This window comes from Copadichromis virginalis, linkage group LG23, assembly GCF_057382275.1.
Source record: "Copadichromis virginalis isolate Kocher_CV1m ecotype Utaka linkage group LG23, C_Virginalis_male_GT1.1, whole genome shotgun sequence".
NCBI classification, from domain to species: domain Eukaryota; kingdom Metazoa; phylum Chordata; class Actinopteri; order Cichliformes; family Cichlidae; genus Copadichromis; species Copadichromis virginalis.
The window spans coordinates 17701236-17807874 of NC_140639.1; the positions used below are offsets into that span (position 1 = coordinate 17701236).

The 106639-nt window shown below is 41.3% G+C and overlaps 4 protein-coding genes and 1 long non-coding RNA gene across 8 annotated transcripts; 4 read left to right on the forward strand and 1 right to left on the reverse strand.

Moving 5' to 3' along the window:
* The first annotated feature begins 20083 nt into the window (after positions 1 to 20083).
* Positions 20084 to 63347, forward strand: LOC146680563 (tumor necrosis factor receptor superfamily member 14-like). The gene is made up of 11 exons (XM_085447189.1): positions 20084 to 20344; positions 23033 to 23139; positions 50154 to 50279; positions 58383 to 58485; positions 58595 to 58720; positions 58953 to 59108; positions 60332 to 60419; positions 60492 to 60671; positions 60760 to 60773; positions 60862 to 60900; positions 61010 to 63347. The coding sequence occupies exons 3-11, from the start codon at positions 50208 to 50210 to the stop codon at positions 61054 to 61056; spliced, it is 825 nt and encodes a 274-aa protein (XP_085303315.1). The 5' UTR covers positions 20084 to 20344; positions 23033 to 23139; positions 50154 to 50207; the 3' UTR covers positions 61057 to 63347.
* On the reverse strand, positions 46927 to 48462 carry LOC146680564 (uncharacterized). The gene is made up of 2 exons (XR_014917810.1): positions 48194 to 48462; positions 46927 to 47821 (listed from the first exon to the last, which is right to left on the reverse strand). It is a non-coding gene; the product is annotated as an uncharacterized LOC146680564 (long non-coding RNA).
* A 1244-nt stretch (positions 63348 to 64591) lies between the features above and the next one.
* On the forward strand, positions 64592 to 78226 carry LOC146680565 (tumor necrosis factor receptor superfamily member 5-like). Of its 3 annotated transcripts, none has more exons than XM_085447185.1 (9): positions 64592 to 64988; positions 69160 to 69302; positions 69377 to 69470; positions 69571 to 69696; positions 69949 to 70104; positions 71433 to 71520; positions 71593 to 71780; positions 72003 to 72031; positions 72120 to 78226. In XM_085447185.1, exons 1-8 carry the CDS (start codon positions 64709 to 64711, stop codon positions 72017 to 72019), a joined length of 1092 nt encoding a protein of 363 aa, XP_085303311.1. In that variant the 5' UTR covers positions 64592 to 64708; the 3' UTR covers positions 72020 to 72031; positions 72120 to 78226. The 3 variants fall into 3 exon arrangements, with proteins under 3 accessions (XP_085303311.1, XP_085303312.1, XP_085303313.1); XM_085447186.1 differs by having other exon boundaries at positions 72006 to 72031; XM_085447187.1 differs by having other exon boundaries at positions 71593 to 71663.
* On the forward strand, positions 73680 to 93844 carry LOC146680566 (protein NLRC3-like). 2 transcript variants are annotated; one of them, XM_085447167.1, is made up of 11 exons: positions 73680 to 73740; positions 78386 to 78421; positions 79136 to 79273; positions 79358 to 79477; positions 82716 to 82794; positions 84026 to 84254; positions 84397 to 86203; positions 87148 to 87321; positions 91531 to 91704; positions 92586 to 92632; positions 92807 to 93844. In XM_085447167.1, exons 3-11 carry the CDS (start codon positions 79185 to 79187, stop codon positions 93373 to 93375), a joined length of 3288 nt encoding a protein of 1095 aa, XP_085303293.1. In that variant the 5' UTR covers positions 73680 to 73740; positions 78386 to 78421; positions 79136 to 79184; the 3' UTR covers positions 93376 to 93844. The 2 variants fall into 2 exon arrangements, with proteins under 2 accessions (XP_085303293.1, XP_085303292.1); XM_085447166.1 differs by lacking the exon at positions 78386 to 78421 and having other exon boundaries at positions 73682 to 73740.
* A 2182-nt stretch (positions 93845 to 96026) lies between these two features.
* Positions 96027 to 98280, forward strand: LOC146680567 (neoverrucotoxin subunit beta-like). The gene is made up of 3 exons (XM_085447190.1): positions 96027 to 96140; positions 97022 to 97068; positions 97243 to 98280. Exons 1-3 carry the CDS (start codon positions 96097 to 96099, stop codon positions 97809 to 97811), a joined length of 660 nt encoding a protein of 219 aa, XP_085303316.1. The 5' UTR covers positions 96027 to 96096; the 3' UTR covers positions 97812 to 98280.
* The last annotated feature ends 8359 nt before the right edge of the window (positions 98281 to 106639 follow it).

A 106639-nucleotide genomic window follows, 5' to 3' on the forward strand; every position in this document is an offset into this window, starting at 1 on the left:
ATCTACCAACACTTTACAACAACAACAGACTAATAAAGCAGGATTAATTTATGGAGCACAGCATATTACATTATAACATAAAATGATCAAGATTATAATAGAAACTTAAAGATCATGACAAATACTTAAATATGGCATGATGTAACTGAGTAAAATATTGGCCTGGACTTGGCTCCAACATCCTGGCCCCTAATTGTTCTTGTGAGCCACAAAACAATTACTCTTACACATACATTTATATATTGTTCAGAACAACAAATCAAACCTTCCAGATAACGAACAGGCAAATATACAAAGTACTTGAACTGCTCATATGGCACATTAATGTCCTTATTCCAACAGAAACTTCATTTTGTCTTGTTACAGCAGGAACTCTTCTTAAGCTGGAACATGTCTTCGCGGATGCGAGTATGTGTGTATGTTGGGGAGATTAGGAAATGGAGTCAGAGGTTCAAGCACATGACTCACTGTAGGAGACCAGCCTTTCCCGCTGTCTCTTGAGTAATATGTAGAAGGGGCGCTACATATCACACTCTAGCAGCACACAAAGCTTCGCCACAGGTCGTAGGAGAATGTTTTTGCTGGTTTTCACCTTGGCTTGACGAACCCGACCTTTGGCATCCTCAAACGTCTGAATCACTCGACCCATTAGCCATGAATTTCTTGGAGAGGAATCATCCACGATGAGGACAATATCACCTTGACTGATATTTTTTGTGGAAGGGCCCACTTGTGTCTCTTTTGCAAGTCCAGCAGATACTCCTTAATCCACCGTCTCCAAAACAAATCCGCCAAGTACTGGACTTGACGCCATCTACGCCTCGAGTACAAGTCGCTCCTGCTGAATACTCCAGGAGGTAGCGGAGTTTTGGCTTTCATCAAAAGCAAATGGTTTGGCGTCAAGGCCTCCAGGTCGTTCGGATCGGTAGAGACTCTTGAGATAGGGCGGCTATTGATAATCGCCTCTACCTCACACAGCAGTGTGTGCAGACCCTCCTCATCAAGGATCTGCTGCTCCACAACGGAGCTGAGCACTTTGCGTATGGACTGTATCTGCCGCTCCCAAACTCCTCCAAAATGCGAGGCAGCTGGGGGGTTGAATATCCATGTGATGCCTTTAACCAACAAGGCTTCTTGAATCTTTGCATTATCCAAAGCACGCACTGCTTCCCGCAGCTCCCTCTCTGCACTTACAAAGTTTGTTCCATTGTCAGAACGCATCAACTGAACCTGTCCCCTCCTAGCAATGAACCTCCGCAATGCATAAATACAAGAGTCCGTGTCCAACGAATTTGCCAGCTCAATATGCACAGCCCTCACTGTCAAGCAGGTAAAAACTACACCATACCTTTTGATCATGGACCTACCCCTTTTGATTTCGAAGGACCAAAGTAGTCCACACCGACACTTGTGAACGGTGGCTCATTGGGCGTGAGCCTTTCAGTAGGAAGATCTGCCATGATCTGACTTGCCGCTTTCCCATGATGCCGTCTGCAGGCGACGCACCGGGACAAAATCTTCCGGACAGCAGCATGAGATCTTAGTATCCAGTACTTCTGCCGTACCTTTGATAGGACATGATTCCTGCCACAATGCCCAAGATCTTTGTGAGTAGATCTGAGAATGAGAGTGGCTATATGCTGATCCTTAGCCAAGATTGCAGGGTGTTTTAACTCCTCTTGCATGCTAGATCTGCTCAATCTGCCACCCACTCTCAGAATGCCATCCTGTACAACTGGCGACAACTGACAAAGAGGGCTATCCTTTGACACTGTCTTTCCTTGTTGCAGCTTGGCAACCTCTTTGCCAAACCGCTGCCCTTGACTGAAGCGCACTATCTCCACTTCCGCCTCAGCCATGTCACTCACAGAAAGTGGCAAGATGGGAAGGTTAGCCTTGAAGTGTGTCATTTGCTTCTCCTGCTCCAACCTTCCATCATAGAGATTTGCTTTTAAATCCTTCCTCTTTTGAGCAAGAAGCTTCAGCACACCTTTTAATCTCAGGACCCATGCAACGGCTCTTTTAACCCGACGCCAGCTTGAGTACTGATGAATGAGCTGAGAGGTGGCGTCTGCAGCTTCTTCAACCACAAGAGCATATACTGATGCTTCTTTGACTTCTGGGTCATTACAGATTGGCTGGCATACACTGTCTGGCATTTCTGGCCACTCCATTTCTGGTTTCAAAATGAAATCTGGACCCGTGATCCATGTCTTTGCCTTGAGAAAGGCACCAACACTGAGCCCTCTGGAAGCAAAGTCTGCAGGATTGGCCGAGGTGTTCACATATCTCCACTGAGAGACAGCTGATCTATCCTTGATGGCAGCAACTCGATTGGCAACAAACATACGAAACCTCGCTGTTTCATTCTTGAGGTACTTAATCACCGACGTGCTGTCCGTCCAAAAGACAGACTCCTCCAACTCTAACTCCAGTTCGGCTCTTACCATCCTGTCCATCTTTGCTGCCACCACTGCAGCAGTAAGCTCGAGTCGTGGTATGGTAACTGGCTTCAATGGTGTAACCCTGGCTTTACCAATAATGAAAGCGCTATGTGGCTGGTTCAGATTGTTCTTTGAAACCAGATATGTGGCTATGCCATACCCCCTTTTACTTGCGTCGGCAAAGTGATGAAGTCGAGCTGAAGAGATCTTGCCAAGGTTGACTGGTCTCACACATCTGTCTACCTCAAACCTAGCTAAGTGGTGCAAACTGCCGACCCATTGTTACCACTGCAGAGACAGAGCTTCTGGCTTTACCATCGAAAGCAGTCCTCTCCTTGTGAGTGGTTTGCTCTCAACCAGAACTCTGAATTTCAGCGTGTCAGACTCCACGCACCACTGGACCCCTAAAGCTCTTTCAATAGGGAGGCAGTCCCTTTCAAGATCGAGCTCCTTGACTTCTTTGGCCCTGTCATCCTCAGGTATAGACGCAAGCACTGCTCTGCTATTGGAAATCCACTTAGTGAGCTTGAAACCTCCTGCAGCGCACAAAGTCCTGAGGTCCCGAATCAGTGAGATTGCCTGCTCTTCAGTGCTGACAGACTTCAGGCAATCATCCACATAAAAGTTCCTCAGAACAGTGTTCGTCGCAATATGGTTCAACCTCGCCTGACTGTCCTCAGCACACCTTTGCAGCGCGTAGCATGCACAGCTTGGTGAAGAAGTTGCACCGAACAAGTGAACTACCATTCTGTATTCCTTGAGGCCTTTATCAAGATCTCCCTTCGGCCACCACAAGAATCTCAACAGATCAGCATCTTCAGCGGGAACCCTGACTTGATGAAACATGCCTTCAATATCAGACATGAAGGCAACTGGTTCCTGCCTGAACCTCATCAAAACACCTATGAGGGAATTGGTTAAGTCTGGCCCCTGCAACAGCTGAGAGTTCAGTAACATGCCTTGATACGTGGATGCACAGTCAAATACCACTCTCAACTTGTGCTTGGTTGGGTGGTACACCCCATGATGTGGGAGATACCATATTCTGCTACCACTTTTACAAGTTTCTGCCACGGGAACTTCTTCGGCATAGCCCCTTTCCAGTGTCTCTGTCATAAACTTTGTGTACTCTTGATGAAACTCACTGTCTCTTAACAGCCTCCGTTTCAGGCCTTCTGCTCTTTGTACCGGCACAACACGGTTGTTTGGAAATGCAGCCCCCTTGTTCTTTAAAGGAAGGCCAATGGTGTAGTGACCGTGAACCTGCTTCACTGACAGTGACACAGACTCCATAAATTGTCTGTCTCTGGCTGACATTTCTATTTTCTCAGATAACTCATGCTCAGGGAAGTCATACTTCATTTGCTGCTGCGAGAGCTCCTCTAGCTTTGTCACCGATATCCTGTTCACCATCACCGGAGACCACTCAACAGCTCCTTGAGCAATACCCTCTTCTCTTAGCAGAGGTCCATTAATCGTCCAGCCTAGTGCAGTTTTTACAGCATATGGGCCGTTGCCCTCACTGTTGATAACCTTCCAGGGCTCAAGCGCCTTTGGTACATTCATGCCTATTAACATACCAATTTTTCCATCAATCTGCTTGAGCTGAACCTCCTTCAAATAAGGCCATCTGTCCACATCGCTTTGTTGTGGAATGTTCTCCTTTGTTACTGGAATCTCTGCCTGTGTGAAAACCTGGGGAATCTTCAAAAAGTTGTCCTCATCCAAACCACTGACCTCGAGACCCTTAACGACATGAGTACTGATTGTCGCTTCCTATCCCATGGCGTGGAGCAGAATGTTGGACTTTTTTCCTGTGACCTGTAAATCCCTCATCAGCTCATCTGTACAAAAGGTTCCAGTGCTTCCTGGGTCTAAGAACGCGTATGATTCAACTGTTGTGTTGCTCCTTGAACATCTGACCTTCACAGGCACAATTGAGAGTGCACAGACTGCTTCGCCAGCCCCGGTACAACCACATGTTTCACTGCCTGCTGCTGGAGAAAAACTTGCTGCTGGTTCTCTGATACTTTTACTGTCACTATTAGGAGAAGAGTACTGCTCCTTATGCAGAATGGTGGGATGTTTCTGAGAACAAGTCTCACACGTGTGTCTTTGCTGGCAGCCTTTGCTCAGATGCCCCTGTGACAGGCAACCAAAACACAAGCTCTTTGATTTGAGGAAATCAAGCCTTTCTCTGTGAGGCTTTTGCTTGAGGAGTCTGCAGGTACTGAGGTTATGTCCTCCCTTATGACAGAAAAGACACTGTCTTCCACCTGTAGAGCCTAGAATTTTCCCTTTCTCTCTTTGTCTGCTCTGCACTGTTTGACACAGGTGCTGTATTAGTAGCAAAGATGCTTTCCCTCTCCTTGAATTTCAGAGCATTCTCTTTGCATACCTTTGCTTTGCCCTTGTCTCTAGACAAAGCGGTGTCCTGAATGTTACCAAACAATGGGTGAGAAGCGATCTTTGCCTGCTTCTCTACAAAACTGACCAGATCAGCGAATCTAGCTCTCATTGCTGTATGTTCTTGAATGTCACAGGCGAAACCCCTCCACCTTTCCCTTAATTTAAAAGGAAGCTTGGAGATGACTGTTCTCATATTAGTAGGGCTATCCATCTCCTCAATGTACTCCATGCTATCTACTGTGTTACAGCAAGTAGTGAGGAACATAGCAAACTCCATCAGTGCATCACCATCCTCTGGCTTGATTACAGGCCATTTTAGAGCTCTTTCAATGTAGGCTGAGGCAATAGTATATTCATCCCCAAAATGCTTGCGCAGAAGCCTCTTAGCTTCAGCGTAGCCCCTGTCAGGATACATGTGCGAACAGCTACAAACAAGAACCTTGGGTCTCCCTTGGGTGAACTGCTCCAGGAAGCGCAACCTATCTCTATTGCTGTCTGTCCTTTCCTCAATCCCATGCTCGAACGCTTTCATAAAAAACCCAAACTCCAGTGGATCCCCACTGAATACTGGAACATCCAAAGGAGGGAGAGTGGATGCTTTCTGTTGTTTTACTAGGAGCTCTGTAATCTCGTTTTGTTGCTTCATGACATCCAACAAGTCTTTAACATCAGCCATCCTGCCTTGACTAGTAATAGACTGGCTATTATCCTTCTTATTCAATGGATGAGGAAGCCTGCTACTCCTTTCTGAGCCCTGCATTACCTCTGACTCACATTCTCGACCGACAACTCCATGTTCTGGCTGAACCAAACCAAAACTGGCCCCAATACTTTGGCCCAGAGCTCTTTGGCAGGTAGCCATTTTGTTGACCAAGTCAGCAGAAGTGTTATGGGCTGGCTCCTTCACAGTCAGCACCTCAAGCTTTGCGTTAGCTGCAGCAATAGCTGTTTGCAACTCCCATTCCTCCCTTTTTGCCTTAAGAACAGCTTCTTGTCTGTCAATCTCCATCTTTTTCTTTAATGCCTCAGCACGCGCTACCAGAGCAGCCCTCTCTGCCTCAATCTTTAGCCTGGCAGAATATGTGGTTGAAGACACAACAGAAGAGGTTCGACTGCTTCGATGTGCTTTACTGCATCTGGACGATATTGCTGAAGCACTGTCTGCAGGCTCAACTTCAGCATCAACCATTCTTGCTTCATCTGCTTGCATTTCCACTCCTTTTAACCATCTCTCAACTTTCTCCACAAAACTTCTCAAATAGCTAGCCTTTGGCTCATACCACTGTGTCTGATCATGAAGAAGTTCCGACTCAGTCAAGTGATTTTTAACTGCATCGTTGTTTTCACAAAACTCAATATATATTTTTGAGAAGTCAGTGGCTAATTTAACAGACACTTCCTCAAAATTGCCGTCATCTTCCATAAGCTCCTCAATCTCTTTTATCTTTCTAGTAAGATAACCCAACTTGGTTTTCCTTGTCACTTTAAGATGCTGAAGCTTTTCCTCTTGTGCTTTAAAGGTTGGCTTGGAAACTCTTTTTTCCTGCTGCTCCATATTAATTGCGCTGCCATAAACCTTTCAATGCAATTAATCCTTTACACAGGCCATGTACCACTTAACCATACAGGAATTTTCACAAACCGTAAAGCAGGCACAGCCTCTTACTTTTCAGATGCGGGGTTTTCTTACTGCCGAAAGGATCCGGAAAACACGGGAAGACTGAAGCGCATCCTCTTTCACGTCCCGTTTTCCAGTTTTCCCTTGCCGCGCCGCGGGCCGATTAACTCTGTGCGCCGGTGACGCGTGCGTAATCCTCTCACTTTCGGAGCAGTTTTCTGACTAATATAGCGGCAACCTTCGGTCCTTCTTTGCCGTTTCTGCAGAACGTAAAGTTTCTGACTCGTGCTCTTGTTAAGTCGCTTGGATGCCTTCCGGTAGCAAAAAACCAGGCAAAGGAAAAAAGGGGCAAAACATTTATTTTCCATACAAATCGAAAGGTACAAAACAAATGCCTCTGGTGGGAGCTCTGTTTATATTCCCTTTGTGTTACAACAAAAAATAACATTAAAACGGCGACGGTCAGAAAACTGTTGCTCCACGTCCTGCTTGCTTACCTAACCTTTTACCCACACCCCTCCGCATGCGGGCCAAATACACACCCCTTTACGACATCTACCAACACTTTACAACAACAACAGACTAATAAAGCAGGATTAATTTATGGAGCACAGCATATTACATTATAACATAAAATGATCAAGATTATAATAGAAACTTAAAGATCATGACAAATACTTAAATATGGCGTGATGTAACTGAGTAAAATATTGGCCTGGACTTGGCTCCAACAGTTTCCGTTAGTATTTCTCATGCTTCGTCGTCTGTTTCTGCCACTGCCACTTGTAAATAAACGTCACACTCTTCATCAGTCGCTTGCTTGCATTTTGGGTCCTTATTCATCTACAACACGACTGCTGCCCCAGCCGTGACAGTCCGAGTACTCCAAAGGAAAATTGGAGCTCGCCACGGTGGGAGGGTCCATACCAAGTGCTTCTGACCACTCCAACTGCTGGCAAAATAGCAGAGAGACCCTCCTGAACAAGACTCAAGCAAAGTGTGCAGCTAACTTCGCTGGCATTGGATTCCTACACAGCCGAATCATCACCAACGACACAAACCCACATGCTGTTGGACTTAAAGCTCCACGTTTCTTATCAAGTGTTTAGAGATTGCTTAAATAACTATCAGCGCACCATCAAGGTAGAATGAGCAAATTATTTCTCCATGATCATTAACAAGAAGTCTGGTAATCCTAAAGCTCTATTCAATACAATCAACTCTGTCTTGCATCCCACCACATCAGTCATATCTGAGACTGCCCCACACACGTCTGAGGATTTTCAAAAATTCTTTACTGAAAAAATTAAGGATATCCAAGCACATATCCCGCTCCCATCCCAAGACCCCTCTGAACCACCTACATGTTCATTCCTTTTTTCAGAATTTAAACCGGTTTCATTATCCCATCTCACTGATATAATAATGCACATGAAACCAACTACGTGCCCCTTGGATATGTTACCTACACCATTTCTCAGAGATGTGCTGAAGACAGTCGGCCCCAACATGCTTGCTATTGTAAATGGCAGTATCTCATATGGAACTGTTCCTGACTTGTTTAAACAAGCTGTTGTCCAGCCGCTTCTAAAAAAAACCTGGTTTAGATCCGTCAGTTCTTGGTAATTTTAGACCAATCTCTAAGCTGCCATTTTTGTCTAAGGTTCTTGAGAAGATTGTCCTCCACCAATTATCCTCATTCTTAGACACGCATAATATTCTGGACAAATATCAGTCTGGTTTCAGGGCCTTCCACAGCACAGAGTCTGCTCTACTGAAGGTGTTCAATGATGTGCTTCTAGCTGCTGATTCTGGAAAAAGTACAGTTTTAATCCTTTTAGACCTGAGCGCAGCATTTGACACTGTCGACCACACAATCCTATTAAACCGTCTAAAGACATGTGTCGGCATTCAAGGCTCTGCTCTAAAATGGTTGGCCTCTTACCTAGAGAGCAGAACATATTCTGTGATGCTGGCTAACAAATACTCTTCCCCAGCTACACTAACTTGTGGAATACCTCAGGGCTCTATTCTGGGCCCGGTCTTATTCTCCTTATACATGCTCCCATTAGGCTCCATTTTTCAGAAACACCAGATCTCTTACCACTCTTATGCAGACGATACACAGTTCTACCTCTCTCTAAAACCAGGTGCTGATAGTACACTGCAGAAAGTCTCAGAGTGTCTTAGCGACATACATTGCTGGATGTCTCTGAACCTTCTCAAACTAAATCATGACAAAACCGACATTATAATCTTCGGTAAGCAGGACTCTATTAGTCTCATAAGAAACAATTTGGGCCCATTATCAGCTAATGTACATCCCCATGTAAAAAATCTTGGTTTCATTTTTGATTCCACTTTCAAGCTGGACAAGCAAATAAATTCAGTTGTTCGTGGCAGTTTTTTCCAGCTCAGGAGCATTTCTAAACTCAAAAATATCCTGTCATCTAAAGACCTGGAAACTGTTATCCATGCTTTCATATCGTCACGTCTTGACTATTGTAACTCTCTCTATTTAGGCATTTGTCACTCAAGCCTGTCACGCCTGCAACTTGTTCAAAATGCAGCCGCAAGGCTCCTAACAGGTACTAGAAAGAGAGAGAATGTTACCCCGGTACTCGCATCTCTATATTGGCTACCAGTTAAACATAGAATCGATTTTAAGGTTTTATTATTCATTTTTAAAGCTCTCCATGGTTTGGCTCCAGGTTACATAAGATAAGATAAGATAAGATAAGATAGAACTTTATTAATCCCTCGGGTGGGTTCCTCTGGGAAATTCGATCTACATTTCAGATCTTGTTAGCCTGCACTTACCCACTCGATCTCTGTGCTCCTCCAGTCAGATGGTTTTATCAGTTCCACGCTCCCAGCTCAAATCTAGAGGTGACAGGGCTTTCTCCATTGCCACCCCGAGACTCTGGAATAGTCTTCCCCCCTTCATAAAATTCTCTTCATCCTTGGAAGTCTTTAAATCGAATCTCAAGACCTACTTATTTTCCAAGGCTTTCGGATCTCTTTGATATCTTTTTTTATTCTGTCTATTTGGTCTCATATCTTATTGGATGGTGTTGTATGTGTATATACGCTATGTTCACATTTGTGTGCTTTTGTGTGAATAAGATAAGATAAGATAAAACTTTATTAATCCCTGGGGTGGGTTCCTCTGGGAAATTCGGTTTCCAAAAGCACAGCACCGACAGAAGTAACAGAGTTCTCTTCTCTGCTAGCCATTGGGGCGGGGGGGCTGGGAGGAGATGTTAGCTGTCCGATTGGCCTCCCTGCTGCTGCGGAGCCTGGGACGGTCTGCTTGCCTCCACCACGGGGGGAAGGGTAACATCTCTTGGATCTGGGTTCTGTTTCCCCCTCTGGGGGCGAGGGTACCTGGACCCGGGGTATAGAGTATGTTTGGGGAGTGTGATTGTGTGTACATGTCCATTTATGTCAATCCTTACGTTGGGTGAGTGCTGAGTGTTTGTATATGTGTGCATGAGGGTGGGAATGCATGTTTGTGTCTGTGTGTGCCTGTTTGTCTGTGTCTATCTGTGCCTGTTTGTCTGTGTCTTAGACTCCACCTCTCTGGGAACTCCCAGGCCCTCTAAGGCCTATCTCCCCTCACCACACTCCCTGCCGGTGACTGATGCCCTCAAGGGTCGGTGCATTGGTTGTTCTTGGTGTCCGGGACTGGGCACTCAGGTATGTACCGGCTCACTCCCGGTGGCTACCTGGCGGGGCCTGGCGCCTGTTGCTCGGTCAGACCTTGGGCCTCCGGCCTCTGGGCCTGTGGCTCGGTTCACTCTGGCACAGCTGGCTGCCGGCAGAGCCGGCGGGCACGCCGGTGCAGCCCCCTCTAGCTTCTCCTCGGTGGCTACTGGGTGACGCCTCGTCTGGGGATCCTCAGCCCTTCCCATGAGGGTGGCACGGATGCCCCTCCGGTGGTCCTCCTTGGGCTCTTGCACTCTGAGGCCTCTGGATGTCTGGGGCCTGGATCTCCTCCATGCCTGCTTCATGCCCTGGGGGACGGGGCTATGGCTCGTGTCGTGGTTCGAATTTTGAGGAAGAGACATACGACTGAAAGTCCATAGTGGGTCAACACAAATGATTTTATTAAAACACATATATGTGGTGAAAATGGGCTCTGCAAAACATCAGGCTCCATCTCCCGCCTGACAATAGGTGGGTGTAATATTTATACTTATGATGACCAGTAACTCCAGCGAGGACATATTCTAAAAAGGAACCGCTACTTCCTCTGTTCCTCCAGATGCTTCCTGTTATTCTACTTGTCTAGACTTAGACAACACTTGCAATCAGTTTACCCAGACAGGCTATGTGTCTGTGTCGTTAATCTAAGTGCATGACCTCCCTCTACGTCATCTGTTACCAGGCAAACTCCACAGCACAGGGCACACGGCCTTTATTTCCTTTCTTAAACACTCATAGAAAATGTATGTTAAATTGTATATATATAAGCAATCCTTCCAGCTTGAACTTTGCTCCATTGATCGGCCAGACATCGCGCTGCCCGTAGCTTCAAACCATTAATTAACTTGACCGAGCTTCAACCCTTTAATTATGCAATATATGTATAACACGATTACAGTTGCACCTGCAATGAAAGATTATTATGTGCTTATGCTAACACCTGAAATACAGACTTTAATATAACATCACCAGTTTCAATAAATGTGTCAATGAAATGACAATAATGATAAATCATAAATGATGCAACAGTAATAATAAGGATTATGAATAGTAACATAGATTATGAATGTAAAATAATATTTCATCTCCACACTCGCTACATCCTCTTGCAGACCATTACATGTGGAAACCATTTGAATACTAGCGCGCTGATCCACACAGGTATGCACACGGATGTTCACTGCTCGTAGACTTAAATTACACCTTTCTTGGCTGCTACTTCAAAGCACATTGTGCGCTGTCTGTCCTGCGTGCTGCACAACAACATTGAATATTTAGTATTTACTGCGGTTTACACTTAGCTAGATTAATGCGATGGTGTTGTGTTTAGTATGTTGCTTTGGGGTTTTTTTTGCTTGTTTTCTATTCTTCTTCTCTCAACAGGTGATCCAGGAGATTTTTTTTCTCCCCCCCTTCTCACTGTCCCTCTCCCCTTCTGTTTTTCTTTTCCTTCCTCTTTCTCTCTCCCTTTCCTATCCCTCACTCATGTCTGTCCCGTCTGTAACATCTGAAAATAAAATATAATAAATAATAAAAACAAAGGTTGATCAAATGGACCAATACGGCAATGCCACGATGATCCATTTGGCAAAGTAAATCCATTGGGTATCCTTGTTGGTCTTCAGACAACAATTCTGATGGCTAAAGAACCAAATGGGACAGGCAAAAAAAAAAAAAAAGAAGTTACAGAGTTACAGAATATTATATATATATATATATATACACACACACACACATATAAATACAGAGACAAATATAAATAAAATATACGAAGGGGATAAATAGAATAAATAGGAATAAAAATAAAAATACAAGTGAATTGCACATTTCAATTATTGAGGTCTATTGCACCATTGACTATTAACAAAAGTATTGCACAAAAGGTATTGCACAGTGAAGTAAAGAGGCACTACAGCTTAGTTGTTCCCCCCTCCTTTGTCCTCCTGTTTCCCCTCCCTCTCCCCTCCAGAGAGGAGTTAAACAGTTTGATGGCGTGTGGGACAAAGGAGTTTTTAAGTCTGTTAGTTTTTGTCTTGGGGAGAAGCAACCTGTCACTGAACAGACTCTTCTGGTTGTTAATGGCCGTGTGCAGAGGATGCCCAGCATTGTTCATAATGTCCAGCAGTTTTTTTAGTGTCCTTTTCTCTGCCACTGTCACCAGAGTGTCCAGCTTCATGCCGACCACAGAGCTAGCCCTCCTGATCAGTTTCTCCAGCCTGGATGAGTCCTTCTTTGCTGTGCTGCTCCCCCAGCACACCACAGCATAGAAAAGTACTCCAGCAACCACTGACTGGTAAAACATCCTCAGGAGCTTCCTGCAGATGTTAAAAGACCTCAGCCTCCTGAGGAAGTACAGTCGGCTTTGGGCTTTTTTATACAGGTGCTCTGTGTTGCATGACCAGTCCAGTTTATTGTCCACCCACAGCCCGAGGTACTTGTACTTGTTGACCACCTCCACCTCCTCCCCCTCTATCTGAACCGGCAGTGGACCTTCTCTGGACCTCCCGAAGTCCACAACCAGTTCCTTAGTCTTTGAGGTGTTGAGTTGCAGGTAGTTTGTGTGACTCCATGCGACAAAGTTCCTCACCAGACTTCTGTACTCCTCTTCCTGATCATCCCAGATACACCCCATGATGGCTGTGTCATCTGCAAACTTCTGAATATGGCATAATTCAGAGTTGTAGCAGAAGTCAGAGGTGTACAGGGTGAAGAGAAGAGGGGACAGCACAGTTCCCTGTGGTGCTCCTGTGCTGCTGGCCACAGTGTCAGACGAATGTGTACAGTTTTGTATATGTATGTGCATATTTGCATGTACATTATATGCTATATACTCTTACATGTCTTACAATTCTTTTTTTTTTAAATGTTTTCTTTCTATTTTAATTCTTTTATTATATTATCCCTTTGTTCAGCACTTTGGCCGACACTTGATGTCTTTTAAATGTGCTATATAAATAAAGATGACTTGACTTGACTTAGTAATGGAACATGTGATCAACTCTTCTGGATTGATTTCAATGTGACAAACTGGAATACATCCATCCACTTCCCAGTGTTTCTGGACCAACTCCCAGGGAAGAACCACTCCATGTGCTACAAACAAGAGAAAGGTAACAGACCCCTTGGAAACACCACAAACTGTGACCAAACTGCAGGCCACCGAGAGGGCGCCCCTGTGAATATGAGTGGACCTTCTAACGGCACGTACTGGGTGCAAGGAATGGCCTGGCTATGTGGACAACGGGCATATTTCATACTGCCCCCAGGCTGGACAGGAACATGTGCTCCTATATTCCTGTCAGACCACACTTTCAGGATGACCGCAGTAAACACCACTTCTACAGCACGCTGGAAAAGAAGATCAACGTTCCCTAAACTTCATCCACATGACCCGATATGGGGAAGCAAAGTACCCAAGGAATTCAAACTGTGGACTACCGGACGGAAAGTACTCCACACATTGTTCCCCTGGGTGGGAATCGGAAAAAACATGCTGAGGATCGAAACTCTGGACTACCGCTTTGGACTCCTCTTGAACGCTTCGTGCAAGATCAACGAACAGCAGAATAAGGAAATCAATGCATTACGGATCGCAGTGATGCAACATCGAGTAGCTTTGGACATGATACTAGCAGAGAAAGGGGGACTTTGCGTCCTCTTCAACAACGTCTGCTGCACTTACATACCAGACAAAGTACACTCATCAAACATGACTGGCGCCCTGAACGCCTTGAGACGGATCCAGCAGGCCAAAAATCAGGACTATGTACGTGATACAAGTGACTGGTTTTCTTGGCTTTACACTGGCTCCTGGCTACAAGTGCTAAAAAGACTACTACTGCCTTTTCACTGTGCAATACTTTTTGTTAATAACCAATGGTGCAATAGACTTCAATGCTTGAAATACTTGAAATACTTGCAATTCCCTTGTATTCTTATTTATTCTATTTATCCCTTTTGTACACTCTTATTTATATGTCTCTGTATTTATATATGTGTATATATAGTATTCTGCTCACATTCTGTAACTTCTGTCGGTGCTGTGCTATTTGGAAACCAAATTTTACAGTTAATAGGATTAATACAGTTCTATCTTATCTTACTCATCGGAGTTGGAGTATTTTTACTTTTATTTTGTGTTTTTGGAACATGTATCCTGCCATGTCTAAAACTCATGATTAACCGCATAATCGTTTCCACTGTAGCTGCATACGTAGCCGTGACAAATGATGATGATGATGACCCCGACCTGCTGGAATGTGAAGACTTTGTGTGATTAATGATGATGTGACAGAAAATGTACAAGATGTTACATACTGATATCTCACTTAAAAGTTATACTGACAACAGGAGGGAATGTTAAGGGAAAATTGTACTTAGTAGTCAGTATAAGCTTTTAATGATATAAGTTTACATGTGATAGAATACTGCATGATGACCTTTTCCCTGCTTAGAACTGATTGTCCTTTATAAAACGTGTTCTGATATTTCTATCTGAATCTTCCCACAGCGATAGTAAGAAGTTGAACAAGCAGTTCTGACCTCGCACACACACACACGCACAATCACATACGCACATGCTCACGTATCAGCATTCCACTTAACAAATGTTTTCATTTTCCTTCTGTATAAATAAAAGACAAGTGCAAGAACAGGGCGCTGATCACAGGGCCCCACTCTCTGATGTGAGCGCTCTGTGAAACGCCCTTGCAAGTTAAAACTGCAGCGTCTGTGTGTGTCTTCACTCTTAGACTCTCAGCTGAAGAAGAGTCATTTAGAATAAATCTCTTGACAACTGTTAGGGAGTTTTTATTGTTTTATTTGATTATGCTTCAAATGTTATGTTATACATATTTCACCAGACACAGTTTTCTGTAGAAACAGGAAGCTGACCCTGTGACTCTGTGTACATTTACCGCAAGAGACCAGTACAGAAATACACATCCGCAGAAGTTGACTTGCATTATATTATTCTTAGAAATTGACTTGTGACACACACACACACACAGCTTACACACAGACAGCATCAGGACCTGCGTAACAGGAAATGTGATTATATTTGCATATTGACGATGTAACCTATAAAAATAAACGAATGCTCCAGTTCGTGGTGACTCTCTGTCTGAGTTTCACCCGTGCTGCACGTTATTAGTAACAAGTGTCTCAGTGTTGTTTATTCACCTGACCGTTTGTTAACTGTAAACCACTGACAACAACAGTACACTCGTACTGATCAATACCAGTTCAACATCAGGTACCAATATCATCCATATTTGGATTGCTCCGCCCCCACTACTGCTCACCTGCGTGGCCCTAAACTGCAGAGTTTAGGAGAGTGAAGATCTGCTCACGTGGGTAACAACAGCAAGACCTGGAGGGGCGTGATTGGGAGGAACGGCCTCCCCGATCTGAACCCGAGTGGTGTTTTGTTATTGGACTTCTGTGCAAATCACAGTTTGGTCATAACAAACACCTTGTTCGAACATAAGAGTGTCCATAAGTGCATGTGGCACCAGGACACCCTAGGCCGCAGGTCGATGATCGATGATCGATTTTGTGATCGTATCACCAGACCTGCGACCATATGTTCTGGCCACTCAGGTAAAGAGAGGGACTGAGCTGTCAACTGATCACCACCTGGTGGTGAGTTGGATCAGGTGGCGGGGGAGGACTCTCGACAGACCTGGTGCACCTAAACGCGTAGTGAGGGTGTGCTGGAAACGTTTAGCAGAGGCCCCAGTCCGCGAGATCTTCAACACACACCTCCAGCAGAGCTTCAACAGCATTCCGAGGGAGACTGGGGACATTGAGTCAGCATGGACCATGTTCAGCGTCTCCATTGCCGAAGCTGCTGCATTGAGCTGTGGCCGCAAGGTGGTTGGTGCCTGCCTCTGTGGTAATCCCCGAAACAAATGGTGGACACCAGAGGTGAAGGGAGCCACCAGGCTGAAGAAGGAGTCCTATCGGGCTTGGTTAGCCTGTGGGACAGGTATCGACAGGCCAAGCGGAATGCAGCTCGGGCAGTGGCTGAAGCAAAAACTCGGGTGTGGGAGGAGTGCAGAGAGACCATGGAAAAAGACTTTCGGACTGCCTCGAAGAGATTCTGGCAAACCATCAGACGTCTCAGGAGGGGAAAGCGGTGCTCTACCTGCACTGTATGTACTGCTGACGGAGCGCTGCTGACTTCGACTGAGAAAATTGTCAGGCGGTGGAAGGAATACTTCGAGGACCTCTTTAATGGGGCGACCGTGGCTCAGGGGGTTGGGAATCGCATCTGTAACCAGAAGGTCGCCGGTTCGATCCCTGGGCTCTCTGTCCTGGTCGTTGTGTCCCTGGGCAAGACACTTTACCCTACTTGCCTACTGGTGTTGGCCAGAGGGGCCGATGGCGCGATATGGCAGCCTCGCTTCTGTCAGTCTGCCCCAGGGCAGCTGTAGCTACAACCGTAGCTTGCCTCCACCAGTGTATGAATGTGAGAGTGAATGAATAGTGGCATTGTAAAGCGCTTTGGGTGCCTTGAAAAGCGCTATATAAATCCAATCCATTATTATTATTATTATTTAATCCCACTGACACGTCTTCCGAGGAGGAAGCAGAGTCTGGGGATGAGGGGAATGACCCGCCAATTTCTGGAGGCGAGGTCACTAAGGCAGTTAAACAACTCCTTGGTGGCAGAGCCCCTGGTGTTAATGAGGTCCGCCCCGAGTTCCTGAAGGCTCTGGACATTGTAGGGCTGTCCTGGTTGACACACCTCTACAATGTTGCGTGGAGATCAGGGCAGTACCCCTGGACTGGCAGACCGGGGTGGTGGTCCCCATCTTTAAGAAGGGGGACCAGAGAGTGTGTTCCAACTACAGGGGGATCACACTCCTCAGCCTCCCTGGGAAAGTCTATGCCAGGGTGCTGGAAAGGAGAGTTAGTCCGCTAGTCGAACCTCAGATACAGGAGAAACAATGCGGTTTTTTGTCCTGGTCACAGAACACTGGACCAGCTCTTTATCCTCTCAAGGATACTTGAGGGTGCATGGGAGCTTGCCCAACCAGTCTACATGTGTTTTGTGGACTTGGAGAAGGCATTCGACCGTGTCCCTTGGGGTGTCCTGTGGGAGGTGCTCCGGGAGTATGGGGTGTCTGGCCCATTGCTACGGGCCATTCGATCCCTATACAACTGTTGCAAGAGCTTGGTTCGCATTGCCGGCAATAAGACGGATTCGTTCCCGGTGGGCTCCGCCAGGGCTGCCCTTTGTCACCGATTCTGTTCATAATTTTTATGGACAGGATTTCTAGGCGCAGCCAAGTGGTGGAGGGCTTTCACTTCGGTGGCCTCAGAATCTCATCTCTGCTTTTCGTGGATGATGGGGTGCTGTTGGCTTCATCGGGTGGAGGCCTCCAGCTTGCACTGGAACGGTTCGCAGCCGAGTGTGAAGCAGCGGGAATGAGGATCAGCACCTCCAAATCTGAGGCCATGGTTCTCAGCAGAGCGTTCTCACTCCCGAGGCGTAACATGTCGACGTTTTGTCACATCCCGCGGCGTTCCTGAGGAACGCGAAAGGAGACCTTCGGCGTTCTTATGGTACGCGGCGGGTTATGGCTGGAATCCAGTGCAATGACGCTCCCGCGGTAATAGACGTTCCAGCCCTGTATTCCAGCCCTAAACCTAACCTTATCCCTAGCCCTGACCATAACCTTATTCCTGACCTTAACCAGGACTTTAATGGTGTTAAATAGCGTGTTTCTAAGTGATTTGAAGAAAAAGAGCGAACATGTGTAGATTCAGTCCAGACAGTTCTCATATTTCCTCTTTTTTCTGAGGTCGTCATTTAGGAACGTGGTGGGTAGCCGAAAACGTAATATGGTGACGATTTGTCACCTAGCGTAAAATGTTACGCTTTGGGAGTGAGAATGTGTTGCTCTTAGCCGGAAAAGGGTGGAGTGCCCACTCTGGGTTGGGGATGAGTTCCTGCCCCAAGTGGAGGAATTCAAGTATCTCGGGGTATTGTTCGCGAGTGATGGGAGAAGGGAGCCGGAGATCGACAGACGGATTGGGGCTGCAGCTGCAGTAATGCAGACGCTGCACCGGTCCGTCGTGGTGAAGAGAGAGCTGAGTGTAAAAGCGAAGCTCTCAATTTACCGGTTGAGCTATGTCCCTACCCTCACCTATGGCCACGAGCTGTGGGTAGTGACCGAAAGAACGAGATCGCGGATACAAGCGGCAGAAATTAGCTTCCTCCGAAGGGTGGCTGGCCTCTCCCCTAGAGATAGGGTGAGAAGTTCGGCAATTCGGGAGGGGCTCAGAGTAGAGCCGCTGCTCCTCCATATCGAAAGGAGCCAGCTGAGGTGGTTCGGGCATCTGACAAAGATGCCTCCTGGGCACGTCCTGGGTGAGGTGTTCCGGGCATGTCCCACTGGGAGGAGGCCCCGGGGCAGACCCAGGACACGCTGGAGAGATTATATCTCTCGGCTGGCCTGAGAACTCCTTGGTGTTCCCCCGGATAAGCTGGAGGAGGTGGCTGGGGAGAGGGAGGTCTGGGCTTCTCTGCTTAGGCTGCTGCCCCTGCAACCTGGCCCCAGATAAAGTGATCTGGTTTCCACAGAAGCGCTGGACTCATCCCTGCATGACTTAATTTAAAGTACAGCTTTGTGTTAGGAGGATCAAAGTCTCAGAGCTCATCATCACTACATCATCATCATTATTATTGTTATTATTATTATTATAAATATGTATGTTTATAGTGTGTGAATGTGTGTGTGAATGGGTGGATGACTGGTTGTGTAAAGCGCTTTGGGGTCCTTAGGGACTAGTAAAGTGCTATACAAATACAGGCCATTTACCATTTATTCCGACACAGAGCTCAAAGAGATTTTAGAAACAGTCAGTTTTGAGTCTGAACATAACTCTCCTCGCGTGTTCCTGTGTTTTTATTCCTGACGTTGTTTCTGATTCTTTCACACGAGACAACAAGGCTCAATAATAAAGTTTGTTATTACTATTATTATTATTGTGAAGGTGGAGCATTCATAAAGCACTCTGTACTCTGTCAGTGATAATTTTTACATCATGGAGACCAGAGCATGAGGATGAAGATCTATACGTGATAACAGGAGGGTAATCAGAGGAAAACAAGACACAGCTGACCTGACTCATGTGACCAGATAAGAGGAAGCAAAAGTGAAAGCAAGACACCCGTGATGTATAAGTATAAAGATAAGTGGATAAACACACATAAAGGAAACATAAAAAGTGAACAAACAGAGGATAAAGACATGAAATAAAGACCAGCAGGAAGTCTTCAAAGAGGTGTCATAGAATCAAATGGGCTGGAGCTGTGGCAGCCTTTAGGATCTTTTACTCAGTTTAATTATCTTTCAAATCTCCTTTTCAGTCTGACGATCAAATATTGAGGAAGGAGTAATTTGGACTTTTGGACTTTGGATGTAAATTTTTGTAGATCATTCAGTGTTTTTATGACCAGAATCTGACCTTTAACAGTCAAATGGAAACAGAAAGTAAAAATGTGTCTGTTTGATCTTAAGTTAACAAATCATCTGAAATCCCCTGGTTATTAGTTATTCTCTGAAATAATTTCAAAATAAAAGACTTTATAGTAGGCCTGTTCACATGCATGATAGAAGTTATACAGGGATATAAACAAAATATAGTTTTATAGTAAGTGTTATGATATAGTCTGCCACTCATCACTTTACACAGTATTTAACATCTTCATTGGTAACTCGAAGGACATAAATATAAGATAAGTTACACTACTATGCCCTCTGTTTGTCAAATTTAAAAGAGAATTCATTGCAAAAACATGAGAAATAATTCAATCTAAGGCAGAGATCAGCAGACTGTTTACCACAGACAGAGCTCTTTAGCTCCTCCCTCCTCCTCCTTTATCGCCCTTTAGAAACTCTGTGTAGCTGGCAGTGTGAAGGTTTCACACTGTTAGTCCTAATTTACTTGTGATATAGTTGGGATTCCTGCATTAAAAGTAGAGTGTAGCTATGTGGGTTGTGCTGCTGTAGTCTGTAGAATAGAAAAAGATCTGGATACAAAGCGGTGTCAGTACAGTAACAGTGGAAAAACAGGCTTGGATTCTCCCAGATCTTCTCTTCCTGGATACCGCTGATTTACAGCTTCCCAAATACAGCTTCTAACCTACTCGGTGAGTACTAATGTGGACACAGTAGTGTTGTATACTACTGTGCTGTATACTACTGTGCTGTTTGAACTGCTGCTCTGATCATGTGATACCAGAGCCTGTATAAACCAGTGGACTGTGGAGGGTTAGAGTGATATCCAAACACTGAAACGGGTCAGACCTGTCTGTTTGTGTCAGTGCTAGTAAATCTGTTTAGACTTGAAGAGATTAAAATTAAGTGTCTGGAAGGTTTTGTGTGAGCTCATTGTGAAACCTAGCCCCACCCTATTATTTGATTTCCTGCGGTCAGATGGCCCTGGATGTGAGTGGGCCTTAAGGTGTCTGGGAAGGGATCTCAAAACTGGATTATAGATGGCAGACAGTTGGTGTCGTAAACCCCCGCCTCTGTTCAAAGATGGTCGTTCACAGTGGACATAGATGCCTTCTTTTAGTCCTCTTTCAAACCATCTGTCCTCTCTGTCCAAAATGTGAACATTGGCATACTCGAAAGAGTGACCAACTCCTTCCAACCTCTAGAACACAAACCTGGAGTAATCAGGACCATACATCACCGGGCAGAGAATGTTCCCTCTAAGCCTGAAGGGAAAAAGACAGGGTTATATGTAAAAGAAAGAAATGACCTGACTGCAAATATCTGTATTACTCTGCATTATTGAATCGACATTATAATCAATCCAGTCCTTGTTTGCCACATGAATTGTCTTCACAGAAGTATTATCTTGCATATGTTGAAATATCTCAGGGTGGCGTGGTGGTTAGCCCCCCACAATCCTGATAGTGATAAGCAGAAGAGAATAGATGGGTGTTGCAATTTCAGCTGTCCTATTGGCCAAATTTCTTTAAAAAATAAATGTTTCATGTGTAAATAAAAGACAGATATAAGACAACCTGCAAGAAATTGATTGAGGCTTTTACCTTGTGATGTTGTTAACATGTCAAAATGACTCGATATCATTCAGTCATTTTAAAAGCAGATGCTTATCTGTGCTTTCATTTTCTTTTTTTAAGTTTCTAGTTTGTTTCTTTTATATTTCTGTGTACCGTATTTTCCACACTATAAGGCACACTTAAAATCAAGTTAATGAGCAGCAGGAGACGAATAGATCGCAGGTACATGGGCCAAGGGTGGGAACCTGTAATGAGTTCCGGCCTGGCAGTACAGTACATACACACATTTATTTTATTAAATAGTTATCCCACTTTTTAAATGACTAAAATCTATGACTAATTGAATTTGTAGGAGTGCTGAATGATGCTTATTTAAATATCCTGAGGTCCAGGTTTGCTTACTGAATCAGTGTATTTAGTCTTGTTCTTGATTCAGAATCAAAATCAGAATACTTTATTTAACTGAATTAAATAATACAATTAATTACAAAGGTACAAAATAGATCTAAATAGATCTAATTATAAATATCCCACTATATTACACAAATATATCTGGTTAACACTGTGGTGTCCCTCTGATCTGTAGAGCATGTGCAAAAGGGTGTAACTATTGCAGTGGTTACTGTGCATTAGATGGAGGAGCTGTAAAGACATAACCACAGGCACGCTCCGCCTCTCCACTACCACCCTGAGGTTGTCCAGCTCACCCCCCACAACATTACTGGTCTTGTGATCAATTTATTGAGTCTGTTGGCATCTGTGACCCTCAACCTGCTGTCCCAACATGCAACAGCAAAGAGGACAGCACAGGCCACAACAGACTTATAAAAAACCTGAGCATTGTCTGAAAGATGTTAAAAGACCTCAGAGATGACTCTGGCCCTGTAAAGTGCAGTTGTTTTTTTTAACCCAATCCGGTTCATTAGCTATGTGTACTCCAAGGTATTTATAGTCCTCCACAACGTCCACATCAACTCTCTGGATTGAAACCAGGGGTCAAAGTTTTCCTGGTCTACCTAAAGTCCACAATCAATTCCTTGGTCTTTGTTATGTTGAGCTGCAGATGATTCTGCTCGCACCACGTGGCAAAGGAGTCAGCAAGTCAGGAGTCAGAAGGACTGAGAGATGAGTGGGCATGGGAAGTGTGGGGATGGGGAGCTTCAGTGATGATGTGTGAGGACTCAGCAGGGGGACACACTTACTGTTGATATTTGTAAAAGTGCAGGATTTCTGCTGAGCATGGAGTTCTTCCATAACACTGAATACAGACTGGAAAACCAGATTAATGTAACATTACAACCTCAGAGAAGAAGAAGCTTTAAATATTTTTAATCACTCTAATCCATAAATACTGATGGTTTAAAGTAATGGTTTTAAAGGTTGTTGTTACAGAAAGAGGAAACTTTTTCTTCTACTTCCTTCATTTAAATAAGGAAGTGTGATTTATTTAAAAACATTTTTGGATGGGGAGTTTGCCAAAGAGTAAAATCTAAATAGCATAAGATGAGTCCTTTTTCCAAAAAGTACAAACTGATGTTATAAATTAAGATAGTATTCCCCAAAAGGTTGATTCTGTTCATCTGGACAGTTTCATTGGGAGAAACGTTTTGTCACTCATCCAAGTGACGTCGTCAGTCTCAGGTGACTGCAGGTTTCCTTAACCTTATAAACAGTACATTTGCACAATGACTGAAACCAGCCCACTGATGAGATGTGGGCTGTGAAGTCAATTTATTATCATTAACATGCAACTTGTTATGACAATGTCATTAAGGTAATAATGTTTTTTGTTTTGTTCATTAGCTCGCTGATGGAAGCTGGAAAATTTAAATTCTGCACCTACAGAGAAGATAAACTTCAGGACGCCTAAATGAGAGGATGTGTGATGTGAGATAAAATTCCTCACAAAGGTAAAACTTTTGAGTGTTTTTTGATTCAGTTTAATACAATTTTATTTGTGCCAAATCACAACAGCAGTCACCTCATATTTTAAGGTAGACCCTACAATACTAAAAAAAACAGTGATCTTGTAAGTTTTATCAAGAAAACCACAATCAAATGTAATCAATATTACAATAGTTGAGAAGTAGAGATTAGTGGATCTAATAAGTTTTGTTTTCCACACAAAGACTGATCACACAGGTCAGACAGGTAAGACTTGCTGAGCAGCAGAGTTCTGCCCTCAGAGACGACTTTCTTATTGAAACTAGTGGTTTGGAACATTTAGTGTTTTATCAATAATGAGATTAAAGTTAAAGGCACATTTAGAGTTCTTATCTTGTAGATGATTCTTCCAACCACAGTCTACACATGATCTGACAAACATTCCTTCAGCCCTACGTTAGTATATCTCAAGTTCTGCACAAGTTGCAGTTGTCACACATTTGCAAATGTGCCCCAGCTTCTGCCGTAAAATGCTGTTGTACAGGTGTCAAGGCTGTTTGTGGCATGAGAAATTTGCAAACGTGTTGCAGAAGAAGCTGTAAGTAGTTCTAGCTGTCAATATATGACAAGCACTTTAAGCAAAAGCTTACGTAAGAAAAAAGTCAGAGTGAAACTGAAAGTATTTATCAGCCTGGAAAGTCCCTGATATTCCCACTGGTTGTTTGTGAAATATTTTCAAAATTAACCCTTTCATGAATGAATTATGACAACCTCAATCAGGATTTTTTTTCTTAAGTATCTTTATTCTTCTTTAGGCATAAAAAAAAGATTTTTGAACTTCATTTTTAAACATGTACTTTTCAAAGAGGTTTTTACATGTCCACTTAGGTGGAAACATACTGACCAGTGGGTGGCAGGGTATGGAGTGACACATCAGTGTCCAGTGTAGTGGTTTATGTGCAAGTATACCATCAACACTGACACAAATACAAGAAAACAGCCTTTGAATAGCTGTCCACTGTAGTGACCACTCTGCGTGAAAGGGTTAAAGACTTCTTGGTAGGACACTGCAGGTTATTGTAGAGCTGAAGCTCAGCACTCTTCCACCCTGTACAATACTGTTGTTAAAGCCGATGCTCAGCTTTCATTGAATGTAACTGTAATCTGTACTCTGGGAGATTTACAGTAGTGTCAAGGTGATGTAGCTGTGTGGGTGTGTGGTGCTGCTGTAACCTATAAAGAGAGCTGAAAGAGAAACCACCTTCACCTGAGTGACCCGCTTCACTCTTTATGATCCGAATCATGTTCATCACCTCTGAAAGACTCTTGAACCTCCATTAGTGTCTCCTGTCCTGCTACACACTGTCCTGCATCATGTAACCCTGCTGATCACAGCTGCAACAAACAGTACAACAAGATGTAGAGGCAAAGCTCTTCAGATAGTGCAGGTACTGGTCCGAACCCCCTGACCCTAACACACTGTCCAACAACAGATCCACTTTCACAGAGCTTTCTCCCAGAAACCCACCAAATTATCAGAGACAGTTTAACAGTGAGGCTCTGCCCTCTCTGTCACTTCCACGTCTTCCTAAAGTCAAAGAGTTCTTTTAATTAATGGCATGAAACTGGCTTTAACATGAGTTGTAAAATCTTGGGGTTGATATTGTTACAACATCACCTTCATCACCAACTATGCCACCATCGAACTGAAACAACATAAAATTCAATGAGATAGTGAGATGGGTGAAATAGAGATAAAAAAAAAAGATCTATACAACATTAAAAACATACCTGGCCCATGCTTAGAGGCAGAAATTAGCACTTTACAGATACTTTTAGGAACACTGGAACTTCATCTGACTTAAATTGGCCTCTCCTGCTTCAACTTACCAGGCTCAGGTTGTGTCCCAATTAAGAGACCGCGTTACGCGTACTACCTACGGTGCGTACTATGGTCGTGTCCAAATTCATGGGCTGCATCCTCCTGAGGACCCGGCCTTCGCGGTCTACGTGGGCCGGGTCCTCAGAAGGTCGGGTAGGCCGGAAGTAAATGGCTGGGGAAATTGGACGGTCTAGCCTTCTGATTAGCGTCACCGCTGTCTCGGTGGAGTTTAATAAACTCAGCCGTCTGCTCCTTGTAATCTAAAATATAACAGGACACTGGTGTAAATTCTCGAGCATCTCACACTTCTGTTTAATCAGTTTTCTATTTGACGTTTAGTCAGCTGTGTAAAAACCAAGGAGGAACCCACCCGGGGGATTAATAAAGTTTTATTTTATCTAATCTAATCTAATAACTTTAATCTCAGCCAAACCGATTGACCCACGAACAAACAAAACACTGAAAAAAGCCCAACAATAACATTTTTAGGTTGTCTAAGTGACTTATATATTACGTTTAACCCGAGTAGCGAAAGACCGCGGTGATCTGAAAATGATGTGCCGGGAGTTGTGCCGTTCTCGGCCGCATCAGTAACCCTCGAGCTCCCGGCTAGCTATCGAGCTGGTGGGTAGCAGACGTCTCCGAAAACGTCGAAGCACTTTTGCAAATATGCGATATCTTGATAAACTGAGTAGATATTTGATGTTTACACAGTTACTTTCTCGCCTGAAAATATGTTAAAAGATTAGTATGAGTAATTTTAAAACTTAGTAGCGGCCGCCATTGTTGGAAACTGGAGGTTGGCTGGGCTGCGCTATGAATTCTGGGATATGGTAGGCCACGAAGGACACACCCGACCCATCCTTCAAATTCGGGGAAAACGAGGACGCATTTGTCGGCTGCATTCGGAGGAGTCTACGAATTTGGACAGCCTTCGGCGCGTCGCTGTGACGTAATTGGTCTACAAATGCGGCCTCAGGAGGATGCAGCCCATGAATTTGGACACGACCTATAAGTACGAGAAGTGCGAAAGTGAGAGGCTTGTGAAATGGGACGGTCTAGCCTTCGTTGCACTGTTCAGGTTGCCTACCAACCATAGAGAGAAAGAAAAAGAGAGAGTGTGCAGGACAGACAGACAGGTGACAGTCTCAGGTGTATACACTGCTACAAAACAGCACAAGAGAAGGAGGATTTAGTGTTTGTGTTATTACGAGTGCTAAACAAGAGTTCCCAGATGGTACAGTGGACACATGTGTGACTCCTGTGATTAAAGCATCTTTCTTTCAGCTTAACGAGTGAACCGTCAGCTCATTCAAACACACGTTAAAGTCCGTTTGGCTCGACACCACCGAACAGAGGCAGCAATATAACATAGCTAACATTAACAGTGTCATGGTTGGCTGTGTGGCAGGCAGGCAAGCAGGAGTGGTGGATCCAAAATGCAGGACTCAGACACAGAAGTTCAACTTAAAGCGCAGCTTTATTGCTGGGAAAACCTCTTACTAAACTAAACTCACCAAAGGACAAACAAAAACGCTGGTGGACTAAAACACAAAACACTGAACTGGAACTGGAAACAAAACACTGGCAACACGGAGGCAAAACACACACAGCTTGTTGAGGGTACGACGCAACACTGACTCAGAGAAACACAGGGACTAAATACACTGGGAAGTAACGAGGAGAATGAGACACAGAAGGAGAGCACAGCTGGGGGAAATTAGAACTGACGAGACAAGCAAAGCAGGACACATTCACATAAGACACGGACCTACAAAGTAAAACAGGAAGGATCACACAGAGACGCGAACTTGACACAGTGGAGACAGCAACTAAGAAAAACAGAGACATAAACCATAAGGCAGAGGACTCTAAGAACCGAGAGACACAGAGGGGAACTTAAACATGCAGACACAGACTTACACAGAACAGAGGGGACATAGAGAAACATGAAGGGCAAGGGATCGAAACTAGAAACCATAGAAACTCACACCAAGTACAATAATACAAAAATCACAATGAACTAAAACGCTGGGTCAGGAGACCCAGGACCCTGACAAACAGTGCTTTGAATCCTGCTTGTGCTGTGATATTCAGGACTGCAAACCGAGCAGCATCACTGACTTTCAGCTTGTTGTGTTTGTGGATATATGACTGACTTTAATTATCCATAAAATCATCACATTCTCTGTAAGATTAAGGTCGACTATTGAACAGCGTATATTTTAAAATAAAGGCTTTAAAACCAAGTTAGTACAAACATCACTAATGTCACATAACTTTAAAACATTACTGTTGGCCACATGTAGGCAAAGTTATGTGACATTAGTTATGTACATTGTACACTGCACTGTTAATGTTAGCTATGTTATATTGCTGCCTCTGTTCGGTGGTACTTACACAGGTGCACTAGTGGAACCAACATGCAGTACAATAGTTCCTACATGAGAATTTCCACAATAAATGACCTAAGAACAAATAAAATGTGCAAAGTGCAAAACAAAATAAATCAGCTAAAAGTATTGCAGTAAAACTGTGTTTTAGCAGAGGCAGAAGAGCTAGATGATGACACACGGGTGGGAAGGGTTGAATTTGAAGGGTTTATATGAATTCTGAGACTGTAATATGAAAGCAGCTTTCTCACCTGTTTACTGTTAAACTGAAGGTAACACTGTTATGTGCACACACCTGAACTAAAGTGTGCAAATGTGAAAAGGGATGACTACATCTGCAAAGGTTTCATCCTAGAATCCAGAGGCGGAGCCAGACATTTGATACACCCGGGGCTTAGCCCTAAAGGGTAGTATGCATGTGGGACTGGGGGGAGGGGGTGAATGAGAGATTTATTAGGCTGTGCTTTCAGTTTTTTCAAAAAAAGAATAGTTTCATATAGGAAAAAATATATATCACATATCCAGGACATCTTAAACTCTTTTTTTAGTTAAGCAGCAGAACAAAATCAGGGTTGTATCAAGACACAGGGACTAAACCCCAATTCAACCAGACCCAGAACTGATCGGGAATTAAAACAGGACTACTTTAGGACTTAACCAAGACAGAACCAGGATCAAAACACTCAAAATCATCATAGACTTGCACTACACTTATTTTTTAATTCTACCAAAGTACACTATTTAGATTCAGAAAAGTTTATAGAATTATTTAGCCTTGTTGTGCAAACAAGCCTGCATAACTTAATAAATATAGAATTTGAAAAATAGCAAACATAAAAAGAAACACTAGGTATGAGATACATGTTCTGATGAGTTTTGGCAAACAACCATTTGACTAACATGTGTGTCTCACCTGCTCTTGTTCCCTCTCTGTTCCTCTCTCTGTTCCTCTCTCTCCCTCTCTGTTCCTCTCTCTCCCTCTTTGTGCTGACAATCAAGCCAAACACTAACATCATCAAATATACAGTTGAAACCAGATATTTACACACTCTTCAGATCAAAACACAAACACTTATTTTAATTGTAACAAATCAGACTAAATGTTATTTTTTTAGATTGATAAATATAAAAAACGTATTTGTTAACTTTAAGAGTAAAGAGAGAAACTATCTGTATTTCTTAATTGCAAATGGCACCAAATTGTATTCAAAATTGAGCCACACTTATGGAGCTCCACAATTCTTTTCCTGGTGTTTTGGTTGATATCTCTTGGTTTTCCCATGTCAAAGAAACAGGCTCTGTGTTTGCCTTATATGCATCCACAGGTGTGCCACCAATTTACTCACATGGACTCTACTAACCTATCAGAAGCTTCTTCAGCTCAGAATGGAATCGTCTGCAGTTTTCTTATTAATTAACAATAAACTTAGTGTATATGTACTCCTAAATTTGATGAAAGTGATAAAAAATAGACAACTCTGTCTCTCTTTATTCTGACATTTAAATAATTCAAAAGATATTTCAATGTTTATTTATCCAAAACAAAACAAGTTTACTCTAAATTGATGTTGGACAGTAAAAAAATGTTCTTGTGTTTTGTGTATGTAAATATCTGGTTTAAACTGTGAATATACTGCTGTGTATTGAAATTCCCCTTGTTTTGCATAGAAATATACTGAACATCATACAAAGCATAATATATAAAATAACATCTTCCAGAGTTTTTTCTTTGAAAGAAGCTCCTTATGTCCATTCTTGTATATCAGTGCATTACTGAAACCGATTTATTTAGCCGTGGAGGGAAAAAACTGAAAATATGAAATAAACACACATGTAAGCAAAGACTCTCTAAAGAAACAGCATTGTTGTTGATCGGCTTTTCATTTCTCCATTTGTTGATTCACTTGAAGAGCAAATAACGTAATATGGGTCAAGTGATCAGTTTGATATCAATCTTTCGTGATACACCGTCATGTTTACATTATTTGTCCAGTACGAATGATTTGCTTTGGTACCTGGTCAAACTTCAGTTCTCCTCTGTCTGCCTGGCGGCGTTTCTCCAACAGGCAGCAGCTCCCCCCGCCCCCTCACACAGTCGCTTAGTGCCTGAGCTCGGATCATACCAATATTAGGGGGGATTTACGCACAGTCGTAAATTCCACAGTGTGCACTATGTGCTTCGAATATTGTGTGTAGTTTTTGTTTCATACAGTTGTCAGTCAGGCATCTAACTAACAAATTACACTCCAAAAGACCCCGGGCTTCTGAAAAAACAACCCGGGCTTAAGCCCAGTAAGCCACCCCCCCCGCTCTGCCACTGCTAGAATCACCCCTGACTTTTTAGATTAGAGTTTGATTCTACTCTTTGCACTTTAATATAAATATTTTTCAGATATAGTTCATATGATCGGTAACACTTTATAATACGAGCCGTGACTAAGGTGCAAGTACTCTGTAATTATGTGTAATTTCAACCTTTATATCTGAAAGTAACTCTATAGAGTCTGTTTCCAAAGAGTGACAAAAGTAATGTAGGACCTTTTACAAGAAAACAGCTAATTATATCTGTTTTTAGTTCACAGTAGTTATTGAGGGAGTCAGTTAATTAGGTTAACTAATAGAATTAGTTAAAAAGGGGTCTGTTGGGATTTAAATATATATTCTTAATGCTTATTTGCTGAATATATTGTTTTATGTATTTTAATAAGAGAGGGCCAACTTTGAGTGTAAACTACGTCAGAGGGTGACAGGTCGCCCTGGCAACAGACTTTAGAAAGGGGAAGTTTAGAGCAGAGCTGCAAAGGAAGTGAGACACAAAGAAAGAGGAACTGGTACCATGTTAGGAGTTCTTTTGATCGAAACTTAGGGTGTGACGTAGCTGAACTAGACATATACACATTCACCTTGTGATGTTTTCAGAGCTGTGGGTGCATGATAGCGCCTAAGAGCTCTCCGTTCCTGGGAATGTAAAATAAAGATCAGTTTTTGAGCTTTGACCACCCTGAGCCCAGTCTTTCTTTGCCGCAAAAGAATGCAAAGAACTGAATTTAATACCTGTCTTACAGTAGCCTGTACTTCCTGCCATGTGTTATGAAGTCACTTCATCTGAATAAACTCATAGAACAGTGCTGCAAAGCTTTCTGCTTCTCCAGCAACGTCCACGTGTACAGACTACAACCACAGATTAAGTCTGTAATTCACTTTTTTTCCTTTAGAGTTAAAATCAAGGTGAGTTATTTTGTCCTTTGACAGCTGGTGTTAGATCCACCCGCATGACCATGAACTAAGCAGTCTTAGATAATCATCATCATCTTTATCATCAGCAGACCCAAAGCTATTCAGAAAATGCTGAAGTTTTCTGTTTTCTGTTTGGCTTTTACAAACAAGCCATCACTTCTACACTCACTGGCCACTTCATTAGGTACACCTAATGTACCTAATAGTATAATAGTACCGGGCTGGACCCTTTTAAAAAAATTCTTTGTAGATTCAAGAAGGAAATGCTCCTCAGAGTTCTATTGGTGTTCACATGACAATATCTTCCCCATTCTTATGCTCGGTTTGATTCTCAGTGCTGTTTGTTCTGTCTACATGCATGAACAAACTGAGTTACTGCTGCATGATTGGCTAATTAGTTTTATGTCTGTAAAGTTTCTCTTTCCTGAAAACCTCCCACGTGTTCAGACAGAAACTGATATTTAAATTCCTTTCCGTCAACACTTCGAGTAAAATGTAAAACATTTTAGAGCCTTTGTTTCCTTAATGCCTGAGTTTTAAGTATCTATGGTTACGAGACGGTGAGGTGGCACGATGACTTCATAAACATAGTTTTTTAGTGTACTGCACATGCTGTACCTCAGCGGTTATGCTGGTCAGTCACAGGGTTGTCTTGTTCGCACTGTCACACTTTGTGGTTTGTAAATGTGAACTTTTAGTTTGTTGTAATAATTAGTATTATTAGAACATTACATATTTTTACAATATTTTTCATGATTTTATTTTTGTGCATCAAATGCAGCAAGAGAATATTAACACATTTAAATGTGTGAGGGACGCTGGTGTGTGATCAGTTAAATATATAAAACGGATCCAGCCTGTGTGCCACATTTGTAAATATTATTTGTGATATGCTATTTTTTTAAACTTAGCAATACCTTAAAAACAGTGCCCACAGTGAGCAGATCATGTGATCAGTCTGGTCTGTGGGTTGTTCCTGTCTGTGCTGTGATTGGTCAGCGATGAAGAAGACAAAGTTCCAACATTCAAAGAGCTACAGTGAAGTTGAGCTTGAAAAAATCTGAGGCTGTCCTCTACAGCCTGTCTGAGCTTTTCATGAGGAAGTCTTCATCTTTGATTGATTTTCTGCCTCTCTTGCTCCACCTAAATGATGATGTCACTCTCTTCACTGTTCCGGTTTTGGATTTTGGACAAAGGCCCAGGAGAACATCTGTGGTGTGTGAAACCTTCTCTATAATGAGACTTAAAGGTCTAACAGGAAGTCTGTACCAGCCTCAGATCATAAGACATGTACGTTTGTCCAGGAAATCTCAGACTAATCAGAGAAATGAAAGATTTTCTCCTCTGTCTCTAACGTGCTCTGTGACTGAGCTCTGGTGTAAAAACACGTTTGAACCCAACTCGGTGGTCTTTGCAAGTTACTGTAGAGAATGCCCTTTTATTATGGAACTACATTACCCAGCAGCCCTTGTACAGTCGTTTGCTTATTCTTCTATTTAATCTCAAAAAGCTCCTAAAACAGTCAGTGATCACTGTTGACCTCCCTCGGCTTTTATTACCGCTAATCATTTATTTAAGCTCAGTTTTTAAAACCTTAGGATGTAACTACAGCCCAGCCCATGCAGCAGTATATGAATGACTAACCTAGTATTGTGGATGGATTATCTCAGTTGTTCTCCTGGCTGAAGTTTGGTCCTTTTACAGCATCCTGCCATGCGATTACATTTGTTCCTGACCACCGAGAACACTCACGTTAACTTTTATCGAGTGGAAAAAAAGTTTGCTTGTTTATATTATGCTAACATAGCTGTGTCGCTAGCGGTCACGTAGCACATCATTATATACCAGCTAGCCAAACTTCAGTAACCCTACAAACATCACTGCTGTTTAGTTTTCTGTCTTCATTTATGTTGGAAGTGATAACAGAGCTGTACGTTTTAATTTGTTTCCAAAACCCCGCAGTCAGGACATGCTATATTGTATTTAGATAGAAGCTAGCGAGCTAACTTCCTGCTAACTTCTAACTCCGTTAAATGTCATAAATTCCGTTTTCATGGATGCCTGGATGTTAAACTCAATTGTTACACCTGGTAGAGCAGAACGCTGATCATTTTATTAAAGGTGAAAGACTTTAGACAGTTTTTCAACTCTCAGTAATGCCATAGTGATCGTTTGATATATGGACCTGCAGCGGAGTTTAGGCCCAGACACGGCTAGTGACGTCAGACTTAACGACCGGATTAGCTTAGCATGACAACAACAACAAAAAGGCGCTCTCTCACCCAGGAAACACACAGTCTCGGAGAGAGCGTCACCCTGTAACCATGAGAACGGTAACTGCCGCCTGGAACAACAGAACGTAGATGTCAAACAAAACCCAAACAGTTCTGACCCGCCACAATATGAAACAGGGAAGTACCACCGTGTAATCCATTTATTTCAACAAAGTAACTGTATTCTAAATACCACCTTTTTAAACGGTAACTGTAACGGAATACAGTTACTCATGTATTCCGTTACTCCCCAACACTGGCCACACTTATATATATGTGTGTGTGTGTGTGTGTGTGTGTGTGTGTGTGTGTGTGTGTGTGTGTGTGTGTGTGAAGAGCTCTCTATCAGCCAGTTAGCCGATGACACAACCATTTTCTTAAAAAACTTGTTTGAAATCCCCAAAATTCTACAAATCATTGAAAATTTCTCAAAAGCTTCAGGGCTAAAACTGAACATAAACAAATGTGAGAGCTTGCCTTTTATATGGATACACCGTAATAACATGGGAATGGTTGGTGATATTAAAGTGCTGTTTGTGGCACATTAGTATATGTGAGGGGGCAAACTCCCCAAGATGGGTGGTGACTAGTGATGTGCGATACCACTGATTTCCTTTCCGATCCGATACCAAGTAATATTCAGGGTGGTATCGACGATACTGATCCGATACGATACTTTGTACAAAAACGTATTTTATTTATTGTATCTCAAATTATAGCATCATAATGATTACAGGACACCAGATTACTTGTTCTTATCACTTAATAATCAGAATCAGAATCAGAATACTTTATTGATCCCTGGGGGAAATTATTTTTTGTTACAGTGCTCCATTTTAAACCAACATTAAGACAAGACAGACAATACGCTAACTAAGAATAGTACAATATATACATATATATACATACATACATACATAAGTCACTTATAAATAAATATTTGGAAAAGAAACATGTGTAGTTGTAGCAGCAAACAGTGTGTTAAGTGGATGCGTTGTACAGGGAGATGGCCACAGGCAGGAATGATTTCCTGTGTCGTTCAGTGGTGCTTTTCGGTAATCTCAGTCTCTCACTGAACGAGCTCCTGTGACTGACCAACATGTCATGGAGTGGGTGGGAGGTGTTATCCAACATTGTCTTTATCTTGGACAGCATCCGCCTCTCCGACACCACCTTGAGGGAGTCCAGCTCCATCCCCACAACATTGCTGGCCTTACGGATCAGTTTATTAAGTCTGTTGGCATCTGCGACCCTCAGCCTGCATAATGCAGAGTTCATCATATAGAAATAAAAAAAACTGAAGTTGTGCGCTATTTGAACACCTTGCCTGCCTGCAGCACTAAAGGACTCAGTGAGAGACGTCTGTCTCGGCCTAGCAGCACCTGTCCCTCTCCTCCTCTTCAGTTCGTCTCAACATACGCTCATCATATTCTGTGATATGATTTACTCTGAGGTGTTTGACAAGGTTAGTGATGTTGCCACAACCATACAGGCAAACCCTCCCGATTTTTCCGGGAGAATCCTGAATTTCAGTGCCCCTCCCGAAAATCTCCCGGAGCCACCATTCTCCCGAATTTCTCCCGATTTTCCACCTGGACAACAAAATTGAAAAACCATGTTGCAGAATTCATAGCGCGGCCCAGCCAATTCCAGTTTCCAACAATGGCGGCGGCGACTTAGTTTTAATATTACTCTTATTTCTCTTTCTGGGTCGCAAAAAAACTTTTAACATATTTTCAGGTGAGAATGTAGCTGTGTAAACTTCAAATATCTGAGCCGACCGACACATCGTTTTCAAACCCCCGCGGTCTTTCGCTACTCGGGTTAAACATGATATATAAGTCACTTTGTGTCATGGTCCTGAGTCTGAGGACTCAGTGTTTTGTGTTTCCTTATGCTTTTGTTCATTCTGAGTATGTATTCTGGTGTGATTTTGCCATTTGTTAGGTTTCTGCTCTTTGCCTGCCTGCTCCCACTTCTCTGTGTTCCCTCTGTCTGTCCATGGTGTTATTGTGTCTACTTATGAGTCCGCCTGTCAAGTTCAGTGTCCTGTCTGGTTCTGTGTCTGTTAGTTTCCTGTTTTATTGTGAAGGTCTCTGTCTGATGTGAGTGTGTTCAGTTTACGTTTCCCCTGTCCCGTCAGCTCTGATTCCTCCCAGCCGTGTTGCCCTCCTGTCTCTCATCCCCTGATTACTGGTGTGTGTATTTAAGCCCTGTGTGTTCTCCTACCTGTTGCTGGTTCGTCTGCGTTACCCTGTGTCAGTCTGTGTCCCGCGGTGTCCCGCGGTGTCCTGTTCCTCGTCCCCTTTGTTGTATGCTCCCAGGTCTGTTATTTTTAGTTCTCCCAGTTTAGGTGTCTTTAGTTATTTGTCATGCCCCACTGCTTGTTTGCCACTACACCTTTGTTAATAAACCTCACTAGCATTTCATCCACTGCCTGCATCTTGGGTCCTTCTTCCAACTCCACACGGCTCGCCTCGGCAGTCGTGACACTTTGATAACTTAAAAATGTTATTGTTTGGCTTTTTCAGTGTTTTCTTTGTTCGTGAGCAAATCGGTTTGGCTGAGATTAAAGTTATTAGATTAGATTAGATTAAATTTAATTTAATTTTATTAATCACTCGGAAGGGTTCCTCTGGGGTTTTCACACAGCTGAATAAACGTCAAACAGAAAACTAATTAAACAAAATGTGAGACGGTTGAGAGTTCACGCCAGCGCCCGGTTATATTTTAGATAGCAAGGAGCAGACGGCAGAGTTCTACTCCACCGAGGGAGCACGTGACGTACTACCCGGCTTTCTTTAGACCGCGAAGGCCGGGTCCTCAGGTGGAAGCAGCCTCTGAATTTGGACACCCCCGCTGTTTCCGGGCCGGCCAATAATAACGGTGACATTTAACGTATTTTATCCTTTAAATAAACACTGTAAAATGCATTTATCACCCCCCAACAGCCCTTTTGAATGTCTCGCTAATTCTGAGGTCTCAAGGTTGGCAAGTATGGCCACAACACCTCACTTTTTTGCCACATGTATCGCAAACCACGTCTCAGCTGTTTGTGGAGGTCAAATACGTCCGCACAATTACTCTCAGCCATTGTTGTGAGTGCGCACGCCAAGGGGCTACGAGACATTTATACAGCCGTATTTCGCACATGACAATGAAAGGCGGAAGAGGAAGTAGTTCCTTTGAATGTAGATAATCCGAATGTTATAGTTTCTTTCCACTGTGTTCCTGTTAACGATAAACTACAAATTTACCCTAAATTACTAAAATATTGATATTTTAATGTGACAATCGATTCTAGAACATAAATCATTGGTATCAGATGAATCGATATTTCAGGATCGATCCACACATCACTAGTGGTGACCATGGTGGCCATTTAGAAGTCGGCGATCTTGGATACAACTTTTGTTTTTTCAATAGGAAGAGGGCCATGTGACACATCAAACTTATTGGTAATGTCACAAGAAAAACAATGGTGTGCTTGGTTTCAATGTAACTATATTCTTTCATGAGTTATTTACAAGTTTCTGACCACATAACACGTGTTCAGTGTGCTGCCCATTGTGTTGGATTGTCAATGCAACCCTCTTCTCCCACTCTTCACACACTGATATCAGCACCGCAGGAGAATTGCCAGCACAGGCATCCAGTATCCGTAGTTTCAGGTGCTGCACATCTCGCATCTTCACACCATAGACAATTGCCTTCAGATGTCCCCAAAGATAAAAGTCTAAGGGGGTCAGATCAGGAGACCTTGTTTTTCACTTTTCACAAAGAACTCTGCACCTTCTTCTCATCTGTAAAGTTTATGGCCAAAAACCAGCTGTAGATCTGCATCACATGGTTAATGAACTGAAGCTTTTAGAAAACCTTTTGTGTTATTAATAATTTTTTAACAAGCCTTTGTTGCCTGGCTGTGACGTAATCGGACTTCAAATGCGGCTTCCGAAGGATGCAGCCTAGGTTTTGGGACAGACCTTATATTCTCGCTCACCTTTGCAATTTTGTACTCTTGTGTTACTCGCAGTAACAACTAGACCTTATTGTCAGTCCATTTAATAATCTCGGCGCTTTTCCTCCACATTTTGCTGCGGCATTTCAAAGAGCTGGAAAGAGGTCTTTTTTTTATATACAGAAAGCAGATGATATGATTTGGAGGGAAGGTTAATTAAAATTAGGGAAATGGGTATAAATGATTGAATGTTCAGATGGATTAAGAATTTTTTGGAAGGAAGTCAAATAATGGTAAGGATTGGGAGGAGTTTGCCGGTAGAAAATGGAACGCCACAAGGGAGCCTATTTAGCCCTTATTGTTTTCATTGTTGATAAATGATGATGTGTTTCAGAACATAGTGAGTGGAATGGAGTTTTCGTATTTTGCAGAAGATGGGGGAATGTGGGCAAGAGGAAAAGGGTTAGACTTTTTGGTAAAGAAAGTACTGGGGGCAATCACAGGAAAAGAACAATGGTCATACAAATGGAGGTTTAAATTCTCAGTTGATGAGACTAAAATAATGTTTAAAAAAATATACATTAAAAATGGATACTGTCACTGCCTATCCCTAGCCTGGTTGAGGAGTTTAAATGTGCAAAAGTGAGGCTTGAGATGTCATTCACGGACTCCCGGGACCCCATAGTGAGAGGCACTGCTCCCACCCTAGCAACGGGGAAGAAGTGGACCCCAGCCACATCTGTGCTACAGGAAAAATCCGCTGTTCGGCATCGTAACGTGTTGGTCTTTTTAGACCTTGCCAACGCCTTTGGGTCAGTTCCGCACAAGATCTTGTGGATGGCCTTCAACTATTTCAGCGTACCAAACCACATCACAGGACTGGTCACGACTTACTTTCAGGATTTACAGTTTTGTGTGACAGCTGAGAACACCACCACAGCCTGGCAGCACCTGGAAATTGGAGTTATGGCAGGCTGCACGATTTCCCCTCAGGCATTTATCATGGCAATGGAGTCGGTCATGCGGGCATCCCGGTGGGTAGTGGAAGATGAGAGACACAAGAGTGGCCTTCGTCTTCCTCCCATTAGGGCCTACATGGATGACATGACCAACATTACAACAACAAAACCATGTACTAGGCGATTGCTACAGAAGCTCCAGGAAAACATAGAATGGGCAAGAATGGAGTTTAAGCCAAGTAAATCTCGCAGCACCTCCATCATAAAAGGAAAACTGACAGCCGAGCAATTCTATATCAGTGGAGAACCAATTTCAACAGTCTTGGAGAAGCCCATAAAGAGCCTGGGACGGTGGTATAATGCAGATCTCAATGATATGTGGCAACTAGAACAGCTAAGGCAGAACTTGGCTGATGACCTCAAGCGGATTAACAACACTGCACTCCCAGGGAAACTGAAGCTCTGGTGCTTCCAGTTTGGGTTATTACCCAGACTACTGTGGCTGTTGACAATGTACAAGGTCTCACTCAATCATGCCAATCGACTAGAGAGGCTAGTGAGCTCCCAGGTTAAGAAGTGGCTCGGACTTCCCAAATGCCTCAGCAGCGTTGGAATCTACTATACATCTTTCTTTGGTTTTGTCACCTTGTACAAGACTTCTGGCAGAGATTATGTGTCTTTATCTCAGAAAATATATTTACAGGATTTGCACTGTTATGGAAATATGTATTATTTGGTCTCCACAAAAACCAAAGACAGTTAAACATTGATAACAGATATGATTAACTTGTTAATCTTAATGGCTAAATTTCATATTCACAAATCCAAATGTTTAGGAAGAAATTCCTGTTTTTATGTATACGCCTATGAGCTTTTGCAATATCTTAATTCAATAAACAACACTACTAACCCCAAAAATGTAAAAACTATGGTTGTATTTGATAAAATGAAGATCCTTCAATGACTTTACACTTTGGCTTAATCAGTTAAACTTCTCCCCCTAGCATATGTATAATGTAGGTAGGTTATGATGTTTGTTTGTTTGTTTATGGTTTACAATTTCTGTAAGTACAATACATTTAAGTTAGAACTGTTTAATTTGACTTTGTATTCTACTGATGTTTAAATAAAGGTTTTGGGGGGGGGGGGGGGGGGGGCTGGGGGAAAGGGCAGGTTGGATCGTCTTACGTTTCACGCATGCGCAGTACGGGGACGTAAGGGTTGTCGTTGTGGAAGAAAACGATTGAACCATTGAGGACAGGGCTGTGGCTCCCCACACTCTCTAGCAGATCATTACATGGAGAAACCTTTGGAATGCAAGCATGCTGATCCACACAGGTATGCACACAGGTGTACACATGGGTATTCACAGATGCGGACTACAGCTTTCTTGGCTGCTGCCTCAAAGCACACTGTGCGCTGTCTATCTTGCGTGCTGCACAATATCGTTTATTATTTAGTAACTATTGATATCTATGACTAGCTAGTTTATTGTGATGGTGCTTTTTTTTTTTTTTTTTTTATGTTGCTCTTTGTTGTTTGCTGTCTCCCCTGTTTTTTTTGTTTTTCTTTCTCTCCATACAGGTGACCCAGGAGTTTTTTTTTTTGTTTTTTTTTTGTTTTGTTTTTTTTTCTCTCTTCCCCCCCTTCTCACCGTCTCTTCTCCCCTTTGGTTTTCTTTCTTCCTCTCCCCCTCTTTCTTTCATTCTTTCCCCCTGTCCTATTAAAAAAAAAAAAAAAAAAAAAGGATGACAAAGGATGAACTGAAGCTCCGCCATCACGTGATGTCACATGCTGCTGTTTCTGATGTCACTTCAAAAAAAAAACAAAAAAAAAAAAACGATTGAACCTGATAGTGTAGACAGGGAGCGTTTTTAGATGAAAATGCTGTTTTCAAATTTATCTGGATTAGTGTAGACGTAGTAGAGCGTTAAATGCAGAGCCGCGAGTTTAAATAAAAATAATGTCTCTGATTCCTGAGGAGGACGCGCTCTGTGTGTGTCACGTGATCTTGATCCTAACGTCCTAAGTCCGAGGATCCAGGTAAGAGTTGGCGGAGACGGTAAGTGTCCAGGTTGAGTGGAAACTCTATGTGAAGATGATGTTCAGAGTGTGAGGAAGGCTGTGAAGGTCTCCTCTCAGATCCACAGCAGCGAATTAGCTCACTCAGCAGCACAATGAGATTCATTCACAGCTGCGTCACTTTTTCCTTCACAGATAAACATGTTTTTGTCATGTTAGTGTTCAAAGAGTCAGAGCAGCAGTCTCAGTATATGTCACAGTGCTTTACATGTACCATGATAAATATATATTACAGCTTGTTTCTGTTATTCTGTGGAATCGGCAACGAAGGACAAAGTGAGACATTAAAGAGCGGCTGGTTTCACTTTTTGTGGAGCCGCTCCCTGATCCCTGATCCTGAGTGTAACGTGAACGGCTGTTGTTTACACTACAGTGTCAGCTACTGAGCTTTGTTACATTGTCCTGGAGACAGACGGTAGAATTAGCCCTGTATTTGGTCTTGTTATATAAAAGTAGAACAGAAGGAATAAACAACAGGCAGGATGGATGTATGAGAAACAGGAGAAAGGCACACAGTAGAGGATAGATTACAAAGTAGAAATATATTACAGTATATTGCGTGTGAACAACATCGAGTGTAGCTGTGTGGGTGGTGCTGCTGTAATCATACTGTGTGCACTTATTACTACAGTAGTGTCAGTGAGTCCTTATACAAGCTGCTGTGTGTGGTCTGTGCTCTGTGGTTATACACTCAACATGAATCAGTGCATTCAAATTATTATAGGCATACTCTGGGATCAATTCTGGGATTCATGTTACAGTTTAACTCGTACCCTCAACTGTTTGACTTTGAACTTTGGACTGATCTTGCTTTGACAACAGAGCCTGTATAAACCTGTAGACAGTATGAACTGTACAACTAGTCAGACCTGTCTGTAAGTGTCAAGTCTAAACAGAGATTAATAAGTCAGACTTGCTCAGACTTGAAGAGATTAAAGTAAAGTGTGAGCTAAGAGCTGGTGTTATGTCTCCTCCCACCTTAGATTGGACTGTTACACCTGATATCTGGGGGTCCTTGTGCACACGGTGTTGTGCTAAAATGTGATTTCTGTGTGTGTGTTGTTAAATAGGCTGTAGTCAACAGGATTTATGACGGGGTTATACATTAAAGAAAGAAATGATCTGACTCCAAGTATCTGTATGACTCTGTGTTAGTGCACCTGCATTATAGTCAGTCCACTCCTTGCTGTCCACCTAAATGATCTTCATAGAACTATTATCTTATATTTGTTGGATTGTCTGCTTCCCTCTTGGTCTGATCTCTCTTAAAGAAGATATGTTTAATGTCAATGAGACTAGCTGGTTAAATAAAGCATATATGAAAGTCACTTTGCTAAAACATGACTGAAGCTTCTACCCTGTAACAGGAATGTTGTTTAGGACTAAAGATGTTTGACACATGTTTCACAGATTATGGGTCAACACGTCATTTGCAACAGTTAAAATGTGTCAATCTGTTACCCGATGATCAGTTTTTGATACAACACCTGCAGTCAGAGCGTGGCATCCTAGTTTGGACATTTTATGTCTCTTATCTGTGCTTTTATTCTCATTTTTAAGTTTCTGGTTTGTTTCTTTTATATTTCTGTATAACATAGATTTGCACAGTTTAGTGGGTTCTTGGACTTTAGTCCAGTTTTGTATTTTACATAATCAACACACTCCAGACATGAAGAGACAGATCGAAACTGTTTGTCTCCACTTTCAGACAAGTTTTTGGTCCATGTGCTCATGTTTATATAGAAGTGCTGTTTAATAATAAAGACAACTAATATCAGAAACAAACAGCAATTACTTTACCAACACATACATACATTTCTTCTACTAAATAGTTATCCCACCTTTTAAATGAGTTGCCGAAAAGCATATGTACTAAATCTTATCCAAGCCTGGTCCTGGGTCTGTATATCCTCTGCTTGAAGTTTTGACTTTCTAGTTGTATCCTGAGATTCCAGGCTGCTTAGTGTTTGCAGTGCTTCTTTTTCTCTCTATGTATTGAGTCTTGTAAGTTTTATTCCTCCCTCGGTGATATTTCATCCTCTGTCAAGTCTCCTGTATTAAGATTGTTCTTGTCTCCGTTTTTCCTGTTTAATCCATTTAAGGAGGCCAACATTTAACAACCTCCTGAAGGGGAAATTTATCTTTAGTTACAGAAACGGCTTTCTGAGAAAATACCTCTGACAGCTGGATAAACGGTCTACCCTTGAGACTGCTGATTCCAGTTCATTCACAATAGACAATAAGCTGCTTGTCCAGAAATTCCAGTCTGGCTCATCAATGACTCTATAGGAAAAGTAGCCAAATTAGCAGGTTCTATCCGGTCGTTAAGTCTGACGTCACTAGCCGTGTCTGGACCTAAACTCCGCTGCAGGTCCATATATCAAACGATCACTATGGCATTACTGAGAGTTGAAAAACTGTCTAAAGTCTTTCACCTTTAATAAAATGATCAGCGTTCTGCTCTACCAGGTGTAACAATTGAGTTTAACATCCAGGCATCCATGAAAACGGAATTTATGACATTTAACGGAGTTAGAAGTTAGCAGGAAGTTAGCTCGCTAGCTTCTATCTAAATACAATATAGCATGTCCTGACTGCGGGGTTTTGGAAACAAATTCAAACGTACAGCTCTGTTATCACTTCCAACATAAATGAAGACAGAAAACTAAACAGCAGTGACGTTTGTAGGGTTACTGAAGTTGGGCTAGCTGGTATATAATGATGTGCTACGTGACTGCTAGCGACACAGCTATGTTAGCATAATATAAACAAGCAAACTTTTTTTCCACTCGATAAAAGTTAACGTGAGTGTTCTCGGTGGTCAGGAACAAATGTAATCGCATGGCAGGATGCTGTAAAAGGACCAAACTTCAGCCAGGAGAACAACTGAGATAATCCATCCACAATACAAGGTTAGTCATTCATATACTGCTGCATGGGCTGGGCTGTAGTTACATCCTAAGGTTTTAAAAACTGAGCTTAAATAAATGATTAGCGGTAATAAAAGCCATATTAAACGCAGATTACTTTAGGCCCGGAAGTAGGATTCGTCACGTCATCACTTAACGACCGGATAGGCAGAGGTTGTTACTACTTTGGTTCCCTTTTCCACGTTAACTGACGTGGAACAACAGGAAGAACAGTGAGACCAGAAGTTTCAGCTGATTTTCAAAAACACTTTAAACTGTTTTCTTTAGCAATCATGTGCTGTAGCATCAGATGCAGTTGAAAACATTCTTGACATTAATCTTTACAGCTGCTGTCTGACCTTTGCTGACTTTTGCTTCTTAAACAGTCAGTCTTTTCTACATGTGGGTTATTTTGGACTTTTACAGACTAAAAGATTGTGTTGTTCACCTCTACCATTAATTAAAGGCCTGTTGTTAGTATCCACCAAAGCTGCTGGTGTTTTTTTTGTGACTTCTTTATCATTTCCAAACTCAGTTTTGGAAGGGAAAGCCATGAAGTAAATACTTGTGCTGGTTTCAGGGTTTCTGAACCTCTTGATCATAATTTCTGCTGCGTTCAGTCTCTCGTGCTGGTAGATGTTTCGCCTCAGTTACCATAAATTGGGTGAAGCATATACTTAGCTTCCTTGTTGTCAAACTTGTCTTCATGCTTATCTTTGATTTCTCCTGCAGACCACTTGCAGCCTTTCTCCATATTTCTTGAAGCTCACGGTGGAGCTTGTTAACAAGTGCCTTTGTAGTTGTGGCATTATCCAAGTCTTCCATAACACCAAACATTGCATTTAAACATCCTGTGAGGAACAATGCAAAAAATTGTAACACGCCACCATCTTCTGGCTTAATTATTGGATAGTTCAACATATTATGAAGCTTCTGCAATCCTATAGTCATCAACAAAACTTTACTTTAGCATCATCGCTGTAATAGTTTAAGGACAGCATTTTCACATGGTTCTAAATCCCCTTTATCAGCACCACTGATATCTGCTGACGTCTACATGAGCGTTCTGTACACAGCTCTACTAAAACTTTCGTTTCTGCTTCTGACCCAGCCAGAGCAGCAGTGATTGTATTTTCTTTCAAGCCTTTATAGCAGCTTCTGTTGTTTTGTGTTCTTCTAGAATCTTAATAAATGCTGATAGATGTTTGGTTTTATCACTGACTTGTTCAAGCCTCTCATTCATTTTATCTTCATGTATCGCTTCTCTTTTCACAAGTGCACCTACATACAATATACAGGCTGACATCCTAAGGAGGAGTTTGTTTTCATTCATCATTACTATCATCACCAGACACAGAGTAGTGTCATTCCAGTTTGCTTACAGAGGAATAGAGCTTGTCTTCAGTGACCTCACTGAACCTGATTTTTAATACCTGGAGAGAAGAAAAGCTTCTTATGCTCATTTACAGTTTGTTGATTATTCTTCAGCCTCAAATTTGTAATGAGAAAGTTTCTAGAACAGTTCAACATGAGTAAGTATCATTTGGTTTGGATTCTGGACTAACAGGGTACAAAGAACCAGGATAAAAGGGATCCTGTCTAACCAGCTCTGCTCCCCGAGTCGCTCCCACATGGATACGTTATCTCATCTCTACAATTAATCCTGTCTATACATATGTGTGAGAGCAGGTCTGAAAATGTCAGAGACATGCTTCTATGGTCTGCAGATGACTGTGTTAGTGTCATTCTGCTCCAGGATCATGAGAGCAGCCATGGACTGTAACTGTGCTGAAGATTTGGAAATCCAAAATAATTTGAGTTACAGGTGTGGTTGTGATTTTGTATTTGTGCTCTATCCATTTTTATATTCTCTATTGTTTTTCTTTCTCTTTTCTGTCTGTCAGCTTTGACGTTGTTATATTATACACATACTGTGAGTAACAATAGAAATGAATACATTATATTAAAAAACAAACAAACAGGATGAGCCTGTAGAGACTTTCTAGAGCTCGTCTTAGAAAAGCAAATCTGTTTGGCACAACGGTGCATTCTGACCATAATTCAGATTGCAGAGGCTGCCTGACAGGACCGGCTAAAACATATCTAATACAAAAGAAATGAGTATTGAGTTTAGAACATGTACTCATCAGGTCATATCCATTTAAGTCAGAATGTGCTCAGAGTTTAAATATGTGGCAACAGTTTTTGATTCAAAGTCAAAGTTGTGTGCTTCAAAGGGAACCAGTGCCTTTCATGTTTGAGACATCTTTCTCGTTTCCACGTTGATAACATCATGATGGTTTCATATTATTGAGCTTATGTTCAATATTTTCTATGATTTTCCTTGGTGTCTTGGACATTTGTCAGGAAATGAAGCGATCAAACAGCTGATTGGTGAATCAGTGCTGAACCATCACCACTTTACAGCAGACACATACAGCAGTTTACTGCTTCAATGTTTCTTGATGACTCAACATACTTTTGCAGTTTGTTCCTCCTTCCCTCTTCCTTCTGGACAAAAGTTTCTGTTTCCATAATGAAGAACAACAAAATTTTAAAAAGCTTTGCATCATTTAAAAGCGCTATACAAATACAGGCCATTTACCATTTACCATTTAGATCAATGAATCATAGCTTTGTTGCTTTGTGGGCTACGTGATGCTCAAAACCTGACTGTAACAGGTGAGACAGAAACAGTCAGCTTCATCATGTGTTAGTAATTCTGATCTAAAATCATTGGTTTTCTATGTATTTCCAGATGTTGTCAGGCTGTTCTTCCTGTTAGAAACTCCATCATCCCAAATTTCAGGGACATGCTTTTGGACCATGGAAACTTTCACCTAGGAGCCAGGTAAGCATCCAAACCTGTGTGGAAAAAGTTGTTAAATCATAAATAAACTATGATTAGCCACATTTGTTGGAAAGTTGAGTTCAATTTCTCTAGCCACACTCAGGCCTAATCTCAGACCTCCTGAATGAAGAAATCACTTAAAATAAATCTTTATGACAGAGTGAAGTAATCTCAAAAGTCTCATAACCCAGTCTGAAAGGGTTACAGAGATATGAGTTTATGCTGCTAACAATGGGTCTGAGCGGGACCCCTTCCTTGTAGATCTTTGGAAGTCTGTAAATACAGGGTACAGCATCCCCTGGGTATCAGTGGCGTGTCTAGAAAATTTTTGTTGGGGGGGCCAGGTAGGGGCACAGATTTGGAGAAGGGTGGCAGATTTAATTGGCAGATAATGTTTAAAAAAAAAAAATTCTACCAACCCTTAACCATAATTCAATAATCCTATAAACCTAATAACCAAATGCACTTTTAACTCTTATTAGAATGAGATTTTAACCACTACGGTGCAAAGTTTTTAGATACTGCGTTGATAAAGTACAAGAGATACAATCAGTGCTTTGTCAGTGCTTACTCAGCATTCAAGGACATCAATATTTGCATAGTATTTTAACTGACACATAGTGCACATATGTTTTGGGCAAAAACATTTTTGAAAATTAAAATACGAACATTTGTAACAAACAATTGACAAATTAGCCAATGCCAATGCAAAACTTTATCTGCCTGTTAAAAAAAGAAGATAATCTTCTCACAAACTGGTGTTTGATTTTGAAACAGGAAAAAAGTGGGGAAACAACTGAAAAGACTAACATTTGAATAAAACCTGAAAGCAAGTAAATACTTTCTATGCTGCCTTATGGTAAACTTTGGTAATATTGATGTATGAAGAACAACACTGGCTGATGATAAAATACAGTCAGCTGGCATGGTGACACTGCCAGTATTAACCTGCAGGGCTGGACTGGGACAAAAAAATTGGGCATTTTTACTACAGACCGACCCACCAGGTATTAAAGCCATAAAGCCTTTGAATGAAAACAAATGCTGTTGTGACAGTGATGTACAGTCTTGTTGGTATATGTATGATTTCTATACATTTTACGTCAGATAAAAACTTTGGTTGTAAGATTTAGATAATTATTTAATAAAAACTAGGTATTTTAAATGAGAATAAGAAAGAAAAGTATTTCTTTGTGCCCACCTTTCCCTGTTAATGCCCTACCTGGCCCCCTGGCAAAACTTTGCTAGACCCGCCCCTGCACAGTTACCAGCTGTCAGCTACATAAAAAAGGATCCTGGTGTTATTTATCTCTCAGAAACAGTTGATAACTTCAACTCATTCATGTCACCTAAAAGGTAAACCTGTTTCTCCATCACCTGTTCAGCTCTGATGGTTCAGTAAGGACATCTCCTGGTTTCATCTTCATGTTTCCCTCTCACCACATATCTAAACAGACATCATGACCAGCAGCTTTACAGCTGTGGCTCCAGCAAACATCAGCTGATACTAGAAATTAATATTAAATACATTCTAACAACAGCTGATCAAGCTTAAACGTGCTGCTGTTGTTTAGCGCAATATCCGCTGGTTTCCTCTTTCTGGCGCAAAGTGGGCGATAAACAAACAAGAGAGAAAAGCCGATCAGCTGATCATTGATCAGTTTCATGATTGAAGTAGCAACAGGAGAGGGAGGGGGAGAGAATGAGAGAAGAGGCAGCTGTGCAGCATAAAGACAGAATAAATCCAGCTTTGTGTCTTTTTTCCATTCTAGCTAAAGTCCGGGACAAACTGCGTCTCTTCTCAGCTCAATACGAAACGCGTAATATTTTCTCTGAATGAGGGACCATTCCATTTTTTTAAGGAGCCGTTGGCAACTCTACTAACCTTATGAATAAAATAAAGTTCACTATCAGTAACATCATAGCACCCACCCAGCTGTATAAAAACTCCGTCAAACTGGCTAGAACGCAGTATGAGTTATTGCAACTGACAGTAAAAAGTCAGCAACATGAAAATAAACTCCACCTAAACTTGGTTTATATCTGACCCAGATAGACTGCAGGTCATAACTTCTTACCTGAAGTTCAGTTCACCTGACACTCGGACTGGCGGCTGCTTCGGGTCTCTCCTCCTGCCTCCCCTTCCCTCATCCACCTGTTGCCTCTGTGGAAGCCCCGTCATAGCCACCACCAAACAACGGAGTTATTTCTACACATCGACCTGCATCTGGCCAATCCACCACCTCTCATTGTTCATGCCATTACAAAAAAAATAAAAAATAAGTCACTGGGGATATGCCCGGTATGCCCGATGGCCAGTCCAGCTATGTTAACCTGCAACCAAATCTGCAGCTCCATACAGCAATGTTACGACTTAGATTATATCTTATAACTCATAACTCTTATGTTAGCTGCCCTCAGTAGCATACTGTCTGAAATATTCCACAGCTGCAATAATTCTTTAAGTGTTATTTTTTTCCTTGGTATTCTAATTTCACTGAAGTTTACTAAACTCAACAAACTTGATATTACTTACCGGGACATTTATTCTGTCCTCATTTTCTTTCACCGAAAAATTGTTTCCTGCAGTGCCGTCTTTCGCGCTTGGCTCTCCTACCTTTGCTAACGTGATGCGCATAGCAGAAGCGATGCTGCATTCACTTACACTCGGATATCTGAGCGTCACCGTGAAAACATAATCGGACATTTGATATTTGATTGAATTTTATTGTTTTGCCTTTGGGGTGGCACCTGGGGTGGCCAGTCTGGTTTGGGGGGTGGCCTGTGCCCCCCCAGGCCACCCCGCTGGACACGCCATTGCTGGGTATAGACTGTTATATGTAGGGCACTCAATGATTTTGTCCTTTTCAAGTTGTTGAAGGCAAGCAATAATGTTCACATTTCGAACAGAAAAGACAGATGGTTTGAAAGAGGAGCGGAGAAGCCATCTATTCCACTGTGAACAACCGTCTTTGAAGAGAGGTGGTGAAAGATTTGTGACGTTTAGCGTGTTTGGGGTGTGTGTTGTCTTGTGTAGTTAGTGTGTAGTGTTGTGGATAGTTTTGTGTTGTGTGTCAGAACAATGAGGCGACTGCTGTCTCCAGGTAGAAACAGGAGTGATACACCTGCTGCTGTCAGACCTGCAGGTATCAGGCTGTGATGTTCTCCTTTATAGTGGACAGAAATTATTGTTTTGGAGTGGCACAAATAATTTGTGTGTCATCTTATTGAATGCAGAACAGCTGATTGTTCTGTAAATAGTTTGAAATGGTTATTTAAAGAGGGGTAAAAGGTTAATGGCTGCAAATAACTTTGTTGTTTGCAAAACTTGTCTATAGGATTTTAAATTTGAACATTTATATTTGAATTAATTTTATGAAATATGATTCATTAAACATGTTTGTGGTTGTTACAGTAAAAATATATAACTTCTACTCTGAGTTTGTTTTTTTTTCTGATTTTGGATCAATTGTGTTAATACAGTATATCAAAATGAAAACATAACTGAAAATTCAGACATTTGAGGTTGTGCTGAAAAGAATGATACCAAACAAGACAAGTAAATAGCTTTTAAAGGTCAAATGTAGGAAAAATCAAAGGTACTTAAAAATGGCCAATTATACCCTGGACCCCCAATGGTTAAACTTTTTTTAAGTAACGCAATAGTTACTTTTCAAGTAATTAAATGTAAAGAAATTACTTTTAGAATCTTGTAACTCAGTTACTAACTCAGTTACTTTTTTGAAGAAGTAACTAGTAACTATAACTAATTACTTTTTCAAAAAAGTAACTTTCCCAAAGCTGATGTCCACACATCCGTTTATGTGCTGAGGCTCAAGAGCACTAAGGCAGCAGCACAAGGATACAAAACGGAGCAGCAATTCACCTCTGAATGACATAAAAAAAATAAAATGAAGGTTTTGGCGTGACCTAATTAAAATCGGGACTTCAGATTCAGAATCACTCAGATTGAGATGCTTTGGCCTCAAATGTAGGTGAAATACTCCAAAGACACTTTTGGACTTTGGAACAGAGCAAGCTATTAAACTTGAAATGTAAATCCTCATGAATGAAACGTTAGCTTGATGCGTCCGACTTCTCCCATTAAATGAATCCACTCGTGCAAACAAACAGTTCCACGAGATAATTTGATAAACTCCACCATGACTCTTTATTTTGTCACCAAGATTTTCAAAGCGTCTTGGAAGTTTTACATTTTCACATTGATCTCTTTAACGTCAGATCAGAGGGATGTGGGAAAAGTCAATCCATGGTGAACCAGCATCCCTGTGCACACTGACTTTCATTTCATTTTCCTTGGCTTCTCTTTCCAGAGTACAGAACATCAAGGACATGATGCTCCAAATTAAGAATATTATTATTATTTTACTTTCATTAATTTGTACTTAGCATATGTTTTGTCTGTTGTGTCGATATTAAGGGTCTGCATGTAAGGATGGATGGCAAAAAAAAGAAAAAAAAATTTGTGTTTCCAGGTGTTGTCCAGCTGTTCTTCCTGCTAGCACTCCATCGTCTCAAATCTCAGGGACATGTTTCTGCTTTTGGACCAAGGAAACTTTGAGATCAGATGTCTTCAAGAAGGAAACGCAGCAACATTTCTGGTAAAATATTTACAGAAATTTACAATTCACCTGGCTGAGCAGCTCTCCTGAAGGCTTGAGCGCCCTCTGCTCGTTCCTATTCATGTTTTTACTTCATGTCTTCTTCTCCTGATACTCTGTTAAAAAGTTAAAGTTAAAAAGTATACAGTAACAGAATGTCACCACATGCAGAAACCTAAAGGTAGTTTCAGCTCTAATATGCAAATTTTTTAGAACATTTTTTAGCAGACCATTGATCAATGGTCATAAGTACCATTCACAGAGTTTTGGGGAATGGCTTCAATCACAGCATCATAAGATGGAGAAAGATCTACCCTTAGGCCCGCTCCTCAATTCAGAGATGGTTGTTCCCTTTTCATGTAAATGGCCTCCTTGACTCTACGCTCAAACCAGTGTTCTGTCTACTCAGATAGACACTCCACAACTTCAATCACATTGGCTGGTTTTGTATTACAATACAGTACCTCCTAATGTGCATGATTGTCACAGTAATGCCGCCGAGTGCCCCGTGATGTAATTAGTATGTTACACAAATGCTACAACAAAGGTGGATGTTGAGGCAAGAATATACAGTGGCTTGCAAAAGCATTCGGCCCCTTGAACTTTACCACATTTTGCCACATTACAGCCACAAACATGAATAAATTTTATTGGAATTCCACGTGAAAGACCAATACGTGTGTGTAATCATTCAGCCCCCTTTGGTCTGAGTGCAGTCAGTTGCCCATAGACATTGCCTGATGAGTGCTAATGACTGAATAGAGTGCACCTGTGTGTAATCTAATGTCAGTACAAATACAGCTGCTCTGTGATGGCCTCAGAGGTTGTCTAAGAGAATATTGGGAGCAATAACACCATGAAGTCCAAAGAACACACCAGACAGGTCAGGGATAAAGTTACTGAGAAATTTAAAGCAGGCTTAGGCTACAAAAAGATTTCCCAACCCTTGAACATCCCACGGAGCACTGTTCAAGCGATCATTCAGGAATGAAAGGAGTATGGCACAACTGTAAACCTACCAAGACAAGGCCGTCCACCTAAACTCACAGGCCGAACAAGGAGAGCGCTGATCAGAAATGCAGCCAAGAGGCCCATGGTGACTCTGGACAAGCTGCAGAGATCTACAGCTCAGGTGGGGGAATCTGTCTATAGGACAACTATTAGTTGTGCACTGCACAAAGTTGGCCTTTATGGAAGAGTGGCAAGAAGAAAGCCATTGTTAACAGAAAACCATAAGAGGTCCCGTTTGCAGTTTGCCACAAGCCATGTGGGGGACACAGCAAACATGTGGAAGAAGGTGCTCTGGTGAGATGAGACCAAAATGGAACTTTCTGGCCAAAATGCAAAACGCTATGTGTGGCAGAAAACTAACACTGCACATCACTCTGAACACACCATCCCCCACCATCAAATATGGTGGTGGCAGCAAGTGTTCCCCCTATGCTGCGCGTGTGCGCAATTGCGCACTGTTGGCACAGTCTTTGCGCAGAAAAAATCTGTGTTGCGCACAAAAAAAAATCTAACCTGAATTGAAATTAAAGTAGATACATTAACAATTCTGTTTTGCATTGTCAGTAAATGACTGGCTGCTCCAGAATGGGATTAGAACGATGCTACCTTATCCCATAGTCCAGCCAATCACGCGATTCACATTCGTATATACGCAGCTAATCAATGTCGTTGACAGGCTATGACATCATCCTTATGTGCCGACACGACACCGGTGTTTTAGCAAAGCGGCGTGGCTGATGTGGAGTGAAGCCACATTAATGACAACGAGTACAACCACTGGAGATGTAAGCAGGACAAAGTGTGGACTTTATACCAGTTTTTAAATTGTATTGATAAGCCACGTAAAACCAGAGCTATGGTAAAAATATATGCAATGTTTGGTTTTCTTCCTGAATACTATTGTTGTTTATATTTACTGCAGGAAGAAACTGTAAAAACGGAGTTTTATTAAGAAAACGCTTGAAAGCACTCTCCGCCTGTGAGCAAAGATGAAGCCAAAACACCCCCCACCCTTTCCCATTGGTTGAAAAATGTACCATGTCGAGTCGACCAATCAAAACATGTCATTTAGTTGTTTAGGGAGGGGGAAGTTTTAGGAGTGACGGCGGTGTTGTGATATGTGAGAGATTTGAGACGTTTAGCGCAAATCTTGTGTAGTTAGTGTGTAGTGTAGTCAATAGTTTTGTTGTGTGTGTCAGGACAATGAGGCGACTGCTGAATGTTACAGGTGTTACAGGAGTGATACATCTCCTGTTGTCAGGCCTGCAGAGATCAGGCTGTTGTTCTCCTTTATCTCATAGTGGACAGAAATTATTTGTTGGAGTGGCACAAATAATTTGTGTGGCATCAGATTTGATGCAGAACAGCTGATTGTTCTGTAAATAGTTTGAAATGTTTGTTTAAAAAAAAACACCTTGGCAGCATTTTTAGGTAAACAGCTGCAAAAAACTTTGTTGTTTGCAAAACTCTGTAACTTTTTTGAAGAACTATATAATTAATTGCCCAGCATTGGTTGTATACTGTATTTTGCAGACAGTTACAGGACTCAATCGCAGACCACAGACTCATACTACAAGTCAGAGCTTTATTGAAAAAAAAAAGTGTTTTCAAAATTGGAGTTCAAGTTATTTTTACTTCTATTAAATCCAGTTCTTTTGGATTCTTTAGGGCCAAGAAAGACACGGCTCAAAAGTGGTCCTTTTACTTTTAAAAAATGATCTTTATTTTACATATGGAGACCTGAGCACAAAACACACAACCCCAGGTCTGAAGCACAAACGGAAGCCTAGGTATTTATATACTTGCTCTCTACGTCACACCACACTTTAAGTTTCGATCAAACAGCCTAGTTGGTTTCACTTTCTAGCTGCAAAAGCACGCTCTGCAAAAGCATGTAATTTCCTGTCAGCCTGCAAGTCTGGGCCTCTCATAAAACACACTAATCAGCATTCAGATTATATATTCATCACCTAACAGACCCCCTCTTTAACTAATTCTATTAGTTAATCTAATTAACTGACTCCCTCAATAACTACTGTTTACTAACAACAGATATAATTAGCTTTTCCCAGTAAAAGGACCTACTTACATTTATCACTCTTTGGAAACAGCCTCTATAGAGTTAAGTTTTCCCACCCCCTCTACGGATAACATAAATCCGGTCTTAGCACTATTTCTTGGGCAATTTACCTAACATAGAAATCCTGGAAACTATCACTAAAGTTGCTCTCATTACTCTGCATTACCTTTATGCTCACATTTAACCTTAACAAGCTTTTAATCTCCTAAACAACGCATATAATTCAACTGTGGAGCTCTGTGCTTCTTATGGGTGCCCCTCTCTGGTGGTTTCGTTCGGTCCGGTGCTCCCTGGAGTCTCGCTACCCCTGTGGTCGCTGTGGTCGCTGTGGTCCCGAAATCTCCTGCAAAGGAAACAAAACACCTTTCCCTATTACGCCTCCCTAACTTATTTTGTTCATCAATTGTTCTCTTAATTATTCAATCTTGGTTCAACCTGTCATGTTTGGGACTCTCTAATCAAAAGCATTAACCTAATTATGTGCATAAGCGTGTTAGCATTTATCCATTGGCACTCAAGGTCATCCCTACAAAATATCAGTTCAGTCAGTCACGCTGAACGACGTTTTTGACCTTCAGTTGACCGAGTGACAACTCCTATGAGCACAGTTGCAATGTGTGTATAAAAAAATAATAATTTATATATATATATACTATTCAATGTTACTCATTTCAGTAAACAACATTTTAACACCTTTAACACACTTAAAGTGCTGCTTTCACGTCCCTCTAGGTGCCTCCTGTTGCTTGCTCTTTCTCTCTTATCTGACTATTAACATCCTGTACACAAAACTGTTGCTTCTGCAAGTGCGAAAGTTTCCAAGCAGAATGTGCCTTAACTCTGACCTACAAGTCACAATACATGTTATCTGTTTCTGCAAGCATCTTCATTGACCTTTTACACCAATAGTGTTAACATACTACACAGGTCATGAACAAGATTTTTTTACATTTTCATTGTATGTGGGCTAAAAGCAGTTAATTAAAAGTAATCTAACATAAATGTAGAGGCTGTGATTTGATTATTTTAATAAATAATGTAACTTGGATGGATTTGATGCTGGCGTGACCACAGTGCACACATCTGCTGTTGCCCACAGTGGTCCAAGGGACCGCTCAGGGAGTTTGTGTGTTTGCTCAGACACATGAAAAATTAGAGGGAACATTGGTGGCAGCAGCATGCTCTGGGGGTGCTTCTCTTTAGCAGGGACAGGGAAGCTGGTCAGAGTTGATGGAAAGATGGAGCCAAATACAGGGCAATCTTGGAAGAAAACCTCTTGGAGTCTGCAAAAGACTTGAGACTGGGGTGGAGGTTCACCTTCCAGCAGGACAACGACCCTAAACATAAAGCCAGGGCAACAATGGAATGGTTTAAAACAAAACATGTCCATGTGTTAGAATGGCCCAGTCAAAGTCCAGATCTAAATTTAATCGAGAATCTGTGGCAAGATCTGACAACTGCTGTTCACAAACGCTGTCCATCTAATCTGACTGAGCTGGAGCTGTTTTGCAAAGAAGAATGGGCAAGGATTTCAGTCTCTAGATGTGCAAAGCTGGTAGAGACATCCCCTAAAAGACTGGCAGCTGTAATTGGAGCAAAAGGTGGTTCTACAAAGTATTGACTCAGGGGGCTGAATAATTATGCACACCCCACTTTTCAGTTATTTATTTGTAAAAAATGTTTGGACTCATGTATGATTTTCGTTCCACTTCTCACGTGTACACCACTTTGTGTTGGTGTTTCACATGGAATTCCAATAAAAATGATTCATGTTTGTGGCTGTAATGTGACAAAATGTGGAAAAGTTCAAGGGGGCCGAATACTTTTGCAAGCCACTGTACCTGCTCCTTGGTCTGTGGCTTTTCGTCAGACTAGAGGAACAGGGTGTCGTTTTTGTAGCCATTTCTCTCGTTCCCGGATTTCAGAAATTGGCAATTTTATTTTTCTTGAGACGCACTTATGACTCGTTAAGTGACGCCACTGACCAGCCAATCAGTGGCATGCAGTTTCAGGACGTCTTTTCAGCTACTTTTTACTAATAGAAAAGGGGCTCAAGTGACAGCCTAGGTCAGGGGTCGGCAACCTGCAGCTCCGGAGCCGCATGCGGCTCTTTAGTCGTTATCGTGCGGCTCCTCGAGGTTTGGTAAAATAAATTAGAAGTATTTAGCTGAAGTGTATTTTATTTATGTTCTTTTTGTTTTAAACTTGTACTTCTAAATTGGAAGATTATTGTGACATTGAAATATAAAAATCTAAATATATTTTTTAATTTTTTTTCATCGCTCAAAATAAGCGTCACACTCGCAGAAGCCGGTGTACCCGCCGAAACGCCGTGCATTTATCGAGACTTTCAACCCCAGGTAGGCCAAATATGGCTCTTCGGATCCACATTATGTCAGCAGCTATTCTCCACTGTGAACTATGTTAAAAACAAACACCGCTCATGCCTCACAGATGACTGCTTACAGTCCTGCATAAAGTTTAAAGTGACTCCGTACAGCCCCGATTTGCAGACGCTGTGCGCAGAGGTTCAGGAGCAGAAGTCCCATTGTAAACATACCACAGCAGACCCACGATGTTTCCATGAACATGCTTTTCAGCATCTCTTTATTGACCACTTTTCACACACAGTTGCACAGTAGGAAAAAAACAAAACGCTTGGACACTGCTAGCACGGGGTACCCACAGAAACGCAAAGCAGGAGATGAAGCATAGCTAAATATGTTTCCAAACCAACTTCATTCTAAGCCAAAGATTAGAAAATATGGTGAAGCATATCTTCTCTTTGGTTTCACCTGCACAAGTGCCAAGGTAGGTCTCCCCTGCAGAATTGGTTTTCCCTTCCTGGGGAGCACGCGCTGGGCTGTTCAAATCACGGACAAACAGTATCCCACATTCTTGATTTTTAGTTCACAAACACTTGTTATAATAACTAATCCTGACATTTTGGAGATGTTAGCTCTTTATACAGTAAAGTTACAGTGGGATACAAATAATATCAGGCTGATCCTGCCACGATTTGTTCCCTTGGTTCAAATCACGGACAAACAGTATCCTACAGCTGTTTATGTTTTTAAGCCCATTTTGCACAGAGAAGCATTTTTTGAAAAATGCATTGATAACAATGTTGAATATTATTACATAGAAAAAAACCCCAAAGAACTACACGTAAAAAAAAAAATCTCACCGTGACGCCTCTGCCTTTGTAAATGGAGGGACAGTAACTGTGTATGCATATGTAAGTGTGTAAAACCTGCAGATAGTCAGATTAACAGTATTTCGTCTCTATCTGCCATTCTGCAATTCATCTCATGTAAACAATAACGTGGCGCACAGCATGACGTGAAAAAGGCACATACCTTTGACATTGGGTGATGAACTCTGTATTCCTTGTCCACACCTAAATGCAAAAAAGGAGTTTTAAAAAATCTCAGTTTTCGGTGATTCCAAACGCCGTTTACGTGTGGACAACACAGCTGCGTGTTCAAAAATAGCCGTGTAGGTGCGGACGTAGCGTAAAAGAGTTAGTAGTTTATTTTATTACTACCTGTCATTTATTGCAGATTACTTGTATTTGCTTAATTGTTTACTAAATGTTTGAGGTGTGAAATAAACCACAACGGAGCAAAATATGGGTGTGTGTGGTTGGAGGATGTGTTAGTGCGTGTGCGTGCGTGCGCGCGCGGGGGTGGGGGGCGCGACCATTTTCTTGTAAAACAAAGGGGGGCCACTGGCCTAGGCTATAAGAATAATGCCAACACCCTGAAACTGAGCTGCAGCACAGTGCTCAAAACCATACAGCAGTTTAACAAGACAGGTGCCACTCAGAACAAACATTGCAATGGTCAACCAAAGAAGTTGAGTGCATGTGATCAGCGTTATATCTAGAGGTTGTCTTTTGAAAATAGATGTATAAATGCTGCCAGCATTGCTGCAGTGGCTGAAGGCGTGGAGGTTGAGCCTGTCAGTGCTCAGACCATATGCAGCACACTGCTTCACATGGCTGTCTTCCTAGAAGGAAGCCTTTTCTAAAGATAATGCACAAGAAAGCCTGCAAACATGTTTGCTGAAGACAAGTAGACTAAGGACATGGGTTACCTGTGGTCTGATGAGAACAAGACTAGCTTTTTGTGGTTCAGATGGTGTCAGGGGTTTGTGGAGGCAACCAGGTGAAGAGTACAACGATAAGTGTATTGCCTACAGTCAAGCATGGTGTTGGGATGTCAATGTTTGGGGCTGCATGAGTGCTGCTGGTACTGGGGGGCTTCAGTTAATTGAGGGAACCCTGAATGCCAACATGTACTGTGCCATCCTGAAACAGCATGATCCCCCACCTCAAAAAAGACCAGCGCCTTGCTAAATAAACTGAGGATAAAGGTACTTGACTGGCCAAGCATGTCTCCAGACTTAACCCCTATTGAACGTCTGTGGGGCATCCTCAAATGAAAGGTGTAGGAGTGCAAGGCCTCTAACATCCACCAGCTCGATAATGTCATCATGGAGGAGTGGAAGAGGATTCCAGTGGTACCCTGTTAACTCCATGCCCAAAAGACTTAAGGCAGCTTTGGAAAATAATGTTGGTCACGCAAAATATTGACACTTTGGGGACAGTTTGGACATTTTCACCTAGGGGTGTACTCACATTTGTTGCCAGCGCTTTAAACGTTAATGGCTGTATGTAGAGTTATTTTAAAGGGACAGCAAATTTACACTGTTATCCAAGCTGTACACCAACTGCTTCACATTGTGTCAAAGTGTCATATCTTCATTGTTGTCCCATGTAAAGATACATACACGCAAAAGTCTTTGTGTGTATGTAGGTACAGCTACGATACAGCTAGGATCCTCAAGGTCCCAGGCCTCGAGTAGACAATCCAAGCTTGAAGGATAGCCCGTCCGCAGAAGCGACAGGGGAATGTTTTATTTTTTTCTTCAATGTAGATTTTTTTTCAAAGGGGGGGCTAAAATCACAATTAAAGTTTAATGGCATGGCCCCCTTTCTCTATCTTCAGGTAATTCTGATAATTTTGATGAACATCTTCAATGGTCTCAGCCTTACATGTCATTCTGCAGAGTATCAGATAGGAAGTGAATGCTGTCCGAAGTGCCTTTCAGGTAAGAACCAACTGAATGATGAATGCATGTGTTTTCTAAGCACACAACTTAGACACAATAAAAAAAGAAAAAGCAAGCTTGAAATGAATTTGTTACTTTTTTTCATCAGGGAGTAGAGTGAAAACTCACTGTAATGAGTATAGAAGTACATCATGTCTCCCCTGCATGGATGGAACCTTCACCGATCAACCTAATGGGCTGGAGCGATGTATTCCCTGTACAAACTGTGACTCAGGTGAATTAATTTCACTGGGCTTTACTATGTTTTATGTTATAGTATTTCAAATTAAAACATTATGGGAGGTTTTTCTCCATGATTTCATAAATTCAAGATGATCATGTTTGATATTTCCTAAAGACGTCATAATGACCAAATGTATTTTCAGCAAAAAATCATAAACTCTGAGCTTCAGCGTCTCTTCACAGACACATGAAACCTGTTCAGTATGTTTTATTTATGTTGGCAGGTTCTGGTCTGATGGTAAAGAAGCGGTGTACAGCAACATCAGATACAGACTGTGCACCACTGGAGGGATTCTACTGTGTTTCTTCTGTGGGACTCAGCTGTGACATAGCACAGAAACACAAACGCTGTAAACCAGGACAGTACATCAGTCAGCACGGTAGGTTTGTGTTTTTAAATGAGAATACCAGAGTTCAGGGAAACTGATCTAATTTATTATTTGCTGAACATTTTTATACAATATTCTTATTATCATTGTAACATGGGATTTGTACAGCAAAATTAAGTCTAAAGTCAACAGTGCAAACAGTCACCATATAAAAACATCACCACTGGGATATGTGCTATTGGTCAATAGTGACTGACACTGGTACAGACTGGTTTCTCAGAGGATATAGAGACTGGTTGAAAATCCCAGCTGGTCTGTGCAGTCCTTCAGCACAGGTCCAGGAACACCATTGGGTCCTGCAGCTTTTCTCCCATTTATGTATAACTTAACTGTTGTTACGGTCCAGATGACCCTCGATCCTTCTCCTGTAGTCCACCTTAGATGAGACCTTTCTTCAGGTTGACTCGGACCATGCTGAGGAGACCTGTATCACCAGACCTCTAGATGGTGTCCTTTCATTCAGGAGGTGCAGGATCTCCCTGCACCTCAAAGGCTTCTGATTTCTTTATTTAACATAAGACCGCGTCAGTGAAAGTTCCCATGTCTGACAGTATCCCAGTTAGTTCTGCTGAAGCAGTCATCCAGCTGTTGAGAGGCTCCATCAGACCAGCTTTTAATGGTTCTGCTGGAGATGAGAGCTGTTCTCCTCAGACGGTGTAAACAGGGATGTGTGGTCAGACAGGCCCAGGCGGTCTAGCCGTATAACCTAGCTTGATGTTCAAGTAGCTCTAGTCCATTGTGTTTGCTGCTGTGGTTGTTAATGACAGTCTTCCTCCCCTGCTCTTACCAGAGTCACTGATTCATGTCACTGTGTGGCAATGGGGAGATATAGAGTTTAAGTTCAACTTTTCAAGTTTTACTTCTGTATGGTTCCCTATAATTTGTAGATTCTTAAAAAATAAAATTAAAAAAATCTTTGCAGATTAGATGAAGATATTTTATATGAATTTATGACATGAAGATGTCAAACTGTACCATATTTTTAAATTTAGTGCACTGTTGGACGAGGACCCGGGGTACAACAGAGAGATGTTTGGACTCAGTGTGAGAGATATCACAGAGAGTGAAGTTCAGATAAACATGAAAATACCAGCAAGTCCAGATGTTCTTGATTGAGTCTTTGTGTTGCTGTTAGTTTGCACAGCAAAGCTTCTTGATGTGTTTGAGGACAGAATTCCACACTGATCCACACATGTAGTTGTTGTTTTCATCAGGAACCGCCTCCACAGACACTGAGTGCTCTGACTGCAGCAGTGGAACATTTTCAAATGGAACATTTCACTCCTGTCAGCCACACACACAGTAAGTGAAGCTTCAGAGGCACATGTGCAACATCTGTACATGTCCCCTAACAGTGTCTCTCTGTCCTTCCAGATGTCACCTACTCAATCTTCAACAGAAAACAGCAGGAACATCTGCAGCTGATGCTCAGTGTGGAGAACGCAGTTTTAATGTGGGAGCAGCTGTTGGTGGAGCTGTGGGTGTTTTAATTGTAATTATTGGAGGAGGGGGATTATTATATTGGTACTTAAAAAAGAGGGCTCCGTCTAACAGGTGAGGATGACAGAACAATGGAAATGTTTAATTTACTGCATCATCATGTTTTCTGACACTGATATAATTTTCACTGCTTTGGTTACAGACCACCAATCAAAGGTATGTTTGTTTCTCTTTCTCCATGTTCACTGCATCACATTGATTTATATAATAAGGTTTTTTTTGTTTTTAAATTTCATTAAAAAAGGCACAGATGGGGAGCATTTAGCGATGGCATCATCAGAAGGTAGGACAGTGAGCTGTTCACTGACTGAGCTGCACTGATGTCTCTACAGATGTACCAGAGTGTGTTTATTAAACAGAAGCCTTTTCATGTGTCTCCCACAAATGTGCAGGTGATAAAAGAGCAAATGCAGACCATAATGAAGGAATCCCTCTGTGAGCCAACTACTTCTTTCTGTGCTGCTTCATGTGTTGTGGAGAAAAAAGTGATCAGGCTACCTCATAAAACACTGTAGCAGACTTGCATCACATCCTCCCTCCACCACCAGTCCACCAATACTATGATGATCTTTTATGGGGCCATCTTAAAAGATATGAAACAGATAAATAATTACAAGAACTCGTGTACTGGTCTGAGATGAGTCTGAATGTGTACAACACAGTTGTACAAACTGTAGAGATTACCTGGAAAGCTCCAACAAACTTTGTCCAGCAAGCCTGCAGAAGTCTTAGGAGAAAACCTCATGGGACCCTTTATCTACAGTGTCGGTGGAAACCTGTATTTAACAGTCTTAGCAGACTGCTGTACAGACTGGAGAGGACTGTTCTCTCTTTATAAAGTGTCAGCAGAAACCAAAGCTCACATCCTAACCAGAGAAATACTCTCCTGCTGGTGTCTGTGAAGGTTCTCAGTCATCCAGGTCATCGTAGTCAAAGGAGCTTGCAAAGAAAAGCGTCTGGACTTCTTTAAGTTACTTGAAGACGTTTCAAGTAATGGATGTGAGTGGGCGTTAAGGCATTCCCAGACGCCTTAATGCCCACTCACATCCTGGGCCATCTGATCTCAGGAATTCGCATGATAAGGTGGGGCCAGGTTTCACAATGAACTCACCCGAAACTCTGGCTGATTGGGACCCACACCCAGTTTCACACCTTGGCTCAGGGGATTAGAGGATCATCAGGGGGTCCTTTTGTCCCTCTGTGGGGGGATACTCCCACTAGGTTTATATCTGGGACTCTCCACCATTTGACCTTAGAACTGAAGAAGCTTCTCGGATGAGAGGTGAAACGTCTTCAAGTAACTTAAAGAAGTCCAGACGCTTTTCTTTGCAAGCTCCTTTGACTCTCCTGCTGGGTTATACCAGCTTACATCCTCTTAGACCGGGACCAACTGTTCAAATCCTCAGAGTCTAAAGAATCCTGCAGACTGTGGAATCTTCAGCAGAATCTTCCATGTCATCCTGAAACCAAACTGACTGAAAGGTAAATAAATATGTGATTTCCACGTGTGTGATGTGAGCAGGAGGTGAAGCTGCTGTTGTACAAGATATGAAGTTTAGATGTTGTTCCACTCTGTGTTTCTATATTGTTGATATTTAGTGTTTTACTCTCTAAAGTCAGACAGCAAATAAAATGACAGTTACAGTTCAGTACGCAGTGATTTCACACACAGGATGAGTGTTTGTGTTGTGAGTCAGTAAAAGTCTAAAAACAGTGTTCAGCTGCTCTGATGGAAGATGGCTTTAAAATGGACTTTCATTATATACAGGACACACATGGACAAGATGGAGTCCATCAGTATTGTGTGCTTGTTTTTATGCGGCTCACATCAAATTCTAACTAAATGTTTCCTTCTTATTGTGTGTTGTTCCTCTGGGGCTAGATCTTCATGAAGCAGTCAGGTTCTTTGTTAGTCTATTCTGTGCAGCAGCAGAGAGAGAGAGCAGCAGACAGGAGAGACGATACTGGAGCTGTTATCATCAGTGTGCACATATCAAACATTCCCTGTTCATGAGATATACATGGGAGATTATTATAGGAAATATCAGTGACTTCCTGCTGGATCTGTACTCTGATGTGAAGGACTGTGAAACTAAAACAGGCTTGAGTGTCCTTTCATCATTACAGTCAGTTTTACAGTCAGCTCCTGCAGTCTGGTTCATAAAGCTCTCAGAGAGAAAGACCTCCATCCTCCCGGAAGTGCTGAAACTCCAACCAGAGAAGAAACAAGTGGAGCTGAAACTTTGCATGATACATGGAAGAAAAACACAAAACTGGATCTGCTGATAGCTTCATCATTCCCTGCAGTTCAGATCCTGCACTTCTTACAGTGACACCTTTACCTAAAAACACTTAATAATAACAAAAAGTTTTTTATGCTTCTTATTAAAACCTGACTTGATTACAAAGACTTGATCAGGTCTGAACCTTTCCCCTTAACCAGCAGCAGTGCTGTGATTTCTGAGAAATATAAAAACTGTTGCAATTTTAAAACTTTACTACTTTACTTCTGTCAGTCTGTCCCAGGGCAGCTGTGGCTACAACTGTAGCTTGCCTCCACCAGTGTGTGAATGTGTGTGTGTGAATGGGTGGATGACTGGGTGTGTAAAGCGCTTTGGGGTCCCTAGGCGGGACTAGTAAAAGCACTATACAAATACAGGCCATTTACCATTTACTTAACAACTTTGTGACTTGTAAATGTTTAGGTTTAATAAATAATTGTGTATCTCCTCCTGTATTACTGATCACTATATACGTATACAGTATACATATATACTGCTTGCCTCCTCCCAGATTGAGACGTGACTTCCTGGAAAAAATTGCTGAACTTTTCTCCAAAATGACAACATTTGACTGCATTTAGGTGATTTTAACATTCACACTGACAGTAGCAGCTCTGACAGCGGACAATTCACCACTTTATTAAAATGTTTAAATTTTAACCAGCATGTGACAGAACCCAGCCAAACAACAGGTCACAGCCTCGATCTGATTGTTTCCAGAGGCCTCAGTGTCCCACTTACAAATGTTTTACATGTCTCGCATCATTATTTCATATTTTCAGAAATGTTCTTCTTCTGTCAAAACAAATACAAACAGATTTATCAGTAAGAGTCATGTCAGTGCCAGCACAGCTAACACATTCACCTGTGAGTGTTCAGGTTTCATTAGCATTATTGTCTTTATATGATGAAATGATGGGCAACCGCTCCAATACAAGTTCTCTAATTATATTGTTCCTATTATTTCCTATTTATTGTTGATATGGCAACATATTAATGTATGTAGAACAACAAAAGCAGCCTGGATGTGATTTATGAATAACTGATTTCTTTTTTTCTTTCTGACGAATGCGCCGTTTTTGCTTTTGTTGCATGAACAAACTGGTTATGTGTTAGGTTAGTGTGAGCTTTGACTTCACTTCCATCCTGCGTGTGCTTTGGATGTATCTGAGCTGACAAAGGTCCAATCTTGCATGTCAGGACAGAAAGGATTCATTTACATACTTGGGTTTATTGAACAGTCACAGTTTGTGAAAGTGTTTCTCTCCTCAGTGTGGAGCAGACACAGTGGACAGGAATGCATCCAGCTGTGTTTCCTGCATCCTCCAGTCTGGATTGTCCTGCAGTCACAGTGAAGGTGTTCAATCCACAGTCTGCAGCACAGAACTGAATGAAGCACAAGCTTGAAGAAATTCAATGAAGAGTTTATGTTTATAATGCTGTGAGTGTGAATGCTTGTCTGTCTGTGTGAGTTAACCCTGTAACAGACTGCCAACCTGTCCACGTGTTACTCCACAGAGTAACTCTGGTGGACAGAGCAGAGTGGATGGGTTAGTCTGTTTTTCATCTTGTCGTGATCAAAACGATGTACCATTAAACATGAATGTGTTTACTGTCTATACTCTGTACAGTAGAGCAGAGGCCTGTCAAAGACTCCTGGTGATGTCTGGAATATGAAGAAGGGGAGGGACGTCAAGCTTTTCTTATAACTATATTTTAAAACTGTTCAGTTTCCTTGCTGATCAGGACCTCCTCCATGTCCACTCATACTATTCCAGTGTTATTAAGTGATAGTTCAGCTGGTTACTGATGCTTGTTTTGCACTATCTGGATAGATTTTATTTACAATGGCTACACCCACCAAAGGGCATTTTATGTCAATTAACAGAAACCTCGTATATAAAAGTGCTCTGGAACAAGGTGGGAGCTCGGCACAGCGTTCACATCCCCAAAAAAGAGTGTTCAGCAATGAACAGTCCCTATTCACCGTTTCAGTTTAACTCCCGGGCCGCCCCACGAATCAACATTCAGCAATCGTTTCCGGTACAACGGGAAGTCTGTGGGGTGAAGGCACGGGGAGCGCATCTCGGTGAGTAAAACTACCCCCTCTGTCCTACCGGAATAGTGCACCTTCAGACAGCACGACATCGCTCATGCTGGACTTCCTGCTGGGCTCACACTGTGCGATTTTTGGCCCATTTTGAGCCGATTTTTGAGTCGTGCGACCGTTTTGGCGATCGGCCCGATTTTGGCCTTCGTCGTGCATCGTGTAGTATATGTGGGGTAACGAGAAGCGATTAACACCTCACGACCAGCTCCCGATCATCAATCGCTTGGTCGTGAGGATTTCAAACCTTTTTGATTTCAAACAGGATTTCAAAACTGTTTGAAATCCTCGCGACCGTCGTGAGGGTGTCACCGCAGTTTCTCACACTGCGCACGCGCAAACAAATGTCAGCGAAAAAGACTGCGCAGCACGTCAGTGCAGCGTGTGATCTGGACACAAGCGATGGAGGTACTTGTAGAACTTCGGAAAGCTCATCTGAGCTTTTTCGATGTGGCCTCACAAAATTATCACAACCGTGAAAATAGTTGGATAGACATTGCTGCTCAATCACAGCTGCCTGATCAATGTTTTTCATTAGCAATTTAGCAAAGTTGATGGTGGCGGTGTGTGTCTGTGTGTGTGAAAGACAGAGCAAGCAACAGAATTTCTGCTATAACCTTCATTTTATGGACGCACAGTGTGAGCACTCAGGTCGCATCAGAGCATCGAGCCGTATAGTGTGAGGCCCTGCATCGTGACCTACGAACTTGTAACCTCTGCGAGTCAATCGTGCAGTTTGAGCAGAAGCTGAACGTAGACATGCGGAAGTAGCTACGTGTCCTTGTTTTTTGTTAAGATAAGATAAGATAACCTTTATTAGTCCCACACGTGGGAAATTTGTTTTGTCACAGCAGGAAGTGGACAGTGCAAAAGTTATTTAGCAAAAATTAGAATACAATAAGAATAAATACAGTACACAACTGTACAGAATAGAATAAAATGAAATACTATATATAGTAGAATAAAATATACAATAGGATAAAAATAGAATACAAATTCTATATACGACTGAGTAAAAATACAACGATGCCAGAAAAGAGTATTGCACTTAGTGTTATTGCACATATATGGATATGTGTGTTTGATCAGTTGGAGTCTTTGTTGTACAGTCTGACAGCAGTGGGGAGGAAATAGGGCTGTTCGATATAACGATATATATCGGATGACGATATAAAAAGTCTATCGTTTCATTTTACGCTATCGTTTGTTTGGTGGTGTCGCAAAATAAATTGTTTACGGCAATATTTTTTCATCGTTTTGATGGTCACTGTAGTGACTATATTAATTTCTTAAAGTTCTCTCTTTCTCTTATATTTTATATAACCACACTATGGACGGACAAGCGCCTGTTTTTATGCGTTGTGGTTAGCAACAACAACGGTAACAGCATCGCGTGTCCGCTTGTTTATGTTCCACATAAACCTTTCACAATAAAGCTCAAGATCCTGTTGAGAGTTTTCAAAATAAACTGAATCACGTGAAAGAGCAGATTATTTACGGATGAGAATAAAAAAAGAGCTGCCAGGTGCTAAAAAATAATCCTTAGACTCAAATGTTAGAACAGGCTTTTCCCCGCAGCACGCCGTGTAATAAATACAAAGAATACGGCGGCTGTTACAACTTATGTCTAAAAATGTATAGTTTCATGCATTGGTTAAAACACTCGACTCCAGCTACGTGACGCGCAGCTGGAAACACTTCCCGCAAGACGAGCTGCCCAAGATTCACAGAATTTACAGAAAATGTTACATTTTTGTGATTTATATCGTTATAAATTCTTATATCGGGATATGAGATTTTGGTCATATACCTGCGAAATCTTTCCGTCCCACACCATGGGTGCTGCAGCCTGCCACTGAAGGAGCTGCTCAGTGCTTTCAGAGTCTCCTGCATGGGGTGGGAGATGTTGTCCATCAGGGATGATAGCTTAACCACCATTCTCCTGTCACTCACCACCTCCACTGGGTCCAGAGGGCATCCTAGAACATCCCTTCTGATCAGCCTGTTCAGTCTCTTCCTGTTCCCAGCAGAGATGCTGCCACCCCAGCAGACCTCACCGTAAAAGATAGCTGAGGCCACCACAGAGTCATAGAAGGTCTTCAGGAGTGGGCCCTCCACTCCAAACAACCTGAGTCTCCACAGTAGTTACAGCCTGCTCTGCCCTTTCCTGTAGAGGGCGTCTGAATTATGAGTCCAGTCCAGTTTGTTTTTCAGATGAACACCAAGGTATCTGTAGCTGTCCACAGCCTTGATGTCCATCACTTGGATGTTCAGTGGTAGCAGTTGAGGATGTTTGTGCCTGCGGAAGCCTACCACCAGCTCCTTGGTTTTACTGGTGTTGATCTGGAGGTAGTTCTGCTGGCACCAATCTACAAAGTTTTGGGTCAGTCCTCTGTACTCCTTGTCGTCCCCATCAGTGATGAGGCTGACTATTGCAGAGTCATCAGAGAACTTATTTAAACCACAAAATGGGAGCGTTCAAGTGTTTGTCCTACCTCCTTTTCCTAGCGTCCTTTCCTTGACCTGGATTGAAACGTGATCGGGATTAAGGATGGAGAGGTGATTGGAGGAGATGCTGGAGAAAACGCTGTCCTATTATTCATAGCGACCTTTGCGTACTCTAATGCTCCATTCATAGTTGACATTCTCTCAATGTGAAGTCATCTGATAAGACTGCAGTACAGTCTGGACTTATGTACTGAATAACTTATTTTGTGATGAGCTGATAGATAGCTGTACACAACTATACTAACATACATATGCAATTATCACGGACAGTAACATGCATGTGTGGAACAAACATTATATCCATGTTAGAGTGCTGACTGTGGTTTTATGAATGTCCTCGCTGTAAAAGAGCTTTCAACCTCTGGTTCATGCAAATACATGTCAGTATTTGACATATCACCTTTCATGTCCAAAGTTACCTTGGATATGAAATGCAAACTATGCAAAGTTCAAATGTTTGCAATAAATTCAAACCATAAAGAAGCCTCTGACTGGACTTGTGTGACATAAAGTGTCACCGCCATCAGCTCAACAGTTTACCTGAAGGTTTACCTACATATTGTTTGTTCTGTCAGGTGTGATTGTGTAACATGTTAATTTGTGTTTCACATGTTTAACATGGGCAGCTGCCTGCTCAACACAAGCCAACGCTGTGGAAATGGTTTGTATGAAATAAGCAAATGTGCTTCATCTTTCATGAGCTCAGCTCATGTGGATCGTCACACCAACTTATGTGACTTGAACCTGTTAGATGTGATTTAAAAGAGGAAACAAACTTTCACATATAATCAATATCTTGATGTCAGATGTTTGAAATTCACAGCACTACAGTCTCACCTACGAACAACATAAATGAGTATTTTCTTGTCACAGTAACATTTAAAAATGTTAATTTTACTTTTGGATGCTCTCTCCTTTATTGGTGATTGGTGGAAAACTACCAGATGGTCCATCACCACCAACAACTAGTACGGAGAATGGACTGAGATGTTGGTCAGACAAAACCAAACTAAAATCCTAATAAGTTAATCATTAAAAAACAAAAACTGTGCTGTCTGTTAGCTTTTAAATGCATTAAAACAATAATTGTGGCTAATAATGGATTGGATTTATATAGCGCTTTTCAAGGCACCCAAAGCGCTTTACAATGACACTATTCATTCACTCTCACATTCACACACTGGTGGAAGCAGCTACAGTTGTAGCCACAGCTGCCCTGGGGCAGACTGACAGAAGCGAGGCTGCCATATCACGCCATCGGCCCCTCTGGACAACACCAGTAAGCGGTAGGGTAAAGTGTCTTGCCTAAGGACACAACGACCAGGACAGAGAGGCCGGGGATCAAACCGGCGACCTTACGGTTACAGATGGGCTTCTCAACCCCCTGAGCCACGGTCGCCTGCTGATTAGTTGAGCATTAGACTCCATGGTCACAGCTCATACTGTGACCATGGAGGCACAGATGTGGCTGCTAAAATCTTTCCTCTGCCTGTCCTGATGCCCTTTCACTCTCAACTGTGTGAAGTCTTGTGTAAACAGTATCAGCTTCATTATGATCTGACTACGTTGGTTCATCATCGTCTAGAACGCTTTAGGGCCTGTTTCTGGGTAATCCCTAACCTGTTGTTTTTTTTTGTGTTTCCAGATGTTGTCCAGCTGTTCTTCTGGTTAGAACTCCATCATCTGAAATCTCAGGGACGTTTCTTCATATTTTGGATCAAGGAAACTTTCAGCCTGTCAGATCAGATGTCTTCAAGAAGGAAACCTGCGAATGCTGCAGCATTTCTGGTATGCACTCTTAAGCTCTTTGTTAGTCTAGTAAGCAGTGGATGATCAGATTAAACCTTTTTGTTTCCCTTCAGATAATTCTGATGAAAGTCTTTAGTGGTCTCAGTCTCTCGTGCCATCAAGGAGAGTATCAGATAGGAAATGAATGCTGTCCAAATTGTCTTGCAGGTAAGAACCAACTAAATGATGTGTGCATGTGCTTTCTAAGCACACACGTTGGATGCACGGTGAAAAAAAAAGTTTGATTTCTTGCTTTTGTTTTCATCAGGAAATCGAGTGAAAAGTCACTGCACTGTAGAATCAAGTACTTCCTGTCTGCCCTGCATGACTGGAACCTACACTGATCAACCTAATGGACTGGAACGATGTCATCACTGTACAAACTGTGACTCGGGTACATTTATGTTCATATCTTCATTCCCTGACACTGAATCAGATCTCAACAGAGTTATTTTGTTGTTAATTGTTGTTAATCTTAAATCAAATCAAGACATTAAGGGATGTCTTTGTTCATTAATTCAAATATTCAACATGATGATGTCACATCTTTCCTGATTGTCATAACGATCAAAGGTGTTTTTCAGTCAAGAAAACATGAATCACAAACACATGAAACATGTTGAGTACGTTCTTTTTATGTTGGCAGGTTCTGGTCTCAGAATAAAGACACCGTGTACAGTAACATCAGATGCACTCTGTGAACCTCTGGAGGGATTCTACTGTGTCCACCCTACAGGACACAGCTGTGAGAGAGCACAGGAACACAAACACTGTAAACCAGGACAGTACATCAGTCAGAATGGTAGATTTGTGTACCTTTAAGTTTCCTGATCATGTTTATTTTATATAAATAAAACAAATGTTGGGTGGGGGGTGCAGGAAGGTCATCTGGCATAAAAATCTGTGCTAAAACAAAATTCTGACTCATCGAGAATGAGTGTATCAAAGACTGCCTCTGGCGGAAGGTATCTTAGGAAGCAGTGAGAGAAAAGGAAGGAAATGTGACACTAGGGACTATGACGGTAAAGAATGAAAGCTGCTATTATGATGGAGAGAAGGAACGTAGATAATAATGTGTGTACAGGAGAGCAGGTGGAACAGACGAAAGGCCGGGGTCATTGGATGTGGAATCAAACTATACCATGGTGTAGATAGGAAGGGAGTAGGGGTAATATTAAAGTAATAGCATGTCAGCAGTGTTGTGGAGGTGGAGCGAGGCTCAGACAGGATCATGAGTCTAAAGGTGAAACTCAAAGGTGGGATGTTGTCCGCTTTCTGAATGTTCCCTTGAATGTTGTTGCTGCGTATGGCCCACATGTGGTACAGTTAGTGGGAAGAGAGAGAGAGGTATTCTGGAGTAAGTTTAGTGATGTTGTAGAGGCTGGGGATTGGAGCAGAAACTTGTATACATGCAGGTGAAGGAACAGTGGCGATGAGGACAGATAGTGGTGGATTTGGGGAAATGATCAAAATGGCTGGGGTGAACAAATACTTTAGGAAGAGGGTGGAACATGAAGTGAAATAAGAGTGGAGGCAGGTTCACACAGGTGGACTACATCTTGTGCAGAAGGTTGAATGTCAAAGCAAGACAAGACTGCAAGGTTCTCATCAGAGAATGTAAGTAAGCAGCATCAGATGGTAAACTGTAGCATGAATTTGCATGTGAAGAAGAGGAAGGAGAGCAAGTTGACAAAGGAAGAATATTCCCCAAAAGTTGATTCTGTTGATCTGGATGTAGAGTTTACGAACATTTAAAACTCTACGGCCACTGTTAAAACATTTCATACACAGTAAAGTCATAGTTATGAGCCATAAGTATTGATAAAATAGACATGATTACAGAAACCTGATTACAACAGGATGATTATGTTAGTTTAAGTGAGTCAACTCCCCGAGTTACTCACTGTCACAATCCTCAAAGCACAGGCTGAGGAAGAGGAGTTGTAGCAATCCTTCACTGTAGCTTATCAGCCAACCAAAAACCCAGACCGAGTTAAACTCTTAGTGTGTGAAGAAGATAGTGATTTAATATGGTAATTATTGTTTATTAGTAGCCACATTATTTATTAGATGTACAACTATAAGCCCCACACTTATCCGCACATGTCGTTGTTGTCATGTTGTCATCAGGAACAGCCTCCACAGACACTGAGTGCTCTGACTGCAGCAGTGGAACATTTTCAAATGGAACATTTCACTCCTGTCAGCAACACACACAGTAAGTGAAGCTTCAGAGACACATGTGCAACATCTGTACACTGTCTCTAACAGTGTCCCTCTGTCCTTCCAGATGTCACTCACTCAACCTTCAGCAGATAACAGCAGGAACATCTGCAGCTGACTCTCAGTGTGGAGAAAAAAGTAATCATATGACACTGGTTGTCATTATCACTGTGATGCTCTCAGTAGTTGTCATTATTGCTGCAGTGTTATTACTACGACATTACAAAATGAAGGGGTTTTGGAGTGTAAATACAGGTGAGGATTATGAAACAAAGAAATTGTTCTTTTTTTACTAGATCATAATCATTTTTGACAGTGATTTTATTTTTTTTATAGATTTTGTTTAATTACAGTCTCAAACAGTTAAGACTGTGTGTTTGTGTCTTTCTCAGTGTTCATTGTATCAGATGTAAACAATGTGTTATCTAAAAAATTTTCTTTTTTTTTCTTTTTCTTTTTCTTTAATGGACCAAAAAGAAGATGTTGTAAAATGATGACATCCGAAGGTAAGACAGTGAGTTGCTGAGTGAGTGAGCTGCACTGATTTCTCTACAGATGTATCAGAGCTTTAATCACATGTGCTTCTCTCCTCAGTGTGGACCATCATGAAGGACAATAGACAGGAAACGATCGGCTCTCTGCAGAATAAACCTGTCCTAGAAGGAGGACGGTGACAGGTTGTGTTTGCAGTGGACAGAAATAAAGAAGCTGAGCGTCCTGCATCGCTCTGGTCTGGATTATGATGATTCATAATTCAGTTCAGGTGCTTCACAAACAAAAGCAATTCCTTTGAAAATCATCAAATACAAGGACTGCACTGAAAACAAGTGAGAATTCAGCCAACTTCAGTAATTCTCAAAACATGGCTGCTGGTTAGTTTTCCACCTGTGTTTACGTCCAAAGATCTACACATCTGTATGTTTCAGCTTTGTCCTTCTGTCACAACATTGTTCATCTTCATCTTAACTTCCTGCTAGCTTCTATCATGGTTAAAGCTCATGAGTCATCGGGACATCCAACAATGATGGTGTTACTGGAGCTGAGTGAAGTTTGATGGCTTTATTATCCACGCTGTGACACATGGCAGCTGTCACAGCAGAACACATGAAGTCAGCAGGTGTGTTTAAATTCAGGCTCTGCTTCATCTGAAGGTCGATTACATCACACCAAGGCGACGAAGCCCATCCAGAATCCGAGGCTCCTACAAACGTGTCCTCCTCCTCCCTAGATTTGAAGGACAAGTCGGTCCACCCGATCCCAGGATTCATTGCAGCGTGGTAGTGGAACATATATTTTGGTCCAGAGATGGAGCAGCACTCTCTCTCTGAGTCTCTGATGCTGTTTTATGTTTAAGTCTGGCTTCAGTTCAATCTAATTTAGCTGCTATGACATCAGAGAGTGTAGGGAAGGAACAGCCACACCCACAGGTGACATCATGCAGTTTGTGTTTTCACCTTCAGAGGACGACAAATCAACACAGACAGAGAGCTGCATTCAGACTTTCCAGCCATCAGTAATAACTTCAAAAATAATCATCAGTGTTTCAGCAGTTATGATATCAGAGATAATCTAGATATGTGTGACAATACTGAACATGACACATGACACACGACACAAATCATGTGATCCACTCTGACTGCACCTTCATTCATGACTTCAACATGTTGAAATGAGCTTTGAAGAAACATTTAGTGAAATAAAGCTTTCATCACAGGATTAATGGGAGCACCAGTTGAACTTTGTACTAACAACATTTTGAATAACAGTTTGAATAAAGCTCAGGTGTTGAAGATACTCACTGATTGAATGGTTGTTTTCAGCTCTGCTCCCAGTCTTTACTGGTGAAGATAGAAGGTGTGACTGGATCTATAGACAGAGAGACAGAAAAGCATGCTGAATATTTGAAGCTTTGCAGTAGAAATGTTTATATTTTAAATACAACAGAGCTGATGTGGGATCAGTGTGTTCACACCTGCAGATACAAGGTTTCATGTCTTCACACGTCAACATTTGAACATTACTCTGACTTAGACTCAGTCTGAGCAGCCAGAGAACATATTTTCACATATCAATACACACAGAGATGAGCCCCTCCCACCTGTCCTTCTCCAGGTGGAGTCCCACCTCCTTACAGGAAGCAGCTCACCTGTGTGTCTGTGTTTAGTGTCCAGGTGTGGAGTGGAGCTTGTTGTTCGTGTGTGTGTTTGAAGAAACTGTAAGTTTGCTTTGTTTCCTCTTTTAACAGTTTGGTTTTATGAACTTTACTGTTTGTTTCTGCTCTCTAGTGTTTGGAGCAGATGTTCAGCTCTTATTTCAGGACAAACTTTGGATCACTCTTGTGTTTGAAGACTAATCCACATCATTTTAGATTATTGATTGACTGGAATCCACACTGGTTATCCGTCAGTAACTTTGCAACAGTTACTGACAGTATATATCGATCTGTATGAAACTTTAGACCCATCAGACTCTAATCAGTAATCTGATAGAACATTGTTCTTCCCTTTAACTAGAAAAAGTCAGATAAAATCAGTTTGTTCTTAAGAAGTCAACATTCAGGTCTTACTAAAGCAATGTTGAGAAAACAAGAAACAAAGAAGCTCCAGCTCAGTTCAGGATCACTGCAAGGAATCTCAGAATAAAAAAATATATTCTCACAAAAACCACAAACATTAACAGCATGTTTTAAACCCTGGAGGCTGTGACTTACATCATGGATAATGTGTGTAAAAGATTATGAACTTGTCGACTTTTCCACGTCTTTGTGTTGTTGTCATGTTCACTTGTTCTTAATAAGTGGATTTGGAGTTTTCTTCTTTAGCATTTGAAGGTTTTAATCATTAATAGTTGGTCAGAGTGTGGTCACTTGTGTTTCTCTCTATTTTGAGGTCCCAAGTCTCTGAATTTTTTTTTAACGCTTTGAAATTTTGCTACTTTTGAACTGTTTCCAGTCTCAATGAAGGCTCGCATTAAGTGAATCACGTCTTTAGAGTAACGTCTCAAACACATTCATGCCTCTCCCTCCATAAATGAAGAACATGTAAGATGTAAAGTGCAGAACCTAACTGTAATACTTTTGAAAAAGTCTTATGAAACCAGAGGCTCCCTGAATCTTTGCACCCTCGGTCTGTGCTCTGTGGGAAACTTAATTATTCTGTAAAAAGACTGTTTTAGAGCAGCCATACTCATGTAAAGGTTAACATCTCCACACAAGATACAACATGAATCAGTACTAGTTATCTGATGTCAGAGTCCTTATATACCAGGCACTCAGTATGTTCAAATTCAGTTGAGGATGTTCAGATGTTCAGATCTAAACCACTTTAACAAAGACTGCACAGTTGTGTCCAGAAGCTCAGGTCTGAGTCTGTCTCAGACCTTGTTGTCAGCAGAGCTGAGGAACTACAGAGCATCAACAGTCTGATCCAGACTGTTGATGCTTTCCTTTAACAATGACTCAGGATAATTCATGAAAACAGAAAATTGGATTTAAAAGTAGAAGGAACAGACTAGAAAGCTGTTTCAAACAATCAAACAGTTTCTCTACTGATAGCTGATGATTGACAAGTCACAGAAACTTGTCAAGCTGGTAGAACAGAACAGGAAGTGAGACATTTCTTATTTACTTTAAGTAAAAAAAATCTGATAAATAATGTGGATTACTGAGTAAATAAACTTCTGATGTATGTTAGTGTTTTTACAGCTCTGTTAAATAACCTGTTGTTACTGCTGATGCATCCCAAAGATCAGATGTGCTGCAAACTGAAACTATGCTGCATGCAGTTACCTGTTTTTCCAGTTTAAATTTTTATGAAGATTATTTCCTTGTCTGAAAACACCGCCTATCATACAAAGCATTTTTGTTTCTCACGAATATGATGGAAGACAGAGGAAGAAACTAACGCTTCTTCTCACCTGACTGTGTTCCTGTTACAAACATTATAGGGATATTATACAAATTGCTGTAGTTTATAATATAGCTTTTAAACATTTATTTATGCCTGTGTCCCTGAATTAATTTGATAATCATGTGAAGAACTTGTTGTCTACACATGAATTATGGTCTATTAATAAAGTCGAGACTATTAATTCTGATGTTATTATAGGCGATCTGTCAGCTTTCTGTTCAGCTTCCTTCTCTCACCCCAACACAGCAGATGGCGGCGCTCCCTGAGCCAGGCTCTGCTGGAGGTTTCTTCCTGTAAGAAGGGAGTTTTCCCTTCCGCCTTTTACCAAAGCGCTTGCTCATATGATTGATTGAGGGGGGGAGGGGGGGTGTATTACTGTAGCCGTCTTTACCTTACTACAGAAACAACTTTTGGTTTGTTGTTTTTGCTATAGAAATAAAATTGAACTGAACTGGTGCTGTCAATATAGAAACAGTTTGTTCTCATAGTTCCTACTGAAAGTAATATAAGTGTGAAACGTTGCTTTAAAAAAGGATTTAAAGCTAAACAAATGACTTTTAGCTCAGTGTTGCTAAACAGTGTATTTTAACCCTAACCATGATGATGAAATAGAAATCACAGAAACTCTGTCTGCTCTCTTCTGGTGTGTTCAGAGAGCAGGGAGGGTTCTCTGTTTGAGTTAGGATTAAGACTGTGTTGGTCAATCGCTCGAATCTTCTGTGCCGTTTAATAAAAAAACAAACAAACCCCAAAACAACTACAGGATATAATAAAAATCATTTCTCACATACTTGACTCCTCTGCTCAGCAGTATCAGAGCTCTTTTCTTGTTTTCTACTTTCTTGGCTTCCCGTCATGAAGCAACTGCCATCTTGTTTTTTCTTCCATATCTAGTGTCTGTTCTCCATTTTAGAGAATGTAAAGCTGCTGAACCTGTTTTCATGTTAGTGTCTGTAGCATCCTTTGAAACAGCATTTCTACAGTGTAGCACTGAATCGGTTCACTAAACAGGTTCAGAGGAATAACTGGAATATTTCCCAAACAGAGAGAGCCTGAAGAGATTTTTATACCCAGTGTACACTGTTTCTACTTTGAAATATACAATTTTTTGTGCTTTTTAATTACACAAGATAAAATCTTTTGTTTTTTGGATTCCAATAAATTTTACTAAATCTTCTATTTGCAAAATAAAACCAATAAAGGCTCAACTACAGCTTAAAGCCAGTGACAATAAATAGGTTTCAAAGAGTTATTAAGTTGCTGTCAGATTAGGGAGCTCTAATGTGAAAGGACAAGTTAAATATTAGGAACCACCATCGAAGAGACTCACCTCTGCTTTTGAGCTCAGATCTATAAATGTCTAAAATTAGTTGGTTCATAGACTTCAGGGTCATGTTAAGACTGGCAGGCTGTAAACGTTCGGTTAGGTACAGTGGCACCAAACCATCTCTGCACAGACAGCATGCTAACACAAAGCTAGCCAGGAACACAGAGTGATGTCAAATCTGAGTCTCTGGAGCACAGCAGCCAGAGCCTGAACTACAACTGATGAGCAGTCAAGCTGCAGCCTCCTTTTCTACCTGTTCATGTTTCTAAAGTAGAAACACTGTGGTGATCGCTTTGATCATAGAGCTCAGACCAAGAAAAAGTGATCTGTGTTGGTGTGTGGGGCTGTAGTCTGTAGGTTTATATTGTTTAATTGTGAGACAGTTTCAGGTCATTTATGGAGACGTGAAAATAGTGTAACAAGTACAGGAGCAAAATACTCCACCGAGTGGTTAGGTAACATTTTGCGTTACTTTAAAGAAAAATAGCCAGTAATATGTAAGACATTACTTTCTTTTTGAGTAACCACCCTAACATATCATGTGAACTTTATTCTGACTAAGAGTCAGTCTGAGCAGTCAGACAGCATATTTTAGGAGTGAACACATGAAGGTGTGGCCTGCCTACACACACACACACACACACACACACACACACACACACTGAGAGACAAGAACCCGCAGTTAAATGGTTCAGGGTAGACACACTGGTCCACGGTGTCTCTTACATGCTTTGCCTTAATATGGGATTGGAAAGTGAATCCTTCTCTAAAGCTTGATGCTCGTGTCAACACTGTGGTAAACAAGTTGAAAGAACGATCAAGCCTCTTATAAACGCATCCTTGAAATAATAACACATTCTTTTGTTACTTCTTGTCTCGATTAGTTTTCTTTTTATCAGAATCAGCGAGGCCTCTGTTGCTCGTCTACATTTGATGCAAAACACTGGTGCTTGATTTTTATCTGGTGCAAGTGAAGAGCACCTGAGTTCAGTGTCAGCTTACCGTTAACGACTTTGCTTGTTTGTGAATATATTTTAAAATCATTTTTGTTGGCCTTTAAGTCTCTTAATGGTTGTCCCTATTTTATCTGTGTGAGCTGCAGCACCTTTATGTCCCACCTTGTACTCCCAGGTCAGCATACCAGATGTTTTTACTTGTTTCAAAGACACAATGTAAACTGAGAGAGATTTCACAGCTGTGGCGCAAAAATTGTGGAATGATTTGCCGTTGATGTCCAGCTCCTTCAATCCCTGTTTTGTAAATCTTATTTTTTTAAATCACGCTTTTACTCCGAACCTATAACTCAGTGTGAGATGTTGTCTGTGATCTTAAGTTACTTTTTATTTTGCCTTTTATTGTTCAAATTCTTTAACTCCTGTATCTGTATCTTTACATTCTGGTTTTTATGTTATTGTACAGCATTGTTGCTGTTTTTAAATGCTCTATAAATAAAGTGGTATTCCAAACTTACAAACACAAAGTGTGTGGAACAAGAACAACACACACACACGTACACAAGTTAAGAAAGGATCCTGTTTCTCTTGCTTCATTCTTTAAATCATTATAGATTATTGACTGGAATCAAAAAGTTTGATGAACAGCTCATGTTTGATTTCTTCACACAGCTGGACCAACGAGGCCGAGTGTGTCTGCCATTTCCTGTAAGTGTGTGATCAGAGTCTGGGAATCATACTAAACACACTGAATGAGCTCGACTGGAGAGACTCTGAGCCTTTATATTTACAGGGACAGCAGGAGATAGAGAGTGGACTTTTTGAATGATTATTCCTTACAAATGTATCTTAGATAAAGATCAAACGTGTCGGCTTCTGATTAAAAATACTACGCCACAAACTGTTGGCTCTGTTCCAACAGGAACCAGCGTTAGAAAACACATAAGGTTAGTATAGTTCACTGAAACTAAACTCAAAAGTAAAATTAGATCTGAGAAAACATTTTTAACTAACTAAAATTATAATAAAAAGTAAACTTAAAAAGATTACAACTAAATAAACTAACTGAAATTAAATTATTGGGGTAATATCCTTCGTTTTAGGTTTTATAGTTTGTTAAAAATCAATACTTACCTTATGAGGCTTTAAGAGACATAGTTACTTAGACTTTGGATGTCTCCATGACTGAGAGTCACAGCTTTCAAAAGGTTCTGTTTTTATTATAAAATCTGTACTGATTTTCTTTAGTCTAGCCTCTGACATACACAATTAATCTGCCTTCTCCATCTTCCTTTGGTTTGCTGTCTACATTAATCCTGAACTCACAGTGACAAAATATCACGTGTTATTTTTCTCATTACCAGTAAATCAAAGGAGAATTTCAGTTGATGTGCACATGAATGGTTTGTGTTTCCTCTGTAGGTGAAGGTAGAAAGTGTGCGTGAGCTGATGTGGATGTGAATTCAGCAGCATGGATCAGTGTGAGGACAGAGAGGAGGGAGTCCCTCCCTCTAAAACCACTCTGTGTGGGGAACATGAGAGCCAGACCAAAGCTCAGAGGTGAGATGACCATCTCTAACTGTCCATGACTCTTCTCCATGTCACAGCTCAGCACTCACATCACTGCTCCATCATTATTCACAGGAAGAAACGAGGAACTAAACAGAAACATGAACCTGGACCCAGCTGTGTGTCCTTACAGAGTGACCGGTCAAAGGATTTTTATATTAAGTTTAAAGCAGACCACTGTTCTTCTGCAGAGAGGTAATGTGAGGCTGAGTGTATATTTTGTCCAATCACTGATAAATAGTGAGATGCACTTCCTTTTTTTTTTTTTTTCATTTTAAATAAATAAATAAAGCAGCAAACTATTTCTCCAGCCTAAATGATGGTCTTCTAAGTTTGTGACACACCATTTCCTCTACAGCTTATGAGTTATCTGCTGTAGGCTATGTGTTTGAGAATTATACCACGGAGTCAAGTACTTCTGATTTGAGGCTCTATTTTTCACAGGAGCTACAGTATCCAGTGTCATACATAGTAAGGAGGCAAAATCATTAACAAGATAATCGACCTCTGTTGGCGTAGCGTTCAAGTAGCTGCTCTGCTCTATGTTGGTACAGGGCACTGAAGAAGATAACAGTGGGTTGATTATATTCTTAAACTCAGTTACAGCACTTTCAGAAAGACACATTCTGTGATGAAGTCTACTCCCTGCTGCTGTGTAATCAGTTATTGTAAGTGGAAATGTTATCAGGAAATGATCAGACAAGAGAGGGTTGTTAAAGATTTATTTAAGTTAACCTATTCATCCTGATGCAACCAGGTCTCTGTAAGGCCGAATGAAACGAATATCTTCATATCTTCTATATTCAATCATATACTAACAGCGACTCAAAAGATTATTAAACATCAGAGACCTAATAATACACATTTAACTGTTTTACTCAGTTCCGGATACTCTTGTTTTGTTGTTGTTGTTGTTTTTACTATATATATGCTTAAATAGTATTTGGATGACTTGGACTCCTCCCAGAGCATCAGCAAACCATCTTTGAGCATGGGGTTTGGGGGAGATGACAGGAGGAGAGAAGCAGCATAGAAACATACAAGACTGTACTCTGGTTCCTGCTCTCAGTTTTATGTCATCACGTTTCATAATAATCTGTAAAGCCCTCGTCGTTTTCTGGACATCACTCAGACAGACATTAGTTTCAAGAGAACATGTCACCACTGGTCTGACTGGGAAGGGACCCAAACTTGTTACACACCAATTAAATATTACTTTTGAAGACCTCAGATTGACAGTTTAATTGCAGTTTTGCCAAATCTGTGTTTATCCTTAGACATCAGTTTAACATTTAGTGTTTCCTGCTCTGAGCCCAAGAATACATTTGGCTGTGGTCGCTGCAGCTTCATATTCCTAAGAATGGTTAATAGAATAGTTGGTGGTATACTGCAGGCTTCTGTTTAGGGCTATGCTTCCACCTCAGAGTCACCTATGTGGTCTAATTCCCCTGCTGTTTGAGATATTTTGCTGATGGACAGCTAAAAGTCACATTTATACCGTAATAACAGAGAGACTTGTGAGGTGTGTATTAGGACTGACAGATACATTTATGGTGCAGTTGTCAGATCTCTTTGCATTTTAACTTTATCTTTGATGTATCTACTTTCAAGATACTGTCTATAAATGCACCAAAACTAGATGTGTCAGAGATCATCTGCATACTAAATGTTTGAGATCCTGAAATATGACCACACCAGACATTTAACAAACAAATTGTCATGATTCGGCTGTGTGGCAGGCAGGAGAAGGACCCAAACGCAAACTCACGGAGACGAAACGTAAACTCAAAAACACAGCTTTAATGCTGGCATAAAGTGAAACACAAAAAACAGTACTAAACTTAAACTGGGGAGACTAAAGCACGAGGGACCAATCACACAGCTATGAGGGAGACTACGACACTGACAAAGAGAAACACAGGGCTTAAATACACAGAGGGATAACGAGGGAATGAGACACAGAAGGAGAGCACAGCTGGGAGTAATCAGGCTGGACGAGACAGAGACTCAAAACTAGAAACACTCACATGAGGCATGGACCTACAAAGTAAAACAGGAAAGATCACACAGAGACGCGAACTTGACACAGTGGAGACAGCAACTAAGAAACACAGAGACATAAACCATAAGGCAGAGGACTCTAAGAACCGAAAGACACAGAGGGGAAATCAAACATGCAGACACAGACTTACACAGAACAGAGGGGACACAGAGAAACATGAAGGGCAAGGGATCGAAACTAGAAACCATAAAATAACTCACAAGTACAATATTACAAACATCACAAGGAACTAAAAACGCTGGGTCAGGGGACCCAGGACCATGACATAAATCATTACTGCAGTGCTTAACTATAAATTTCAACATTCGTGTTTTATATGACACATCTTAAAAACATGCCTAATTTAGATTGCCATGCACTTACAATGTTATTAGTTAAACTTAAAAAGATAACACTAACATTGGTCAAGATATCCAGGAGCAGGTCTAGAAAAATTTTGTTAGGGTGGCAAGGAAATCAAATAAGGTTGCAAACACATGTACAGATATTACATTCTGTAATATGCATTATATATTGTTAAAATGCATCAAATGAAATAAGTATACATGTTTCATATAATCATAGTCTATAACTTTTTATTTTCTTTAGCCCACATAATTAAACATTTCAGTTACATAAAACATGTTAAATCTTTATTTTATCTTTATTTTATGCACTCTATGGTCTATATAATAAATAAGTATGAAGCCCAATAAGTATAACATCCAGAAAGCTACACATCATTCATTAACAAATACACATCTAACTTAGGTTTCACACTCTTTCCTTGATTTGAAAGAATGAAATTGTTACATGTTTACATTTATACAAAATGTCAGAAATCTGCACTCTTCATACACAAATGTTCAGCCAAAAATTGAAAACTAATTTTTCATGATTGATTATAACTTGTTATTTTTGACTACTTTTGATTTTAGGAGAAGGAGGCACTCACACAAGCTCCCACTACCCACTAGCTTGTAGTTTTTGTTGTTTTTTGTTTTGTGTTGTTTATTTAATTCATTTTCAGATGTTCATAAAGAAAAGCTGGTTACATCAATTCATCCCTTATGTTCCAATACAGCCACCAGGCTGCGCTAGCTTTGGGGAGGAAGGAGTCACTGAGTTTAATAAAAGCAGAGGAGGGGGGCTCTGTGCGCTTTTTGTGCTTACACAACAATTAGTGTAGCAACAGCAAGACTATTATCCAACTTTGGTCATGATTTGAAAGCACTTTAAGTGCTCAGTTAGTGCTCATCCCTAGACTAGGAGTCAGACAGGGTATCATCAGAGCTCCGGGTGTTTTATTTTTCTTGAAAAATCCAGAGGACTAGCAACATTTTAGGTTTTAATGTTTTGTTGTATTATTTTGACTCTTTGATTCCTCCACAGAGTGGACCAAGAGAACTCAGAGGTTCCCAGTGGTCAGTCTGCCCATCAGCATCAAACACACCTGGACTCCATATTTATGGTGTGTACATGTACAACAACTACTTTTACATCTGTTCTGTTCGGATGTCTCCATGCTGGGCACCTGGGTTCTGATTTAGAACATAAAGGTTTTTTTTTTTAACAGAACGTTAATGGTCAGAATGGTATGTTGTAAGGCTAGCTTTAAAGACAGGGAGAGAATTAATGTTGTGAATGTGCTGTGGTAGTGTGTCCTAAAGATGAGTGGCCACTGAGCTAAAAGCTCCAAAGCCCATCATGGTTTGGTGAGTAGATGGTAAAATAACAGTAGCAAAGGAGGAGGATCTAAGTGTAGAGGAAGGTGTGAGAATATGCAGAACACAAGAGATGTAGAAGGGGGATTTTTTTGAGGGACTTGAAAGTAAAAAGCAGAATCTTAAAATGAATGAGATATTTTACAGAAACCCAGATGTTGAAGGACAGCAAGAATTTGTTCTATGGAAAGCATTGTGGCAATGACACAAGCACTTGCATTTTGCACAAGCTGAAGTCTTTGGAGAAGTTTCTGTGGTAAAGGAACAACACTGACAACTCTGCCAGCTTATGATCTGAGAGTTTTCAACTGCACATACTAATTATGATCTGAGAGATACAATGTAAACCATTCATGGGAGTTGCAAACAGATCACTGTATCACAGACAGAGCCCAGATCAAGGAGTACAAGTATGGCTAACACCCAGAGTAAGCCACCATTAGAAAATATTTTGTGATTTTGTCCAGGGCTGTCTCTGCACTGTGAAGTGGCCTAAAAATCCAGACTGAAATCATTCAAATAGATCAATAGATAGGAGTAAATCTGTACAGCAACAGAGTTTTCTAGAATTTTTGAAAGAAAATAAATTACCATTTGGATGGAACTGGAATTATTACTATTTTAAGAGGTAGAGGGGAAAATATGCATGTTAGGGAAAGGTGAATACTCTCAATTATTAAAGAGAAAGGGGAATGAACAGTGTTTAACCGTGTAGGAAATAGGTCAAGGTGCCAGGTAGAATCAAGATCCTCAGCTGCAGCCACCTCAAAGCAGCATTGTGAAGCTTCCTGGCACATATAAACCTTTATCCAACAGGGCTTGAAATTTCTTGGGGGATTGTGTTTATTGCACATAATTAAACTGGTTCTATTAACGCTAATTTTTCTTATAACCTTTCTTTCTTGCTTCTTTTTCTTCACCCCGCAACTGGTTGAGGTTTTGGGGCTACTGGGTCATTCATAAAGTATTATTTTCCAGATGCTTGAGGACAAAATCATCTCTTTTGTGAAGAACGAGCTGAAGAGGATTCATAGAGATCTCAGGCTAGAAGGCCTAGAAAGCTGCTCACCTGACCGATGTGAGGATGAGTTATTAGAGGGTGAGGATGAAGAGCAGAGTAACAGCAGCAGAGAAGCATTTGTGAAGATAACAGTCGACTTCCTGAAGAGAATGAAGCAGAAGGAGTTGGCTGAGTGCCTGCAGAGCAGTGAGAATATTTCTCTAAATATTTATGCTGCTGGATAAATAAAAGCCTTTGCTAATGACTGAAGAAATAAACAAAAATAAATTCAAAATGTGTACACTTAGAAATACTTTATTGATGTATTTTCACTGGTTGGTTCTTTTAGGAACCACAACGAGAAACTTCCAATGGTGTCAGCCCATACTTAAATCTAAGCTGAAGAAGAAGTTCCAATGTGTGTTTGAGGTGATTGCTAAAGCAGGAAACCCAACCCTTCTGAATCAGATCTACACAGAGCTCTGCATCACAGAGGGAGGGACTGCAGAGGTCAATGATGAACATGAAGTCAGAAAGATTGAAACAGCATTCAGGAAACAAGACAGACCAGAAACAACAATCAGACAAGAAGACATCTTTAAAGCCTCACCAGGAAGAGATGAACCAATCAGAACAGTGCTGACAAATGGAGTGGCTGGCATTGGGAAAACAGTCTTAACACAGAAGTTCACCCTCGACTGGGCTGAAGACAAAGCCAACCAGGACATCCAGTTCATATTTCCATTCACTTTCAGAGAGCTGAATGTGCTGAAAGAGGAAAAGTTCAGCTTGGTGGAACTTGTTCATCACTTCTTTACTGAAACTAAAGAAGCAGGAATCTGCAGCTTTGAAGACTTCCAGGTTGTGTTTATCTTTGATGGTCTGGATGAGTGTCGAGTTCCTCTGGACTTCCACAAAACTACAATCCTAACTGACCCTAGAAAGTCCACCTCAGTGGATGTGCTGTTGATAAACCTCATCAGAGGGAATCTTCTTCCCTCTGCTCACCTCTGGATAACCACACGACCTGCAGCAGCCAATCAGATTCCCCCTGACTGTGTTGACATGGTGACAGAGGTCAGAGGATTTACTGACCCACAGAAGGAGGAGTACTTAAGGAAGAGATTCAGAGATAGGGAGCAGGCCAGCAGGATCATCTCCCATATCAGGACATCACGAAGTCTCCACATCATGTGCCACATCCCAGTCTTCTGCTGGATCACTGCTACAGTTCTGGAGGATGTGCTGAGAACCACAGAGGGAGGACAGCTGCCTAAGACCCCGACTGAGATGTACATCAACTTCCTGGTGGTTCAGGCCAAAGTGAAGAAGGTCAAGTATGATGAAGGAGCTGAGACAGATCCACACTGGACTCCAGAGAGCAGGAAGATGATTGATTCTCTGGGAAAACTGGCTTTCGATCAGCTGCAGAAAGGAAACTTGATCTTCTATGAATCAGACCTGACAGAGTGTGGCATCGATATCAGAGCAGCCTCAGTATACTCAGGAGTGTTCACACAGATCTTTAAAGAGGAGAGTGGACTGTACCAGGACAAGGTGTTCTGCTTCATCCATCTGAGTGTTCAGGAGTTTCTGGCTGCTCTTCATGTCCACATGACCTTCATCAACTCTGGAATTAATCTAACTGAAGAACAAGAAATGACACCCCAGAAGTCAGAAATCAGACAATCTGGAGAGAAACATTTCTACCAGAGTGCTGTGGACAAGGCCTTACAGAGTCCAAATGGACACCTGGACTTGCTCCTCCGCTTCCTCCTGGGTCTTTCATTGCAGACCAATCAGACTCTCCTACGAGGCCTCCTGACACAGAGAGGACATAGCTCACAGACCAATAAGGAAACAGTCCAGTACATCAAGAGGAAGCTCAGTGAGAATCTGTCTGCAGAGAAAAGCATCAATCTGTTCCACTGTCTGAATGAACTGAATGATTGTTCTCTAGTGGAGGAGATCCAACAGTCCCTGAGTTCAGGAAGTCTCTCGACAGATAAACTGTCTCCTGCTCAGTGGTCAGCTCTGGTCTTCATCTTACTGTCCTCAGGAAAAGAAATGGATGTGTTTGACCTAAAGAAGTACTCTGCTTCAGATGAGGCTCTTCTGAGGCTGCTGCCAGTGGTCAAAGCGTCCAACAAAGCTCTGTAAGTAAACATAACACCCAGTACCACCCAGACCCATAAAATGGACCCACAGCTTTTCTTCAACTCCTCAAAAATATGAATGAATAGAAATGCAAAGAAAATAAAAATCATGATTTTTATTTCATTCTTTTTGCCTATAAAAAGTACATGGGACCATCAAATGTTCTGCTCCTGTAACATTCTCTCATCAGTTTTCAGTCTGATCCTGTCAACTAAATTCTTTCCTTCATTACACAGACAGTTGTAACATTGTTCTTTGTATGTTATGATTAGCCTTGCTGGTATACTACAGCATAATATGTATCATATGCCCTAGCTTTTGGTTTTCTGTTAAAGGTTCTAAGAATTGTTTTTACTGATTCGGGAAAAAAGTCTTTCTCCACACACTTAATATTGATTGAATTTTTCCCAGTTTTTAAGAAGTTTTTTAATTAGTAATTTTGGTGGAACTTTGCCACTCAGAACTATCTGCACTAACAGCATAATTCAGCCTTCAACATCAAGTACCTCCATGCTCGATTTTTTCAACATAACAACATTGGCCTGATCCTTTCAGGTGTACACAACTCAGGTTGTTTACTCATAATCTTGTCTCCATGTCCAATGCATATAATTAAGTCAGCAAACTGTAACTACTGGAAGGCAGCTTGTATCAAACAGAAGATAAATAAGGAGATGCAACAACGTTCAGTTTGTAGTAAAATTTACATTATTTTGAAACCGTATCTAGCAACAAAAGTCCCAGATATTATCATTTGTAAATTATGTTCTCATGTGTAAGTGAGTATTGTTCTATCACTACAAGTACTAGCTCCTTACCTGTTTACAGAGCAAGCTCAAAGTTTTTTTTACAGACTTTAATTTTAAGTTGTATTCTTATTTATGAAGTGCACATGCAAATGTTTTTTGTAGCAGCATGACTATAAGCCATTTCATTTGTTCAGATTGTCAGAATGTAACCTCTGCGAGAGAAGCTATGAAGCTCTGTGCTCAGTTCTCAGCTCCCAGTCCTCTAGTCTAGAAGAACTTGACCTGAGTAACAATGACCTGCAAGATTCGGGAGTAAAACTTCTGTCTGCTGGATTGAGGAGTCCAACTTGTACACTGAAAAGTCTCAGGTCAGGAATGTTTTTTGATGTAGTTTTTTTTATCAGTATTGAAAAATTGTGTCATATTTGTGTTATTTTATTAGACAAAGACAAATATTATGGAATTCTAAATTGACTTTTTATTTTACATTTCTCTCTATATTACCGTTTTATTTTTTCATTTTTCATTTAATTCAAAAAACAAACAAACTGATAAGTATGAACCTGTGTGTATAACATATTTTTTAATGCAATAGTTGATTCAGAGATTTGGGATATTTTGCATTCACATCATATCAATTTCCTTTGCTTATTACCAACTGTTTGATGCAGGAGTGCATCAAATTTACGTCAAACCTTTAACTTGATGGAAATGACAATTCTAAAAGAGAAGTCAAACATGGGATATCACCAGAGAGTAAAGAAATCGGGACATGAAACAAAAGAAATATACAAGGAAGGTATACTATGATGCTACAGCAAAGGCCAAAGGGAAATATATAGAGTGGTTTCTAGAAATTATAATTTTATTTTGTCTAATCAGTCAGAAATGTTTATTTAACCAACTCTTTCATCAACAAAACTTTCCAGCTTGATTTCGGTCTGTTTTGTAGGTTAATACACAGTATGTTTATAAACTGGAAGTTGGTTACTCATGTTATTCCTAAAACCCTGGTCAAATTGTCTATTTTGGGCTCACCATTCCTTTTGCCTTCTTTTAAACATAAATATCTAAACGTAAATATCTAATATGTAAATAGAAACCTAATTGTGGTTTAAGAAAAAAATGAATTAATAAAACGACAATTGGAATTTTATCACAATACCACATTTAATTACATGTGAACTAGATATGTTTGACACAGAAGTTACAAACATGGCATTTCAAGGTTTACAACACCTTAAAGCAGAGAAAGCATCAAACATCTCATTTCATACTGTGACATACACCTGTTTTTTCAGATCGTCTGCAAATTAAATTCAAAATGTGACACTAGCACTAAGATGTGTCACCAGCCCTTACCTGTCAATGTCAAATATTCTGTCAGTTATTAGTCCTGTGCTTCTTTTAACTCTCATTGTACTAAAATGTGTAATAAATGTAGCTTGTTAGTAGCTGTTAAATTTTCTGTCCTTAGTGATATGCCCATCAAGGGCCCCCAAAAACAACAAAACAAAAATCAAACAAAACAAAACAAAAAAAACATTGGTTATTGACAATTCTGTTTATAGAAATGTGACTCTAGACATTCCAGGTAACTGAGCCTTGTGCTATATTAACATGATAATAAAATAATATCAGTGAACGGAAATACAAATCTTAGAATAAAAAAAAAATAGACTAATTACACTCAGCTTGAATCTGAATAAAAACAAAGAAAATTAAAAATGCATATCCATTTCCTGTTGCCTACATTTTAGACAGTTACTAAATAGGAAATTGATGTTTGGTTGTAATACAGGCTGTGATCAGCTGACCTGCTGCTCTTTGTGGATGTACACAACTAAATTCAACCAGATGCCAGCAGTTGTTTATTGAGTTGTCCTGGTTGATTTCCATCCTCTACACTGACAGTACACTGTTTATGCTGTCTTTATATTAGACTGTATAAAGTTGGTATGAAGGCGAGATTCAGTCAATGAATCTCAGCATCATCAGCTAAAATTCATATAAGTCTCTGCTACACTTGATATAAGCTAACTCTTACCATGAAACCACAGCCACTGTGCACCAGTCACACACTGTTCTTCACTTTAAATACATCACAGTACAGCAAACTAACCTGTTTATCCTGCACTAACCTGCAGAGGATTTCATTCAGCCTTTAAATAGCACAATTACCTCAGTTTGTTTTACAAACTGTCAGTGCGCCCCAGGGTGGCTGTGGCTACAATGTAGCTTGCCATCACCAGTGTGTGAATGGGTGGATGACTGGTTGTGTAAAGCGCTTTGGGGTACATAGGGACTAGTAAAGCGCTATACAAATACAGGCCATTTTATTTATTTTTTTTACACCATGTTTCACAATATGAAAATACATAAAGTCACACATACAAACTCAATATCTGACTTAAAAACATGAAGACTTATATTTGAGCTTTAAATGAGCAGTTCTTACCTTTAAATCTAAGGCTGAAACGCTGCTTTTGAAATAACATTACAGTTAAAAATAAGTCAATGCCTTCATGCATGCTCTTCTTCAGTAGGGCTAGCTAATCACTGAAGTACAACAAACTCAACTCACAGACACCTGCAGTCATTCCAGTGCTGTGCCAAAAATAAACAAGCAAACAAAACAAAAGAACCCTGTCCTATACACGCCATCTTCTTTTTCGTCTCCTATCTCTTGCATCATCTGCATAAAATCACATAAAATGCACTTCTGTGCACCTTCTTCCATTCTTACACGTCACCCTATGTTTCTCCTTTTGCTTTTCTTGAAGTACATATTCAAATATTCAAAGTCATTTCCATTCCTTTGGAAAATTACACATAACCTATGTCCTTCTGCATTTCTCAAAATTATCATTACCCAACACCTCCTCATCAACGCAGGTCACGTCACCTGTATGTTCACTAAAGTCTGCTCCAATAACCATTCTCTCCCTCTGGGAGGATTGGATTCCAATTTATCCAGCTTACTCCAGAATTTTGGTTTCTCTTCTTACTGAAATCCTAGCTTTGGGGCCTATGCATTAAGGTTCAGCATAACTGAAAACAGAAATGCTGTAGGTGACGTCTGACGCCAGAGACTTGGCAGAAAAAAACTGAATTAAACAAACAAACGTAGTGTGCATAGTGTAGTGTACGCTGTTAAGTGCCAGGAGGATCGCCATGATTTATACAAGAGGAAAACCAAACAACCTCTGGCAAAGCGGATGGCACAACACAGAAGAGCTAACTTGTCAGGTCAGGACTCTGCAGTCTATTTACACCTATAGGCCAGAAAGGACTGAAGGTCCAGATGAACAGAATTAACCTTTTGGGATATACTTACCTGGATGATTGAGCATGCATCAAAACAATTTTTGAGGCTTAAATTATACCAAACCATTAATGGACAACTAACAACATTTGAAAAATAATTTCTAATACCCTGGAGGACAGCAAGGATAATTTGGAAGGTCTCCAATAATACATTTACTGGTGCTTCTACGCTATAGTCATGAAGAAGGCCCAGAAGTCATCTTCCCCAGCCAAGAACGAGACGTTTTCCAAGAGAAGGCACCTAGCAGGAACAACATGACAGACCAGTAAAGACATCCTGGAATCAATTCCTAAGTAATTTTCCAGCAATAACGCAAGGTTGACCCTGGTTGAAATTCTACACAGGGAATTGGAATACATGAGGGAATCTTTGGAATACAGCACACAAGTGGAAACACTCACTGCTGAAAACGCCTTGCTATGAGACTCAGTCAAGTCTCTAACTGAGAATGTCACCGAGGTGAGTAAAAAAACCAAAAAAATAAAATAAAAGAGACCATCATCGATCTCCAGGCCTGTAGCATGAGAGACAACCTGGTGTTTTCAGGCATTTCAGGCCTTCATTAAGACCCATCTAAGCTTCCAGAGGACATTGTGAAGAAAATCTCTGAAAGAATCCATGGGTGCAAAGAGTGCATGCTATTGTGGCAAAATTTGAACATTTTAAGAGAAGGAACTAAAAGTAATGGACTTGAGCATAACTGGCCAGTTTCTTAGAAAGATCCACTACATATATTTCTCCTGCTCTTCCCTACAACATCTATCTTGCCTCAGTCATGTCAATTCATTAAGCCAGTCGTGTCATAGCAGATAAAACACCACCAGTCTTTGTTAAAGTTATTGATTACAGGGTTCTAGTTTTCTCTTTCATCCCTCCAGCTTGCCCCCTTTTCATGTTTTCCGGTTAAGTCACACACAACTTTCTTGGAAGATGAAGTGCTGTTTGTTACTTTTTTCACTCCTTCTTACCCCTACCCTCACCACACTTTCTTGCACCACGTTCACGTTTTTTTTTCCTCTTTACTTGAATAGGAATTTAATTTCCTATTCAATTCCTCGTCATCACACACAGCATTCAACATTAATACACACACAACTATGGGCAAAGTAGGGATAAAGCCAATGACCAGCACATTTCTGCATCAGAGAATAAATGAGTGAGAGCAACAGCAACAACAAAAAACAATAACAAATAAAACAATACTTCTCTGCAGTCTTTACAGATGGCTTGTTGTTTTGTGTGTCTGCAGTCTTTCAGGCTGTCTGATCACAGAGGAAGGCTGTACTTCTCTGACCTCAGCTCTGAGCTGCAACCCTTCCCATCTGAGAGAGCTGGACTTGAGCTACAATCATCCAGGAGACTCAGGAATAAACCTACTTATGGCTGGACTGAAGGATCCACGCTGGAGACTGGACACCCTCAGGTATGGCGAGAATGTCTGATAGAGAAGGAAGAGCTGGAAACATATTCTGTGCTCTGCACGCACTTCCTGTTTGTTTCAGGCAGATGTGACATAAACAATCACATACATGAACATTGTTCATTTGCTTGTAACAGCAACTCTGGTAGCACATTATAACTTGACCTGCAGGTGTAAGTACCCTATAATTAAGTGCAATTTGCAAGTAATAAGTCATGTCTTTTGCAGAAATAATAATAAAAATAAAAATTGCACTTAGTCGTATATACAGCTCTAACAAGCTTATATGAATCCCTGACAACATCAGGCAGGTGTGTGGGCTAATAAAGTGTCAGCCATGTTAAATGTTTGCGTTTTGCATTCTGGATGAACAGCTTTAGATAGGATAAAAACACATAAAGAAACAAGGCTGTGAATCGTTTAAGTCTGTATGTGTGACAAAGAGGCAGACAGGAGTAGCTAACATTCAGAAATTGCAGCTTAAATACTGATCTCAGCAGGATTAGTGTATCATACTGTTTATGGGCCATGGTAAAATCAATATTTCATTCTCATTCAGTTGTTTGACAACAATAACTGAAAAAGGTGTACTTGAGAACACATTTACTGTGGATTCAGCTGTGAATGTCGAGTGTCTCAGAAAAATCCAGAGCAGTGTAAAGTAACATAGATAGCATTAGCTGTTTACCTGCTGAAAGAGCATTTCAAATTAGCATTTGCTACTAACCAGAGCAGTTTGATCCATGTATGGATTGAAGTGTATTTTTAAAAATGTTGGACTGTTCCTTTATCAGTGTCTAAAAGTATGCGTATGAGAGTGATGTAATGTCCATGTGTGCATGCTGAAAGAGACTGTGCTGGTCTGACCCCCCTCCTCCTTTCAGGGTGGAGCCTGCTGGAGTCCAATGGTTGACACCAGGTCTGAGGAAGTGTAAGTGTGTTTTTAATGTGATTAATGAAACAAAGCAGTACACATTCAACCATCTTCAAACTGGCACATCACTCCTATACATCTCTGATGGCAAGAGTCATCATGAAAATGTCAATCAATGAACAGATGATGGCTCAATAACTGCAGCTGGATTGTGTTTGTTCTCTCCATCAGATTCCTGTCAACTCACAATCGACACAAACACAGTACACACAAACCTCAAACTGTCTGACAACAACAGGAAAGTAACAGGTGTGAAAGAGGTTCAGTCATATCCTGATCATCCAGACAGATTTGAAGTTTGGTCTCAGCTGTTGTGTAGAGATGGTCTGACCGGTCGCTGTTACTGGGAGGTCGAGTGCAAAGGACACGTTTATATATCAGTAAGTTACAGAAGAATCAGAAGGAAAGGAGACAGTTATGACTGCTTGTTTGGAAACAATGATCATTCCTGGAGTCTCATCTGCTCTGATGATGGGCCTTATTCCACCACTCACAATAAGATATCAGCCCCCATCTCCTCCTCCTCACCCTCTGTCTCTAACAGAGTAGCAGTGTATGTGGACTGTCCTGCTGGCACTCTGTCCTTCTACAGAGTCTCCTCTGAAACTCTGATCCACCTCCACACCTTCAACACCACATTCACTGAAACTCTTTATCCTGGGTTTAGACTTTACTCTTACCCTCCTGGTGCCTCAGTGTGTCTGTGCTCAGTTGAGTGTAAAGAGTCTCATTTTGTTTAAGAAAAACTCTGACTGTTGAACAGATAGTTCAATCTGTACATGTCTGTCTCTTTCACTCAGAAACACGTTTTCAGATTCATGGATTCAATCCATTCATGTTTTAAACTGTTCTAAATGATTCCTTGTAAATGTTTTCCTGTCTTTTTTCCACTTAAAGCGTCACAGTGAATATCAGTATGCTGTATTTCTCTGAAGCTCGGATAACAACCAGCTCTTTTGTATTTTCAACAAGTCTGAGCTTATTATAATGAATCCAAATGATTTTGCTTTCTTAATTTCGTTTTCTCTCCACATGATCTTACAGTTTCACACATTTGTTTGAAGCTACACATTTAAAAATGCTCCAGCCATGTAAATTTTAAAAAATTGGCTTAATAGTTTTTAAGGGAGTTATAACCATAAAATAATTGTGTTTGAGGTATCATAATGCATGTGATTCATCTAATAAATAGCAAGACTGTATATACCATTTGAAACTAGTCTTGTCTTTTTCACAGACACCTTTGAACATGAATATTGTGCAGTATGTTGGTAAAAGCATCGTTATAATATTCTTAGAAACATTTAAATATGTCTTTATAACATTCAATATGTCGTCTACCACTTCAGTTTGTATAAAACATTAGAACTGTCACAAAACTTAATGTTAAAGAACCTGGTGGAATTCTTGTAGTGTATTTTAGTCATAGTTTTGTGTCCATGATTCCTTTTACACTATTTGAATTCAAAGTTTTTACTGAAAGACAATGTCAAATCAGGTGAATTTTGAATGACAAGAGTTTAGTTCATTATTTTTGAAGTTAACCCTTTCAAATTTGATTTACCAGGAACAAATATTGAGAGTTAAGCAGTTAAATGCTAATATGAATGTTGGAGTGAGTTTGTTAAAAGTTGTTATTGTTGTGCTTAAAATTGTGAACCTTTTTTTAAACTGCATGATTAAAGATATTCTTCTGTTTTTATTCTCCTCCCCTGGTGGGGGAGGCTATAGCTATAGTGTTCAACTACAGGCACATTCCATGACTCATTTGACTTATTTGGTAAGGAATGTTCACTTCCTGCCCTTTAGGAGCTGACCTTTGCTTGTATATGGTGAACCATTAAACCCACATAGCAAAGTTGGTATGGCCCGGATCTGGCCCACAAAATGTGCTTAGACATGGCCCACATACCGCAAAGAATGACGGCCCTTTGGTGGCCCAGATCTGGTTTGCCAAAGTGGCCCACACATGGGCCAGCACAGGGCCAGTTGCAGACATACTGGTGGTCCTGTGCTGGCCCATGTGTGGATTACCTCTGGCAAGGCTGATGGGGCCGTCATTCTTTGCGGTATGTGGGCCATGTGTAAGTTGTGTGCAGCCACGAGCCAGTTGTAGACACACTGCTGGCGAAGAACAGTTTCAGCTCTGGTCCCAGATGTCAGCCTAATGTGTGCCTTAATCAAGCCATGTAATAACAACATGTGCTAGAACATAATAGTGCAAAAGTAATATGATAAAACACTTCAGACAGTGGATGGACTGATTCTTATACAGCACTTTTCTACTCTCCCGTATTATTCTATACAACATGCCACATACATCCAATCACACACTTTCTCTAAACTGAGTGCTTCCTAACTACATTCATACACATTCACACTCTTGACATGCATCCCTGGAGGAGCCAGGTTGAAATTCTACACAGGGAATTGGAATACATGAGGGAATCTTTGGAATACAGCACACAAGTGGAAACACTCACTGCTGAAAACGCCTTGCTATGAGACTCAGTCAAGTCTCTAACTGAGAATGTCACCGAGGTGAGTAAAAAAACCAAAAAAATAAAATAAAAGAGACCATCATCGATCTCCAGGCCTGTAGCATGAGAGACAACCTGGTGTTTTCAGGCATTTCAGGCCTTCATTAAGACCCATCTAAGCTTCCAGAGGACATTGTGAAGAAAATCTCTGAAAGAATCCATGGGTGCAAAGAGTGCATGCTATTGTGGCAAAATTTGAACATTTTAAGAGAAGGAACTAAAAGTAATGGACTTGAGCATAACTGGCCAGTTTCTTAGAAAGATCCACTACATATATTTCTCCTGCTCTTCCCTACAACATCTATCTTGCCTCAGTCATGTCAATTCATTAAGCCAGTCGTGTCATAGCAGATAAAACACCACCAGTCTTTGTTAAAGTTATTGATTACAGGGTTCTAGTTTTCTCTTTCATCCCTCCAGCTTGCCCCCTTTTCATGTTTTCCGGTTAAGTCACACACAACTTTCTTGGAAGATGAAGTGCTGTTTGTTACTTTTTTCACTCCTTCTTACCCCTACCCTCACCACACTTTCTTGCACCACGTTCACGTTTTTTTTTCCTCTTTACTTGAATAGGAATTTAATTTCCTATTCAATTCCTCGTCATCACACACAGCATTCAACATTAATACACACACAACTATGGGCAAAGTAGGGATAAAGCCAATGACCAGCACATTTCTGCATCAGAGAATAAATGAGTGAGAGCAACAGCAACAACAAAAAACAATAACAAATAAAACAATACTTCTCTGCAGTCTTTACAGATGGCTTGTTGTTTTGTGTGTCTGCAGTCTTTCAGGCTGTCTGATCACAGAGGAAGGCTGTACTTCTCTGACCTCAGCTCTGAGCTGCAACCCTTCCCATCTGAGAGAGCTGGACTTGAGCTACAATCATCCAGGAGACTCAGGAATAAACCTACTTATGGCTGGACTGAAGGATCCACGCTGGAGACTGGACACCCTCAGGTATGGCGAGAATGTCTGATAGAGAAGGAAGAGCTGGAAACATATTCTGTGCTCTGCACGCACTTCCTGTTTGTTTCAGGCAGATGTGACATAAACAATCACATACATGAACATTGTTCATTTGCTTGTAACAGCAACTCTGGTAGCACATTATAACTTGACCTGCAGGTGTAAGTACCCTATAATTAAGTGCAATTTGCAAGTAATAAGTCATGTCTTTTGCAGAAATAATAATAAAAATAAAAATTGCACTTAGTCGTATATACAGCTCTAACAAGCTTATATGAATCCCTGACAACATCAGGCAGGTGTGTGGGCTAATAAAGTGTCAGCCATGTTAAATGTTTGCGTTTTGCATTCTGGATGAACAGCTTTAGATAGGATAAAAACACATAAAGAAACAAGGCTGTGAATCGTTTAAGTCTGTATGTGTGACAAAGAGGCAGACAGGAGTAGCTAACATTCAGAAATTGCAGCTTAAATACTGATCTCAGCAGGATTAGTGTATCATACTGTTTATGGGCCATGGTAAAATCAATATTTCATTCTCATTCAGTTGTTTGACAACAATAACTGAAAAAGGTGTACTTGAGAACACATTTACTGTGGATTCAGCTGTGAATGTCGAGTGTCTCAGAAAAATCCAGAGCAGTGTAAAGTAACATAGATAGCATTAGCTGTTTACCTGCTGAAAGAGCATTTCAAATTAGCATTTGCTACTAACCAGAGCAGTTTGATCCATGTATGGATTGAAGTGTATTTTTAAAAATGTTGGACTGTTCCTTTATCAGTGTCTAAAAGTATGCGTATGAGAGTGATGTAATGTCCATGTGTGCATGCTGAAAGAGACTGTGCTGGTCTGACCCCCCTCCTCCTTTCAGGGTGGAGCCTGCTGGAGTCCAATGGTTGACACCAGGTCTGAGGAAGTGTAAGTGTGTTTTTAATGTGATTAATGAAACAAAGCAGTACACATTCAACCATCTTCAAACTGGCACATCACTCCTATACATCTCTGATGGCAAGAGTCATCATGAAAATGTCAATCAATGAACAGATGATGGCTCAATAACTGCAGCTGGATTGTGTTTGTTCTCTCCATCAGATTCCTGTCAACTCACAATCGACACAAACACAGTACACACAAACCTCAAACTGTCTGACAACAACAGGAAAGTAACAGGTGTGAAAGAGGTTCAGTCATATCCTGATCATCCAGACAGATTTGAAGTTTGGTCTCAGCTGTTGTGTAGAGATGGTCTGACCGGTCGCTGTTACTGGGAGGTCGAGTGCAAAGGACACGTTTATATATCAGTAAGTTACAGAAGAATCAGAAGGAAAGGAGACAGTTATGACTGCTTGTTTGGAAACAATGATCATTCCTGGAGTCTCATCTGCTCTGATGATGGGCCTTATTCCACCACTCACAATAAGATATCAGCCCCCATCTCCTCCTCCTCACCCTCTGTCTCTAACAGAGTAGCAGTGTATGTGGACTGTCCTGCTGGCACTCTGTCCTTCTACAGAGTCTCCTCTGAAACTCTGATCCACCTCCACACCTTCAACACCACATTCACTGAAACTCTTTATCCTGGGTTTAGACTTTACTCTTACCCTCCTGGTGCCTCAGTGTGTCTGTGCTCAGTTGAGTGTAAAGAGTCTCATTTTGTTTGAGAAAAACTCTGACTGTTGAACAGATAGTTCAATCTGTACATGTCTGTCTCTTTCACTCAGAAACACGTTTTCAGATTCATGGATTCAATCCATTCATGTTTTAAACTGTTCTAAATGATTCCTTGTAAATGTTTTCCTGTCTTTTTTCCACTTAAAGCGTCACAGTGAATATCAGTATGCTGTATTTCTCTGAAGCTCGGATAACAACCAGCTCTTTTGTATTTTCAACAAGTCTGAGCTTATTATAATGAATCCAAATGATTTTGCTTTCTTAATTTCGTTTTCTCTCCACATGATCTTACAGTTTCACACATTTGTTTGAAGCTACACATTTAAAAATGCTCCAGCCATGTAAATTTTAAAAAATTGGCTTAATAGTTTTTAAGGGAGTTATAACCATAAAATAATTGTGTTTGAGGTATCATAATGCATGTGATTCATCTAATAAATAGCAAGACTGTATATACCATTTGAAACTAGTCTTGTCTTTTTCACAGACACCTTTGAACATGAATATTGTGCAGTATGTTGGTAAAAGCATCGTTATAATATTCTTAGAAACATTTAAATATGTCTTTATAACATTCAATATGTCGTCTACCACTTCAGTTTGTATAAAACATTAGAACTGTCACAAAACTTAATGTTAAAGAACCTGGTGGAATTCTTGTAGTGTATTTTAGTCATAGTTTTGTGTCCATGATTCCTTTTACACTATTTGAATTCAAAGTTTTTACTGAAAGACAATGTCAAATCAGGTGAATTTTGAATGACAAGAGTTTAGTTCATTATTTTTGAAGTTAACCCTTTCAAATTTGATTTACCAGGAACAAATATTGAGAGTTAAGCAGTTAAATGCTAATATGAATGTTGGAGTGAGTTTGTTAAAAGTTGTTATTGTTGTGCTTAAAATTGTGAACCTTTTTTTAAACTGCATGATTAAAGATATTCTTCTGTTTTTATTCTCCTCCCCTGGTGGGGGAGGCTATAGCTATAGTGTTCAACTACAGGCACATTCCATGACTCATTTGACTTATTTGGTAAGGAATGTTCACTTCCTGCCCTTTAGGAGCTGACCTTTGCTTGTATATGGTGAACCATTAAACCCACATAGCAAAGTTGGTATGGCCCGGATCTGGCCCACAAAATGTGCTTAGACATGGCCCACATACCGCAAAGAATGACGGCCCTTTGGTGGCCCAGATCTGGTTTGCCAAAGTGGCCCACACATGGGCCAGCACAGGGCCAGTTGCAGACATACTGGTGGTCCTGTGCTGGCCCATGTGTGGATTACCTCTGGCAAGGCTGATGGGGCCGTCATTCTTTGCGGTATGTGGGCCATGTGTAAGTTGTGTGCAGCCACGAGCCAGTTGTAGACACACTGCTGGCGAAGAACAGTTTCAGCTCTGGTCCCAGATGTCAGCCTAATGTGTGCCTTAATCAAGCCATGTAATAACAACATGTGCTAGAACATAATAGTGCAAAAGTAATATGATAAAACACTTCAGACAGTGGATGGACTGATTCTTATACAGCACTTTTCTACTCTCCCGTATTATTCTATACAACATGCCACATACATCCAATCACACACTTTCTCTAAACTGAGTGCTTCCTAACTACATTCATACACATTCACACTCTTGACATGCATCCCTGGAGGAGCCAGGGATCTAACCACTAATCTTCCAATCAGTAGGTGACCTGCTCTACCTCCTGAGCTACAGCCACCCGGTGGTAAACATGAGTAAACCCTCACTAGGTTTTAGATAAAGTGTACACTCACAAACCTGTCGAACCTGCATTTTAAACGTTGGCTACCATAGCAGTATAGTATTGCAACATGGCATTTGGGTCTTCTAACTAAAATCGGAAAATAGGAACATAAACAGTGGCGTCATTGCCAGACCTGGCCCACATCTGGTTGACATACACCCTGCCATGACACCAGTCAGTCAGAAGTGCCAGCTTGATGCCGGATCTGGGCCAGACCGGTTTTCTATGAGCCTGGGCCACATAAACCAAACTACAATTGGGGCAGATGTGGCATGCCATCACATAAACAGTGCCATCTACGCCAGGCCTGGCCCATATCTGGATGACATACCACCTACCATGCCAGAAGTCAGCCAGCAGTGCCAGCTTGACACCAGATCTGGGCCAGACCTGTCTGCTATGCGGGAAGAGGTTAAGCCTTTATACGGGCCAGGGGAGATGACCGTATGATAACTAGGGATGTGGTTAAACGGTTGTAAGCACATATTGTGTAGCAGGAAGTCACGTATACAGAGACACATACACACATGCACACACACACACACACACACACTTTCACTCACATGCTCGCACGTGCATGCACACACACAATGCCTTAGTTTTTACAACACGTCGCAGAGGTTTTACAGTGGGGGGTTGTGTTAGCTTTGTGAGTGCAACCTCACCTTGGAAGTCAAAACGTACGAGTGCCTCTTCTGTCCTGTTTCCAGTCTCTTGTGGTCTGATTCCAACAGGGTCAAATATTTAGATCCAACAATGGATAGTACCTTGGATAGCTGATCAATAGTGTCACACATCAGTTTGATATCATTGCCGCTACTGGTGGCTGTCAGCATTCATTAAATAAGGTATAACCCACAGAGTTATGTAAATGGCCGAGACAGAATATGTGGCTGTAGAAATTGCTGAGGAAGTTTGCAGTAGAATAAACTTCTATAGTCCTTGTAAAAAGTTTCAACTTCAATCTTTAGAAAGTCTAGAAAGTGAAGGAAATTAGAAAATAAGAGGGTGTGGAGGGTTTAATTCTCATAGCACACTCTGGGGAGGAGAAAGTGTGTTTAAGCAAATAGTATTTCCACTCTCTGATTACATTTGTGAGGCAGTTTCAGCTGCTCAATAATTTAGGGTCATTTCTAAAGTCAAATCTAGAAGGAAAACACTGCTGTGTATGTTGTGATAAGCACACAGGTTTTCAGATGTTTTTTCTTTTTGGCTTCAATTTCTGCCAGCCTTGGAAAAAAACACCCTCAGGGTTTCGATGATTTTGGTTGACTCGAAGCTTTCTGTGAGTTTGTGTCATCAGGTTTGTTCTAAACACTGTCAAACAAAGGTAGAAGCTGCCATGACTTTAGCTTTGATTGGGCTTTACAGTCACAGCTGCAATTGTGAGGCTGGCTGCAGTAATCACTCCCAGTCTGCAGTAGCAGTAAGAGAGTGTGCTGTGCGGATTGATGTGTGGCGAGCCATTTGCACTGACCCGTCACCATTATGTTTCCATACAGGAAGTAAATATGCAACAATCAATCAGAGACTCCTTGCCTTCTTAGAAAAATACAACACGATGCAGAGTCAAGGAGTTTGTTTTGGCCGACCTGTTGCAGCATGGTGATGCAGAAACCAGTTACACAATAATAATGATGACATTGCTTTCTTTGATATGTATGTCTGCTTGGAATAAATAGAAGCGCTAGCAGCAAAAACATTCATTCAGTAATTCCAAGGCCAAACCCAGATGACTCTAGCTGATGAATATGGGAATCCTGGCCCCTCCCCTCGCTGGAAGTAAAGGTAAGCCCCCTGTCCAAACAACCACTTCAGAGAAACGTTTCCAAATGTGCACTTCAGAAGCTCGACACAGCGTGGAAATGTCAGTGTGGAGTGTCCCATCCCTTTTGCGTATTTCCTTACTCCTCAAAGTTGAATTTGGCTTTTTACTGCCCTCACGTGGTCACAGTGAGGAACTGCATGATATTAAACCATTGACAGGTGCCTTCCTTAATAAAGAGCATTTTCAACCAATATATATATTCCAACAAAGAGCAATAAGAATCATTAGTAACACTGGCTTCAATCGAGCATCTGACTCCCTCTTCATCAAATAAAAAAAACACATCAATTTAATGAGCTGGCCAAGCTTCAAACAGTCTACAGGCCACTCAATCCTTATGCAGCCATTGCAAGAGCTTGGTCCGCATAGCTGGCAATAAGTTGGACCCATTGCTGGTGGATGATGGGCCACCCTTTGTCACCGATTCTGTTCATAATTTTTGTATGGACAGGATTTCTAGGCATAGCCAAATGGTGGAAGGCTTTCACTTGGGTGGTCTCAGAATCTCATCTCTGCTTTTCACAGATGATGTGGTTCTGTTGGCCTCCAGCTCGGTCTGGAATGGTTCGCAGCCGAGTGTGAAGCCGTGGGAATGACAATCAGCACCTCCATGGTCATGGTCCTCAGCCGGAAAAGGGTGGAGTGCCCACTCTGGGTCAGGGACGAGTTCCTGCCCCAAGGGGAAGAGTTTAAGTATCTCAGGGTCTTGTTTATGGAGAAGGGAGTGGGAGATTGATCAGTCAGCAGTGAAGGTTGGGGAACGAGCCACGTTCCCCACCCTCTGATGATGATGTGTCACACCGAGAGGCAGCTTGTCATTGGAGTGGCCCTGCTGTTCTTCACCGGGCTAACGATTGCCCTGTTGTGTAGCCTTTTGGGAGATCTGCAGCTGGAGATGATGTCACAGCCCAGACGAGCCTGAGCAGCAGGAGACAGCGGCCTGCAGACCAAAGTGGTGGTAACAACAGTAAAGAGATAATTGACAGTAGAATTTGCAGAATTTTATTTGTATGATGTGATAGAGTCTTATGACCGTGCTACTGCGTGGCAAAGCCACAATGTGTATATGTGTAATACCGGGAAAATATCACAGTATTGGATCCATAAGGGCAGCACGGTGGCATGGTGGTTAGCACTGTTGCCGCATGGTCTTTCTGTGTGGAGTTTGCATGTTCTCCCCATGTTTGTGTGGGTTCCCTCCGGGTACTCTGGCTTCCTCCCACCGTCCAAAGACATGCAGCTTGTGGGGATAGGTTAATTGGATAATCCAAATTGCCTCTAGGTGTAAATGTGTGAGTGAATGTGAGTGTGAATGGTTGTCTGTCCCTGTGTGTTAGCCCTGCGGCAGACTGGCGACCTGTCCAGGGTGTACCCCGCCTCTCGCCCTATGACAGCTGGGATAGGCTCCAGCGCCCCCCGCGACCCTGAAAAGGATAAGCGGAAGCGAATGGATAGATGGATCCATAAGTCTGTGTCCGGCCTGGAGCGGGGTTCTTTGGAGCACAGGGCTGGGTGGTTGGACAGCAACCCCCAGGGTAGGTAGCCTCAATGCACAAGGGCAGGCATATTTCTAACTGACCAGGGCTCAGGGAAGAGACGCAGCTACAGGGAAAGAAAACCCAAGTTTGAACAATAAAAATGCAACAAAATCTTGTTTTGACATAAGCTGCAGGAGCAGCGAATGGACATATTTCACCTTAGGTGTAGATGTTGGAGGTGCGGACACTGGGTTTGTTAAGTGTGAAGTTTGGGATGCCCATGTCAAATGCGAAGGTAACTAAAAATGCAACCTCAGCCCATGCACCAGTGGAGCTGTGAGGACAATAGCTGGTTACTTATTTAAACATGAAGACGCGGTGTAAATAGAAATAGGTTATAGAGATAAAAATTTATGGCTGGATTGGATAGCTGATACAGCCAAGTCTAAGACATGATAGAGTGTGTGGCCTTCTCTACAATGCGCCCCACACTGTTCACTGTGCTTGTCCCTTTATTGTTCTGGGAGGACAGGCCGGGATTTGATTGCATGCTACAGCACCACATGAAGGAAGGGGTGGATCATGATTGCACTATATTGAATACACTCTTCCAAGTAGTTAAGAAGAGCATTACTCCCCCTGTATTTTCTCTGAGGGCTGGAAATTACACCTGCCTAACCAGGGTAAGTGTCACCCCTATAGGTACTCCAGGTGATTCATGGTGTGATAAAGTGATAGATGTAACTGAATGGACAAATATGAGCAGCGTTAATGTTGATCGGGAACTTAATATTACTATTGTAAGATTGGCACTCCCTATAGTGTTAGCAGGATCTCATACCACTGCAGAGACCCGTGTGGGTAGGATCCGTAGAACCACGTTGGAGAATTTTTATTTAACTAAAAACTCCCCAACTTACATAGATGCTATAGGGGTTCATAATGAGTGTAAACTGGCCAACCAGGTCATGGGAGGGTTTGAGTCCATCTTCTTATGGATTACCCCAAACAAGAATGTGTACAAGATAAATGTGTGTGTGAATGGGTGGATGATTGTGTATAGTGTGAAGCGCTTTGGGGTCCTTAGGACCAAGTAAAGCGCTATACAAATACAGACCATTTACCATTTACAATAAATTATGTTCATTATAATGTTCAGCAACTGGCCAATTTGATACACGATGCAGTCATGGGCCTATAACCCTAACCCCTTGGAGGACTGGTTTAAAGCCATGGTAGTGTCTTTGCTAATGTCCATAGCCACATTTGCTGCTATACTTAGAAGCTGTGGCTGTTGTTTCATTCTGTGCCGCCGCATCCTACTGAATAGATTAATCACAACCGCATTGACAAGAGAAAATGAACCGCCTAAAATTTCACTTGTAACACAGCCCTCGTTACAGGCAGAAAATATGGATAGTGATGATGAGAGTGAGGATGAAATTTAAAGTACGAAATTGTTTTGTTTTATTTCTTTTCCTTCTTTTTCTGACATTGTAGAATGATGCACACTGTATAAAAGAGTTCAGGGTGGTGTCCCTCATCAGAAATCATTTTGGTGTTTGACCTGAATGTTTTCTCCACTGCAGTGTATTTAATAAATTCCATTTCAGAGACATGCTCACCAGGTGTTTGCAGTTTATTTAAAGAAGAAGAAGCAGCGTAACTAAGAAGACCGACAGAGACAGAGAGAAGAGCCAGGATGAAGATGAGGGAGAGGAGACGTGACTTGATGGCATCCCTTCTTGGCTCGGTACATTTCTTCTAGAGAAAAGGTTGCATTTGCCGTGTACAATACCATACGGTGTACCATATACTTTACTTGTATAACTACAGTTTCACTCTGCAATCATTATTATAACTAGTTTTTCAAATTAATTAGAAATTGGGTGACAGACTAATAACTTTGCATGCTAATGGTCAGAAAGACACATTATATCCACTTAATGTGGAATGCATGTCCTCTGTTCCTACAGAGTTTGGACTCTTGTGGAGACCTTCAAATCCTTCTGTCTGTGAAATGTGCTATGTGAATAAACTTTTATGTACTTACTAACGTTGCCATCAACATTGCTCTTTAAAGATGGTTTCCATGGTTTCTGTGTTCAAACTTGTCCACAGTAATAAAACTCTTTCATGAAGTGTTGAATTAGACCTGTGGAGAGCTTTGATCAGCTGCCTCACAGCAGGTCAACACTCAGTGCTAAAAGTCTCGAGTCCCCCTCAGTTCTTACCATTTTGGTAGGAAAGTGTGAAATGAGTGCAGTCATACATGTAAATACAGAGTATAAGACACAAAGCTTTATTCTGCAGCACAGTCTGAACTCTCTGAAGCAGCTTCCTATCAGCTCTTTAAGGATTTTCAAAAAACAAGTTCTCCAGGCAAAGACATTCCAACATTATGGAATAAAGATGAGTTCCACACATACTGACAGCTCTGCACTGACATGTTCAACACAAATAACATGATCCAGGTATGAAGCTGACTTTTGATCTCAAACCCATAAACAAACATCACTGATGTGTCAGTTATGGGGCTGATGACATCACTGCCCTGTCACTGTGCAGGGACTGTGATCATAAATGTGTGTTCATCATATTAATATCACCTCAGATGTGTTCTTGTAGAACAGCTTAATCCTTTTATTTTAGCTGGTGGCTCAAACAGAGCTGGGAGCTCATAAAAATATAAAATCAGAATTCAAAGAGCTTTTAATAACTCATAAATGCAAGGCTTCAAGGCTAAAGCAGCTGGATTGATGCTCACAGAAATCAAAAGCTTGAAATAAACATTATATGTTTTTTAAAGGTCACAAGAGGTCAAAGGTCCGACCTCCTGTGGGTCTAAGTGCGGCCTCATGTTGAAGGGGTCTGACCTGAGCCAGTGTTTGAGATGAACACATCTGCACTGCTATCAGTGTGCCTAACGACAGCCGTTAGCATTTTTCAGTGTTTTAGTCATTTAAAAGCACTTCCTGTTCCTGTGGTGGTTACAGTGACATCATGCAGTTTGTGGTTCGACCTCCAGAGGGCAACAGATCAGCACAGACAGAGAGGTCCATTCAAACTTTGCTGCTATCAGCAATAATTCTTGAAATATAATCATCAGTGTTTGAGCAGTTATGATATCAGGGACAATCTAGACACGTGTGATAAGACTGAACATGTCAAATGACACACCTTAAAAATCATGTGATCCACTTTCAGTCTGCACTTTCATTCATGACTTTAACATGTTGAAATGAGCTTTGAAGAAACATCAGTTTGATGCTAAAATATTCTAATGCTGCCAGAAGAAGAAGAATAAAGTGATGACAGATGTTTATGTTTCAAACAGGAAAATCAGCAGAAATAAATCCCAACCTGCAAGACATTTGGGAGTTTCCAAGGGCACCTGAATAGAGCACACAGTGTTTCGATGATCCTGATTGTGAATGTGCCCTTCAGTGAAGGTGCCTCTTTGCGTGTTTCCTTCCTGCTTAAAGTTTTTTTTATTCAAAATATTTGTGAGTATTTGTGAATATAGTTTACAAAGAAAAAAGAAAGACGGAGAACACAAACTGTTTACAATGAATACAAAACAGAACTTCTCATGTTGGAACATTGTTTTCCTCTCTTATTATTTACCAAACAAGCAACGAGGAAAAAAAAAACAGAAAAAAAACAAAACAAAAAGAGACAAAAAAAAATAAAAATGAAAACAACCCCCCCCCCCCCCCCCCAAAACAAAATAACAAAAGCCACAA

Excerpts from the sequence above, each read along its gene's own strand:
- LOC146680567 (XM_085447190.1), top strand. The coding sequence starts at position 96,097 with ATGGCTGGACTGAAGGATCCACGCTGGAGACTGGACACCCTCAG. Across the intron at positions 96,141-97,021 it reads TGGAGACTGGACACCCTCAG|GGTGGAGCCTGCTGGAGTCC; the intron begins GTATGGCGAGAA and ends TCCTCCTTTCAG. Across the intron at positions 97,069-97,242 it reads GACACCAGGTCTGAGGAAGT|ATTCCTGTCAACTCACAATC; the intron begins GTAAGTGTGTTT and ends TCTCTCCATCAG.
- LOC146680566 (XM_085447167.1), top strand. The coding sequence starts at position 79,185 with ATGGATCAGTGTGAGGACAGAGAGGAGGGAGTCCCTCCCTCTAAAACC. Across the intron at positions 86,204-87,147 it reads AAAGCGTCCAACAAAGCTCT|ATTGTCAGAATGTAACCTCT; the intron begins GTAAGTAAACAT and ends TCATTTGTTCAG. Across the intron at positions 87,322-91,530 it reads TGTACACTGAAAAGTCTCAG|TCTTTCAGGCTGTCTGATCA; the intron begins GTCAGGAATGTT and ends GTGTGTCTGCAG.
- LOC146680565 (XM_085447185.1), top strand. The coding sequence starts at position 64,709 with ATGCTTGTTTTGCACTATCTGGATAGATTTTATTTACAATGGCTACAC. Across the intron at positions 69,303-69,376 it reads CGAATGCTGCAGCATTTCTG|ATAATTCTGATGAAAGTCTT; the intron begins GTATGCACTCTT and ends GTTTCCCTTCAG. Across the intron at positions 69,471-69,570 it reads CTGTCCAAATTGTCTTGCAG|GAAATCGAGTGAAAAGTCAC; the intron begins GTAAGAACCAAC and ends TGTTTTCATCAG.
- LOC146680563 (XM_085447189.1), top strand. The coding sequence starts at position 50,208 with ATGTTTCTGCTTTTGGACCAAGGAAACTTTGAGATCAGATGTCTTCAA. Across the intron at positions 59,109-60,331 it reads ACAGTACATCAGTCAGCACG|GAACCGCCTCCACAGACACT; the intron begins GTAGGTTTGTGT and ends TGTTTTCATCAG. Across the intron at positions 60,420-60,491 it reads TCCTGTCAGCCACACACACA|ATGTCACCTACTCAATCTTC; the intron begins GTAAGTGAAGCT and ends CTGTCCTTCCAG.